General features: G+C 35.2%; 3 protein-coding genes and 1 non-coding gene across 4 annotated transcripts; 3 read left to right on the top strand and 1 right to left on the bottom strand.

The window, feature by feature from the left end:
• Window positions 1-38,826: 38,826 nt before the first annotated feature.
• Window positions 38,827-68,222, top strand: LOC150097693 (cytochrome P450 2J2-like). Its single transcript, XM_090407291.1, has 8 exons — window positions 38,827-39,056; window positions 43,042-43,172; window positions 45,106-45,212; window positions 52,871-53,172; window positions 55,862-55,977; window positions 62,084-62,339; window positions 67,288-67,475; window positions 67,936-68,222. The coding sequence occupies exons 1-8, from the start codon at window positions 38,827-38,829 to the stop codon at window positions 68,112-68,114; spliced, it is 1,509 nt and encodes a 502-aa protein (XP_090263417.1). The 3' UTR covers window positions 68,115-68,222.
• Window positions 42,814-42,895, bottom strand: TRNAS-UGA (transfer RNA serine (anticodon UGA)). The gene has a single exon. It is a non-coding gene; the product is annotated as a tRNA-Ser (tRNA).
• A 6,974-nt stretch (window positions 68,223-75,196) lies between the features above and the next one.
• Window positions 75,197-92,944, top strand: LOC150097692 (cytochrome P450 2J5-like). The gene is made up of 8 exons (XM_090407703.1): window positions 75,197-75,554; window positions 79,611-79,738; window positions 80,321-80,427; window positions 81,938-82,239; window positions 82,408-82,526; window positions 83,496-83,751; window positions 85,318-85,505; window positions 92,627-92,944. The coding sequence occupies exons 1-8, from the start codon at window positions 75,313-75,315 to the stop codon at window positions 92,803-92,805; spliced, it is 1,521 nt and encodes a 506-aa protein (XP_090263829.1). The 5' UTR covers window positions 75,197-75,312; the 3' UTR covers window positions 92,806-92,944.
• A 14,063-nt stretch (window positions 92,945-107,007) lies between these two features.
• On the top strand, window positions 107,008-140,811 carry LOC150097691 (cytochrome P450 2J4-like). The gene is made up of 8 exons (XM_090407365.1): window positions 107,008-107,435; window positions 111,704-111,831; window positions 124,499-124,605; window positions 125,097-125,398; window positions 130,732-130,850; window positions 133,420-133,675; window positions 137,149-137,336; window positions 140,509-140,811. The coding sequence occupies exons 1-8, from the start codon at window positions 107,194-107,196 to the stop codon at window positions 140,685-140,687; spliced, it is 1,521 nt and encodes a 506-aa protein (XP_090263491.1). The 5' UTR covers window positions 107,008-107,193; the 3' UTR covers window positions 140,688-140,811.
• Window positions 140,812-144,179: the final 3,368 nt, after the last annotated feature.

Here is a 144,179-nt window from a genome sequence, read left to right as displayed (position 1 = left end):
CGGACCCCATAATGCGAGAAACAGACAGTCCGCCTTAATAAGATATAGGACTTCCTTTCGCTGCAGTGACTCCACCGTTCATCTCACCCGACTTTCCAGTTAATCGAAGAGATGTTCAATAGGGTTGAGATCCTTTGGTTTCATTCCAAGCAGTATATTGAAAATTAACCAATCATAATTTATTTCTTTACGTTTCCTTCTAGACCACGTTGCAATGCCCGAAACTTTACTATTTAGTGAATACTGACAGATTAAGGCTACAATGCAGTCCTCTACAAAAGGAAAGAACTTTAAAATCTCACTTCTTACTTTTACTTTAAAATATATCGTAAAAGACTTCCGGAATTACAGAGAAATTACTTCTTTCGCCTTGGGTTACACCACCATCATCCGAATTAAAAGATCATGCTTCATTACTGTATCGGATATTTCAAGTTTAATGTAAAGCGCAGGATGATCGCTAGGAGGTTCGACCCCTCCCCCCCATATACGTCGGAAATCAATCATTTGATAGCAGCCGAATGATGTTGCTACTGATGTTGCGAAACAGGCCATGAATAACACGGTTGATCCATGCAGTGCACGTGCTCTATCAAGTCACATGGATTTGTCTTACAGAATTGTCTGGGAAATTCTAAGAGATCTTCATCTTACCATTCCTTGCTTTTGTGGAGTTGGACGCTGCGTGGCAGTGGATGATTTTGTAGAGTGAAAGTAGTGATGACCCTCACTTTCAGCTGAACGGAGCTGCGAATACCCACGACTGCCGCGTATGGGTTACGCATAACCCGCCTGCAATATAACAGAATTCTTTTTCGTTTACCCAAAGTTTATTATTGGACCATTCTTAATGGTCTTAAGAATGGTCCAATAATAATTGGAGCATTCTTAAAATTAATTTTTAAAATTAATTTTTAAAATAAAATGTTTAATAAATGCATTAAAAAATTAATCATTGATGATTTCGATGAAATCTGTAATGTTCAAGCATTAATCAATAATGAAACAATGAAACAAAATGAAAGAATAGAATTAAATGACAATGAAAAACGAAATAAACACACCACATGGTTGATCTTTTATTACATCATCGTCCTTTCCATTGTTAAACTAAAAGTGACGGCTATAAAACCGCGTACATTGGAATGCTCCAGCGTATTTTTCAATTGCCTGCAGCATTGTGGGCGGCTGGATGGAGTATACTCGGATAATAGCATCGGCTGTCACCGCGATCGGTTTCCTCGCAATTTGATCATACTGCTGGAACCGGAGCCACAGGAATGGTCAGCGCACTGAGCGTTCGTCAGCAAATGGAAGGTGGAAGGGCTTGACGAGAGTTCCATGGGTGTGGAATAGAGGAGGGTAAGAGGTTGCCATGGAGAAGCTCAGTGAGCACTCTGGCAGAAGGTGCTGGGTGTGGAAGTTCAGTCTGAAGGTACGGGTTTGGGAGAGGTGGGTAATGAGAAGAGGTTTTAGAAGAAATTTGGGATTTAGTGATATTAGTGAAATTAGTGATAGAAATTGTTGATAGTTCCAGAGGTGGGTAACAGACCACCATGGAGCTCGTGAGCACTCTGGCAGAAGATGCTGGGTGTTGAAATTGTGAAGGTATGGGTTAGGGAGAGGTGGGAATTAACGCGTATGATTTTTTTAAAGATATTAGTGATTTAGTGATATCAGCAAAATTAGTGATAGAAATTGATGTTTGATGATAGTTCCATGAGTGTGGGATAGAGGTGGGTAAGAGGTCACCATGGAGCTTAGTGAGCACTCTAGCAGAAGGTGCTGGGTGTGGAAATTCGGTTTGAAGGTATGGGTTAGGGAGAGGTGGGAATTAACGCGTATGCTTTTTTAAAAGACAGTAAGGATAAGTAAATGACAATTAATGATGTAAGAGTATGCATGTGTTACAATATCAATTCATATAATTCATAATAGATTAGACAAATAAATTTATAAACTATAACATAAAATCTATAAAAAATAGTCCTTAATGAAATGAACAATAGATATTTCAGTGATAGATGACCAACAAAAGACAGATATCCGATATTGTTTCCTCAATGTTTCTAATTTTTTTTTTATTTTAAAAGTACTATTCCACTGACAAAGAATACTCCCTATATATGAGCTATTGTCTGTTGTGATGCAGTCACATTCTGCTGTTTTTGCATCAATCGTGCTCAGTTACCAAGAGATGGCGCAATATGTATGTAAGTATTGCTTACGATGATGCAACACGTACGATGATGAAGACATCGTACACAATACACTTGTCTTCATCATCATATGCAATGCGTACGATGATGAAGACAAGTCATATCCGAGACTATAGTCTAATGTGGAACTTCGTTCCATCTACACAGTCTCGGAGATGACTTCAGTCTTCTCTGTGTGACAGAAAAATGCCGCGTATATCTGTCAATTTTCTTAATTTGTTTTGCTATGTGCTCGGGGAGTTTACCCCTAAGAAGAAGCACAGACCATTTACCAATTTAAGGAATCCTAAGAACGATATTTCGGTTGAAACGTAGGTGTAGATTTTCGAAAGATGGAGATGTTTACGTCCAGAGATCCATTTTCTTCAACATTCATGGTTAATTTGATGTCTTGGTGGAAGTTTAAGTGATCTAAAAAAGTGTGAAGGTTATCAGCACCGTGTTCCCAGATAAGGAATATGTCATCTACACACACGGATAGATACCTGCATGCGTCTGCACATCACTGTCCTGCACAGAAAGTGGGTATCATCTCAACTCTAGCACATCGTGCCAGATCTGTACTGTCAGATGATGAAGAGCAAACAAAATGAACTACAACATCTAAATAGAACCTTCACGAGTAATGGCTACTCTTCAAAAACTATTAACAAATCCTGAAACTTTTGTAAGGTAGAAATAACATAAAATGATTGGTTGGATCAGCCAGACTTTTGGCTTAAGAATCTGGCTGTTCGTAGTCTTCAAAAAAGATGTTGGCTAGTATCGGGGATAGGGGGCTACCCATTGCTAATTCTTTATTTTGTTTGTAAATTTTTCCCTCAAATTGAAAGTAGGCGGAGTTTACCCAATGTGATAGCAGGGAAAACATCTTGTTTGAAATCTTGTTGCTTAAAATATCAACAACCTCTCGAGTTGGAATATTTATGAAGAGAGCAACTACGTCAAAGCTCATCATGATATCTGAAGATTGTTGTTGGATCTCTTGTTGGATCTCTTTCAATTTCCGAGTATGTATCTGACTCTAGTAGATCTGAGATTTTTGTCAGGGTAATCTGTTTTATTTAGAACTACAGTTGCATTTCCCTTATCAGCTTGTAGGATAACGATGTCCTTGTTATTCTGAAGATTTTTAATAGCTATCCTTTCGCCAAGGGAGATATTATCAGATGGAGGTTTTGCATTATTAATCGCAAGTATTGCTTCCATGCGAAGTAAACTCGTGTCTACGGTAGGAAGTAATGATGTCGCTTTTTCTATCTTAGTTAGAAACATTTCTTTGGGAATGGTTTTAGGTGCAACGACAAAATTGAGACATTTTCTTCTTCGTCATGATTTTTATGTACTGACTTAGATCAGAGAGTTAGAACAAACAATTGAATTTATTCATAACGCAACATGTTTCTATACCACCACCATCAAAACAACTCAGAAACACAGGACAACCCCAAAGGTTATATTTCCTTAGCATAGATCAGCTCGCTCTCCAAGAAACTACGAAGAATTTTAAGTAGGTTAAACATAAAAACGTGCTTCTCTGCTCTTCCAAAATTAAGATCAATTTTAAGCAAACACAAACCAACTCACAACCATCTACAGTTCCCAGGAGTGTACAAAATTACGTGCGATTGTGGTAAGCCATACTATGGCCAGACTGAGAAATCCATCCTCCTACGTCTCGAAGAACACCAGAGAGACATTGCCTACAAAAAAACTAGAGCAAGTGCCCTGTTAAGCCATGTCCTGTTTTCAGTAAACACAAATAATGAAGGCCACCAACATGAGATACACTAGACAACAACTTCAAACCTTCATATACGCCACGACGAGGTAGAACGCCCCACAGTTGAGTCTAAGGAAATTGTTATGGACCCTCTCCATATAAACAGTAACCTTAATTACAATTTACCGGACTCATTCATCTCTGCTATCAGATTCTGGCGCACTCGTGAAGTCACACGCGCACAGATGCCTAACAATAGAACTTTAACACGGAATGTAGCTCCAGTTCAAAGTTAACTGAAGTATATATTAGTCGAATTTCAGTGACACAATGTTTCTTTATAGTGTTTTTTATTTATATATATATGTGTGTGTGTGTGTGTGTGTGTGTGTGTGTGTGTGTGTGTGTGTGTGTGTGTGTGTGTGTGTGTGTGTGTGTGTGTCCCTCCATTCAGGATGGACTCTCCTATCTGAAGGAACTTCGGTCACAATATTTCAAACAGTCAAAGTGAGTACGTCAGTTATTTGAATGAAAGTGATATCCTGAGCTTTTGTGCTAACACAGATGGGCTAATGGAGTCCTATGGCATTAACACACATCATCTGAATGGAGACGTTTTATTAATTCCTCAAAATGCAGTATGAAAATTCATTCATAGCGGGGACTTCTATCTATTCATTCCAATAATCATTTCTGTTGCTATGAAGGAAACATTAAAAAAAACATGAAAATAGTACTGGAAAACCTTAATTATGATGCCTACAAGTGGAACATTTGTACTAATCTTAAAGTCGTTATCATTTTGCATGGGTTACAAAAAGATACACTAATTATTGTTGCTTCCTATGTAAATGGAATCAGGTGTAATCATTATGTTCTTAAACAGTGGGCTTTGCATACACCTTTCACACCTGGAGAAACGAATATGTTAAACATGCACCATTGGTACAGACAGAAAAAATCAATTTGTCACCACTTTGTATCAAACTTGGATCATGAAAACCTTTTTTTGTGAGGTAATGAATCCGGAAAAAAAGCACGGTTTCAGTAATTGAAACAAAAAGTTCCCCAAAAAAGAAGAGGCGCAAAAGTAAAGGAAGCCATTTTCGTTGGAACAGAAATTACATTATTAATCATCACGAATCATGAACTCACTGTCTGTTGGTGTCCGATGCCTCCTTCACTATCTTCTTCCACCTTTTTTGTCCAGTGCACAGTGTCGCAGTTTCTGTAACCCCATTCCACACCAGTCCTTTATGTCGTCTATCCATTCTCTGTAGGGTCTACCTCTTCTGTTTACACCATCCATAATACCAAACCGGAATGTCTTTACTTCCGGTCCTCACTCATTCTGCAGATGTGTCCAAATAATTGCAGCTTCCGTTGTTTAATCTTCTGCATTAGATTTTTTTTGGTTGTATCTTCCGATAAGAGCTCTTCATTTGTGACTTTCTGCACCCAATCTATTTTTAGAATCTTCCTTGAACAAGTTCTTTCAAATGCCAAAATTCTTTTTCTTGATTTCATTTCTTATTTATTATCCACGTTTCAGATCCATACTGTATCCCTAAAGATGCATGTTTTACTATTCTTAGGTTTTTTTGAAGGCTGATCAATTTACTTTTCCAGATGTTATCCATGGCCTTCAGATTTGTTCTTCCCTTTGCAATGCTGATCTTTATTTCTTTTTACAGTCCAAATCGTACATCATTTTACATCCCAAATATATGAATTGTTCTACATGTTCTATATCAATTCCATCTGCTTGTATCTCTTGTATCATGTTCTTCTCACCAAATACCATTGTCTTTGTTTTTTCTATGTTCATAACAAGTCAAAATCTCTTCCCTTCCTCATTTAACAGTTTCAATGTTTTCGTAGTTCTTCTTCAATAATAACAATCTCATCGGCAAATCAGAGATTGTTCATTTTCACCCCATGTACAGATATTCCTTTTGCATCTTCCTCCTTCATTTTATCCATTGCTGTTTGTAAATGTGCGATGAAAATGCTTGGAAATATTGGGTCCCCCTGTCTAGTACCTCTGCATGTTTTAAACCATTTCCCCAAATCATCACCTATTCTAACTGCTGCAACTGCACTCTTATACACATCATTTAATATAGCTATTAGTTTTCTGTTAATTACACAGGATTCTAGCACTGCTAATGTCACTTGCTGGTCGATACTGTCAAATTCCTTCTGAAAATCAATCAAGCAAGTAATGTGTAGTTGTTTTTTCTAGCTTTCTCTGCTATTAATTTTTTCACCCTCTTCTATATTCGTCCTGTATTTGTTCTGATGTATCCCTTCTTATCTTAAACATTCTCTTTTCCTGTACCAACTTCAATGTTTCTTGTACAATCCACTTCTTCTTCTAACTTCGTCTTCCATCGCCTTCATTACTCTCTCACATTGGATTTTTTTTATTTGTCCACACTTTCCGTCCTAACACTCTTCTCTACCTTCCTCCTATTTCTAATTCATTATGCTTGCTGTATCTCTTCATTTGTAATGAAAGGGTTTATGTTTTCTTTCTAATTTCAACTTGATGTTTGCAATCACTAAAATCCGAATCTATATACGCTCCTTGAAAAGTTCGATGCTGCTGTACTGATGTTATCCATCTTATATTAATCGTAGTCATATCGATCATATTCTTTTGAACATGATCGATATGATTACGATGGGAGATTTGAATGGGAAATTTCCCATTCAAATGATGGGAAAACCAACCATCAAATGTTGGTTTTCCCATCACTTGACGCCATGCCCATTTTCACACTCCTTTTGCTGGAATCTTGTATTACAGATCATCATCTCGTGGTCCACAGCAAATCCTAACACTTTTTTCACCTCGTTCATTTCTTTCTCCGAAACCATATTTTCTCATGATGCTTTCTCAACCATCATTATTTATTTCGACTTTGGCATTCCAATCGCCTTCTATAATTAGTACACCTTACTTTGGTATTGTTTCTATTGTCTCTGTCAGATCTTTGTAAAATAAGTCAATATCGTCGTCTATACCGTCAGATGCGGGTGCATATATCTGGACTATTGATATATATTAAATGGTTTTGTTTGAAATCTTGCTGCTATGATTCGTTCATTGACTGGTTTGTAGCCTAACAGTGCCTCTGTAGCTCTTTTGTTAAGAAGGAAGCCAACTCCTGTTAAGAAGGAAGCCATGCCACCAAGCAACTTCGTGCTTGGTGTCATGTCCTGACCATATGACTTCGCATCCATTTATCTCTCCTGATGATGTCCATGGCATCTCTGCCAGTCCTAGTATGTCACACAGATATCCTTCATTTCCTCGCGAAGTAATTCTAGTTTTCCTGAATCCAAAGTGTCCGTACATTCCTACTGATAATAGTTCTGTCGGTTTCAGCTGCTGTTTCTTTACGGTATCCCACTTTTCGATCCAACCCCGATCGCTCGATTGTTATAACGGACCTTGTTCATCCGGACGACGTCCGAGTCGACATGTTTTAGCTGTTGATCGCATAGATATCAGATAACAATCGTGTTTTCTTCTTTACGGTCAGAGCATCGACCCTCATCTGACCAACCTTCCTCCTTTATCAAGGTTTGGGGCTGGCATGAGACCCCTAAGGATCCCATAGCGGAATTTTATTCTTCAATACCTGAACTCAATGAGTGTTTTCATTTGTCCTGGCTGAATGAAATCGCCCAGATCGTTGCAAATCACTTACAAAACCCTTTTGTTGGAAATATTCAGTCAAGCAATGAATAATTATTCATTATAATCACCATTATAATGGTTTCCGAGGGAACATTTCAGACATTAAAATGATGGCAATGTGCTCTTTGTATTAAAATAATTGAATGCTGATTTTCAAAATAAATTTCCATGATTTTTGTTTGTTGTTGGATTGTGAACTTAATTTCCCAAATTGTCCTTAGAATATCTTAAAAAATATAATGAAAAAATTAATAATCAAAAATAGTATTCATATTTTAAATTCCTTTGTGACTTACAGGCCATCCTCTAAGGTAGTGTTTCTCAACCTTCTTTCATGAGTGCCCAATTTTTTAATATTAGTTTATGTGGCGCCCCCACCTTCCCCCCTTGAAATTCTTGTGTTGAGACACTGACAAAACCCATAAAAGTTAGGAAACAAAATAAACTAGAAAATAATTAAAGTATTTTAAATATTCATACAAATTTAAATACGTCATCCAATCTTTCGAAAATTGTACAGATCTGGAATCACTACACAGACCGTTGAATCGCATCGGCTTTTTCGGAAACATTCGCGATTTCATCAAGGGAAGTCTCGAATGATCTGGAAATATTTCTGCGAGTATAAATAAAGCGAGTATAAATTTAGCATTAAAAGCTTTGTCTATAAATGAAAAAATTTTACTAGCGTCTTAAAAGCTGTATCTAGTTGCAAAAATTCTCACACTATCGGAGAAGACCTAATTTTTCCAGATGCGATTGATATTGGGGAAACTATGCTTGGAGAAAGTTTTACTAAACAACTGCGATGCACACCTCTATCAAACGATACTGTTGCTCGGTGAACTGGTGATATATGTGAAGATATGTAGCAACAACTTTTTTCTAAGCTTTGTGACCAATTATTCTCAATTCAGCTTGACGAGGCATAATTTAACAACAAGGATTCCCATTGAATTGCTTATATTCGATTTTGCGATGATTTATCAGCAGTTGAAGAGTAATAGTTGTAAACCATTTTGCCAAGTTATAACATTGGTGAATTATATAAAAATGAGACCCTAAAAATCAAGACTGTTTTCTGAACTTTGCCAAGACATGGCTGGAGCGGAACATTCAGAGAGACAAGATGGTTATCAGAGGGAAAATGTTTACAGACTATTTGCTAATTAAGACACGAAATAGCAATCTTCTTGGAAGAGGAAAATCACGAAGCAGAGAAGTTTAAAGACAACTTATTTGTGATGAAATTGAGCTACTTTGTGGACATATTCGAGAAACTCAATATATTAAACCTACAACTCCAAGGAAAAAATACATATATCTTAGAGAACTAGAGTTATGGAACAAAAACGTAAAGCAACAAAAATTTGAAATGATTGCAAATATCAAAACCTACAAGGGAGAAGAGCAACACATCAAAGTTTTATTTGCAACTATTGAAAATCATTTAACAATGTTGACGAAGAATTTTAGAAACAATTTTATAATTTACAAACTTTTGCACTTTTGCCATTTCCAACATCTCATTTTTTTGTGAGATCGGGTTTTCTGCAGTGGTTGCCTTAAAAACAAAATATGGATGTCAGTTACGGAAAGAGAACTAAGAGTATCAATTTCCAACGTATCACCTTCATATGAAAAACTTTGTCCGTAACACAGGCCCAAGGAAGCCATTAATTTTTAGATTCATTGTTATTGTTTAGTTTTAATTACTTGCTCGGTATATTTTGCAATATTGATATGTTCCCGTACGCGTAACTAGTTGATTGATTAGAGTGGATTTTATTTTATTTTCTAAGTGTATTTTATGCTTTTGTGTCAATACGTAGTTCCATTAAGTGCTTTTGTTTCAATAAAGTAGTTTTTCAGTTCTTCCTTTGATTTCCACATCATCAGATTATGAGTATAGAGCGCAGGTGTAAGGGGAAGTGAAATTGTGCCACGTTAGCGGATTGCTGCTGTGTCTGAGTTCATCTTATAAACGGAAGACGTTAGGGTGGTCATTCTAGCTGATTTTTAATTCCAAAACTTAAAAAAAAAATAATTTCGTAATGTACAGAATTGTTTCTCAAAAACTATACGTGATAAGAAAAAATTTAAAATTTTTTAATTTTTTCTTATCACGAAATTATTTTTTTTTTTAAAAGTTGTCGGACAGATGTTCATCGGGTCTGAAAACAGAATTATAATTTTATGATTTCGTAGGTAAACGTTTTCAGTTTGTTCTTCAGTATTTATTGGCATTTATATTATAACTCCTTGAAGAAATTAGTTCATGTGTAATGTCCGCATCTATCCTTATTTCACTTTCGAATCACAGCTACAAGAAGTCCATGCACTGGGCATTTTGCAGTTGTTATCTATTGTGTTTATTAAGTAAGAAATCTTCAGTTAAACATATTTAATTCGATTTATTTCCGGCATATTTAACATTTTAAATGTATTTAAGTCCTATTAGCTTCTTATCTTCTCTAGATTTTCCATTTTCATTTTTGTCAATGTTTCATTCGATTCTTCTGATGTTATGTTAATAGAAGTTTATTATCAGTTAGATTTTTAAAACAAAATCTTTTAAATAATAATTGTGATGGATTATTTCCTTACAGAGTTTTTAAAACAGCAGATAATTTGTTGAGATAACAATGTTCCATCACTTCCATCAATTAAATTTTTAAATGCTTTTGGATCAACAAATAATTTGAATCGATACTCTAACAACAATATCATAATTTATTTCGTTCGTTGTAGATTGTGACGAAAGATAAGGCCTATTGCAAGCATAATTCATCTATCAGGTATGTAAAATGAAAATTTCTTAATTTTTTTTTTTATTTTGTCGTATTCTCCGGATAGCAGACGTCAAGTCTTTTAAACCTTTTAAGGAATACGGATAACCGACAGCGCTTCTGACCTAATGTCCAAACTTCACTTTCTCGTGGTGCACCCTGTTCGTATCTTGCCGGATACCAAACGAACGAGGATGGGCTGCCAATTTGAGATTTTGCTGACCAAATTGTATTTGCATAGTTTAAACCACAGTGTAAACTGAGAGTACAACACGACAGAATTTCATGCCGGCTTGGGATTTTCCTTTTAATCTATCAGAAAACAACACCGATATTATCACTATATCACATTGTTGCAATGTTCGAGAATGAAAGAAAGTACTAAAATTATTAAGCCCTTAAGAAAGGAGAATAGAGTAGTACTGAGAATAAAAGAACTATAACAAAGAAAGAGAAATCTTGGAAGATGGCCTCGTGGAAATGAATTTCGAACATCGGCACCGGGATTCCTCCAGTATGGAAACATTTAGAAAATGGAGAGAAGTTCATAAAGAAAAATGGTTATGAATTTAATCAAAAACAGTAAAAGACGTGCAAAGCAACGACAATTAGAAGTCATATTTTATATTTAAAGGAATAATTAGTTCTGTTTATCTATGAATATTATATCGCAATTTTGGATGAAACGAATCAATAGTTTCGCTTAGACTACATTTATCCGAGCTACAGATTCATTGTTCTTCTTAAAAAATAATGAAAAACCGAATATTTTTCATTTTTTCAATATAATATAATTCAATAATGCATATATATTGCGTAGTTGAATGGTATTGGATTGATCACTGTTACCTTCTAAGTAACAATGGGAGCGACCACTGCCTAATAATTAAAGGTATTGATTGTTGTATTTCCATTAAAATTTTACACTATTGTTACTCATTCCATTGTTAACTGATAGGAAACCCTATAAAAGGATGACTCACCCCAAAATAGGTGCATTACTTCATTTCTCGAAACTAAGCTTGCTGGAATCGAGGGTTGGAATGAAGACACGCGAGATGTTAGTTTTGTATCTGTATGTTCCTCGCAAACCTCTTATTGTGATGTCATTTCGAAAGAGAAGCACTGAGTGTCCAGGAAATATCTTTCGGTAGTGACAGCTCACTGAGCACTTATTTAGTAGATGGTGGGAGGTGGTCTAAATGGGAGTTTTTCCATGGGTGTGGGGGTGGGAAAGAGGTAACCATGGAGACGCCGTTGAGCATGGGGGACTGCAGGTACTGCGTTTGTAACTCATTTTGATCTGAAGGCCGGGTGAATTAAGGGAAAGGCTTGGGGTTTTTATGTTAGAGTTTTTTATTTGTTCAATAACTTCTAGTTTGTAACTGAAAATAAATAAACCATATATTACTGAAATAGAGAGCCAAAGACTTAGTTTTTTCATACATATCCTCTAGGAAATGTGCTTTACTTTTATGGTAAATACTGGGGACAGTGCTCTGTCCCAGTATTTACCATAAATTTCTATATATTCGGCTATGAAATGTTGGATTCAATATCCACTTAATTTGTGCCATCATGTATTATATTTGCAGTGTTTTTTCTTTGTGTTTTATTGTTTGTTTGCCGTGTTTTGGGGAGTCATTTTGCTTGTTATCGTAGAATTTATGCCGATAAGAAAAAAACTGTTCAAATGACTCTTGATAACTTCTTTTGATAAAAAGAATTGTAGTGATTTAATTAAAGCGAATTTGATATACATGGTAACATCGAAGGATTAATTGATCTCTTTAATTAACTGATACCTGCTGGAATGCACAAATATTCAGCAATTTCTATGTCTCATTTTGGCGAACACTGCTTGCTATTTTATACAATATGTATTTGAATAGATGTGTAATTACTGATAAAGGTATCAGAAGTTGTCTTAGCAACGATTCCATAAACGATTTTACTAAAATATCTCAAAACTGCGCTGTTTTGATTTCAAATTAATAAATTCAGGTACTCATGTGTTACCAAGCCCCAACAAGTCTTACTCAATTCATTATATTATCCTCTATTATATTAACACTTAGATGAGAAAAATTAATTTATCTCCTGGAATGAAAGTAAATGGATGTGTGTAGAGAAAATGATAATATAATTAGGCTGTGAATATTTTTATATAATCGGAGATCATGCAAGAACGGATACGTAATTGTTCTTTTTAACACCAGTTAGATCTTCTCATCAAGGGTTTTTGTATCCCAGTCACCATGTAAATATTCCCAAGTGAACACCTTTATTCTAAAAAAAGAGCTATCATGGAATAATAGTAACAATAACAGTAATGTGTTGCACAAGAGAAGGGTGACACTGTAGATTATTGTGTGGGAAACAACCGTTGAAACAGGTAGAATGATGTTTAGTTTTCTGCCACCTAGAAGAACACCTGCTTATGGGGGTGAGCATAAGGAATTATCCTTTAAACCACCCGAACAGAAAGTGCATGTGTCCGTTGACACCATGCACTTTGTAAAAGTGTATCCAAATGTTTTTGCTACAGAGGTCGTTTTCAGTTAACAGCTCCATTTGTCCTTTTCGACAGAAAACGTCAATGAAAATTGAATTTTTTGTGGCTCACTGCTTACTGCTGCTATCATAGATTCCAGATTAATATCTGTGCCCACGTGAGAATTTACAGTAATTAAAACTTTTAATTACAATACCTAAATTTTAATTTTCAACATTTACTTTAATTTTAATCATTTTAGTACAATAGTAATACTTTTGCATTTGGTCAGAATCTTACCTCCCCGTGTTCTCTAGGAATAAGATTTGGGACCAGTAGTGACAAACTCAATGATAACCTCACTGCTCAATTCATCACATAGCTCCCCAAGATAGTGAATAGTGAATGGTGAATAATCACCTGGTTTTTTGGTGAAAATGACAGAATCCATATCAGTGTACAAAAGACATCTTTGCAAAGGTTCCATGACCTCATAGACGTTATCCTACCATAGGCAGCAACAAATGAAGATATGACATCATTTCTTATCCTATTCTTGGGCTCAGCCTTGAATAGGAAAGTAGGCAACAATCATCTGCTATTCTGAAACAAACCTGGCATTACAGTATAACTTTACTTTTATCTAGGAATAAAATTTCTAGGAGGTCTTCATAATAGGACATCACTTGGGTTGGATTTCTGAAGGTTCTCATTCCAAGACTTGCCCATAGGGAATTCAAACAAAGCTTAGCAAAAACACTTTTCAGGGTAATTACTAATGTATTCACTATCTAACATAATATCATCCCTTAGCAAAAACTCCTCCATATAAGCTTGTTGGTTTTTGCTCTCAGGCCATCCAGATGATTCCTGTTTTAGCTTCAGAAATGTATTAATATAGTGCACAAAGAATGTTTTCTTACCTTCAAAGTTTTGAGAAAATTGTTGCACCTCATAAATGTCTAAAACTTTGGAGAAAGCGAGTTCTGAAGGGCACAAAAGGCCTGTAAACAAACGTTCTTGACGCGAACAACTTGGTGCCATTTCAGAACTACAGCTACTACATAAGGAGGAATAATAATTTTTCATTCACAGTGATCGGAAAAACCAGTAACAACAGTTTGTCAGGTGCTTCTTCTTTTGCATGGCAAATACCAAAGTACATCCCAGGAGTATAGTCGAAATTATCGAGAACTTTGCGATGTACCATAGAAAATATTTGGTATTTCATTACCCATGGATAAAGACTGTTGAAGTCCAAATAACAAATATCTTCCCCTTCCATTTGAGTTTGGTGATACATTTTATAGCAATCGGTTCTATCACCATTTACGGAACTCTGAATCAAAATGTGATCTGTAATTCTAAAAGTAGCAATAACGTTTTTCATGGCTATGTTTAGAGAAATTTAAGTATTTAGCAGGAATTTCCAAATTGAGATCACGTCAAATCCTTTACTATGAAAACAGCATTCGTGATCCTTTGTTTCCTCAAAGAGGGTGATCATGTTTGTATTTCTCTATTATCTGAAAAGTGTTTGGTCTGTAGGATTTTTGAAAACCATTGTGGTAACAAGTGAAGAATTCATATAAAGTCCTTCCACGTTTCCGATCAACAAAATATGGTCCGGTGTGACGTTCCCCTCAGAATGTGCATGATGTATGATTATGTTGTTCTGTTGTTCTAGCGATTTCAGGAAACAAAGAATCACGAATGCTGTTTTCATGGTAAAGGTTTTGACCAAATTCCAGCTAAATACTGAAATTTCTGTAAATATAGCCATGAAAAACTTTCTTGCATCTCTTAGATTTCAAAAGTCTTTTGACTTTGATTGTTTGCCCCTCCTTCAGTTACCCTGATCAGGAAGTATGGCCAATATGTTCGATTTAAAAAGTTCAAGAGAAATACTCTCAAGCATACCCTGCAATTATTATGTCATGAAGAAACAGGTTAATCTGAATGAGCTTTATGAAGGGTGTGAAGAAAGTGTTCTATGCATCAAACTCTGTTCGAGTTTCTTTGTTCAAAAATTCCAGTTGAAAGTATGATTTTTTGGGGGGGGATGGTTCCATGATAACCCAACGTATTGGAAGTATGGAACTTATGAGGAAAGAAACTCTTACAAAGTTCTGGCAGTTCGAGCGTGGTTGAAAAAGATATCAAGTACCTTCGACACATCAAACACTAGACGAGGGTGGAAATTTTTTTGAAAAAAAAATTCCATCCTTGCTTTCACATTTATGTTACGATTCTTCTGATGTTATGTTACTAGAAGAGTATTATCAATTATATATTTTTTTAAAAAACTTTTAAACAATAATTGTGATTGATTATTTCCTGGCAGAGTTTTTAAAAAAGCAGATGATTTGTTGAGATAACAATGTTCCATCACTTCCATCAATGAAATTTTAAATGCTTTTAGATCAACAATTAATTTGAATCGATACAGTCTAACATCAATATCATAATATATTTCGTTCGTTGTAGATTGAGTCGAAAGGTAAAGCCTATTGCAAGCATAATTCATCTACCACGTATGTAAAATGAAAATGTCTTGCATTTTTTTTATTTTGTCGTATTCTGTGGATAGCAGACGTGAAGAAAAAAGATTAGCCAACACGTTTATTAAAAATAATTAATGAAATAAATGGAAATCTTTTTGATGTGTATTGTCCAATCATTTGGTATAAAAATATGAAACCATTCGAACTGAAAATTTGGAATTTCATCGATCACATTGTATATTTATCGGTTTAAACGAAAATGCAAAATGCTCATACAACATGAATTTTTTTCAGTCATTTTGGCCTGCAATAAGCGAAACTGCGATCTCACACCAGTGGATTAAATTGACTTACAACCTAAAGACAGTCATAAAGAAGAAAGTATTTCCCTTTTATTTTTCTATTCCATTTTGCTCCAAATTTCTTAAGAGAACATCAAACCTTGTGTGAAAATAAGGTTTGTAAACAATTTCAACTTCCCATAAGGCTCAAAGCTGTATAACTGAGAGGAGACCTCCACGTAACCTTTTATGGAATATGGATAACCGACAGCACTTCTGACCTAATGTTCAAACTTCACTTTCTCGTGGTGCACCCTGTTCATATCTTGCCAGATACCGAACGACCGAGGATGAGGCTGGCAATTTGAGATTTCGCCGAACAAATTGCATTCGCATTAGTTTAAACCATAATGTAAACTGAGGGTACAACACGACACAATTTCATGAAGGCTTGGGATTGGCCCGGTTAAACAAGACCCCCATTAAGAACAGTGTAAAGTCAGTTCCTAGAAGAAATCCTGGAACACATCCCAACTGGATATCGTCAGGGATTTTCGTAGTTAATATAATTTATTGAATGGTCTTTAATGCACTGCACATCTAATCCAGACCTTCTTTAAACCATTTCAACACGAGAATTTAAAAGAAGTAATGTCGTTATACTTTTATAAAAGAGGACCGAAACTCAGTTACATATTATTCTCAGTAATTCAATGCAACACTTCCTGCTTATATTTCTTTCACACTGAGTTACATAAGTACATGGATTTACTTGTGATTTTTTTTCACAAACCATAAAGTCAGAATATTAATTTTTGCGAAAAACCACTAGTAAAGATCACACTGGTACGTTGTTAATGTTATTCTGAAAAAAACCAATAACACAATCTCGTCTGAACTTCAAAGTACGTGAAAACACCATTAACCAAACATTAACTGATCTGATTAATAGCGTTTAGATTTCTGATAAACTCCGCATCCACAGCCATAACATGATATTACAACACCGATGTTACCACTATATCACAATGTTGCAATATTCGAGAATGAAAGAAAGTACTAAAATTATTAAGCCCTTAAAATAGGAGAATTGATTAGTACTGAGAATAAAAGAACTATAACAGAGAAAGAGAGAGACCTTGGAAGATGGCCTCATGGAAATGGCTTTGGAATATCGGCAGCGGAAATCCTCCAGTATGGAAACATTTAGAAAATGGAGAGAAGTTTATAAAAAAAATGGTCATGAATTTCAGCAAAAACAGTAAAAGACGTGCAAAGCAACGACAATTAGAAGTTATATTTGATATTTAAAGTAATAATTAGTTCTATTTATCTAGGAATAATTCATTGCAGTTTTGAATAAAACCAATCAATAGTTTCACTTAGACAACATTTATTCGAACTACAGATTCATTTTCTTAAAAATAATAAAAAAAACACCAATATTGTTACTTTTTTGATGTAATATAATTCAACATAAGATGTATATATATTGCGTAGTTGAATGGTATTGAATTGATTACTGTTACCTTCTAAGTAACAATGGGAGCGACCACTGCCTAATAATTAAAGGTATTCATTGTTGTATTTCCATTAAAATTTTACACTATTGTTGCTCATTCCATTGTTAACTGATGGGAAACCCTATAAAAGGATGACTCACTCCAAACTAGGTACACTACTTCATTTCTCGAAACTAAGCTTGCTGGAATCGAGGGTTGGAATGAAGACACGCGAGATGTTAGTTTTGTATCTGCATGTTCCTCGCAAACTTCTTATTGTGATGTCATTTCGAAAGAGAAGCACTGAGTGTCCAGGAAATATCTTTCGGTAGTGACAGCTCACTGAGCACTTATTTAGTAGATGGTAGGAGGTGGTCTAAATGGGAGTTTTTCCATGGGTGAGGGGGTGGGAAAGAGGTTACCATGGAGACGCCGTTGAGCATGGGGGACTGCAGGTACTGCGTTTGTAACTCATTTTGATCTGAAGGCCGGGAAAATTAAGGGAAAGGCTTGGGGTTTTTATGTTAGAGTTTTTTTATTTGTTCAATAACTTCTAGTTTTTAACTGAAAATAAATAAACCATATATTACTGAAATAGAGAGCCAAAGACTTAGTTTTTTCAAACATATCCACTAGGAAATGTTCTTTACATTTATGGTAAATACTGGGGACAGTGCTCTGTCCCAGTATATACCATAAATTTCTATATATTCGGCTATGAAATAATGTTGGATTCAATATCCACTTAATTTGTGCCATGTATTATATTTGCACTGTTTTTTCTTTGTGTTTTATTGTTTGTTTGCCGAGTTCTGGGGAGTCATTTTGCTTGTTATCGTAGAATTTATGCCGATAAGAAAAAAAACTGTTCGAATGACTCTTGAAAACCTCTTTTGATAAAAAAAATTATAATGATTTAATTAACGCGAATTTGATATACATGGCAACATCGAAGGATTAATTGATCTCTTTAATTAACTGATATCTGCTGGAATGCACAAATATTCAGCAATTTCTATGTCTCATTTTCGCGAACACTGCTTGCTATTTCATGCAATATGTATTTGAATAGATGTGTAATTACTGATAATAGTATCAAAAGTTGTCTTAGCAACATTTCCATAAACGATTTTAATAAATATCTCAAAACTGCGCTGTTTTGATTTCAAATTAATAAATTCAGGTACTCATGTGTTACGAAGCCCCAACAAGTCTTACTCAATTCATTATATTATCCTCTATTATATTAACACTTAGATGAGAAAAATTAATTTATCTCCTGGAATGAAAGTAAATGGATGTGTGTAGAGAAAATGATAACATAATTAGGCTGTGAATATTTTTATATAATCGGAGATCATGCAAGAACGGATACATAATTGTTCTTTTTAACACCAGTTAAATCTTCTCATCAAGGTTTTTTGTATCCCAGTCACCATGTAATTATTCCCAAGTGAACAATTTTATTCTAAAAAAGAGCTATCATGGAATAATAGTAACAATAACAGTAATGTGTTGCACAAGAGAAGGGTGACACTGCAGATTATTGTGTGGGAAACAACCATTGAAACAGGTAGAATGATGTTTAGTTTTCTACCACCTAGAAGAACACCTCCTGCTTATGGGGGTGAGCATAAGGCATTATTCTTTAAACCACCCGAACAGAAAGTGCATGTGTCCGTTGACACAATGCACTTTGTAAAAGTGTATCAAATGTTTTTGCTGCAGAGGTCGTTTTCAGTTAACAGCTCCATTTGTCCCTTTCGACAGAAAGCGGCACTGGAAATTGAATGTTTTGTGGCTTAAATTTTGTGGCTCATATATTAATCTGGAATCTATGATAGCAGCTTATTGCTGTTATCATAGATTCCAGATTAATATCTGTGCCCACGTGAGAATTTACAATAATTAACACATTTCTGAAGCTAAAACAGGAATCATCTAGGAATAGTTCTATGAGGTCTTCATAACAAGATATCACTTGGATTGGATTTCTGAAGGTTCTCATTTCAAGACTTGCCCCTAGGGAACACGAACAAAGCTTAGAAAAAACACTTTCCAGGGTAATTACTAATTTGTTCACTATCTAACATAATATCATCCCTTAGCAAAAACTCCTCCATATAAGCTTGTTAGTTTTTGATTCAGGCCATCCAGATGATTCCTGTTTTAGCTTCAGAAATGTATTAATATAGTGCACAAAGAAGGTTTTCCTACCTTCAAATGTTTGAGAAATATGTTGCACCTCAAAAATGTCTACAACTTTATAACCATGAGCATAGGTGAGATTGAGTTCTGAAGTGCACAAATCGCTTGACAACGAATAGTCTTCATGCGAACAACTTGGTGCCATTTCAGAACCAGAGCTACTACATAAGGAAGAAGAATAATTTTTCATTCACAATGATGGGAAAAACTAGTAACAAGAGTTTGTCAGGTGCTTCTTCTTTTGCATAGCAAATACCAATATACATCCAAGGAGTACAGTCGAAATTATCGAGAACTTTGCAATTTACCATAGGAAATACTTGGTATTTCATTACCCATGGATAAAGCCTGGTGAAGTCCAAATATGAAATATCTTCCCCTTCCATTTGTGTTTGGTGAGGCATTTTATAGCATTCGGTTCTATCACCATTTAGGGCACTATGAATCAAAATGTGATCTGTAATTCTGAGGAGCAATAAAAGTTTTCATGCTATGTTTACAGAAATTTCAGTATTAACTGGAATTTCCAAATTGAGATCACGTCAAATCCTTTACTATGAAAACAGCATTCGTGATCCTTTGTTTCCTCAAAGAGGGTGATCATGTTTCTATTTCTGTATTATCTGAAAAGTGTTTGGTCTGTAGCATTTTTGACAACCATGGTAACAGCTCAAGAATTCATATAAAGTCCTTCCACATTTCCGATCAACAAAATATGGTCCTGTGTGATGTTCCCCTCAGACCAAATTCCAGCTAAATACTGAAATTTCTGGATATCCATGAAACACTTTATTGCACCTCTTAGATTTCAAAAGTCTTTTGACTTTGATTGTTTGCCCCTCCTTCAGTTACCCTGATCAGGAAGTATGGCCAATATGTTCGATTTAAAAAGTTCAAGAGAAATATTCTCAAGCATACCCTGCAATTATTATGTCATGACGAAACAGGTCGATCCATATGATCTGTATGAACGGTGTGAAGAAAGTGTTGCATGCATCATGCAAAACATGCATATCGTCCTTCATATAAGCCAATAGTTCATTTCAGACAGTATTCAGTGTCTAACCGATTTTCATACCAATTTTCAAACTCCGTCAGAGTTTCTTTGTTCATAAATTCCAGCTGAAAGTATGTTTTTTTGGGGATAGTTCCATGATAACTTAATATATTGAATATATGGAACTTATGAGGAAAGAAACTCTTACAAAGTTCTGGCAGTTCGAACATGGTTGAAAAAGATATCAAGTACCTTCGACACATCAAACACTAGACGAGGGTGGAAATGTTTTTCAAAAAAATTTCCATCCTTGGATTCACAGTTATGTTACGATTCTTCTGATGTTATGTTACTAGAAGAGTACTATCCGTTACATTTTTTAAAAAAAAAACTTTTTAATAATAATTGTGATTGATTATTTCCTTGCAGAGTTTTTTAAAAAAGCAGATAATTTGTTGAGATAACAATGTTCCATCACTTCCGTCAATGAAATTTTAAATGCTTTTGGATCAACAATTAATTTGAATTGATACATTCTAACAACAATATCATAACCTATTTTGTTCGTTGTAGATTATTTTCGAAAGGTAAAGCCTATTGCAAACATAATTCATCTAACAGGTATGTAAAATGAAACTTTCTTGCATTTTTTTATTTTGTCCTATTCTGTGGATAGCAGACGTGAAGAAAAAGATCAGCTAAAACCTTTATTCAAAATAATTAATCAAATAAATGGAAATCTATTCAAATGTACATTGTCCAATCATTTGGTGTAAAAATATGAAACCATTTGAACTGACAATTTGGAATTTCATCGATCACATTGTATATTTATCGGCTTAAACGACAATGCAAAATGATCAGACAACATGAAATTTTTAAAGTCATTTTGGCTTGCAATAAGCGAAACTGCGATCTCACACCAGTGGATTAAATTGACCTCCAACCTAAAGAAAATGATAAAGAAGAAAATATTTCCCTTTTATTTTTCTATTCTATTTTGCTCCAAAGTTCTTAAGAGAACATCAAACCTTATGTGAAAATAAGGTTTGTAAACAATTTCAACTTCCCATAAGGCTCAAAGATGTATAACTGAGAGGAGACCTCCACATAGACTTTTAAGGAATAAGGATAACAGACAGCGCTTCTGAACTAATGTCCAAACTTCACTTTCTCGAGGTGCACCCTGTTCGTATCTTTCCGGATACGAAACGAACGAGGATTGGCTGGCAATTTGAGATTTCGCAGACCAAATTGCATTCGCATTAGTTTAAACCATAATGTAAACTGAGGGTACAACACGACACAATTTCATGCCGGCTTGGGATTGGCCCGGTTAAACAATTCCCCCATTATGAACAGTATAAAGTCAGTTCCTGGAAGATATCCTGGAACACATCCCAACTGGATATCTTCAGGGATTTTCGTAGTTAATATAATTTGTTGAATGGTCTTTAATGCGCTGCACATCTAATCCAGACCTTCTTTAAACCATCTCAACACGAGAATTTAAAAGAAGTAATGTCGTTATACTTTTATAAAAGAGGACCGAAACTCAGTTACATATTATTCTCTGTAATTCAATACAACACTTCCTGCTTATATTTCTTTCACACTGAGTTACATAAGTACATGGATTTAATTGTGATTTTTTTTCACAAACCCTGAAGTCAGAATATTAATTCTTGCGAAAAACCACTAGTAAAGATCACACTGGTACGTTGTTAATGTTATTCTGAAAAAACCAATAACACAATCTCGTCTGACCTTCAAAGTACGTGAAAACACCATTAACCAGGCATTAACTGATCTGATTAATAGCGTTTAGATTTCTGATAAAGTCCGCATCCACAGACATAACATGATATTACAACATCAATATTTCACTATATCACAATGTTGCAATGTTCGAGAATGAAAGAAAGTACTAAAATTATTAAGCCCTTAAAAAAGGAGAATTGAGTAGTACTGAGAATAAAAGAACTATAACAGAGAAAGAGAGACCTTGGAAGATGGCCTCGTGGAAATTGTTTTCGAATATCGGCAGCGGGAATCCTCCAGTATGGAAACATTTTGAAAATGGAGAGAAGTTTATAAAGATAAATGGTTATGAATTTCGTCAAAAACAGTAAAACACGTGCAAAGGAGTGACAATTAGAAGTTATATTTTATATTTAAAGGAATAATTAGTTCTGTTTATCTGTGAATATTATATCACAATTTTGGATAAAACGAATCAATAGTTTCGCTTAGACTACATTTATTCGAGCTACAGATTCATTGTTCTTCTTAAAAAATAATGAAAAAAATCTAATATTTTTCATTTTTCAATATAATATAATTCAACATAACATACATATATATTGCGTAGTTGAATGGTATTCAATCGATCACTGTTACCTTCTAAGTAACAATGGGAGCGACCACTGCCTAATAATTAAAGGTATTCATTGTTGTATTTCCATTAAAATTTTATACTATTGTTGCTCATTCCATTGTTAACTGATGGGAAACTCTATAAAAGGATGACTCACTCCAAACTAGGTGCATTACTTCATTTCTCGAAACTAAGCTTACTGGATTCGAGGGTTGGAATGAAGGCACGCGAGATATTAGTATCTGTATGTTCCTCGCAAACCTCTTATTATGATGTCATTTCGAAAGTGAAGCACTGAGTGTCCAGGAAATATCTTTCGGTAGGGACAGCTTACTGAGCACTTATTTAGTAGATGGTGGGAGGTGGTCTAAATGGGAGTTTTTCCATGGGTGTGGGGGTGGGAAAGAGGTAACCATGGAGACGCCGTTGAGCATGGGGGACTGCAGGTACTGCGTGGAACACATTTTGATCTGAAGGCGGGATAAAAGGGAAAGGATGGGGTGTTTATGTTAAGAGTTTTATGGAATTTCATATTTTATCGATTTGCTTTAAAATTGAGCCTCCGTAGCTCAGTCGGTGTAGACGAAATTGCAGTCTATACCGACTGAGTCTATGTCGAATTTGCTGAAATTTGCAGTCTACCAATTCTCAATGAGTATTCCACAATCCTGATATCATATGAGATTAGACAGCATTATAACGTTTAAAGGTTAAAGAATCAAGTACAAATATCCCTTGTTTAACCCGATTTTAATAGGCGAAATTAATTTTGGCAATCCCTTGGTAGACTGCAAATTTCAGCAAATTTCATGCGGCGGAATTAATTGTGGCAATCTCTTGATATACGCGGCAAGAGTTTTGATTAACGTGGCGAAAAAATTGTGGCAATCCCTTGATATATGCAGCAAGAGTTTTGATGAATGCGTTGAAATTAATTGTGGCAATCCCTTGATATACGCGGCAAGAGTTTTGATTAATGCGGCGAAAAAATTAATTGTGGCAATCTCTTGATATAGGCAGCAAGAGTTTTGATTAATGCATCGAAATTAATTATGGCAATCCCTTTATATACGCGGCCAGAATTTTGATTTATGCAGCGAAATTAATTGTGGCAATTCCTTGATATATGCAGCGAGAGTTTCGATGAATGCGTTGAAATTAATTGTGGCAATCCCTTGATATAGGCAGCAAGAGTTTTGATTAATGCAGCGAAATTAATTGTGGCAATCCCTTGATATACGTGACCAGAATTTTGATTAACGCGGCGAAATTAATTGTGCCGTCCTTTGATATACGCAGCCAGTTTTGATTAATGCGGCGAAATTAATTGTAAGAGTTTTGATTAACATGCCTATAATGCAGAGCTTGCTTCTGATCTGAGAGATACATGCAAAATGTAAATATTCTTACACAATTCAGTGTATAGCTTGAAGGTCATGAGTAGCTGTGTATTCATGTTACGAGTGATATTCCGCACTGTCAATTTGGTTTAACACATGTTGTGTAAAGGTTTGTGATATTTGACAATAAATTGTATCTGAGAGATTCCGCGACCTCCGATGTCAGTATAATATTGGTTTAGTTTTTTTATTGTCTGTTCAATAATTTCTAGGTTGTAACTGAAAATAAATAAACCATGTATTACTGAAATATAGAGATGTGCTTTACATTATGGAAAATGCTAAGAATTATTCACCATTACACATTACAATATAACTTTTATCTAGCAATAAAATGCCAGGTGATTATTCACCATCCATATAGTGGATGGTGAATAATCACCTGGTCTGACATGACAGAATCCGTATCAATGTACAAAAGCCATCTTTGCAAAAGTTCCATGACCTCATGAAACCTTATCCTACCATAGGCAGCAACAAATGAAGAGATGACAGCATTCCCGCTCCTATTTTTGGGCTCAGTGCTTTGAACAGGAAAGCAGGCAATCATTATCTGCTGTTCTGAAACTAACCTGGCATTACAATATAACTTTTATCTAGCAATAGTTCTATGAGGTCTTCATAACAGGACATCACTTGGGTTTGATTTCTAAAGGTTCTCATTCCAACACTTGCCCATAGGGAATTCAAACAAAGCTTAGCAAGCAAACACTTTCCAGGGTTATTACTAATGTGTTCACTATCTAACATAATGTCACCCCTTAGCAAAAACTCCTCCAGGTAAGATTGTTGGTGTTGTGTCGCACATCCTGGCTTTGAATCCAACATCTTGTCAGAACATTATTCTTATGTAAATTATCCGTTTTTATTTGTTAGATGCTGATACTGATCTGAATATTGGGAAATTTATATTATCCTGCACCACCCTATATTAAGACTAGTCTATATAATATAGTGGAATCAATCATCAACTAACTTTTGCAATCTCACTTTATACAGGCCGAGGTTAATATTATCATTTAAGACTTCCACGTGGTCCGATATTTTTTATGAGTGGTGCAATGAAGAGAATCAGGCAAACACCAAATTGAAATCAATAAAACAAAACGTTTAATGCAGGGTTATATAACATGTACATTAAGTATAACTTTGAAAAGATAATGCAAATCAACTTAGTTCAGGTATTCATGACAAACATAAAACATTAGGCATCAGACATCCAGCTGTCAATTGTACATTCTTCCGAATAATTAAAATGGTTCACACAGTTCCATGTTACAGAATCTTACAGTAAATACTCATAGTTGAAATCTCTAATTCTTTCTTAGTCAGCAAACACTTAATTCAATTGTGAGGCAGTTATCACTTCAAGGGGGAATCACTTTTTAGCTCCATACTTTGGCTAATTTTAGTAGAACACGACAGTTAATGTTAAGATAAATCAGGCGGAGCTAACTCTTATTTCTTCACACAGAAATACAAAAAGGACTGCTCTTACTGGGTTACACCTTTTACACACTGGATTCACAATAGGCACACTTAAAACTGTAGTTAACTATCACTTTGAAGTAACACTATTCAAAAGGAATCTTCACTATATAACTGAAATATTAAACATAGAGCTTCACAAGTCTTGACACACTTGTTTAAGGTAATCTACTTATTTCCTTATTTTCTTCTACGCATTAATTTCAGCTTTGCTCTATTCTTCCTCAAAACAATTGGAATTCGACGTAATTTTAGAATTCCGGAGAAATATTCCTAATTGCCTATTAATTTCCCAGTCCCTTCTTAATTTATTTATGGCATTTCTAAATTCCCTTTACTGCCACCCCTTTACTTCACTCCATGCTGTCCTGAAAGCTTCTCCCCTGTTTACCTTCATTCTCCAATTAAATATGTTCATTCTTCCTGCCAATATCTGGTTCTAGCTAGTTCAGCTCATATCAACTCCTTCTCCCACGCTCCATGCACGCGCTGTCTAAAATTAACTCCATTTCCTTGACAACAACCAATGAAATCCAATCAGAAGAATTACATAAAACCACTCTTACATACAGAAACAAAATAAAAAAGATATATTATAATTCATATATTATACATTTAAATTTACTTACACAGAGTTTCTCATTATAAATTTTACAGAATAAACTAAATAAAATGAATGACATATTTATATAGAGTATTTTCATTATTATTACATATTCTAAGATTAAATAATTAAATAATTACAAACAAAACTCAAAGCATTTATATGAATAATATATTACAAGCAAGAGACTAACAACAAATGATATTTGCAAGTCTTGCTTATAACATGGTGGATTATGTTAAATGTGAATAAAGAATTAAAACATACAAAATAATTTCATTCACAATTTAACAGTTTTTGTACTCAGGCCATCCAGATGATTCCTGTTTTAGCTTCAGAAATGTATTAATATAGTGCACAAAGAAGGTTTCATTACCTTCAAATTATTCAGAAAAATAATGCACCTCATAAATTTATAAAACTTTATAACCATGAGCATGGGTGAAATCGAGTTCTGAAGTGCACAAAATGCCTGTAAACGAATACTCTTCATACAAACAACTTGGTGCCATTTCAGAACCAAAGCTACTACATAAGGAAGAAGAATAATTTTTCATTCACAGTGATCGGAAAAACTAGTAACAAGAGTTTGTCAGGTGCTTCTTCTTTTGCATAGCAAATACCAAAGTACATCCCAGAAGTATAGTCGAAAATTATCGAGAACTTCGCGATGTACCATAGAAAATACTTGGTATTTCATTACCCATGGATAATGACTGTTGAAGTCCAAATATCAAATATCTTCCCCTTTCATTTGAGTTTGGTGATACATTTTATAGCAATCGGTTCTATCACCATTTACGGAACTCTGAATAAAAATGTGATCTGTAATTCTAAAAGTAGCAATAACGTTTTTCATGGCTATGTTTACAGAAATTTCAGTATTTAGCTGGAATTCCCAAATCGAGATCACGTCAAAACCTTTACTATGAAAACATCATTTGTGATCCTTTGTTTCCTTAAAGAGGGTGATCATGTGTGTATTTCTGTATTATCTGAAAAGTATTAGGTCTGTAGCATTTTTGACAACCATGGTGTAACAACTGAAGAATTCATATAAAGTCTTTCCAAGTTTCCCTTCGACAAAATATTGTCCGATGTGACGTCCCCCTCAGAATGTTCATGATGTATGGTTATGTGGTTCTGTTGTTCTAACCATTTGATCCATGCCAAAGTCTTTTGACTTTGAATATTTGTTCCCCCACTCTACCCCTGAGCAGGAAGTATGGCCAAAATGTTAGATTTAAAAAGTTCAGGAGAAATACTATCAAGCATACCCCTGCAATTATTATGTCATGAAGAAACAGGTTAATCTAGATGATCTGTATGAAGAGTGTGAAGAAAGTGTTGCATGCATCAAACTCTGTTCGAGTTTCTTTGTTCAAAAATTCCAGCTGAAAGTATGATTTGGGGGGGGGATGGTTCCATGATAACCCAACATATTGGATGTATGGAACGTATGAGGAAAGAAACCCTTACAAAGGTCTGGCAGTTCAAACATGGTTGAAAAATATCAAGTACCTTTGACACATCAAACACTAGACGAGGATGGAAATTTTTTTGCAAAAAGATATTCCAAATTAAAACACATGTCAAAAATATGAAAATTGTGTGCAATCACATGGATATTTTCATATTTTGGTTTGATGGTCTGAAGGAACCTACTATCTTTGGCCTGTTTCGTGATTTTTTTGGTTTCTGGGGTAAACAATGCATGGGTCAGAAACGGACCCATGCATTGTTTACCCCAGAACTCGATTTCGTGACTACCAAAATCAGCTATACACAACTCTGGGACATGACGATGATGGTGAGTGATCGTTTCTGTGTCAAAATAGATCATTGCAACTTGATTATTTGGGACCTCCGGTTTGAGCACATGACATTCTTGTTTAGGGTGTGCAATCTAGCAGTGTTGACAGTATTTTCAAGTGGGGCTTTTATGTATAGAGAAAGTAGCCAAAAAACACCCACAATGACAGAAATTTTGACATATTATTTTAGGTGAAAATTCAAACATTCCTTGCAGTAGAAAAATCTGTTGCATGACTTGCACAAAAGAAGGCCCTGCACACTATGATGGGAGATTGTGGTACAGCAGATGCATACATTTAAACAACCATGCAGTTGAAATTCGATTGAGTTTTTTGAATGTTTTGATGCAACTTGGGCAATAATAGAGCTCCAAACAGAGCTGGGACACTACACACAAAGTCATAATATTTTTTGTGATATAGACGACATCTGAGTATTTGCATTTGGTCCCTAAATACCATAAAAAATCAGCATCTGCTGAAAAAAATTACGATTTGGTATTTCGGAGTCAAATGCCTCTGAAATACAGCTGCCTCCTGGACACCACATGCACTGAGCTGAATCCCTGCAATTTTGTGGAAAATGAAATCCCTCATTGTTTGTTATCTAATCATACTTGTCTGTAAGTTTTGGCATCATCAGTGTGAAGAAACACCCAGAACAAGTGCTCGGGAAATGCAACGATTGTTTTTGCATGACAGCTCTTTTGATTTTCAGAAATTCATGCAGGCTAAGCAGTGTTCTTCATTTCACATTGATTCTCCCACTACCATGACTACTAATATTTATTGGAACCACATCTATTGATGGATCATCTACCATCAGAAAGTCATATTGTGACTGGCTGATAGCAAAAAAGACATCAAACATCCTTTTGATAGTTACTTCAGAGAGCCAAATCATATAAAAAGCCAAATAAAATGCTCTCTAAAGTAAACACACTGACACCCAAACGAATGTGTGAAAAATTTCCCATGGCAGACAAACAATGGATGATATCATTAAGCATCTCATGAAACATATTGCAAAATAACACTGAAAGAAGGAGTTCAAGGTCACAAAAAATCTTATTTGGTATTCCATTCAACAGGTTTGGTGTTTTAAGGAAATCATGACCGACCCATTGAAACTGTATAAAAATGCCCATAGAGTTAGGTATCTGAATAATAATAAGAAGAGACATTATTTTCACACCCAGAATGTGGATGTATAGTTTGTGGGGGGTTCCTGCTCCCTCCAGTCACACCAGCGACATTTACTCGATAACACACCACTGACTGAGGGTTGTATATTCTCATCCTGTGTTTCTGATAGTTCATCTTCCAAATTAGTGGTGCATGGTTGTAAACAATGCTATCAGTATCAACATAGTGAATTATGAATGATCGCTAATAAAAATAAAATTTTAATTATATTTTTGATTTCGGGATCTCTTTTAGAAAATAAATGTTACTCATCACAAAGGTGCATTTTGCAATATTCTACACTACACAATCCATTCTCTGACACAAATTTTACTGTTCACCCCTTGACTCCCCCATCAAACAAAAATATGACTTTTGAACATTTCCGTTAAGAACACAAAATAGTTTGAAATAATTTCATAAACAAGGTTTTTTTTTTGCAAAAAGCACAGACATTAAAAGTCACTAATGTATTCCATGTTTAAAGTCACTAAAGTACCGTAATGATTAACCTTGTGATAAACTATTCATTATTAGAATTGTACGTAAAATATCATATGAGCAGTGGTCGGTTCAAATTTCAAATTTCATATAAAGTAACTGCTTTCAACAAATATTCCCTGTTTTGGCTGTATATGATAACAAAAAAATCTAAATTGAAGTTAATATTTTTCAGATTACCATTGCTAAGCTTAATCTACACATGAAAACATTAACTTACATTCTCTCCAGAATGGCCAACTTTGAACTAACGAAATTCTGAATGCATATAGAGATCCCAAACTAGTTCTGGATAAGAAGAATGCTTGAAAACCCCAGCCAAATATAAAGAAAGAGTCATCACCAATGGGATCACTGATAACACATGACATCCAATAAGCACAGTGCTCACTGGTCACATGAGATCAAGTTGCAGAGGTTGGTATAAAGAGGTACAAAATATACAGAGTATATTTTGTAGTTTTCGATCACAAAAGAAACAAAGAAAATATGAAAGAATTAAACCAAGAATCAGTAATAGAAAAAATTAAAAAACATAAATATAAATGGATGGAACACGTTTAATGAAAACAGAAAGATTACCAAAACAAGCCTTAAAGTACAAGCCATTAGGAAAATGAAGACCAGGACGTCCTCTACAGAGATTCAAGGATGACTTTTATGGGCGGAACAAGCCACTCTAGGAATAAATCCTTGACAAGCATGACGACGATGCTTTAACATTGAGCCTCCATAGCTCAGTGGATATAGACGAAAACCTTTGGTCAGAAAGGCCTGCATTCCATTCCCATTCATGTTGGGGAAGAACCTTGATCTGGTCTCTTTCGACTAAAGGTGATTTAGCAGAACTCATACTGGGGTGTGGAGTTTTTTCTCCTGGAAACTCGAGTTTTTAGTCCCTCAGATACGGCAAACCGGTCCCCTGAGCACCTACTTCTACAAACAAAAAAGTCTCATTTCTCCCCCAACGTCAGGCTCTGCGACAAGTTGGTTGGGATCTAAAAAAAGGCAACATGGAAAAAGGCCAACCCCAAAATGATGGGATAAGGCACGAGACGAAAAAGGAGCTATTGCTATAAAATGTGTTAGTCATGTAGAATTCGCATTTAAAATGTACTTGCTTTTATTTGAATTATTTTGATATTTTGTTTTAAAAATTAAATGAGTTAAATATATATGAATCTCATCATTTTTTCAGGAGTGGATTACTTATAATTTATAATACACGTGCAATATGTTTTTCATTTAACACATTAGAAGAAATTTTAAGAGTGAAGTGTAGCTGAACTTTTCTTCACACTGAACTCCTGTAGCCCCAGCTATATAATGGACGCCGAAATTAGGAATCGAATAATTATGACCTCGTATTTTCTTCTTTCCGATTCAAATAAATTCCTAAGTGTGGAAAAGTGCTACCAAGTCCCAGTAAGTCCTTACTCAATTCATTATATTAATTTTTATTATTTTAACGCTTCCATAAGATATATTATTATTATTATTATTATTATTATTATTATTATTATTATTATTATTAAGAAAGACATCCGGGGAATCAGGGACACACCGAGGGATGCCTCATACTACACGCACCACCTTAACGCTTCCATGTTGTATATGCAACATGGAAGCATTAATATAATGGAAGTTTATTTACGACTTCCGACTTATCCAACTTCCTATCCACTAACACTCCAAGATCCCTAACTTCATCAGTTTCTTCTAGCATAATCCCACCATTATGCTAGAAGAAACGTGATTAGATATCCAAGACATTGGATATCTAATCACGCCGAAGTGAATAACTTTACATTTACTAACAACTGACATCCATTTTCCCATGCCGATAATTCCAGCCTGTTCAAATCATTCAGCAAATACTTCATATCAGCAGCATTCCAGCAGCAAAGAACTGTATTGACGCTTGTCAATTACTTCCTGATATCATTAATATACAGGTTGAAAGCAGTGGACCAAGCACTGACCCATGTGGTACACTACTGGTTACCTTAAATCTTGCAGACTCACATCCCTCATATACCATTTTTTGTTATCTATCAGTCGGCCATCCTCTTATCCACATTAATATTCTATAATCCAGTCCAATATTCTCCGATTTATGCAACAGTCAAGCATGCTGTATTCTCTCAAAAGCCTTAGCAAAATCCAAAAGTATCATGGTGTTATACTCACCCTTCAATGGTAACATTGTTACAGAATATGAGCAAGTTGCAACAACACGAGTTAACCCATGTTGCTCATTGCAAAGTAGAGATTCACTGTCAACCCATTTCTGAATGCGAACCCTAACCAATTTTTCCAAAATCTTCACCACCACTCCTGAGATACTAATTGATCGATAGTTGGATACATCGGTGTTTGCACCACCCTTGTGCAATGGAATTACCATACATTCTTTCCATTCCTGCGGAATCTTCCCTGTTCTGAGACTCATATTAAACAGCATGGTGAAAGAAATATCCAGTAAAGAATAACACGTGTGATGAACACTCTCTTAGCACACGTGCTGATATCCTATCAGTTCCTATTGCTGAATTCTTATTCAGTTTGTGCAACAGCTGTAATACTTCGTCCTCATTCACCTGAGTTTCTTCATTCAGTGAAGAGTTAGCAGTGAGCTCAATGTCGCGTACGCCAGATTGATAGCTTTTAACAAAATGAGCACTCATTAGTATGAGTATGAAAAGAAATTGGCTCCGCGTGCTAAAGACAACCCACAAGAATTAATTCGATATGCCCCAAGTAAAAGAACGAATAGGAAAGAACCTCTTCTGAATCTGTTATCCTCACGCCATCTGCATTTAGAAGAGGTATTCTTTCATATTCATTCTTTCTTTTAGTTGCAGTATATCGATAGAATTTTTGTGGGTTATCTTTAGCACGCAGAGCCAGCTTATTTTCATATTCTGACTTTGCTTTCCATACAACTGTTGTGACTATTCTACTCTGCAGCTTATAATTTTCATAACGGACATCATCCTTATGTACACGGTATTCTTTCCACATCATCATTTTCTTACGAATCTCTTGCTTAATACGATTGCACATCCATTTAACCCCTACCTTATGTATTCTTCGAACTCTGGGAATCTATTGTGAGTAGTGTTTAAATGCTTCCCACGCACTGTCGATATTCTTCCCATCCAGCAACCGATCCCTTTGGTCATAATTTCCTGCTTTGTAGTTCAATATTTAACCTTTTCTGAATGGAACTTTCCTAAACTTTGCCAAGTGAGTACCGAATGATCACTGTCACCAACTGGAGGAGGAATAGTTACGTCTTTAACTGAAACTGTACCCTTTACACTCGATACTAGTTAGTATGTCGAATTCTAATTGCCCTGTCTCACTAATGCCTACTATCTAAGGTCCCAACATGCTCTTGTCTGCATGATACATTCTTTACATTTTATGAGTGATGTCACAATTATCATAACACTAATAAGAATGGAATCAAATGATAATGGGCTGAGGTAATATATGTGCTTATTTACGTCACAATTATCATAGCAATACGAAAAATGAATTCAAATGATAATGGACTGATGATAGACACAGTGTTATGCTTGTATTTAGATTGGAATGTTAAATTGATGGTGAGCTTTTTTCAAGCGGAAATAGAAGATTGCACTGTTCAGTAATAAATACGGAACTCTGCATTTCATTTGCAATCGCACGTTTCATAGAAAGTGAATTTTTATCTTCTTTATTGAAGTAACTGAGAGTAACGAAAAGCCTGAATTTATATTTCCAGAATTTATATTAGCTTCTGAATCAGAAGGACTCAATCCATTTTTTTTTCAATCTTGCGATTTACTTTTGCATTATTCAGTTAGAAGCTGCTACATTATATTAAAAGATGTTTATAAAAATGCAGTTGCAGCAGTTAGAATAGGTGATGATTTGGGGAAATGATTTAGAACAAGCAGAGGTACTGGACAGCGGGACCCAATATCATCACCCATTTTCATCACTCATTTAGAAAAAGCAATGGATAAAATGAAGGAAGATGCAAAAGGAATATCAGTACATGGGATGAAAATTAGTTTTCATCCCATGTACTGAAAATCTCAGATTTGCAGATGACATTAAACAGAACTACAAAAAACACTGAAACTGTTAAATGAGAAAGGGAAGAGATTTGGACTTGTTATGAACTTGGAAAAAACAAAGACAATGGTATTTGGTGAGAAGAACATGAAACAAAAGATACAAGTGGATGGAAATGATAGAAAACATGTTAGAACGATTCACATATTTAGGATGTAAAATGACGTATGATTTGGACTGTAAAAACGAAATAAAGATCAGGATTGCAAATGGAAGAACAAATCTGAAGGCCATGGATAACATCTGGAAAAGTAAAGTGATCAGCGTGCAAATAAAACTAACAGTACTGGAAACATGGGTAATAAATGAGAAAACAAGAAAAAGAATTTTGGCATTTGAAAGAAATTGTTCAAGGAAGATTCTAAGAATAGAATGGGTTCAGAAAATCACAAATGAAGAGCTCTATTGGAAGATACAGCCAAAGGAGAATCTAATGCAGAAGATTATAAAACGGAAGCTGCAATTATTTGGACACATCTGCAGAATGAGTTAGGACCGGAAGTAAAGACATTCATGTTTGGTATTGTGGATGGTGTAAACAGAAGAGGAAAATCATACAGAGAATGGATAGACGATATAAAAGACTGGTGTGGAATGGGGATACAGAAACTGCGATACTGTGCACTGGACAAAGAAAGGTGGAAGGAGATATTGAAGGAGGCATCGGACACCAACCGATATTAAGCCTATGGGTTGTGATGATGAAACTACTACATGAATACTGCTTTTCTTCGTTATACAGATGGTGCTCTAATAACTTGTTAGTTTTGTTGTTTTATGGAGATAAGGAAATTTAATATTTAAAGAAGTATAAAACAGTGTTTTTCAAGTCTTTTCCATAGAGAAGTTGCAGTCAACGTAATTTGTTTTATTTCTTTTTTTTTAGGTTATTTTATCCTTTCCACTTCTAACAGAAGGCTTCACTCCCAAAACCCAGTGAAGTCACTGGAGTGAAACTACAGCTCTTCAAAAAGACGTCACACTTGAATAACTTTCATTAGAGCCTCTTTGTTTCAGGCATTGCATAATTTTAACGTGGATTTGCTGTTTTGCATTATTTGCTGTAATATTCGTTTGATTCATGTTTCATATCATTTGAAACCATCATCTGAGTTTAGTTTGTTTCTAGATTTATATTTAATCCGTATTATTTACTGTCAGTTATAACGATTTCTAGAAGTCAGGTTTTAACAAGATATAACGTTAGCTAAAATCATACAAGATAGTTTAGCTTATTAGTGTTATTTTCCAAGGTAAAACGTCAAAATCTGTAATCAAACTGAATTTGCTTGATAAACTTAATAACCTAAATCCCGAATAATAACTTAATCTAAGATCTTTAAATGCCGTCTAAGATGTGAGAAATCTTTATCACAACACGGAGGTTCATTAGTCCGTATGAAACGGTGTGGTAAGGTGTTGCTGGTGTAAACTCTGGTTTTTCATCCCGCTAAACCCCCTGATACCTCCGATGAGTCTTCGGACTCCTTGGAGGTATCAGGAATAATAATAATAATAATAATAATAATAAACAGGTAAGCCAGCCCGAAAAATCCATCGAATTATTGATGGGTTCTTCCGGCCATTACGATTGAACCAACTAAGCCACACCGCCTTAGTTGATTCAATCGTAATGTTAAACAAACCAACTGGACCATGGACGCTTCATTATGAGTGAGAGTAATAATTACGTAATTAATATTATGTAATTCGTATTTCCCTCAGGGTTGTATTATCGTTAACTCAGTCGAATGTCTTTTGCCTGATCTATGAAACACATTTGAGTTCTATAACATTAAAGCCATTTGTGATTTCATTTATGTTCTCAAATTTTTAGACTTCCTCTCTTGATCTGTGTCCTTCATTTACGTCTGCATGTTCGATAAAATACATGTTTTAATTTTTAATGCCTCTTTATTCTCCAAATGGATTATGTGCCTTCAGACATCTTTGTGTAAGCCAAACTGGATTGCAATAATAAGTTTATAATTAATATTTACATTAATATTTTGTTCGGTACGTGCTCGTAGTAATTCTAGTTAGCATCAAAGTAATCCTTTAACATAAATTTAACAGAAATTAAGTTCCGTTTTTAAATATTTTCACCGCAGCACTGCGATCGCAATGGTGCGCATGCGTGCTGAGTTTGTTGATTCCTTGGCAAAGTGTTGGTGCCATTTTTCAGACATTCTCGCAGTGCGTACGCTTCTTGATGTGTGTGTTTATAATGTCTAAGAAAATCGAATCGCCCGCCGCATGTGAAATTAGGTCAATTATCCGTTTCTTGAATGCGAGGAACGTTAAAGCAGCTTAAATTCATCGGCAAATTATTGAGTTTATGAAGAACACGTAATGAGTGATTCAATGATACGAAGATGGGTGAAACATTTTTAATGAAGGAAGGACAGATGTGCACGAGGATGAACGGAGCGTTTGATTATTTCGTTTATTTTGTGTTGATGTTTTTTCGTTGTGTATTTGTAAGTTATAAGGTATATTTATGAATAATCAAAAATTAACTTTATTTAGTTTATAGGATTTTTTTTGGAAAATTTTTGGATTAAAGTAATTTAGAAGGAGGAAACGCTGTTAAAAGCAGTTCGGGCAAAATTACTGTGATCCCATTTTCGACTGTTTCGTCCTCAATGATAAAACTCAAAATCGAGTAAACAGTGGTATGTGCAATCAATCAAACTTCCATGTGAAAAGCTCCCAGCATTAAAAAAAAAAAAAAAAAATACCTACCATTGCCTGTTAATGGAAATAAAAGCTTGATCGAAATTAAAGTATCCCTGTTTAAGGCCTAATGGAGCATAACCCAGTGATCCAAGTGCTGCGAAAATTTTCAGAAGACATTGTGTGTCATGAGGGAAAAAAATGAGTTCCAAAATTCACCACCAGGGGCGCTTCATGATGTACCGAATGTAGACTTAGTATTTATTCTGTGTGTAAGCAGAATAATAGCGACACAAGCACAAATGACACCACAATTTTATTCACTTTTATTATGAATTTAGGGGCTGTACTGTTCAATGTGCTGCCCTTCCAGCCACAAATTACATGCAATCCTCTGCACAGTATTCAACGGCAGAAAACAGCTGGTTGGGAATGATGTTGCGCACATGCTGAGTTATACTGTCTTTCAGAGCTGGCTTGTTATCAGGATGATCCCGCAAAACCCTGTCTTTGAGAATTCCCAAGAACCAGAAGATCAGGTTAACGAGGCGGTCATGCAATGCAAAACACATAGATGATCACTCTGGCTTTCTTGAAATGTTCTCGAAGTACGGATCGACAGATGCGTGGAGGAGTCCCCATCCTGCATTAAAATGACTGAATCCATGCACAGGCACTGCTGTAGCTGTGACACAACAAAATTGTTTGTCATACGACTATACTTCTCGGTAGGACTGACGGGCAGATGTCCTCAAAGAGAAACGATCCAATGATAAACGACGCTGTAAACCAGAGCCAGACAGCAACTTTGGGTGAAAGGAAATTGTTGGATTTCATGCTGATTCTAAACGATCCTGTTTCTTCAAAACAACTAATCATGAAGACACAATGAAGACAAAAATCCCTTGTCCATCTTTTTAAATCCTCCTAGCACCTGCCGAGTTGCGTGATATGCAAATTTCGTCCATTTTGTATTTACAGTGCCCCTGGTGGTGAATTTTGGACCTTTTTTTTTCTCACATTTTGTCCGCATGACGCGCAGTGTACTCTTGCATTACGTTTTGCAGCATTGGGATCACTGGATGGCGCTTCACAAGGTCTTAAACAGGAATACTTTAATTTTGATCCCCGTATGTATCGTAATACAAAAATTCTCATCAAGTATATTATACTAGAATTTTGCATTTTCTAAATCTTTTGTACACTACGAAACCAAATTCGCTCTGCGTACAGCGCCTCCCTTCAAAATCACTACAATCTTTTAATTCTGCTGATGGTCAATTTCGGAATAAATGCAGTTTTACTAAGCGTATTAAGAAACACTTAAATAATATGGCCACAAAGCATTAGTGGCCATATTATGCATAAGACAAAACTAATGTATAAAATGGCCACTCATTCTTCAAAAAATTACATTTGATATAGTAGGCATGTTTCATACTCTATTTATTTACTGATATTGAAGGAGAAAAAAAACAAAGATTTCTTCTGGAAATAAGTGTTAAGTGAAGAAATATTTCAACTTGTTGGCTTATGATATATCGTATTTCTAAAAATTAAAAAAAGTCTGGAATGCGAGTTGTTTACATATTACTTGAAGTATGTAAGCTAAATATTCAAAAATAATAATAATATGTAATTAAAAAAATACTTATTAATAATTAGAAAGAAAAATAAGTGCCCAGAAAATTTTTTTCTGCCCAAGGAGGAATGCTCTTCTACCCCCTTTTCCCCCTTAGACTATCCGGTAGAATAAGATAGTACGCAAATTCCTGGTAAGAAACCTTTTATATTTATACTTATTAATTTTTTATATACGTTTTTATTTTCATTTTAGTAACTCATAATCGAAGAAGACCATTCAAATTAAACAAGAAGATACGCTGGACAGTCTCATTTGAAACAGTTTCACTTTGCGCCTTGCGTGTAGGGTAAAAGTTCGAAAATACGTCAGCGATGGCTTTGAAAACATTTTGATTTTTGATTTAGATGATCTTGGATCGATAAAAGCGAAGTGAATATTTGCACGTCCTTAGCACATTTTAAGTTTCATCAATCATACGCCTTGACCATCTTATTTGACCTTTGATTTCACATCCTCAGCAGACATACGTAAATTAAAAAAAAACACTGATTAGATCCTGAAGAGATAGAGGGCGCTCAATTTCATGTTTTTAAATGTTTGTAGCACTGAAATGAATTGTAAATCTAATCGAAGAGACATAAAATGATTTTCTTTCCTTTGATTGCTTGGGGGCAAACACATTTGATCACTTATTTTCTGTTGGTGATTCTGTGTTGTGTGCTGATAGCACATTTAGTATTTAAGAAAAACAAGTCGTACAATCTTCCCCCAGGACCATGGGGGATTCCATATTTCGGTTACCTGCCCTTCCTAGGAACTGACGTATTGAAAGGATTCCAGAAACTCAGCCATAAATATGGACCAGTCTTCAGGTTGGTGCTTTTGCTTTTACCAATACATTGTAACTGTTATCTATTTGTCAATCACTAAATAACACAGAAAGGGGGGTGGGCTGTGGTCGAGAGTGCCCTGCATTGACAAGATTGTGTATCTTTGCAGTGTCACTGACAATCGACATATTGTTTCTATGTAATCCTTTGTTACTTCGAATCATGAATAATTTCAGAAATAATAATTCAATAACATTTATGTTTACTGGCTTGTTTAGCTGATTGCAGCTATAAAAAGAATGAAATTAAATTATTCTTTTAAAAAGTTTTTTATTTAAAAGTTAAATTATTCATTTTAAATAAATTATTCAGTTATTCATTGAAATTAAATCAAATTAAATGACAAAGAATGAATTCGCAATAAGAAAATCTGTCATTTCTGGCACAAAACTAAGTGCCAAATTATCATCGTACTCAAGAGATGCTTTATTAGAAACAACGGAACAAGCGCTCGTAATTTGGATTGATGAATTAACTCAAAGAAGAATTTCTATAAGTGGTTATTTAATTAAACAAAAAGATCTTCGGTTTTATGAACAGACGAGGCAATTGGAGCCATCTGCTTCCGCTTCCCAGGCTGATAAAGAATTTTTGACAAGCAAAGGATGGCTAACCGGGTTTTTAAAAAGGAATGCACTTGATTACGTGAAGATTATAGGCGAGGTTGCAGTAACAGAGAAGAAGTAGCCAAAAATTTTCAAGAGAAGTTAGCCAAAATTATTAAAGATGATGGATATTGTCCCAATCAAGTGTTTAACGCTGACGAAACAGGATTGTTTTGGAAGAAAATGCTTAGTCGAACTTCCATCGAAAAGTCTGAGAAAAGGGCACGTGGGTTTAAAGAAAGCAAAGAGTAACGTTGTTATTTTGTAGAATGTTGAAACCCCTCCTAGTAAATCGATCTCTAAGACCACGTGCTCTAAAGGCAAAGGTCTAAAACATTGGATGGCTAATACAAAGGCCTGGGTAACAATTGCTGTATTTTGAATGGCTCAATAATTGCTTTGTACCAGAAACGGAAACATATATGAAGCAAAAAGCTCTCGATTTTAAAGTTTACAACATCCAAATGTGCTGGTTGTGTTTTTTTCCACCCAATACAACAAGCATTATTCAGCCATTAGATCAAGATAATTCTACTTTTAAAAAATATTACGTTAAGAACACTTTTCAATTTATATTGGATAAACTAGAAAATGAACCATTAACAGTAACTGACGTTTGGAAAATAAATTCTATTTTGGACTGTTTAAATCATGTTGCATTTTCTATCGCTGAAATAAGACCACAAACTTTACATTCCTGCTGGAAAGCAGCTTGGCCTGGATGTGTTGCAAACAGTGCAACCATGCAAACATCTACATTATCGGCTGAAATTATTACTTTGGCACAGGAAATTGGTGGAGAAGATTTTGATACATTTAGCTAGAACGATGTAGAAGAATTGCTTGTGGATAATGCCTTAAGTGACGATGATATTATTGGATATCGATTAACTTCAGATATCGTCGAAGATCCAGAAAACGATAGTGAATCAGAAGAAAAACCTGTTCCCCTCACTGCAAATATAATTGTAGAAGGTCTTAAACTGTGCAATAAATTGGAAAATCATTTTCTTGTTAATGACACAAATGCTGAACGAGCCTTTAATTCCAACGTGAGCTGAAGAACTGTATGTCTGGATATCGCGAGCTGTATAAAAAATTAGTGAAATCATCATCGCAAAGTTTAATCATTAATTTCATTGACAGAAGAAAAAAATCAAGAACAGAACGAGGGTGGAGCTAATTCTGTTTATGAAGAACCATTGCCTTAGCATACAGATCTTATCTTGCGCTGACTTATCTTCTGGTGATGAAAGTAATTTCTCACCAGTTCGCAAATGTTGCCGAATGTTGTCTAATAGCGACGATAATTCTGATGACAAAATGTTAAAAAAAATGTTACTTTTCAGTAAAATTAAATTAATAAAGCTTTAAAACAAACTTAGGCATTCTTATTTTCCTGAATTTTTATAAACTTTTTATGCAATTTTAGTTTTATTTTAATTCATTCCTTCGGTTTTATGCTGTTTTAGAAAATTATGGAAAGTATCCCTAATTTTTCAACGTAAGATCTTTTTTGTGCGATTTTTATATGCGCTTTTCTGTGGAACGTATCTACCGCATAAAAAGAGACCCTAACAACCTTAGATTTGAAACATAAGAACTGCACACTGCAATGGATACCAGCCTATGTAAATATTGAAGGCAATGAAAGAGCAGACAGACTAGTCAAAGAAGCAAGATACTTACCTCAAAAATTACACCCACTAACACTTCGGCAGTTCTACAGATCCACCCTCATATCTAAAAGCTCTTCAACAACAACAACAAAAAGAGACCCAACTGTACTTAATAAAAAATAGAAAAAAATCCTTACCCATCCAGCAGTAGGTTCACTAGCTAGTTGCTTATACGATCACTAGCTAGTTGCTCTGAAATCCGAGGTCTAGCTTCGGTTCCTATGTGCTATCTGGGAATCTGAGGAACTACTTTGTTGATGTATATATATATATATATATATATATATATATGTTTTTTAACTTGGGTATATTATGCATTCAAGATACCAAGTAATTTTATATAAACTTAGTTTTTAATCCTATTTCCCAAGTAAGCAAACAGACAAGTATGTCAAGTTTGCGCCTGCACGTAGTGCAAGACTGAGGCAACTCCTGCAAGTAGTGCGGAGCCGAGGCTACTCGTGGGAGTTGCCTCAGGCGCAAACTTGACATATACATGTCTGTTTGCTTAGTTGGGAAATAGGATTAAAAACCAAGTTTATATAAAATTACTTGGTATCTTGAATGCATAATATACCCAAGTTAAAAAACTTTCCACATCTATCTCTCATCCTGAGATTTTATTTAATAAGATCAAAGCACCTTGTGGCAACTTGCTTAGGTAAAATTCATATAAGTTCTGCATTACTTCAACCTTCGTATTTCAAGTCTGGCTCCCACTGACACTGACGAGACCTCAAAAAGATCGAAACCGGTGTGGCTCTAGCTCTGATTTGAGAGGCTCTGCTTGGTGGGTAGGTTTTTGCCTGTCTCTGAGTGGGGCCACCGCTGAGATTATAACTCTGCTTGGTGGTGGGGTGAGCCTGACACTGGGTAGAGCCAATGCTGAGAAGTTGTTCTCGGTGACGGGGTAAGCCTGTCACTGAATGGAACAACGCTGAGCTGGGCGATCTTTCAGGATCGCCTAATTTTTAGAGCCTGCTTCACCATTACATTGGTCGAAACCGGTCTGGATAGTGACCATTTCCTTTAATGCATAGCATCATACATCTCCACAAGGGGATGTACTTTGCATTAGGGGAAAAATACTAAGAAAAGTGATCGGACTTAATCCACCTTTCCCACGAGTTGCCTCGGTCTTGCACTACATGCAGGCGCAAACTTCACCTATACTTGTCTGTTTCCTTACTTGGGAAATAGGATGTCTCCAATATTATTATTATTATTATATCACATTTCCAGGGAGTCCAAAGACTCATCGAGGGAGGGCATCAACTCTACAACTCCTCGTCTCACTACTCTACCAACCTTCATCATCTAAAACCAACGCCATCTACCGCCGACTACCACCACTAGTGCTGTCACAGACATGCATGCCCACAGCGGGATTCGAACCCGCAGCCTTTTGACTGGAGAGCGGGTACGCTCTTGGCCAACCAGGCCAGCAAAAATATCCGCAACCGACAGGATTCGAAGCTGTGCGGGGAGACCCCAATGGATTTCAAGTTCATCGCCTTAACCACTCGGCCACGACTGTTCTAATATATATATATATATATATATATGAAGATAACTGCATGAAGTATGCTTGTTCTATGGTGGGTAAATATAATTCAGATTTGATGATTTTAGTGTTTATTTATTTGTGAAATATTTTGATATTTGTTTCCACGTTTTGTTCAGACTTCAACTTGGAGAACGGTCTGTAGTTGTCCTCAATGACTTTGCCTCTGTGAAGGATGCCTTGAATAAAAACGCTTTCCTGAATCGACCTCCGGATGCTCCGAATGCCCATGAGAAGCGCAGTTGCTCAAGTGAGTAGAGAAACATTTCAAATAAAGCCTGAAATTATTATTATAATATTGAATATGATTCGAAAACTGTTTTTCTTTCACGTATTTTTTATTCTTTTAATTTCTCTTCACTAAGGAATGTATCTTTCGATCATGAGGTGAAAGAAATATGATTTGAGGATAGTGCCGAATTTTAAGCAAATGCCTACATCTGCAAATTATAATAAGCTTAAAACGTGTTTTAAAAAAAAGAACGGCTTTTCTAAATATCTACTGAATGTTTTTATTATCTAGTTGAGGCAACAGAACACTAATGTTTTGTAAAATGCTCTTGAAACTTTTATTTCTTCTTTTCTTGTTCTGCGTATATAGCCATTTGCCTGATGACCTGCCTCACTACTGATTCTGTATAATTACTAGAGCAACTTGATTTTAGAGGGAAGCATATACTACGAATATATAAATCCTTGACTTGAATAATTAAATAAAAAATCTAAATCACATTCACTGAATATTTGGGACATAATCATCTTGGACACTTGCCTCACTTTTCGTATTAATTTTCTCTTCTCTCAATTAAAGAGAAGCGATGACACAGAAGAGTTTGGACACTCTTTTACTTGTTTCGTATGTGCGTATACATGTACTTTAAGTAATGGAAAGGTATGAAGTATGCACATGTGTACATCGCTGGTTCAATTTCAAATGTGTTTTCCACAATGAGTAGGCACCTGATAATCAAACTTAGTCACACCTGAGTTACTATAACTACTCTCTTGCACTGATTTCAGTAGCGGCTCGTAGCTTGAAATCGTGAGGGCGCTGTAACTTTCGAAATATACATACACACTGTAAGTACAGTGTATACGTCTTTGGATAAAATATCAAAATTATGGTAAAAATTAAAAAAAAAATTAAACATGAAAAAATATTGTTCATTATCGATAAAATTATACAGTTTAGTTTACAAAATTACTTAAAAATAAAATCCATTATCATAACTCCAATAATGTTCTAAAATAAAAACTCTAACAAATGTAATGTCTTTAATTGTAATGTCCAAATATTTAAAGATACGGAGTAAACACGATAAACACTAAGAACACTCTACTACTGGCGCAAACTGCATAAAAAAAAAAAAACAGTGGTACTGCGCGACGGGCAGTGCCGCATTACGCTATTAGCTCGCATCTCACTATGACGTGCATATGCTTGCGCGCGTAGCAATATGACACTGCGGTAAACACAGTGCTGCTAGCGTCCTTCGCCCTCCTGAGTGCTACAAGATGGATTTTTATTATTTTTTATACAAAATAAGAGAATTGTATAGGATTGTTGATGATAAAATTAAATATTATAAGCAAATATAAATAAATTAATAAATATATTTATGTATCGAGAAAAATTGGGGGTGCTGCAGTTCCTCAGTGCCTATGCACGAACCGCCCCTGACTGATTTTAATAAACTTTTGCATTTGAATTCGTCACTAAATGATTTCTTTAAACAGCATTTAAAATAACTTTTTTTTTTCAAATAGCAAAATATGTTGTAATAATATTTAAACTTGAGATTTCAAATTCAAATCGGCCTTCTGGAGGCACTCCATCTTGGGATCTCTGTGAACAACCACAAGAATTTTTACCTCCAAAGTTTCTATATAAGTATAATGTATCGAAGAATTCTGAACTTACTGAATAAATTATAAGTAAGGTATTGATGATGACACCTGTGTCTTCACTTAATTTACTCAAGTGAGTTTAAAAAATTTACAAATTTTCTAAATATGTAATTTTTTTAAATTTTGTAAAATAAAAAATTACAAAAGAAAATATTAAAATAAAATCTCTGGACTTTGATAATTTATTTAAAATTATCAGAGTCCATATATGAAATAAATATTTTATAACATTTTTGATATAATTACTTACTAAGTGAAAATAACATTTCCATCAGGCTTCAGTTCGATGAACGGAAAATGGTGGATTGAACAGAGACGATTTGCTTTGCATGTCCTAAGAGATTTAGGATTTGGCACTGCCAAAATGCAGGATTATATCAAGGTAAGATGAATGTTTGTCTCATTAAATTTGTGTTCTAATCTTTGTACTCAGATTTCTTGAAATATTTGAAGATGACATAGCGCTTCCGTAGCGCAACTGGAAGAGCAACGGAACATTGGCTGAAAAGACCTGACTTCGATTCTCCTCGTGGCAAGAAGAATCTTTATGTGGACTTTTACAACTAAAGGTGAGTTAGCCGATCTGATACGGATGTAGTAGGGTTTAACTCCAGGAAACTCGGGTTTTATCGCCACATACAGGCAAATCGGCAAATGAGACCATTTACAGACAAAACTACTGATGTTGGTGGTGATGATAGTGGTGGTGGTTTGGTTTTTGTAGTCGAAGAATTAAGTAGTAGGAGAGACGATGAGATGTATGTAGCAGAGTAGAGTAGAGTGTCCTCTCTCGATGAGTCCTTGGACTCCTTTGAAGTATCACGGTGTAATAATAATAATGCTTGTAAACATTTTCGCTAAAGACTGCTTTTCTGATCCGTAGAACATTTCCCTTAACATAATGTTCGAACACTTTTATGACACAAAAGTCATGACTGGATATTAATTAAATGTTTCATGTTATTTAAATCTTATTTACAAATCAAACTTCTTAAATAAGGAAGTTTTGATTTTAAACTTCCGACTTATGTTAAATCTGGTGTGAGAAAAGGATGTACATTATCCCCTCAGTTATTCATTATCTATATGGATCACATTATGAAGGAAAGTGGTATTAAACATGATATCAGAATTGGAGATGTTAATGTCAGCTCTTTGCTTTATGCGGACGATGTTACACTTCTAAATAAATCTGCTACAAGTCTGCAAGATTTCCTGACTAAATTGAATAACTGTTGTTATTCAATTTATATTATTTATATTCAATTTATATTAAATTTATATTCAATTTATTAATAGATATGGTATGAAGGTCAGCATTAAAAAGACAAAGACGATGAAAATAGGTAAATGTTAACTGTGTTGTGAATTGAGAACCTGTGGAACAAGTAAAACATTTCAGCTATTTAGGCACGAATTTTACTGAAGATGGTAAATTAAATATGGAAATAGACAACAGAATCAACAAAGCTGGTATGGTAGGGAGTCAATTGAATAAATTCTTATGGAATAAGAGAGAAATTAGTCAAAACACTAAATTAGCTGTATACAAGACAGTGTTCAAACCAATTTTAACTTATGGATCTGAAAGCTGGGTCAGAAGTAAAACACTTGACCAAAGACCAGAGACCGCAGATATGAGTCCTGAGAAAGATTAGGGGCGTGAAATATGATATTGCCATTGATGCCAATATCATATAGTTTCTAATATGATATTGGCATCAATGGCAATATCATATTAGAAACAAGGATATTAGGAAAGAACTTGACATTGTCAGCATCCAGGAATACGTTAGCAGAGCTAATCTCAGGTGGTATGGTCATCTAAACAGAATGGGTGAAGAAAGATTAGCAAAATAAGTGTTCTCTACCAGGTTGGCAGGAAAACAACCCAGAGGAAGACCAAGATATAGGTGGATTGATACTGTACAAAGTGCCTTAGACGATAGAAATATAAGATCTGATAATGTTGGAGTCTTGACAAGTAACAGACTGATTTGGAGGAAAATTGTAGATAGGAAGTTAGTCATGATGTAAATTTTTCATGTAGTACCATCATATCCTGTACACCCCTTGAGGGTACATGGCAGGAATTTGATGATGATGATGATGAACTTTTATTTAAAAATGCATTCAATTTTATTTAAAAAAAATTATTATTGTTATTTTATTATCAAAGTGATTTTAATTAATTGTTTTAGTATAAAATGGATTTTGTTTGAGTAGAAATCTCTATTTGAAATGTGTAGCGGTGTACGATGGGCCCTAATGCTTGTCTCTAAAATTTAAGCATTTTAGTTGTCAGATGAACTTCGAAGCTTTAATTAATATTCAAAGAATTATCTATGAAATAGCAATGGACTTTTAATATTCTTTTGTTTTTTAAATTATAATTTTCAAATTATTCATTTTAGTTTTTTTAATAAAAACATTTAAGCATGCACCTACCACCAGTTTACTCATGCAAAATACAACAATCTAACATTGAATGTGGTGATATTGACCACTTTCGTGGTACAAATCCGAGGACAACTATCACCGCACTATATGCAGATGACACTACAATACTTGCTAGATCTTTTAGCCCCCAACTGGCAGTCAGAAGACTACAAGGTAACATCCATACACTGGAGAAGTGGTTGGCAGACTGGTGAATCCAACTAAACCCCCAAAACGTTCTACCATACTATTTTCCCGAAAGAAGATACTTAGCAAGGAGGACATCCATTTCCTAGGAGTTAAGATTCCATGGCAGACAGAAGTCAAATATCTCGGAGTGCAACTAGATAAAAAACAATAATTCAGCAAACATATCAAGTTCATAGTCTCGAAGACATCCAGAGTAATTGCTCAGCTTTACTCCATGATCAATCGCAGAAGAAAACTTGATATACAAACCAAGTTACTTATCTACAAGATGATAATACGCCCTGTCATCACCTACGCTTCCCCTGCATGGAGCCATACCCCAGATACAAATATTATGAAATTGCAGAGAATCCAGAACAAATGTTTCTGAGGATGATTGTGGACACCCCATGGTTTATCAGAAACTCCCAGCTTCATAGAGAATTCAGCATTCCTTGCATTTCTTCCCTTCTCCATGGTCTAGCGGAAAGGTTCTTCACCAAGCAAGCAATCATTCAAACCTGACTACAATGAAGCAGATTGAGGAGTGGCGCTAGCGTCGCCGTAGCACGTGGCGGTGAATTTGAGCTGTGCAGAAGAAAGTGATTTTTAATCGGTGAATAGTCCGCTTTTTCCCCCGTTTTTCTACGTTTTTGAGTGCTAAATTGTTTCTCTGAATACGAGTGTACTTCAGTGGTTGTTTTTTGGAAGTTAGTTGCTGTCGCGTTATAATATATTTTGGTACCGTCGGAATCGAACGCGTAACGGTGGAAGACAAAACGAAGCTAAGTTACTGTATTTAGTTATATTTCATTTTATTTAATTATATTTAGTACTTAAATGTTCTGATGTTTGTACTTTTTTCCTCTTATTTATTAATTGAATAATTATTAAAGATTAGGGTATAATTTGACAAAACACGTCACAGATAAGTATGGCACCTGTGCGAAGGAAAATGGCGGCCAGTAATGAAGGTTCGCCATCGTTATCAAAGAACGGTAGCATAAAAGAAATGAGTCAGTGTACTAGCTGTGAAATGTACGCTTTGCGGAGTGCGGTCGGAGTGTGGTTAGATGATAATAAAGGATTGAATGTGTGTAGAAAATGTAGGGAGAATGCGGAATTGAAGTGTATTTCGGATCGTGAGTGTGATATTTTTGTCAACCTTCAGAATGAAGGAAACAGGGATATGACAAGAAACGGCAAGGTTGTACATGAAAATTGTGAGAGTGTGAATGTAGAAAGTGTGAATGATAGTATAAATGGTTTCTCAGAGAACAAAAAAGATGAGATAGATGCATTGAGTAAGATCGCGTTGTTGAATAGTGCGATAGAAAGAGCAAAACAGCAGCTAGAGTGCATGAACAAAAGTAGACTGAATGAACCAACCAATAATAAAAGGTATGACAGGAAAAATAGACGTATGAATGTGAACATGAACAAAATGAAGGATAGAGTGCTGTATGGAGACTCGTTAGTACGAGGTGTGTTAGTAGAGGATTTGACAAAATCGTACCAACCTGGTGCGACCATAAAGGACGTAACTGCGTCTATTAGAGAGCAAAAGGAAAGGGTGAAAGAAATTATTGTTGTGGCAGGTACGAATGGTTTGAAAGGAGATAAAATGGAAATGATAGAAGACCTGAATGAATTGTTTGAGGTAGCAAAAGAAAAGAGTGAGAGAGTTAGAATGATTAGTCTTTTGCCTCGGTATGACAGTGAAATGTTTAAAAGGAGGGCTATAATTGCAAATGACTTTATGCGTGGGGTATGTATGACGAGTGGTGTGGAATTTGTGGATGTGTGGAGTGAGTTTGATGGGCGAAAGGATCTATATAAGATGGATGGCTTGCATTTGAATGGTTACGGTGTAAGAAGACTTGAGAAAGCGTTGCTGAATGTAGTGGATGTGCAAATTCAGGGAAACTAGATTTGTTAGGGGGGGGGGAGTAGAGATACAGTCCTTATGGAGGCAGTTGAATGTAAGAATGAATATAATATGCCAGAGCAAATAAGGACAACAAATCTGAGTGGGATAGTTAATATAAGGCATCAAGGTAGGGTTGGGGCTAATGGGGGTCTTAAATTCATGTACACTAATACTAGGAGTATTAGGAACAAGAAGGAAGAGTTTTTGGCCATGGTTGGCACTTCCAGACCACAGGTTATAGGTATTAGTGAAACATGGCTGACTGTAGATGATATAACTAGTGGGATTGAATGTGATGGGTATAGTGTGTTCAGGAATGACAGAGAGAATAAAATGGGGGGGGAGGAGTATTGTTGATGATAGCTGATGAGCTCCAGCCAAGGAGAATAGAAGTTGAATTGCAGGATAGAGAAAAGAGCACATTTGAGGTCATTTGGTGTGAGATTGTGGCTAGCAGAACTAAATATACAATTGGGTGCTGCTATAGACCAGGTGATGGAAAAGATGGTGGTGACAGTATGCACAAGCAAATAGAAGAAATGGGTGGAAGGAGGGTGATTATTATGGGAGATTTCAACTATGGTCGCATTGATTGGAGTGAGGAGAGGACACACGGGAGGAAGGAACTGGATTTTATGCGGTTATTAAGGGATAACTATCTGCGACAGCATGTAATGGAAAATACTAGGGGTCAGAGAGTGCTTGACCTAGTAATTACATCTTAGGATTTTGCTGTAACAAATATGACCACATTGCCACCAATCGGTGAGAGTGATCATAGGGTCTTAACTTGGGAGGTGGCTAAAGGTGTAGAATTTTCAATTAAGACAGGGTACATGTGGAATTATCTGGCTGGAAAGTATGACAAGCTTAGGAGTTTGATTGGTTCAGTGCCATGTCATGTACAACTGCAAGGACTAGAAGTTGATAGTGCATGGGAGGTAGTTAAGAAGTGCTTGCATGAAGCAATGGCTGACTGTATACCTAGAGTCCGAATAATAAATCAAGTAGGGGTTAAATGGATGAATAACACCATTAAGCTTGAGTAGCAAAAAAAGAAACAACTATGGAGGGAATTTAAGGAGAAGGGTGACCGGCAGGCACATGAACGGTATAAAGCACAGGCCAGAAGGGTGACGAGTGTGGTAAGAAAAGCAAAAAAGGATTACGAAAGAACATTGGCCATGCAGGCTAAAGAGAATCCTAAACAGTTTTTAGATATGTAGCAAGTAAAAGGAAAAATGTACATGGCAGAATGATTTTAAAGAATGCCGATGGTAGGGAGGTAACTGAATCAGTTGAGATAGTTGAGTTACTGAGTGAGCACTTTGCAAAAGTATATCATCCAGGTGGTGACATTGCAGAAACGAATAAACCAGTAGATTATACGGGAATTGTGGTTAATGAAGTGGAGGTGAGTAGTCTATTGCATAACCTCAATGTCAATACATCTGTGGGATTGGATGGTATACCAGCTCGTGTTGTACGAGAAGCAGCTAAAGAATTGTCAGTACCCTTGACCATTTTGTTTAATTTGAGTCTCGGGTCTGGGTTAGTCCCGAGCGGGTGGAAAGAGGGGAAAATAGTTCCACTGCATAAAGGTGGTTCCAAGACTGCTGTAGTAAATTACCGACCGATTAGCATATCAGGAATCATTGTCAAGGTCTTAGAGAAAATAGTCAAGAGGAAAATACAAGATTGGATAGAAGAAAATGGGATACTGTATCGGGGACAGCATGGTTTTGTGAAGGGTAGGTCATGCCTCAGTAACTTGCTCACGTATTATAACACAGTGACGGCTGAACTGGTTAAGGGTAATGGGTTTACGGTGATTCTACTGGACCTTGCCAAGGCATTTGACAGGATTCCACATGGAATTCTAATCAGTAAATTGCAGCATATGGGAATGGACATAGGGTTGGGGAGATGGATAGTAGGGTGGTTGACGGAGAGATATCAGAGAGTGGTTTACTCGGGAGTAGAGTCCACAAGACGGCCTGTGACTAGTGGTGTGCCACAAGGATCTGTTCTTGGACCACTGCTGTTTAATTTGCTCATAAATGATATAGGAAATGATCTGAGAGGAACAGTTCATTTGTTTGCGGATGATGCGAAGTTGGGTAGGGCAATAGTGAATGCAGATGACGTCAAAATTTTGCAGGATGATTTGGATAGATTGGAGGTCTGGGCTAAGGAGAATGGATGTCAGTTTAATGTGGCAAAATGTAAGGTTATGCATTTTGGGGTGAAAAGATTGGCGGCAGTTTACTGCATTGGTGGAACCGTGCTCCAGGAAATTGATGAGGCACGAGATTTAGGAGTGTTGGTAGATAAGGAATTGAAATTTAGGGGACACATTGCAAAAGTGACCAAAACAGCTCATCAAATCACTTGGTTGCTGAAGAATACGATGACAAGCAGAGACAAGCAGGTTATTGTTCCTCTGTATCGAGCCTTGATAAGACCCCATCTAGACTACTGTGCTCAGATTTGGTCACCTAGGTTTCTTCTTGATGGGGAGGAGGTGGAGAGGATCCAGAGGCGAGTGACCAAGATGATAGCAGGTCTGTGGAATGAACCGTATGAGAACAGGTTGAGGATTTGTGGGTTGCAAAAATTGGTTGATAGGCGGAGGAGGGGAGATATGATTGAGACATTCAAATTACTGAAGGGTTTCTATAAAATTAATTCAGAAGATATTTTTGAGAACAGGGCTGGTTGTGGGAGGACTAGGGGATATCCATGGAAACTGGGCAAAAGTGTGGTTAGTAAAGGTGTTAGAGCTGGGTTCTTTACTTTTAGAGTAGTGAATGAGTGGAATGCGCTCCCTGAGTCTGTGGTGGATGCTGTGACAGTGAATGAGTTTAAGGCGAGGTATGATAGATACTGTATGAATGTCAAATAGTTGTGATGAATATGATTTGGGGCCTCCCTCGATGAGTCCAATGACTCCCTGGAGTTGCCCGTAATAATAATAATAATAATAATAATTACTGCAAATACAAAAGACCCAAGTCTATCCTACGTCTAGCTGAAAACAACTAATCTCACTGCTCTCACAGGGCTAGCATATAGCTCAATAACTCTTCCATAGTCTTTCGTAGTTGTTCCACTACAGACAAAGGGAAATACGAAAAGCATGTATGCTTCGCTCATCCTATTAGTAACGTTCAACTTGAAGATATTGACAATTGATTGTTCTGTTAGGCCTAAAATTAATCAACAGTGGAAAATGTCTATTCAGTCAATGAAACCATAACCAAAAGCACAATCAAATGGGTTCTTGGGCAAAGAATGAGTCTTTTTAAATAGCACAATAGTAGGTAACTTTCATGCTATACGTTGTATTATCATTAACTCTCTAGTCAATTTGGAAGGATTTAAATTTGCAAACATTCGCGGTTGAAAAAATGATGTACTTTTAATATCCGTTCATTTCGCATGTCAAATTTAACTCTTAATTTTGTTTTCAATATTTCCAGGAAGAGCTTAAACATTTCATTGAAGTTCTGAGTACATACAAAGGTAAAGAAGTCGATATTCATCGCTACTTAAGCGCAAGTTGCTCTAACAACATCTCAGCCCTGGTGTTCGGCAGACGGATGGATTATAATGACCCAATACGTTTACTCTTGGATGAAGTGATTGCACATGTAGCAAACCTCGCTGGATCTAACACCATACATGCCTGGATTCCTTGGCTTAAGTATTTCTTTATGTATTTTAAGTTGGGCTCCTATAAAACCTTTAGAGCTTCTATTGAAAAGTTGCTGAAATTTCTAGGGTGAGTTTTCTAATATAAAGTCACGTGTCAATTTTTCTGTTACAACTTCGGTGGTACAGTTGAATCAGAATATCGCTCATATTTATGGTGAGCGCATTGAGAATGTCGTAACAAAATCGAATTACTTTAATATTTTGATTTCAATTGGGCCATTTGCAATGGCGAAAAAAATTGGAAAACCGTAATATATATCTCTAGTGCATAAACCTAAAACTGCTCGAAGTTTAGTTTTAACCATCACTATTTGATAGATTTCTTTGAATATCGTAACCTGGTCAGAGACATCATGATAGGCCTCTAGAAAGACAACGGAAATATCGACAATCGAAATTATTATTTAAATTTCGGATTGTATTGCATGTAAAAAATTAAAAAGAAAATACATTCAAAACAGCTGGATGAAAAAGCTGCTTGTTATAATTTCATTTTTACTAGCAAAATAATTTTTTGATCTTATACTATTTTTCGCTTTGTTCTCCAACAATAATAATACGCTACACAACACGAAATGACACATATGGTTGGAGAACAAATGCAGAACACCAGAGAAAGACAAAAGACAACGACTACAGACACGGAAACAACAATATCGAACAACATCAAGTTGGTAATAGAAACAATACAGTTGGAGAAAGAAATCAGCTTCTGTGCAATGCTGATAATCCAATAATGAAAATGCTAACTCGATTAAAGATGTCAAAAACAATTGAACAACCCTCAGATGGAAGACCATGTCATTACCTCAGAAATTATCCAAAGGCAAGCAAACAAATAAAGAACTGAAGAGCACTAGGCAAAGATGAACGGCATAGATTTTGGCTCAATTACTTGCCCGGAACTTATTCTCGATTGGCTCAACAATTTAACAACCTATTACAAAGGTTCAATTGAAGAGTGGATGATAACAGGAAGGAGAGTTCCGATTTTGAAAAACAAAGAAAAATGAGCTGTTCCAAGTAATTACTGTCCCAATAACTTGCCTGTCAACAACATTTAAGTTACTCACTGGATTTCGATTAGTCAATATTAATCAGAACATCACTTCTATCTACGAAACAAAAGGTGTGTTTTAGAAAATCTAGAGGAACAAAATATCAGTTGTTAATTGACAAAATGATTTTGAAAAATTTGAAAAGACAAATAGCCAACTTATATTCAGTATGGAATGATTACCGGAACGCATTCGACTCTTTTCTGTATAGCTAGATTATAAAATGTTTAGAAATATTTGTAGTGAGTAAAAACATTAGAAAATTTCGAACAGCTTTCATACCCACTTGGAAAACGCTGTTGATAATCAATGGAGTTAATCTGGGTTCAATGGATGTCAAGAGAGGAATTTTCCAAGGTGACTACTCACTATTATCACTGTTATTCATCCTACTTCATTAATTAATTATGAAGAAAACTAGCTTTGGATATCAAATATTAAAGCGAGCTAGGAAAACATCTCGTTTGTTATACATGGATGACTTCAACCTATACGAAACATTATCCAGAAAAATTGAATCGCTGCTCAGTACATTCCGAGTCTTCAGTGAAAACATTTGTATGGAATTTTGACTTGAGAAATGTACAACGCTCTCCATAGTTTCAGGAGGATAAGAAGACGCAACACAAGAATTACATTTGCAGAAGGAAAGAAAATTAAAAACTTGCCACCACACGAATCCTATAAATATTAAGAATTCTCGAATTATGCGATGTTTTAAGTTTAGAAATCAAAAATAAAACAGAGTGTGAATATCTGGTTGACAGTCGTTTATTTGACAATGGCTTCAGCAGGGCATCAAGTATCAGATCCTCTCTCTCTCTCTCTCTCTCTCTCTCTGTTCTATAGAAGAGATAGAAGGTTTGATAGTTGGTGCTCAAGAACAAGGACTACAAACGAATTCAATAAAGGGCGAAGATTGAAAAGATCTGTAACGATAGCAAATATGCAGAGATAAATTTCATTAATGTGTAATTAGATATAATTTGATTTCATCATATTCCATCTAATTACACATTCCCTATAGGAATCCAGCCGATTCCTCGGTCTTGTTTTACAGCAACATCGCATTGCGTCTCTAGAATTATTACAAGAAGAAATAAGCACACGTGAAACTGATGCATAGCCTTATTAAGCAAAAGATTCTTAAGAACAAGATGATGTGCATAAAATTATTATGAAAATTACAAAGCGTGAGCCAGAATAGTCACAAGTATTTTTTGGAAAGCTAGTGTGAGTATGAAATAAACCTACTGAATACGGGTAGTATGTGAGTAGCAGATAAAACTGAGATCGTTCAACAAATCTAATTTTATTAAAATCTATCAAAGTGGTTTATGTAACATGAAGCTGAATACTAACTGTACACTGGAGAAAGAAACTTAGGTGTGTTCAGAGGAGGTAGAGGAGCTGTGGCATAAATGGATTAAAAATTCGGTAACAGGGACTGGTTAGATATCAGCATGAATGCTTAAAGAGTATTCAGCTAAACTGCAATTGTATAATACGAATGTCCACTTAATCTCTATGTATGGTAATTTGGATTGCATTATGGGTATAGGTATGTAGATGCACCCATTTAGTTATTAAAGTTTGTATTCAGCATTACTCTATTTTCATCATAAAAATATTAAAAAAAAAAACATTTAATTATTTATTTTTGGAACTTAACAAGAATAATTTATTTATTTATCTCAGTGATGAAATAGATAAGCATCAGAAGACCGTAGACCCATCAGATTTCAGAGATTATATAGATAGATTTCTACAAGAAATGAAAGTGAAAAAAGACAAGGATGATTCCTCATTTATAAGTACGTTACTTAAACAGTTAATGAAATTTTATTTTAAATTTTACTTTGTGTTATTGTCCCATAGAAAGAAAGCAAATGTGGATAGAATCAACAAACCATGGGTTCATGGACAGGAGGATTAGCATCCACTGAAGGTTCAAAAATCTATTTTCTGTTTTCCTTCATTATTATTATTACTATTACTATTATTATTATTATTATTATTATTATTATTATTATTATTATTATTATTATTATTATTATTATTATTATTATTATTATTATTATTATTATTATTATTATTTACGAACAGCGTTATGAACGTGTAGTGGACACAGTAGATTTGTTGAAAAGTTGCATTTAACTTTTGTATATGATTTCTAAAAGCTTGAGCAGATCAAGACAAATGATTTCACTAAAGTTATTCACATATCGACAAAAAATTTTCCACCAAGTCGGCATTGTTGCCATGTAGAATATTTGCATCCATAGCGCTAGGCGACCCAAAGAAAGACTCTTTTAATTTCGGTTCTAAACTTCCGGGAAGAACTTTTTCGAAGTCTGTCTTCGACCGGTTCAGAAACTCGGATTATATATATATATATATATATATATATATATTGGTTCCTTCATTCCTACAATATCGCCGCCTGGATGATATACTGTTGCAAAGTGTTCGCTAATAATTCTACTATTTCGACTGATTCAGTTACCTCCCTACCAATGGCATTCCTTAAAATCATTCTGCCGTATATATTTTTTTCTTTTATTTGCAGCATATCTAAAGAACTGTTTGGGATTCTCTTTAGCCTGCTTTGCTAACTTCCTTTCATAATCTGCTTTTGGTTTTATTACCACACTAGTTACCCTTCTGGTCTGTGCCTTGTACTGTTCATGCGCCTGCAGGTCATCTTCCTCCTTAAATTCTCTCGACAACTGTTTCTTTTTTTGCAGCTCAAGCTTAATGGTGTTATTCATCCATTTAACTCCCACTTGATTTACTCTCCAGACTCTAGGTGTGTAGTCAGCCATTCCACTCCTTTACCACTTCCCTTGCATTATCAACATCCAGTCCTCGCAGTTTTACATGCCATGTCGAATAGCAGCATATCGAAAGAACTGTTTGGGATTCTCTTCAGCCTGCGTTGCTAACTTCCTGATCCAAGCAATCTCCTAAGCTTGTCATACTTATCAGCGCAATAGTTCCACGTATACCCTGTCTTAACTGAAAATTTCACACATTTAGCCACATCCCACGTCAAGACCTTATGAACACTCTCTCCAATTGGTGGCAACATGGTCAATATTGTTATAGTCAAATTCTCAAATGCTATCTCAGGTAGTTATCCCATAGTAACTGCATAAAATACATTTCCTTCCTCCCATTTGTCCTCTCCTCCTTCTAATCAATGTTACCATAGTTGAAATTCCACATAATAATTATCTCTCCTCCACTCATTGAGTCTATTTGCCAATGGATACTATCTCCATCATCCATTCCGTTGCCTGCTCTATAGCAGCACCCAACTGTATATTTTGTTCTGTTGGCCTCAATCTCACACCAGATAGCCTCAAATAAGCTCATTTCACTATCCTGCAGTTGAACGTCAATTACTTCTATTCTCTTTGGATGCAGTTCATCGGATATCATCAATAACACTCCTCCCCCATTTTTTTCTCTCTGTCTTTACTGAACACACTATACCATTCACATTCTATCCCACTAACTATCATCTTTTGTTAGCCATGTCCAACTAGCAAGGGTTTACAGTGATACTGCTGTATCACTACAAACCCTGCAGAGAAGGCCTGTGACTAGTGACTAGTGGCGTGCCTCAGGGTTCGTTCTGTTCTTGGACCACTGCTATTTAATTTGCTCATTAATGATATGGGAAAAGATCTGAGAAGAACTGTTCGTTTATTTGCCGATGATGCAAAGTTCGGTAGAGCAATAGTGAATACACATGATGTCAACATTTTGCAGCATAATTTGGATAGATTGGCAGACTGGTCTAAAGAGAACGGATGTCAAAGTGGCAAAGTGTAAGGTTATGCATTTTGGGGTGAAAAGATTATCCACAGTATACCACATTGGTGAAACTGTACTCCAGGAAATTGACGAAGCCAGAGATTTGATTTGGGAATGTTGGTTGATAGGGAGTTGACGTTTAGGGAAGCACATAGCGAAAGTGGCTAAATCAGCTCCTCAGATAACTTGGTTACTGAACAATACTTTGACGAGCAGAGACAAGTAGGTTATTGTCAAATTACTGGCCGGTTTTTACAAGATTAATTCAGAGGAAATTTTTCAGAACAGGTCTGGTAGTGGGAGAACTAAGGACAATCCATGGAAAATGAGCAAGAGTGTAGTTAGCAAGTGTGTTAGAACCCTAGTTCTAACACAACATTTGTGGAGAGCGGTGAATGAGTGGAATAAACTGCTAGAGTCTGTTGTAGATCCTAATACTGTGAATGAGTTCAAAACAAACTATGATAGATACTGTGCAAATTCTGAATAGTTCTAGTTCTTGACATGATGTTTAGAGCCTCCCTCGATGAGTCTAAGGACTCCTTGAAGTTGCCTGTAAATATAATAATAGTAATAATTTTTTATTGCTAAAATATTTATACATACAATAAACATCTTGTGTGACATTGCACCTTATACTTTTTCAGAGTTCAGCACTAAGTGCTGCAATTCCTACATTGGATTTCAATTAAAATTTTTAATATTACTTTTTGCCTTTATATTATGTATTTACAACACATGTTCTTCTAATATTAACAATGAAGATTATACAGAATTTTTTGTATAATTTTTAATTTTTTATTCTATTTTATTTTTATTTAAGTTTGAGAAAGAGTGATTATACATACAAATTTCTGCATTTGCTTATAGATGAGTGAGGCAAGTTAATCCCACCTACTTCGAAGTTTGGGTTAGCTTTTATGAAGAGAGTGGGATTTAGCCTTCACTATTTGTGTTGTTGCTACTGTTTATGTATGGGATGTAAGCATTGAATGCTAGTGATTTGTATATTAGTATATTAGTGTTAATGGTTTCTTAACTTTGTTGGTATATTTTCCAGAGTTCGTTTTTTAATGTTCTGTAGTTATCTACATGTTTTAACTTTCTTGGTAGTTGTTGAATTGCGTGGGTATCAGAAGTGATCTCACGAAAGAACCGTATGAGTTGTTGAAGGGCGTGGGATGTAGAGAGTTGTTGTAGGTCGTGTTATACGATATGTGTCTCTGTTGTTTCGATAGGTGATATTGAAGCAATTCCTTGTTAATGTTATGTAGTGTTTCGGGTTTTTAATGCTCAGAATTCTGTGTATCGCCATGTGCTTGTCGGATATTGGTTGTTGCGTGTAAGGTGTCCAGATCACTGTTGACACGATTTTCCTGTGTAGTGTTTCTAATTTGGTTAGCTGGTTGTTTGATGTATTTGCATAGACTATTATTCCGTATCTGAGTAGGGATTCGCAGATACCGTGATATAGGAGTTTATTTATGTTGGGATGGAATAATGTCTTTAATTTGGAAGAATTGTGCAGCGATGATCCGGAGTTTGGTGTGTAGGTATTCTATATGTTTTGTCCATTTAAGGTGGGAATCTATATAGACACCGAGGTATTTTGCGTGTGTTACAGGCTTGATTTTGGAACATTGGCAGGTATTTTTGTTGTTAATACAGCGGTATGTGTGACAATTTATCGATAGTGATGCGGGGCATATGATTCTTGGGTTGTGTATTATCAACATCTGTGTTTTGGTGCAGTTGATTAGAATTGCGTTTTGGTGCAGTTGATTAGAATTGCGTTTTGGTGGAAGTATGTTGTAATTTCGTTTAGGTCTTGTTGTGCTTTGCAGAGAGCTATGTTAATGTCTGTGTGGATTGCTAGTAGTGCAGTGTCATCTCCGTATTGAAATATTTGACTTCTTATGGATATGTTATGAACATCGTTAATGTATATGTTGAATAGAGTGGGTGATAATATGGCACCTTGAGGCACACCGTGTTTTATTTGTATACTCCGACTGTGACATGTACCTATTTTTGTTACTTGTGTTCTGTTTGAGAGGTAGTTCTTGATCCATGTATGCAGTGTTCCTCTTATACGTATCGAGTATAGTTTGGTAAGTAGTATGTCATGTTCAAGTGTGTCAAATGCCTTGGTTAGGTCCAGCAGTATAAGGACGGCATACTTGTTTTTGTCGAGAGCTTTGTTTATTGTGTCGGCGATGTCTTCTAATAAAGTAATGGTGCTTTTTGTTTTCTGAAAGCCGTATTGGTTTTGTGAGATGATGTTGTACTTCTGTAAATAGTTCTGTAGTCTGGTGTGTGTTATTTTTTCTAGAATTTTTGAGATGACTGGTAGTGTAGCTATTGGTCTGTAGTTCTGAGTATCGTTTCTTTTGCCGTGTTTGTATATTGGCGTAATTACTGCAGTTTTTAGTTGTTGTGGAATAATGCCTGTGCCGAATATTATGTTCACGAGTTCCAAAATATTGGATTTATTTGTTCAAAGGGTGTTGTAAGGTCCGTGAGTCTTATTTTGTCTATTCCTGGAGTGGTCTTTGATTTTAGTTGTAGGATTGCTTCTTTCAGTTCCTGTTTTGTTATGGGTGGAAAATACATCGTTTGTTGTTGACTTTGTGTCGGTAAGTTTTTTTGTTGATCGTTGGTAGTTTGTCTTTTTTGAGTTGTGTGATGTTGTTTGTGAAAGCATGGTTGAATGAGTCTGTTAGTTCCTCTTGGTTTGTGTCCTGACCGAAGCTTTTTGCAATAAAATCTTGTGCTAAAGTTTTCTTTTTTCGGGTTACTAATTCGTTGAGTGCAGCCCATGTTTGCTTAATGTTGTCGTTATATTCCATGAATTTTTGGAAATAGTAGCGTCTTTATACCCTACGAATTGTTGTTTTTAGTTTATTTCTTGTGTTTTTGTATAAAGTTTGTAAACGTGTATTACTGGGTGACTTTTATTTAAGTTTTTTCCATAGATTTTCTTTTATAGTAATAGTATTTAGTATGTCGTCATTTATCCGTGAATTGTTGTCTGTTTGTCGCCTCGTTTGTGCAGGTTTTGTTGCTTTTTTGTATATTTCTGTGAACTTTAGTTGAAAATTCTCGTATAACGTTACAGGATCGTTTATTTTAAGTAGGGAATTCCAGTCTGTATTTTTTACTTGGTTATCGACAATGCTCTTTAGTATGATCGACTTTTGTGGTATTAATAATAATAATAATAATAAAGTCTTAAGGTTAGGGATCACAAGATGGCAGCGCTGAGCTGTCTGCCATACTCTTCTCCTTGGGTTAACGTTATAAATAGTTTTGGAGAGATTTTTTTAATTTTTTTCATTTTACTAAATAAGGTTTGGGGCTAGCTGGCCAATAATCTTCAAACGTTAGTTAGGGATAAATAGCCTAGCCTACAATATTATTGCAATAAAAGGTTTTAGTGGTTTTTTTTCGTTTCTTAAATGTATTTTTATAGTTCTTAATTAAGTACAATTAGATTTAATTTCGAAATTATATTTTATAATTAATGTTTAAAATTAAAATTAGTCTTGAACGATCTGGTATTTTTTATTAAAATTTAAAATTTCTTAAATAACAATTTTAATATTTAAAATAACTTAACATTTTAATAATTGCATTGTTTTAAAATAATTTTAATTATTATTTTTTTTAAAAATAAGATATTTTTAGAATAATTAAATTACTGATTGAAATATTTCCTAAGCAAAATGTACTGATTGTTAATCAACATAAGTTAATAACGATATTCTGATACGCACTTATCATTATAAGATGCACATTGATGAAATCTTTTTTAATATTATTATAAAAATCGCTGTATGATATTATTTCAGATTTATCAACTGAACAGTAAGCAGGTTTATGCTGTAGTTAGTCAATGTAGCGCTTTATTTTCATATGCATTTTCAATGTCGGTGAAATATTTATTCTCCATATGTATTAATATTTTTAGTTTTCTTAATAAAATATCTTTAAAAATAAATTTAATTATTTACTAAAAATTATAATTAATTTTTTTTTGCATATTCATTAACATCTGTTATTCACAAGATTCGATTTATTTCTATGTTTTGAATTTAGGGAAGGTGTTAATGGGGAACGCACTGACATTATTCTTAGCTGGAAGTGCCACAGTGAGGGACACGCTTGAGTGGATTGTAGTAGCAATGGCAGAATATCAAGATGTGCAAAAGCGAATGCAGGAAGAGATTGACAATGTCGTTGGCATGGAACGAACACCTTGTTGGGAAGATCGCTATGATTTGCCATACACGCAAGCAGTTCTCCTGGAAATCCAGAGGTGGAAGACAAATACACCACTTAATTTGCACAGATAGTAAGTGAAATTGGTGAACATTGATGTACTACGCAAGCAATAAAAAGTCCGGTATATCTACCATTTAAAATGAATTTTATCATTTATAAATTATAATAAATAAATAAAAGAAAAGCTGTTTACTTATATAAAAACTGTTGATTATTTATAAGATATGCATATATATATATATATATATATATATATATATATATATATATATATATATATATATATATATATATATATATATATATATATATATATATATATATATATTCGATCGAATAACACCAGACATTTATAAATTTTATAAAGAAAAAAATGAATGCACACCAATTTACAATAATAATCATAATTTAATTAAAATGGTTTTTTTTATCGAGGGGTAACAGATCAAGACGTCCTAAAGTCCTCTTTAGGACTTCCAGGGTAACAAATGGCAATGCTGTAGTCAATGAAGGTTTAACTGAGGCTCGGCTATTGCCGTTACCCAGCCATGATTCGAGCTTTTAGCTCAATAACACCCCAACCGCACAGATTTTCTTCATTCAGATGACGGGATAAAGAGTCAAGTACTCAGTCCATTCCCCAGTTCTTTTAAGATTTAAGATAACAGGTGGCAATGCTGTAGCCAATGAAGTTTTAACTGAGCCTCGGCTATTTCCGTTATCCTGCCATGACCAGAGCTTATTGCTCCATAACACCCTATCCATGCATTTTCTTCTACAGATAACGCGGGATATGAAAAGCATTCTTGCTTCACCCATTTAGCCAAATATATATATATATATATATATTTTTTTTTTTCTTTTGAAGTGATAAAAATTGCAGAATCCGTGCATATTAATAATTTGGAATCCTTTATTTTTTTTTTACTTTTACATTTTTTATCATACTATATTATTTTTTTGCATTATAGCAACACATCTCCAATGTTATTGGTTAAAACAACTAAAAAGCATATTATTCATTTGTTGATTGTATTCACTATTTGGTTTCAAGATACCAAGTAATTTTATATAAACTTGGTTTTTTAATTCTATTTCCCAAGCGAGAAAACAAAGAAGTAAGTCCAATTTGCGCCTGCAAGTAGTGCAAGTCTGAGGCAACTCATGGTAGCGCCACTTTAGGCAACTCGTGGTAAAGGTGGATTAAGATCTGATCACTTTCCGTAGTATTTTCCCCTTAATTGCTAAGTACAATTTTAATTAATGAACTTTTTAAAAATGAATGAACTTTTTTAAAAATCCTTAGTTTATCCCCTATACAAATACACTATAAGTTTACAAAACTTTTTACTGGATGGGAGCCACATAAAATATTTAAAACTTTAAACCTTATATATCTATCTACGATAAAATAGCCAATAAGTTGAGTGGCTCTACCATGAGTTGCCTTAGACTTGCACTACGTGCAGGTGCAAATTGCACTTACTTGTCTCTTTGTTCCCTTGGACAGGTTAGGTTAGGTTAGGTTAGTGGTGACAGAGGGCGCTGCTGTACACCAAAGTAGCGATACACAAGTCATATATATATATATATATATATATATATATATGGCGCCCTCTGTCACCACTGTTACTCATTATCTATGTGGATCACATTACGAAGAAAAATGCCATTAGACCTGATATCAAAATTGAAAGTATTTAATTCAGTTCATTACTTTATGCAGATGATTTTATACTCTTACATTAATCCAAAACAAAGCTTCAGGATGCATTTGCTCAAATTTATTATTTTTTTTATAATTCTCTTACACGTTTTTAACAACATTTCTTTTTATCCTGCTTGAAACTAAGTGATTATAACTTCCTATTTTAAATCCCTTGTAACCGGATCCGGTGCGATATATCACTATCTACGATAAAATAGCCAATAAGTTTTCTTTTTTGTTCTTTGTCTCCTCTCCATGGGAATTATTGCACTACTTATGCCGAAACATAGCGTCAAAGATGACAAGCTAAGTTCAGAACAGAAATCTATCAGGCACCTAAGGTCATTAAACTTTGACCTTTTTTCCAAATTTTCCCAATACATTTCTAAATTCCCCTGACACTCACTTCCTGTCCTTCTGTTTAACTGCCTAACAAGGACAAACTTTTCAGTTTTCTTTATTTCAGCTGCCATCTCTAATGACGCGAAAATTTCCACCACTTCTTCATCAGGAGAATCTGATGCTGGACAAAATAGGCACAAATAAATTTCACTGTCTAACTTCCCATGTTTGAAATTTGCTCACAGAACTGTAAGGTAAATTGCTAGCCGATCTAGAAGTTTATCTTCGTGTCTAGCATGAAATTCTGTCACTGCTTCTTCATTTCCTTGTTCGCTTTTTCTTGAATATAATATGATGAAGATATTATTTAGAGACTGTGACAGATATTTCAGTCTTTTTCATCAGAGTAACACAGTTATGAACCACCTGATACTTCTCTAGTTTTTCTGCTAGCTAGACTTAAGTTTTTTAGATATTTCTGATGTTTATTGTGTGCCTTTCTTGAATTCTTGAAACATGGAATTCCACTCTTATTATCATGCTATTTGCCTGATAGTAAGTTCCTGCTAACGGACGCCCCAAGAGTAAAAGATTTTTTTCCATGTTAATAATTATACATTCATTATAATTAAAACCTAGATATCAACTGTGAATGTACTAGCTGATTAATTAACTGACATTATGTCTTATGGCATTCACCAGCAGTTACGTTATAATAATCCATGTTTATTATTGAGTAAAAAGTAACGATGAATAAAATATTTCCTTCAGTGTGACTGAAAGGTCAATAGTATTCATGATATTAGATTTATGGTCTCCACTACCGTTTATAAAAATCTACGTTTCGTCCTTTATATCATGGTCATCCTCAGGAATACACACACACACTCACAAATATATCGAAGAATAAATCGAAGAATGAGCATTGTTGTCAGGGTTCTATGTATGGACCAAACTTCAAAAAATATGAGGTCATCGTTCTTGTTTAATTTGATTGCTTTATGAAGGTCTCACATGCCTCTTTAAATTTTCTTTCATACTATGCTATTGTGCAATCCATCTTATGGTTGTCTCCCAAGCATACCACAGCATTGATCGCACTCCCTTCCTTTTCACGTCCAGAAAACCACCAGTTTAAATAAATTAAAAGTACACCAGATTAAGTAACCTTTAACCTACCACACGTATATAGAAGAAACTGAATACACATTAGAGATAAAAAAAAGTCCTCCCTTAATCCAACATCACAAAACAGCACTTTGAATGGTGAATAACAGATATGACTTTTCTCTTTTGTCCTCCCCTGATTTTTTTCTTTAGGTGTGTGTGTGTGTGTTTCCAGTTTTACTTATGCATGGATGGTTACGCTTCCATTTATTCGGGTAAATTTCTAAATGTGAGAGGAGAGGAAGAGGGATCTTTGGATGTGCTTTGGATTATTGTCCCCATTATTTCAATCAATAATATACTGCGTTAGAGTTATAGGCCACAAGGCAGCAGTCTAACGTACTTTCTTCACCATTTAAAAGCATGGATTATCTTGGGGTAGCAAGACTAAAATAGTCTTGCCTACTCTCTCTGGGAATAAAAGGCGTAAGTGAATTTTATATCCATTTTTAAACAGATAAAATATTTTGTTTCTCTGCAACCCTCGAGAACCAGAAAGATTATCACACATGATCGCCGAGTACAATTTTAATTAATGAACTTTTTACAAATGAATGAACTTTATAAAAATCATTAGCTCACTCCCGATACAAATACACTATAAGTTTACAAAACTTTTTACAAAACCTGGATGGGAGCCACATAAAATATTTAAAGCTTTAAACCTTATATATTGTTGTACGAAATGAAGAAAGGGCTGAAAAGCTAGAATGGACGGGTAGAGTTCACTGATTATGCGTTCGTGGCGGATTAATACAGCCGGCATGCCACTCCTCTGATGCAAATCCTAAGGGCGTGCATTTATTAGATTTGCATATAATTCTGAATAAAGGAGTTACAGTTTATCAAAAAAAAACTGTTCCCTTTTAAATAATATATTATTTACGCCTTAAAAATAATATTTAAATATTATTGTAAAGATAGATTATCCGTATGGGGGTCGTTATCTATAAGGCCAAAGAAACCTGTCGTGATTAATCTCTCTTTCTCTCTCTCGGCTCTGTTAGTTATCTGAAATAAAAAAAAAAACATTTTATTTCAAAGGTTACTGACAAGACAGTAAAAACAAGGACATACACCTGCTCAGCACGGGCCCATATCACTGAAAACATAAATCAAGGGCACAAAAACCTGTTCACATTACTTCTCTCTTGTACATATACTTTCAGTGTATCATTACTATTTGTGGTATGCTTTTTTATTCTTTGAGACATTGGAAATATTATTAAATAATTTGGATCAGGGATCGGTAGTTTCAGGGTAAAAAAGCGACAACAGTAAGTCACTTTTTACGCTGAAAACTTTAATGGGAATAAGCGAAAGCAAAATCGATATTTTCAAAAAATAACCAGTTTATCTTAAAAAAAAATCATGATTTTTTGTTTTCCATTTGTCATAAAAACATTTTGAAAATGGTGAACATTATTCCGATATTGTTCCTTGATATAGGGGGCGTATTTTCAAACGCCATAGTTGTTAGATAATATTTCCAACTTTAAGTTCACGCATGCGTGTATGAATGAACAACACTAGAATTAAGATATTTATTTATTTATTATTATTATTATTATTACTATTATTATTATTACAAGTTACTGCAAAGAAGTAACTTGTTAATTAGCTCTGATTTTAACATTTTTCTGTAAAACGGAACTGGTTTATCGTAGTATCATTTGTATTTAGCCATACAGACTAGTTGATACTCCTGATAACAGAGTGCAAGTCGTTTAACATTTTTATGTTACATCCTATTCATTATTAAACATTATTTATAAACTCCATTAGGATGTCATTTTTACAGCACACCGGAAGACAGCTCTATTCTGGGATACGACATTCCTAAAGGAACTTTATTATTAGTGAACATCTGGGCAGTGCACAACGAGAAGAACTATTGGAAGGATCCTGAGATGTTCAAGCCAGAAAGATTCCTATCCAATGATGGAAAGACAGTGATGAAGCATGAACAATGGATGCCTTTTAGCATAGGTAGAGTTGGTTTGTTTCTTATTTTGTATTCATTTACATCCAACTTTGTTTATAAATTACTCATTTGTCTTTCCCTTAATCTTTTAAGATTAATGGCTGATAACAACCAAGTGGGTTCACAGACAGGATGGATTTGAATCCATACTGTATCAACCAAAGTCTGCAAAAGCGTGGATTTCGCTCCATGCTTATCTGTGGTAATTCAGAGTTGATATTACAATCGATACATTATTGAAAATCAAAAGAACTTACTTGTATTCCCCATATTAGAGTATGGGGAATACAACTTTCTTATGGGGAATACAATTTTCTTATTTAAAGGTGAAGTGATAGTACGTTCGTATAGATATGAGTGAGTAGACAAATAAGAAATACAGCCACAGCCATTTAATATCTTTGTATTTTGAATATGACAATGGACCAAGAATGCTGAATTAATGTTTTTTTTTATTATTTTTAGGGAAACGCTCATGTCTAGGAGAAGGTCTTGCAGTATTGGAAGTGTTTTTGTACACAACTGCTCTCCTACAAAAATTCAATATCAAATTTCCTGAAGGAAAATTTCACGATATGACAGGAACCCTTGGAATAACGTACGGGCCAACTCCTTATACTGTGTGTCTCGTTCCGAGAAACTGAATGATTACCACCAAATCATGAAGATGAAGAATGTGATTTCCAATGGGACGATGTATTTGTTTTTGTTTTTAATCAAGTGCTGTTTTTAATAAAGCTGATATTAATACAAGGGATCTTTTTATGGCTGAATCTAAATGACAAAGAGTAAAACACACGCTAAACTTTACATTAAGTAATATTAAACAACATACAGGAGTCCAATAGTGTCAGATCTTATATTTCGGTCTTCTAGGGCATTTCCGACCATATTAGTCCACCGAGATCTGGGCTTTTTTCTGATCTTTCACTTCCATTATGTGTAAGTGACCATACTATCTGAGATTATCTCTACTAATACATCCCTGAATGCTAACAATGGCAAGTTCTTTCCCAATAGCCTTGTTTTAAACAGTGATATCCATGATTCTAATATCACTTTAAATGGCACTCCCTTTTCATGTGATTCATATAAATGATAAACTTCAGTGTAAATTGTATACACCCTTATCGTACACCCGATTTTATATCCTCCAACCCTCCTCCAATTCTAAATGCTGTCTTCTAAAATACAGATCATGTATCGCTCTGTGTAATGTCTTAGTTACTACCATATAATTACAGCATTTTGAACAAGTTTACTTTTGGTACCTTGGCACATGCCTTCTTCAAGATCTATCAAACATAAATACACTCCAGTGATTTTTCAACTGTATGGTTAAGTGAAATCGGATCCTGACAGCCTCTATTTGGCCTGAACTTAGATTGCTTTCTACAAGTTTGCCTTCCTCATTTTTGCAGCTTTTTCTTTCAAGTATGTTCCAGTTTGCCTAGCAACTGTATTACTTAAGAATATAGCTTTGTTATCTATAAATCCATTACAAATCTTTTGTTTACTTCCAAGTTGTAAACGTTATTTAGGCAACAGATAGTCCAGTTTGCCTAGCAACTGTATTACTTAAGAATATAGCTTTGTTATCTATAAATCCATTACAAATCTTTTGTTTACTTCCAAGTTGTAAACGTTATTTAGGCAACAGATAGTCGAATGCTGAATTACTAGCAAATTAATTATTGTGTTTGCACTATACTTGTTACTATTTTCTCTCTTTTCCAAAGTGATTTTTTATTCACACTAACAGTTCTTGGACAAGTGAAATGTCACAGAATTTGATTAAAGCATGTGTAAATTATTCTGGAACATTTGTTTATCAATGTGCATCCAATGTGTACAGATATTGTCCATTACAAACGAGTCGTTCTACATCATTAAAAATTTTGTCAGTGCCTGTAAAATTTACCGCAATGCGTAACTAATAAATATTAAACATTACCGACGAGGATTTTATCCTGTAACGTTTGGTTTAATATCACTCAACTTAGGGATGGTAAAGATTGTCCGGTAGGCCTCAGATATACGTGTTCGTTGAAAGTCACATCCCGACACCTATAACTCCTAAACAAGTTTGCTAACATTTTCAGCTAATTTATGATTTATGTAGTAATTCCCTTTTTTTCTGGAATTTTTGAAAGAAGATTAAATGTCTGGTATCTCAACGATGGTAACAGACTTTTCTTAATCTCTGAGAACTTTTTGTCCTGTTAATTTAAATGTCTTCGGAAGTAAGTTAACCATAAATACATTTTAGAGGCAAAGTAGCATGTGTTATTCAACGCGTTCATTGAATTAGAACCTTTGGTTATCCACCTACAGCAAGATGCACCGGCAGCAGCTCGTTTCATTTCGTAAATTAAGATCACTTATTTTCGTGACTTTTTCGCCCTTTTTAATCTTTCTTTCAAAAGTCCACAGAACTTCAGACTCCTCCCTGATATTAGAGGCTTCATATTATTTTGTGAATAAACGTTTCATGCAAATAAAGTGCGATTTGGCTTTAAAAATGTCTTGTAGTCTAGTAGGTGGGTTGCAGTGGCGGCCCGTACATAAGCACTGCGACACTGCAGCATCCCCAAGGAAAAAAATGAAAAAATTAAATTTTGTTTGTGTTTATAAAAATAATAACAATGATTACAACATTATATAAATGCAATACAACATGTTATGTTTTGACATTGATTGAATAGTTAATGATTGGAATTGTTCGATTAACGCTTTAGATTACGAAACAAATGCACTGCGATCTAACGCCGATGTTCGTTTGCGCTTGTCATTGCCATTGATACGAAACTTTTATTATTGGTGTTTGTTCGTGGTGAGGATGAAATATTTTTAATAAAGCAATTTTTAATATGTAAATTTATTTATTAAAAAATTCGTTACTGATTAGGAAAAAAAAGTTTTTTTTTTTTTTTTTGTATATGCAGCACCCCCGCTTACAATTTTCACCGGCCGCCACTGGTGGACTGAGTAGTTGAGTAGTGCTGTGCAACGAAGAGTGGCCTCCCACAATGTATCGTGGACTTTGTGGAAGTATCAGATAATAATAATAATAATAATAATAATAATAATAATAATAACCAGAAAAACGAGGTTTCAGAAAGCGTATGCATTTATGTTGGAAACAAAAATTCCCAGAATCTGCAATAACAGAACAAAGACTTATGGACCAAAACAATTTCATTTTTTGTAAGAAAATATTTACTGAACTTGAGCTGCAAGAGTTACGTAATAAACCAACAACTCCAGTAACAGAAAATCATCAGGCGGAAGCTATATCAAACTTTGGAATTCAACTCAGTAAGCATAAAGCTGACGATATACATCAGAATGTTTTGACAGAAGTGCAGTGTAAAATGAAGTCAGGGATATTGACATATGAACTGCAGAAATAACCGTATTAAACTACCACCATTAAAAGTTTTACAAAATCTAAACTAAAACAGCTCCTCTTAGACGCAAATGCAGTAATTGAAACCATCACAACTAACAGTATAAAGGAAACAAATCAGCTCCTATACAGCACAGCCTATATCATTTCAGTAAAGCTTGGTTGCAAACAGAAAGAGCAAAAGCCGAGGATGAAACAATCTGCACCATGGAAAATCCGGTTAGAACGAATAGTCAATAAATTTCGAGATGATCTGAGCAACTTAAAAAGTTTTAAAGAAGAACGGCAGAAAAATAATATCAAAAACAAACTGATTAACACATATAATTTGGCAAACAAAACAATTGCTGAAGTTACCGAAGAGTTAAAACAAAGCATTACGGCGACTGCACAGAAAATTAAAAGATATGAAGCAAGAATAAACCACTATGTGCAAAATGTGCAATTTCGACCGAACCAGTTCTTTCAGTCTCTTCAGAGAAATACAAATGCAAACAATCATTCACATGAAAAAGAAGAAACACTCAAATTTTGGAAGTCAATTCTGGGCTAATCCTATTGAACACAATAAAGATGCTTCATGGATTAAGGAAATAGAATCACAAATGAAACAAAAACAAATGCAAAATGTTATTATCACTAAAGAAATGGTCAGTGCTCAAGCTGGAAAATTAAAAAACTGGAGTGCGCCTCGCAAAGACGAACTACATGGATTTTGGTTAAAGCATCTAACCAGTCTACATGGTCGAATGGCAGAACAATTTAATTATTTGATGCAGTCAGGCTCAGTGGAAGACTGAGTGATATCTGGGCGCACTTTTCTCTTCATGAAAGATAAGGATAAAGGTGCAGACCCAAGTAACTATCGTCCAATAACATGCCTACCAACTATGCTTAGCTGTTCACTGCAATCATAGCAAATTCCATATACCACTGTTTATCCGATTGAACAAAAAGGAAATTTTCAAAAATCCAGAGGGACAAAAGACCAGATCCTTATTAATAAAATGATTCTCAGAAACTCAAAAAGACGAAAAACTAACTTAAACATAGCATGGATAGACTACAAGAAAGTATTAGATTTCCTCCCACATCCTGGATCCTAAAATCACTACAGATATTTGGAATTAGCAAAACATACATTCGTTTCTGGCTGCTGCTATGAAATCATGGAAACAACTTTAATAGTGAATAATGAACGATTCGGAGATATTCGCATTAAACGTGGAATTTTCCAAGGTGATTCCTTGTCACCATTGCTCCTGAACATTTCTTTGATACTTATATTAAGCGGATTAAAATCCCTTATTATTTTACAGCCAGTATGCGAAACTCTGAGATCGAAAACTACGATCTAAGAGTTTCATGCCGAAGAACTATCGGCGAATCCAAGCGTAAGTGAACACCTGGTAGTACAACACCAAAGCAACTCGAAGCAAAGGTGGAGCAAGCTCCCTCGCTATCCTTGATATTTTCTCATAATGTAAAACACAGCTCCTAGGGGATGTAATACTGCTTTACATTATGAGGAGAGTTCACTACTCTGACGGTTTCAACCTTTTGAGGTCTCATCAGTGAGTAGGTAGACCTGAATGATATCCAAGTTTAAGTGAAAAGAACTTACATACCTTCACTATACGAATAGCCGTTTGGCTTTTTATCTTATTTATAATATAATATATGTATGGGCACACCTTTCTGGCATTCGTATAATGAAGGTATGTAAGTTTAAGAAGTTACATCGACAAGAGCTCTGAGCCAATGCTTCAAGCAATTACACAAGAGGACCTTCTAAAAGCAACAGGAAACAAATCAGATTACAAAAAGGAACAACAAAATAACCGATATGTGCGCTGGAAAAATAAACCCTTGCATGGCCAATTTCTTCAAGGTACTGAGGACAAAATTGACGTGAACAATGGCTACAATACGGATACATTGAAAAAGAAACAGAAGGATTTATTCCGGCAGCTCATGAACAGGCATTACAAATTAATGCAATCAAAGCTAAAATTTTGAACATCAGTAATAACAGCAAATGCAGATTATGCGATCAGAAAGATGAGACTGTAGAACATCTGATCAGTACTTGCAGCAAAATAGCTCAAACTGACTATAAATACCGCCATGATCAAGTGGCCAAAATAGTTCATTGGCATGTATGCAAAAAATATGCTTTCCTACTTCTGATAGGTGGTGGTAGCATAAAATAGAGACAGTATGGAAAACGAAGCAGCAAAAATTCTCTGGGACTTTCGAATAAAAACTGATCGGCATTTGGAACACAACAGACCTGATATCACAATTATCGAGCATCGACAGATTTGGATTATTGATATCGCAGTACCCAGTGTTAACAACATTAACAACAAAGAACTGGAAAAAGTTACTAAATATTGAGATCTGGCAATCGAAGTTGGCTGACTGTGGCTTAAACACACTAAAGTCACCCCAATAGTTATCGGTGCATTTAGTACAACTTCAAAGAAGCTATCCAACTATTTACAGCAATTAAACATCAACGAAGTGACCCCATATGACCTACAAAAAACAGCATGACTTGGAACAGTCCATATTTTACGACGCTACCTGACGGACTATTCTTGGATTCTTGGGTAGAATCTGAATTGTTCTGAATCACCACTCAAATTTTTGTTTAAATAATGTTGTTTAAATCTTGTTTTGACTGTGTATCAATTATGTGAATAAATAAATAAATAAATAATAATAATAATAATAATAATAATAATAATAATAATAATAATAATAATAATAATAAACCTCTAAATCGTTTCTAATTTCGAACCACCACAATTTCAAATGATATCCACGCCATCATATTTGAATAAATCAACAAACGAATTCAGTTTGAATTCAACTTTGAATATTTGGCGATTTTTAAGATTAAACAAGTAATTTTAAGATTATAAAAATAATAATCTTTAAGTTAAATCTAAAAAAAATAGGATATGAAATTACAGTACTTGCTGTTTCTTTGCGACTTAAAACTTAACCAGGGATATTTCTCCCTTACGAAGTCATAAAATGTTACATTTGTCAGAATCTTGTTTCTCACTAAAAATCAATATCGTGTAGGATGAGGCATCGGGCTTGCTATAATATTAACCCCCTCTTCAAACAATAAAACTTTTGAAATTAGCAGGGGCGAATTATGTACATTTGATCATACAAATACAACATTCATTTTACAAAGGATATTCTATCTTTTTCAATTTAGCTACTTGAATACAAATTCCACCCTACGGTTCTTCTTTATGAACTGGTCAATAACATCGTCATAAAAATTTGGTTGTAACTTAATTTTCCCAAGCAACACGCACACTTGTAAAGGCTGACTGTAGCTCACTGGTTAGAGCTACTTTGACTGCGTATGGCCTTGTGTTTAAGACGACGTGAAGGGAGCGGAAATGGATATGCGCGCGCATGAAATCAGAGTGCTGCAGCGAGGACCTGGAAGCTCCAACAACCGAGCAAGCCAAAGAAGCTTTGACTAGACGAGCAAGCATCGGCCTTCGATACACAACGCAAAGCTCAATTATTGCCATGGAAGCTTAAGACGTCTTCTGTCTACAAAAATAAAAGCCTAAATGGAATGCTTATAAATGCATGCATTTATTAACAAATAAATATTACTTCTTCCTCAATTAATGAGTTTGCGCAGCAAACATAGTAGCAAGTATGGAGAATTCGCACCTGGAAATTAGTCTTTTTCTAATTAGTCTAGATTAGTTAATCTTTCGATTAGTTAGCTTTGACTAGAGTTGTTGATTAGGACAACAATCTCCTACTGAAAAATTATTTTTAATAAAAACGCTGTTATATACGTGAAGGTATGAAAATCATCTCTGCTGTTATTCAGTTAATAAACGCATTTCAATTTCAACTTCGTATTTTCAGTTGTTACAGGTAAGCAGCTAATACGAGAAGTTTTAAAATAAATATGGATTTCAAATTCATATTTAATTGTATGTTTAATTCAACTCTAATGTGTTCTTGCATAACCTTGTAGCAAATAAGTATTGTGCTGTGATAAATTAGCGAATACGTAGCTGGTGGTAGATAACATAGTCTCCTGTTCGTGGCCACTCAGTGCACTGCATGTGTATCTCATTAGGACTCTAACTTTTGAACTCTAGATTGCAAAACATTTTATACCCGCTATAAAATGTATACTGATATGCTGCTGACACTCTCTCGTTCATCCAACCCTGTAATTTTGAAAGAAAAAAAAAAACTGTCAACTCCATCGAAGAACATGTGTGAGATCAAGTAAACTTATCTTGTTTATATAACTGATATAGAGGTTCGTAATTGAAAATTAGAGGGCGCTTGTGTTTCATTCTTTTCCACTTCGCCTCAGGAGGGTTTATATATGTTAACTATATTAAACGTGTTTCCCTGCAGCCATAAAAATGGCTTTACAATTGATTGCTCTACCATTAATTCACTGGATGCAAACTAACCTCGTCACATTCATAGTGTTGATTACCATTTTTTGTGCGTTGATATCTCATTCATTATTTAGCGCACCTAAGTCTAAAAAATCACCGCCAGGACCTTGGGGTATTCCTTACTTCGGTTACCTTCCTTTTCTGGAATCAGACCTTTTGAAAGGCTTTAAAAGGCTAAGCATTAAATATGGACCGGTGTTCAAGTAAGTACTTTCATTGTATTGAAGTTCTTGAAAATGCACAGAAACTTCAAAAAGTTTCTGCGCATACGAAAAATGCATGTACTCTTTGATTGATATTAATAACATAAAATAGCTGCTAATTTTAAATTTAAATGCATCTATTTTAATGTATGTTGAAATAGTTACCTTATAGTCTGAGCTACTATTACACTACAGGAAGGAATGTTACGTTTTACATTTTTAATGATCTGCTTTCTTTAATATTTTTATCCATTATAAATTCTATATTTCAATCTTATTTCAATCTAGTAAGTTCAATATGTAGATCGTACCCTCTAGATTGAAATATCTCAGTTGGAATTATCTTTAAAACACAAGAAACTTGTATAAAGACGTTTAAAGTGGAGAGGAGTTAGTTAGCCAGTGTTATTTGGAAACTCAAATTTTTTTGGCCCACAAACAAGATGGAGAAAGCATACAGTTAAGAAACATACTATATTAGATTATGGCCTTAGTTGCTTTATCGTAATATCAAACAATCCTGATGTCCATTAAGCCTACTATTTTTAAAATAAACTAGCCTCCTGACTGTTTTACATAAATTCAATACCGACAAGTTTTTCCTGCACTTTGCCTCCATCGCAGAATCAGAGTGCGATCTCTCCTTATCTTGCTAATACATGAAGTAATGGGATATGCCAGTCACCAGACTTTCTAACTAGAGTGCGATCCTTATGTGACTTTGGTTGTCTTCACTTAGAAAAAAGTGAAGACAAGCGTGTACATGAAAATATGATTGCTTTCAAATGTATAAAAATTTGAAAGATGCTGTGAAAATCCAGAGGGTGAAAATTATCCTTTGTGTAAATTACTTTAAACAGGAATAGTCTCTACGTACAGAAATAAAACTCGCAATATTAGTATGCAAAACCTGGTTTCTGAGTGCTTTTAACACCCATTGCATACAAATGACGGGGAATTAATGTACAGTGCTTACAGAAACTATGCGGAGATACATTTCAGTATGGGACATGTCCATGAACGGCGAAGCAGCTCTCACAACGTTGTACTATGCTTAGCACCAAATGATTCAGGAGTACTTGAGTTAAACTGGCCCACGTTTTCCTTCAAAGAACGGATAAGACCTCGTTTGTTTTCTAGAGGGGGGGGGGGATTTTGAGCAGCAATGCGTCTCCCTGTTGCATCCCAAACGTGTTCTATGGGAGAGGAGATCTGAGGAGCGTGCTGGCCACTCGATTTGATTAATATCCTCAGTCTCCAGAAGTATCTCCACTGCTCGTGTACGATGTCGTATGCCACTCTCATCTATAAAAACGAATTCTTCGCCTACCATGGAACAATCGAACATGATGTTTAAGAACTTCATTGCAATGTCGTCCGTCAGTCATAGTCCCTTTTTCCAGCACTTTTAGCACAGGGCGTCCATTAAGCATAGTGACTCCCCTCACCATGATCCCAGCACCACCGTACTATCCTTTTCAGGAACATTCTGACGATGGTAATCAATACCACTTTCACGCTAGATCAGATGTCCTCGAGAATCGGAGGAAAGACTAAAACGACTGTCATCTGTAAAGAGTACATTAGCCCATTGGTATTTTGTCCAATGTTTATGGATACAACACCACAGAAAACGTACCCTACGATGAGCTGTGGTTAAAGGGACGTAGACTACAATACTACTTAGTTGTCGGAGACGTCCTGCCACAGATTGTCGAGATATCTGCGTACCTGTGCTTGAATAGAGAAGACATGCAAGCTGGCCTGGCGTGGTGCATCGACGTTTTTCCTGTTATAACCAAAAATCTGTCTTCATGCTCCGTGGTAGAGCGAAGGCGATCTCTTAGCAAATGTCTGGAACACATTCCATTGGTTTGAAATGCTTCCCTGAGCCTGAATTACTATACTGAATACAATACAGTTTGTACTCGCTGGCAATAACAGTAATTTGCGACCCTTTTCAAGCTTTCCAATAATTCTTCCGCGCGTTAAATCATCTAGATGATTTCTTTGAGGCATTACATGACATCCAAGTTGTCAACTTTATTCCTTCACGAAAATAGCTTCCTTCAGGCAGTTCGCTTAGCGCAGCGTTTTTCCCTTTATTCTGTTGAGTGGTGTCTCTGCGTGATCGCTTTGAGCGCGATTCCAAAATGTGAATGTGTATCCTCTTTCTACTCGAAATCATCAGTTATTTATACCAATTGCCACAAGCTAATTCGTGTGAATTTACGGTTGCAATTTTCAGAAATTGTGTTCTTCCTTAGGTTTTGTACAGCAGTCTAATACGGTGTCTCTGTCCCAGTGTTCTAATGGCATAATCTCGAACACAAAATGACACTTTTATTCGTGGTATTGTCGTGAGCGTTTAAGACAGAATGCGAAATAGTTCTTATATTAGTCCTAAGATTTCCAATAATTCTTCCTTGCGTGATATCATCTAGATGATGTCTTTGTCGAGCATGTACGCATTTTTGACAAAATTCGTAAAGACCATGACAGTAAAGACCATGACAACAAAGAACCACCGAAATATAATATGTTATATATAAGACAGGTAATGGCCGAAAAAGTGAAAACTGAGCTATCCAGTCGCGTTATCGGTAATTGAAATGCAGTGTCTACGATGCACCAAACACAGATGCAGTTCATATGCAAATATACTCCCGACATTCCTAAGGGACATGTGTATAAAGGCAAATAGAGGCCTGCTTCCATTGTTTGCATGTTAAAATAGAATCCAGAGAGGACCTCAGTGACTTTGAAAGGTGCGTGATTGTTGGAGCCAGGCTGGCAGGTGCATCTATGACCAGAAGAGCTGAAATTGCACATGATAATCGAGGCTATGTCACAATGGTTAAGGTTATGTCAGCATGGTAGTCGGCAGGACAAACTCATCAGCGAAATGTATAGTGGACGAAAGCGCTTACTGCAAGAGAGAGAGAGAGAGAGAGAGAGAGAGAGAGAGAGAGAGAGAGAAACGTTCGAGCATTAGTGCGCTGTATCACGAAAAATAAGCGGGATACTGCTGAGCAATTGTGTGAAAAATTCAATACTAGTCGTGAACAACCCATTTCAATAAAACCTCTGCACCGGGAACTACACAGAGTTGGATATCACTGTCAGGTTGCCTAACACAAGTCTTTGATCATTCCCGTAAACGCACGTCGTCGTGTGCAATGGTGCAAAGATCACAGTGGACTACACAACAGAGTAGGGATGTGATATGGTCCGATGAATCTACGTTCACACTTTTTTCTGCAACGGATGAATACGCGTGTGGCATCAGATGAAGGTTTCATAAACTACTCCCCATCATGTTTGCGGAACATGGTTATCCCAATCGCCAGAATTAAACCCTATGGAACATTTATGGGACACTTTGGAGCGAGCTCTCAGGCAATTATTTCCACCTCCAAAGAACAAAGGCGAATTGATCCAGTTTCTGCAGGACAGATCGTGTAAAATTCCTCCTGTTGAGATCCAAGCATTGACAGAGTCTCTCCCTCGAAGAATACATGCTGTACTAGACGCCCATGGCGAACTAACGCCATATTAATCGAAACGTGTCTCCATTTTTTTGTCCATTAGATGTATATAATATGAGTTATATTAAATATAAAATTTCAATTTGAGTAACCTTATAGTACTGTCTTCACATTTTGGTTTGCATGAAACACTTCTGCGAAAATGCGTCATGCTATCCAAAAGAGAGTACCTGGTTCTCATCTGCATGTCGAGTACTCCTGATTGTATGTTCTTCTGGTCTAAAGTTTCAAATGAAAGATAGCGGACCATAAATCTTTGCGATTTATTACTGAGTGTTTAGTCCTTAGAGTTGGGTTAAATAAATAATTTAAAATACATTGCTTTCTTCCGAATCTCTTTCTATGGCTAAAGAAATACGATGCTTTAATATGCCATATTTCTTATAGCTCTATGGGATAGCAGAGTGCCCCAGCTGAGTTGTTATTGCTTTCAGTTCCAACATTAAAACATAATATATAGTGAAGGATGTTTGTATTTTTTCTTTTTATTCTTTTATTTGACATTCAGGCTTCGACTAGGAGAAAGGTCGGTGGTTATTCTCAATGACTTTGCTTCCGTAAAAGATGCCCTAACCAAGAATGATTTCTTAGATCGACCTCCAAATCCACCAAATCTTCCCAGCAGTCAGAACCCAAGTGAGTATTCAGATATTGAAGATAACCTTTAATTGTCGTTAAAATACTGGATATTCTCTTATTAGAAGTTCTAAAAAATGCCTTTATAAAATAACCAGAAAATAAGGATCTACTATGTGAAAAATCTAAACAGCGATTTATTTTAGAATGCATTTTGAGTGATGAACTAAACATTATTTTTAAGGGAAAATAATGGTTATTTAAATCAAATATGTAATCTCATAGTGCGATACTATCAGAAATTTATATTAACAGATATTTCAGTAAAATAACTGTTTGTTTATTGCCAGATGGTAGACACCTTAGTAACATATTAGCTTCGAACAGCGACTATTCGCTTATTTGATTGTTTAGAATATTACTGATGCAGTTAAGAGCGGGCATGAGCAGCATAGTGTGATCTGGAAGAACTACGTTATATGGACATTTTACTTGAAAATGAGATGCAAATCTGTCACTAAGGACAATTTATGAGGAGGGAATTTAAAAGCGACATTACTACTTAGTAGAGTAGTAATGTCACTTTTTTTATAACGTTTGTGTCTAATTAATCTATTAATTGTCAAATGGCATTTTTTTCAGGTTTTAGCTCCTCAAACGGACAATTATGGCGTGAACAGAGACGTTTTGCCTTGCACGTGTTAAGAGATTTAGGCTTCGGTACAGCCAAGATGCAAGATCACATCAAGGTATGAAACTTCACACGAGTCATACTATCTTTTCATGTTTCTTTTAGCATTTTTGGAATTATTGATTTGTGGTAGAACATTTTGTTCGAATGTTTGTATTAAACTTTGTTTGATTTAGAAAATATTAGAGGACATTAATATTTTCTAAATATTAATGTCCTCTAACGAGTTTGCTCAACAAAGTATATTTATGACTGCTAAAAGGTTTGTCCACAGGGAAGCCTGAAACTAGTTTGGTAATGAAAAGGGTATGATGTGCTGCAATTTTTTGCACTGTGCTCTCTCTCTCTCTCTCTCTCTCTCTCTCTCTCTCTCTCTCTCTCTCTCTCTCTCTCTCTCTCTATATATATATATATATATATATATATATATATATATATATATATATATATATATATATATATATATATATATATATATATATATATATATATATATATATATATATATATATATATATATATATATATATATATATATATATATATATATATATATTGAAGATATATAAATGTGGACCATCAGAAGAATGTTGAAAATACCATGGACAGAGAAAATGAAGAGCGAAGATGTTTTAAAGAAAGCAAAAATGAAAAGAACATTAAGAAAATAATTAAAGAGCGAAAACTTAAATATTTTGGACATCTCACTAGACAAGAAGGCATTCAGATATTAATATTAGAAGGGGAATTGTATGGAAAAAGAGGGAGAGGTAGACCCAGGAGAATGTGGTTTGAAGACATTAAGGACTGGACTGGCTTGAATTACCATAAATGTTCCAGAGCAGCAAAAGAAAGAAAAATGTTCCTTGACATGGATGACACTTGAAGAAGAAGATATATATATATCGACTACAAAATGGACTACAAGAACTACAGAACAATTGCTTTAATGAGTTGTGTTGGAAAAAATTAAGTACGAAAACGAAAACCAAATGGAAGAAAATTTAGAAGATGAGCAAACAGAATTCAGAAGACACTTGATTAGTGTGTACCAAATATTAATGTTGTGGAGAAAGTTCTATGTATAAATATATTCATGTCTGTAAAAAAAGGAAAATACTTTGGATAACAAAAGCGAAAATAAACCTACACATAATAGAAAAGATATGGAAAAGTAAATAATTGAGCTTTGCCACAAAGCGGAGACTACTAGAAACATGTTTATTCGCAAGCTCTCAATGTCCCAATATTTTGTGAGATAAATATCGGCTTTTGAAGAAACAAAAGTCATAGAAAGATTATACGAATTGGATAGGTACAAAAGATAATTTGAAAGAAGCGTCATCTTTTTTTAGACATATTTGCAGGATGGATAAACGTTGAAAGACCAAATCTTGATGTTTGGTAGTGCAACGGACGATGTAAACAGTACTATATTTGCAAGCAGTACTATACAATTCACGACTGTATAGTACTGCTTGCAAATGATTTAAATCATGCGTTATCAAGTTCATCAATTTAATTGTACGAGTAATTACAATCTGATATCAAAAGATTTTTTTTTTCAGGAGGAGATCAAGCATTTTGTTGAGATACTAAGAACATACGATGGGAAAGAAGTCGATGTCCATCGGTACTTAAGTCCAAGTTGCTCTAACAACATATCATCTTTGGTGTTCGGTAGGCGAATGGACTATGATGAGCCAACAAGGGTACTCTTAGATGCGGTGCTTGAAGTAGTATTAAAATTTATTGGTTCCAATACAATTCATGCGTGGATACCATGGCTTAAGCCTCACCTATTATCGTACAAAGTGGCTGGTTATAAGGATTTTCGAACAGCTTCGGAGGCTTTGGTGAAATTTTTAGGGTACGTTACCCCACATTTACTATCCCTAACTGCAATTCAATTTTAAGTGATTTCAATTTAGATGTTTCACAATACGATGTAGTACAGTTGCCATTTGATCAAATCATAGTTATTAACGTTTCTTAATCCATTATCCAAGTATTAATTCAGTGGAATAATTTATTTCAGTCAGGAAATAGACCAGCACCAGAACACCCTCGAACCCAACGACTTCAGAGACTATATGGACAGATTTCTACAAGAAATGGAAGCAAAAAAAGATAAGGATCCCAACACCTCCTTTAAAAGTAAGCGATCAACAAACTTACGCTTGCTTATTAGTCTCATCCTATTTGTGAAATGTATAAACTGTTTTTACAATTTTACTTTAAGTAAAGTGAGTTCTGCTGCTGGGTGTTTTTACAGGTGGGCAACACATCCAAGTGATATTTCATCTTTTTTTATTTCACGCAGAATTTTGTTTTTATAATTTTCAACACATTAATTATGCATATACTATCCAGTGCTTAGTAAGGCAGTGGTAAAACACTTCTCTTATTTTTAATAACAAATGTTATTAAATTGTTATTTTAAATGTAAAACTTCTAAATGTTATTTGCTCTTTTAAATTGAATAAACATATATTTTTAATGTCTCTTTATTTATTTTCAGCTGACTCTTTATTGTTCGCTCTACAGGTGATTTGCAGTCCTCTACTGAATTTTTATAATTCTAAAACAGCATTCGAACAAATGATATTTATTTTCTGAAGCATTTATTAAAGTTTTATTAAAAGTAGATTCAAATACGAACAACAACGCTATACATATCGGCTAATGAATCAGAAACGTTTATATAATACCGTGTTGGGCCTTTTTAGCGACTTTTAGTTTAGCGACTTCCAGTACCGATCCTTTAATTCCCTGCGCATAGTTTGAGATATGGATTGGAAAAGCCTCCATTAAATGCTTCGATCAATTGCTGTACACACAGGAAGTTCTATTTGTCCTACAATTCTTCTTGGACGACGGCGATTACAGAAAGTAAAGTAATAGATTAGATATCTGTTTGTCCCCTTAAAAGAATCGGGAACTGTTTGATAATTATTTACACCATTTATTTATTTATTGTGTTATTCCCTCCGCATAAAATGATGAGAGAAAAATCCCCTCTTTAATTGTAGTAATATATTAGATAATAAATAATAATAATGTATATAATAAGCATATATAATAATTAATGATTTAATTAATTGTATTTTTTTCTATATATTTTAGAGAGTGTGTTAATAGGTAACTCGATAACCTTATTTGGAGCAGGAAGTAGCACAATCAGAGACACGCTTGATTGGTTCCTTTTAACAATGGCAGAATACCAAGATGTTCAAAAACGAATTCAGGACGAGATCGAAAGTGTGATTGGAACAGAAAGAACTCCGCAGTGGGCAGATCGAAATAATTTGCCTTACACACAAGCAGCTATAATGGAAGTTCAGAGATGGAAGACAGTCATACCAATCAATTTGCACAGATAGTAAGTGTTCCTGTTTATTACTAGTGTACACTTTTTCTCAAGATAAAATAATATGTGAAGATAAACCCGTTTAGTTGAATAAGAATAAAAGGCGTTTCTCTAGTCCTTTAATTACAATAAAACAATGTCATTAACAATTGCCACATCAAGAGAATGTTAACGTTGAAATGGAAGTGTAAACTTCAAATAGTGGAAGAAAAACTTTCGCAGACGTTCCTTGTATTTTTTATTCCATGAGTATGGTATCAAATTAATGAAGGAAGAAACTCGAATAAAAAAGTGTGCTTTTTGATAAAAGTAAAAGAGTAGTTAAAAAACTAAACGTTGATTATTTCTAAACTACGTATGGAAACATATGTTTTAATAATTAATTTGAAATTATACTTTCAAATTTACTTTGAACTATTCAATATTTATCTTCCCGGTTAACATTTTCAATGTTAAGCGGACACTTGCTAGTAAGGCCAACAATTGTATCCACCAACTTGTGTCAGAAGAAAGATGGATTATCTGGATACAGTCTACAAAGGAAAAGCTACCTTCCTTATTGTAAAGGATGGAAAGAAGTCCGCTAACAGCTCTCCCAGAAGAGAATTTTTAATCTTTATTCACCGAAGGATTTTCATAGCCTACGATTTGAAAGATCCGAAGAGTTTATCTGATCAGATAGTTTGTTATTGTTGCTTACTATTTAAATATTCAAATGATTTGGATAACAAGTTTCTCCCATGATGCAAACAATAACCGCCATTACATGCAATAATAATTATAATATTATTTCTCACAAATAATGTAAAAATATACATTATACACTTTCAGTTTTTGTTCGTTCTTCTAGAATATAGATTATTGATATAACTGTTTTTGTCTTCAGAGACATTTAACTGTTAATATAGTAGCATCGTCAATTTAGGATGCTTATCCTCAAAGGGTGTATCATACACAATATAATTATGACAGTTCGAACACAATTAAATGTCACGCTAGTTTCCTATCGACAACTGTCTTTCCAAATGGATCTTTATAAAGTTATAGAATGATATGATATAACTTTAATCATATCATTCTACATCAGTAACATAGGTAAACTAAGGTTTAAATACTCCGGAAACCCTATTCTAGAGACCAACGACAAAGACATTCATCTCCCACCTAAAGGCATCCATCCACGTTGTGATGAGATCACAATCCTATTGACTGGATAGCGATGGTCGGTAATGAGTCTGTGAAATCAGTTTCAGAGTTCACTGCTAAGAATACAGTTGACGTTTTTCTGCCCATTATCATAGATTTACTCTTTTGATTGCTGTTTTTAGTATCGAATTTCTCACAGCAATTGTTTAAAAGATATATGCCTGAATACCAATGTGTCAGTGGCCTTGAATCAGAACCTCATTTAATATTTCCTATTTGAATGTCTTAATATAATTTTCATTTACCATATTGATTAATGTCGTGCAGTTCTTGTCCTGTCTGGTTCGTTTTTTAGAAATACGTGTTTTTATTTCAGCAAAATATTTTGTGCTTTGGAGTGATTATTAACTTCATGATGATTAATTTTTCCAGCGCATCCGAAGACAGCTCCATTCTGGAGTACGACATTCCAAAGGGCACTTCAGTGTTGGCGAATATCTGGGCAGTGCACCACGACGAGAATTATTGGAAAGACCCCGAACGGTATAGACCTGAGAGGTTCTTGTCCGAAGATGGGAAGGAAATAATCAAGCCTGAATGCTGGATTCCTTTCACTTTAGGTAAGATGCTACTTGGCATTAGAAAATTCATTTGCAATCCGTTTAAATGGTTTTGAATTGGTTTCAAAATAATTTGAAATCAATTGAAATAAACATAAAAAATTTAACATTATATATATATATATATATATATATATCTTCTCCCGTAGTCCTAAATGGGCCGTTGGGTCATTCATGGCTGGTAAGTGATAGTCTTGGTTAGCCTCCTCCAATCATCTCGGTCTCATGTTCTTGATGTCAGTTGAGCAAGGGAGGAATTTGTCCATTTTTGATGTTATCAGTCCATTTTAATCGAGGTCGGCCCCTAACCCTTGGTCCCGGAACGATTCCTTCTAGTGCTTGCTTTAGAATGCCATTAGCCCTCTCCACATGTCCGAACCATTTCATCTGTCTTCTTCTAATGACTGTCAGAATATTTCCCCTTTTTCTCCCGTCTATTGAATCAATCAGTTTTCGGACATTTTCATTAGTTTCGTGCGCGGTATAGGGGATTCTCAAAGGTCATCTGTAAGTTTTCATTTCGAAAGACAGGAGTCTCCTCTCATCTTCCCTTAATGAAGTCCAGTCCTCACAGCCATACAAGAGGACAGAATTCACCAAGGTGCCAATTAGTCTTAGTCTGGTTGTGATTGCTATTCTGTTATCTCCCCACAATGGTTTTAACTTCTGTAGGGCCACGGTTGCCTTAGCAATTCGGTATTTAATGTCGGTTTTTGAACGACCATCTTGACTCAACGTGCTTCCTATATAAGTGAACTTGTTTACATTTTCAATTTGTTTATTGCCAATTTGTATCTTTAAGAATTCAATGTCTGATTTTGAGGTTATCATTGTTTTTGTTTTTTGTAGGTTTATGTATAATCCATATTTTTTTAATGCTCAGAAAACGCGGCTGGTTATCTCTTGTAATTCTTCTTCACGTTCTGGCAATATCGATATCGTCTGCAAAACGTAAGTTATTTATTCTTAGTCCGCCAACTGTTCCGCCAGTCTACTTTTCCAGTGTCATATTCATGAAAAGCTTCATCTATGGCATATTCCAGAAAACAATTAAAAAGAAGAGGGAACAAGATGCATCCCTGTCTTACCCCCCCTGTTCTGCCCGGAACGGTTCATTGCTGTAAGTTTTAATTTCAATTCTCATATCAGATGAGGAATAAAGAGATTTAATAATCCTAATGATTTTGTTGTCAATACCATAATGTTCTAAAATTTTCCATAATGCCTCGAGCCATATTGAGTCAAAAGCTTTTTGAAGGTCTAAAAAGTTGTGACAGATTATTTTGTTATGTTCTATGTATTTTTCGCCTAGCATGTGTATTGTAAAATATCGTCGACTGGACTTCTGGACTTCCGAAAACCTCCTTGTTCATCTGATAGTCTGCTTTCTATTTTCTTTTCGATTCTTGACAACAGTATTTTTAACAGGATTTTGCTTGGATGGCTAATAAGACTTATTGTTCCGTAGTTGCTACGTTTATTGCTGTTTCCCATTTTAGGAATAGGTACAAGGACTGAAGTCCACCAATCAGAAGGCCAAGTCTCTGTGTTCCATACGTCCTGGAATAAATTTAGCAAGGCGTCTATGATGATGTCACCTCCATCGCGTATCAGTTCCATTGTGACACCATCAACACCATTTTCCTATTTTTGAGGAGCTAACTGCTGCAATGACTTCTTTTAATATCGGGTAATCTCCTTCCTCCGAACCTCCTTGCAAACTTCCGTCCAAAATATCGTCAGTCAGTTGAGGGTCCTTCTGAAAAAGCTTGGTTGGGTAACATTTCCATCTATCAACTATTTTCTGGTTGTCTGTGATAGGAGTTCCATCTTCATCTTCTATGCTCCAATTAACTGTAGTAAAAGGTTTGGTTAACTTATTGATAATTTGAAAAGCACTTTTAGAATTATTTTTATTTAAGTCCTCTTCTATATTTTTGCATTCACCTAATATCCATAAGTTTCTAGCATGTTTGATTTCTTTTTTAATAATCTTAGTAATATTTTTATACTGTTCTCTATTATCACCGCTATTAATATGAAATTTCAAATATCTTCTTTCGTCGCATAGGTCCAAAATATTTTTGGTTATTCATGGTTTATTTATTTTCCTTTTGTATCCAAGGATACAAAAGGGGAAAAAATATTAAAAATATATATATATATATAGTCATTTCAAAAAAAATTCATTGCCATTTATGGTCGAGGACGAGAACTTTTCAGACCACCCTCGTATATGACTTTGTAAGCCCACAGAAGCGTGTAGTGATGTAAACAATTTATAAGCATGACAGAATTTGGTAAGACTGCACACCCTCTATTTTGTGAAGAATCTGTATTTATAAGCGAGGGCATGGGTGTCGCTTAACGGTCAAAGCTAGATAAATGGGAGAACTCCACACAGCCTTTTAAAGAATGCAAAGAACCAACCGGGGCTTTTGACTTAAAGTCCAGTCCTCATCTTCTCGTTGTGCACCCCTCCCAATCCCTTATAGGCACTGAACAAAAGTGTCAGTATTTAAAACCAAGCGGGTACAATTTATAGAAATGGGTTTAAAAAGGGTACACAAGTGGAAAAAGGTTGGGAACCACTGGGGGTAAAAAGTCTACGGACAGACAGGCATCTCACTCATATAAACCAGATCTTGTTGTTCTCGTCACGGGACCAAGTAAGAGGGAAAAGCCGGTTATTGGAACAAACTCCAAGTCAACATCAGTAGAATTCAAGATTAGCATCAGTTTATGAGGTATCGAAGGAAAAGTGGAATTGGCAGAAGAATTAGAGAAGCACCATATCCACATACTTGGTGTTACCATAATAAAGAAAATGAAAACAGCGGACATTCTTATAAATAACTCACAAGATGTTATCTTCGGACAATGATCAGGGAGAGGAAGGAGCAACTCGAGCATTCAACAATAAGCACGTAGATCATCTTAAATGGCAACAAGTTTCAAGCGGGGTAATGTGTGCATCAAACTGCGGAAGTGAACAATGAGACTTCTTTGTGCCGATGGTATCGCAGATGGACTTGCTACGGAAGTGGAAAAATTTGTCGAATCACTAGAGAAAGTAACTGACATAAAGAAAAAGTCAAAACAAAGTCTGGCCTGCTGTGGTGGTCTTGTGGTGGTCTAAACAGCAGAGTAGAAAATGAGTAGAAGACAAAAATGGTTTGCGAAAATCTGGTAACGAGAGTAAAACGTATAACAATGGGAAGTACCAGGACATGGACTGCCTCATCACTGACACTTTTTTTAAGCATAAACAGGTGTGCAAATTCACATGGAGGAAGACAAAAGAAATAATAAAAAAGTCAAATTGCCTCTTTTTAATCTAATTAGACGACCATTGAGTTTTGAGCAGGATAAAACTGAATTTTATATTGAAAAAAAAAGTGTATAAAAAAGTTCGAAAAAGAATCAAAGCCGAGAAACTTTCAGAGGTGAACTATTGACTCATATATACAAATAAGCTTCAAGCAAATATGAGAGTTTGAAAATAAGCCTCAAACTTTGGAGATTCAGCAGTAGATACAGAAGAAAACCTTAATTGACTAAGTCGCAGAGACTGTGACGCTGTCGGCAAAGATAAAAAAATCAGAACTCCATGGTGGACTCATGAAGAAAAAGAGAGTCATGGAAAAAGTCCTAACAAATAAGTTAGCAAGTGTTCCGAGAATACGCAGAAAAAAAAAAAGCAAAGCATTGTGTAAAGTAATTAAAAGCGGCGTGGAATGCAAACAGGATTACATATCAATACTTGAGATAGAAAAAGCCATCGAAAATATGAAATGCGGTGAAGTAGATGATATTCGACCAGAAATGCTCAAGTATGGAAGGTATAAAAGTTTTACGGGGGGAGGGGGTGGCTGTAACAGAAGGAATGATCACTATGTCGTATTTCGGATGACTGGAGCACATCTCTCATAACTATCCTTCTATAAATAGGAAAATAAAAGTGAATGTGACAGAGGAAGTTCCCTTAGTGAGATTATTCTGTTATTCTCCAAAATAGGAGACAAAAACTGTATAAAATGTCTTAACATTGTATAAAATTTGACCTTAAGTGAAAATCCTTAACCTGACAACACCAAATAGATGTTCTCAGATTAAGAGTTTTCACTTGAAGACAAACAGTTAAGAAATTGTGGAAAAATCATAAGTATCTATTATTACGTCTTGTATATCGGAAAGGCATATGGTAGAACAAAATCTTTTCAAAACGTTAAAATGACGTAAATTGGACAATATATTAAGCAATGCAAGATCCATATTTAAGTTGTAAGTCAGAATTGAGACGTAAAAGGCAGTTTGATGTAAAATCAGGGGGGGGGAAGGAGTATACACTGTCTCAACCGTTATTTATAATCTTTTGGATCATATTATTAAGAAAAGTGGCATTAAACTTCATATAAAATTGGAGATATTAATCTCAGCACTTTACTTTATACAGATGATGTAAGCTTCTAATCAATGGCGGCTCGTAGCTTGAAATCGTGGGGGGTGCTGCAACTTTCGAAATATACACACACACTGTAAGTACAGTGTATACGTGTTTGGATAAAATATCAAAATTATGGTAAAAATTAAAAAAAAATTAAACATGAAAAAATATTTTCATTATCGATAAAATTATACAGTTTGGTATAATTCAAAATTACTTTAAAATAAAATCCATTCCTTTAATTGTAATTAAAGGAATGGATTTACAATTTTTGGACATTCAATTAAATGCTTTAATTGTAATGTCCAAATATTTAAAGAGACGGAGTAAACACGATAAGCTACGAACACTTGACTACTGGCGCAAACTGCATATAAACAACAGTGGAACTGCGCGACGGAGTGCCGCATTACGCTAATAGCTCGCATCTCACTATGATGTGCATATGTTTGCGCGCGTAGCAATATGACACTGTGGTAAACATAGTGCCGCTAGCGCTCTCCTAAGTGCTACAAAATGGATTTTTATTATTTTTTATACAAAATAAGAGAATTGTATAGGATTGTTGATGATAAAACGATTTCTTAACTAAATTAACTTATACAGTACTATCAAATTTGGCACGAAAAGCGGCAATAAAAAGATGAAGTAAAAAAAAAAGAACATTCAACCTTTCAAATGCATCATGCAAATTATCAAAAGACCAGTAAACTAGCTGAATATCCAAAATAGTATATATCTTCAAATTCATTTTTACTTATGGATCTGAGAGCTCGATTTGAAGTAAAATACTTGATCAAAGAGTGAAGAATAGACATGAGTCTTGAGCAAACTTAAGTGAGTGATGTGATTCTATAAATGGTAGACTCGTATGAAGAATGAGGTGCTCAGGAAGGAACTTGATATTTTAAGCATTTCGGGATGTATAAGCACAACTAATCTCAGTTGGTGTAGTCAATTAAACAAAATCGGAGAGGCAGGGGGGTAGCTAAACTGTTGTTTGGTGACACGATAGGAGGGCAAAGACCCAGAGGAATACAATGGCATTTCTCTGGATATTTTAATGCAGACAGAATTGTCTTAAAAGACTAAAATATAATATTATAATAATTTGCAATATTAAGGTTAATATTAAAGTTTTGACATAAGTTCAGACTAATCCCCCCCCATAAGTAAGTTATTTGGCGACTCTGGCTAGACGTATTTTATTGAAATTTTGTACATCGAATCCCTGCAATATGTATGGTAAAAGTCGTCTTTAACGACTGATCTCAATAATTAGTTAAAAAATTACGAATAATAAGAAAAGATATTTATAGGTATCAATTTTGATTTCAATGAGATCATTTTTATCACCAATATTATTTACAAACAACACGCTAACAACTTTAATTTCCCAAAGCAAGTAGGCAATGCTGTTTTCGCCATTACTATCTTTTAACTAACATTGACAGCTAGGATATATATAGACTGAATGCACCCTAGCCGTCACTGATACCTAGTCGAAGAGTTGCAGTAATTCAGATAGAATCAGGAAGAAGAGTATTGCAAACAGCTGCTTCCATCTCGTGGACTCCAACACTATCTATTGTTGTATGAAATAGTGTATGGCTGACAGTCGATTTTATTGAGTTGTAGATTGTGATAAGTTGGAAGCCAAAGATAAACTAGCTTCTGAATTGGATGAAAAAAAGTGCTAGAAAAAGCTCTTATAGTTGGCAACTCGAATCAAGATTAAAACAGATTTTCTTCGGTAACCTAGCTTTATGGAAGCAAAAGCCATTTTAACCGGCTTCAGAATCGTTTCAGCCTTCGTTGCAATTTGATCCTTTGCACTGAAAAAAATGCAAAGAATAATACCGGCCTGGTTGGCCGAGTGGTTAGCGTATTCGCTCTCCAGCCAAAAGGCTGCGGGTTTGAATCACGCCGTGGGCATGGATGTTCGTGATTGTCTGTGAAAATACTAGTGGTGGTAGATGGCGTTGATATAGATGATGAAAGTATTAGCGAAGAGTTGTGAAGTGGGTGTTCTCCCTCGATGAGTCTTTGGACTCCCTGGAGGTGTCATGTAATAATAATAAAATTATATATCGATAGCTAAAAATGGGTCAAATTTAATAAAATTGATTCTGAAACTGTGATCGATTTTTTTTAAATAAAAGTACCATTAACCTCTTTCCCTTCCCACACACATGTAAATATTCTGGTTTCATCGTAAACAATTCACTTTACAATTTCAAATACATGAAATTTGAACTTGTTCATAGTTGAATGTCAGATTTAAATAATTATAAGAGTATGTTAAGCCTAATATTTCTGTGGCCAAATCATATTCTAATAAGTTTCATTAATAAGCCGGTCTCGGGTTCAATAATGCTTAATGAAATTTCTCTCCTCCCCCTCTATATAATTGGACTATTTATTGACATAACGATTCGAAGTGATAATAATAATAATAATTGCATCCTCGGTCGAGGGATTTAATGATGTTTGGTATTTAGGATCTTAATTAAATTTTGCCAATCGAACTGGGCGATTTTAATGGCAAACTTAGCGAAAGAAAATTATATTAACAGTACATTTGCCAAAAAACGATGCCAATACTCCGACGATACTCAATTGCCTCGATTTGTTAACTTTAGATATTTTGTTGTTGTTTATCTTTGGTTATTAGGAAGACGTTCGTGTCCAGGAGAAACACTGGCTGTTATGGAGCTGTTCCTTTACAGCAGTATCTTAGTGCAGAAATTCCACATAAAGTTCCCTGAAGGAAAAAGACATAATCTGGAAGGAGTCCTTAGAGTAGGATATGGACCGACTCCTTATACGCTCTGCCTTATTCCAAGAAAGTAATGGATCCATTGCCCCATTTCAAAAGCGTGCAAGTTTGTTATGTTTTCAATATTGCCAAAATTCGAATTGAATGCGATTTTATTTGGTTTTTGTAAAATCACAAAAATTGAAATAAATGAGATAACAATGTCTACCAAAAGAGTTTCCAGACTGATTTGACTTTCCTGTTTCTTTAGTAAACGTTAATTGACTCTTTTCTCTTTCTTTTAATGATTAACGGAACTTATGGTAGTACCTAAGAAAAATTTAATGAATAATTTTTAGTGTTAAAAATTAAAAGAAGAAAAATAAAACATACACGAACATCACTGCAGTCCGTGTCACTTTTCTTAGATGCGGTAAGCTTTTTAGAGAATCCTTAGAACAACTTTCAACATGTTCATTTTCATAGGGAGGACAGTTCATGCCTCGAAATTGAACTAACGCCTTCAGATAAAATTAGTTACGTCTGGGGATTACCTTTAAAGTATCAACTGGTGGTCATGTGATCATCAGCTGTTATTCGGAATGGATTGAGATTAAGAAAAGATGAGGCCAATCATATCCTAGTGGGGGAGGGAGCATCAACTCGTGTCATCTGTTGGTTTGAGATTAAGTACATTTGATCTATATTCTGGGCATCAGCTAATTACGTTTGGTTTGAGATTACTAGGTGAGGTCCCTTTTGACAACGCCCTCTGTAGTTGGTACGAGTGAGTTTTTATAGGCAATTTTAGAACTCCATTTTTCCTAATAGAATTTAATTTAGGAAGTGTTGCAAGTCATTGTGGGTAATAAGGGGGGAGCAGCACTGTTTCAATAAGGACAAGTGTTGCTTTGAGAGTCCAGCAGTTGATGACGTCGCAGGAATGCCTGGAGATATCAGCTGATAGTCAGATGTGGGTCTATGACTATAAATCCGTGTGTGTTTCTGGGTCGGTTTGCCTATTCTGAGCGACGAAAAATATACTTACTGTGTATATATATATATATATATATATATATATATATATATATATATATATATATATATATATATATATATATATATATATATATATAGCAGTAAAAATGTGAAGAAAATTACCTGCCGTTTTAACGAAGGTTTTTGATAAAAGAAATTACCACGTCAAATATCGAAAATGTGGTTGGTATCATGGTATGCTTAGGAGACAAACCATTACAAGAAAAGTTATTAAGTTCAATTAGAGGCGATCGGCACTCTCTCCCCACTACCTTAACCAGCGGGGCAAGTGAAAGAATGAGCCCCGGCGCAATTTCTTCATTGCGTATCGGTGAACACGACACAACCTCGTGGTTCTTTAATTGTAACCAAATCTGGGGTAAGAAGGGGGCACTGATGTGTTTGTTTCAGGATATATTAGAAAACAATAATTAAGGAGAATTCTATATTTGGTTTGTATGTTTGAATTATGAAATGGTGTACATATATGAGCTATCATTAATGAGTCATGTGAGAATGGAAAATATATATATAAGAGAGAGAGAGAGAGAGAGAGAATAGGTTGAACAGAAATACTTTGGTTACTGGAAACGAATTATTAATAATTAACATTTGTGGTATGTGTCTTATAAATTGCTGGGTGGAGCGAATGACATCTAATCCTATAAGACATAATGATGGCCTAATGTGAAAGAGATTTGTTCGCGAAACATGAATAGCTAACCAATAATAAACAGCAGGTGGGTAATCTGGTAGAAAAACAGTTTTATTTTATCACTAAATACAGTGCAGAGACATTTACAGTATATGTATTATATTTAGCAACAACTGTATAATTAAAAACAATGGAAAGGGCCCAGAAACAGTTTTCATTGTAGTGACAAACACAGTAACTAAATCCGTTCGTTCTAACACGCTCTTTCAAATTTTCAGCTGCAGAAAATACATAATAACAGCTGTTTTATAAATGCAGCCATTGGGTATACAAAAAGCATGATTTATGTAAAACAAATTTTCTAAAGCAAAAAGATGCTACTTTTTAATCTATTTTTTGAAGACTTCAGTAACCTCTCCAAACATACTTAAACTTATAACTGGCAGTTTACATTTAGTCATCACCCTCGTGCAATTCGACTCTTCTTCGTTTCACTCCTCTGATATTGCGCAAAATTCAAAGTCGTCAAATTTACTAAAACTGTATGATGAATTTTTACAAAATTCTGTGAAAATCAGAGTAACAGGAGAAGTGAAAGAAACAACTACAAAATTGTAAATTAGTTTAATTCAGTAACAAATGGGTATATTAAGACAATGGTCAAAAACAAGAGGTCAAAGTTTCTCAATAATATATGTCGTCACCTCTCAATATACCCATTGCTCCGTCAAAGCTCTCCTAAGTCCCATAAAGCTATGAGGAGGAAGGAGTTGAGAGCAGCAACACGTTTACCTACAGCATCTCTGACAGCCTCAATAGGATTAAGGTCAGGAGACCTAACTGGCCAGTTCATATACGACAGTTTCTTCTTGAATATATTGGTCTACAAGTTTTGTTCAATGAGAACATTATCGCCTTGTAGGATAAATGTCTCCCCCCTACTACAACTGCATACAGACGAACGTAGGGCAGGACATCGTCCATCCAATGCATCTCATTGGATGGATGTAGAGACCTGCATCCAATGAGATGCCTTTCCCAGCCATTACACTTCCGCTTCTTCTTCTTTTGGCACTATAGCCCCATGTTGGACCTTGGCCTCCCAGTTTTGTGTTTCATAACGCACTACGAGGTGGGGTCGTTATCCCCCAAGCTCAACTATGTAATTGTCTGTTAAGCGTTGTGTTCTTAAAACCGGTTTGCCTGCTTTGCGGAAGGAAAAACCCCAGATAAACTGGGGAGAAAAACCCTTCTGTCCACCCCCAAGATCGGCTAACTTGGCTATGTCTGAGAAAGATCCTTAAGCTCCTCACGTCGGCGACGGGCATCGAACGCAGGACACTTTTTTCCCAGGCGGAGTTCGTAGCCACTCAGCTAACCCAGCGGACACACTACTTCACCATAAGTGTCTTTATCACGAATATTAGAGGGATGATAACGTGCTCCTGGTTCTCTCCAGGTCAGAGCACACTTAGTATCGTTTTATAAAAAATCAAATCGGGACTCGTCTGTATATCCATTGCTCCGGCAATCTAAACCGGACCCAACCCATTGGGCTTGGGTTCGGTTTAGAAGGAGCCTACCCAATTCAGACATTCTCTTCTGTAGTGTGGGGGATAAGGGAACAGACTTCCAGTCGCCTAGCATACAAGACCACCTTTGTGAAGCTTTCTGCCCACATTGGAAGTAGATTGGAACCAATGCAAGTGTAGGCAATGCGAGACCAGATCGTATCTGATTCGGGGTGGCACTTCTGTTTCGGAGTGCAGATAATCGGAAGTATCGATGACCCACTGAGGTTGTAGCGCGTGGCCGTCCTTCCCTGTATCGGTATGGTGTTGGTGACACTCGGAATTGGTTTCACAGTCTGTGAACCAAGGAACGACTCCATACAACCATTTGAATCTGGCATTTTTCTGAGCTGCTAGCCTTACGATGGTTCTATACTTGAATCCATCGGGTAAATGACTTGCAGTCATATCTAAGAATTCTGTTATTACGAAATGCAAAACCTCTCCAGAACGCCGGCTTTTATAGCATGGCTCATTTGCATATCCTGCTGACACGGCACTCATTTGTATACGATAACCAAACACAGTGTCACCTTTTACCGAATATACCTGACTTTCATGTGCTTTTTTTTAATTTAAAAAATAAAAATTAATTTTATTGTGGTCATTATATCTTGAAACAATATAATTACGCAGAAATTGCATTGTTATAATGGAAGTAAATGAGCTGATATTTAAATCATTCAAATAAGTGGATTGTTCAATCTTTGTATTGTTGGTCAACAATGCACATCATTCAAATACAAAGAGACAGCAAAAGCTAGAATTCGAAATCTAAACAACTCATCAACGTATGCATATACTCTTCTTTTCATTTTAACATTAATGTATTTTAAATTGTGCATTAATATTACTTTTAACATTAATACTTCCACTTAATGCTTGATTTAAAGTTATGAATCAATAGAAAATTATTAAAATAGATAATAAACGTTAAATTAATAAACTATGTTGAATACTTAATGAATTTAAATTAATAAGGCTTTAATAACTGCATTAAATAACAAAAAATATCAGGCGTAATGGATCACTAACGATTCGATGATTTGAATCCAGTTAGAGTTGAGACTTATTACTACAATACTAGTAACAGCTTTTCATGTAGCAGTGAGTTTGAAGTCTGGTGTGACGTGGAATCAAACAAGATCGAATACATAGTGGGGTGTTATTACTGACCTGGTGGATCGGTTGCTAGTGAAGATGAAATGCATCGCCAAATAAAGATGATGGATGCGAAAAGAGTCATCATAATGGAGTACTTTAATTATCTGAACATCGATCGTTAGATATGTTTTTTCTTTTTTCTCATGTTGAACCCATACACGAGAGGTTAGTTGATCAATCTATAGTACATTAGTACCGTATATGGGTAGTGGGTTGGGAAAGAAGAAACTTGTTTACATTTGATTTAAATGCAGTTATACTGTATTCCTTGGAAAATACATCAGAGGGAAGACTGTTCCACAGCAGCAAGAATGAAGGAGAAGAAAGAGAAACTTGTTCTGTGGGTGTCCAGGTGCCCAGTGAAGAGATGTTCAGCAGCAGATGCACGTGTTCCAACGAGCTTAGTACTGGGTGGGGGAATTATTGATCTATTTCAAAACTAATAATTGTAATACTAATAAAACCCACTTCTCTCTTATTTTCTCATAAAAGAAAACCATTTTTCCCAGTATTAGTTTTCACAATACCCACATTTCCAGACTATTTGAGATTTCTCTTCTTGGAATTATCCTAACATCATGCCTTTCCTGGTATAAACACATCACAATCATTGCATCCTCAACATCTAAAAAAATAGTTTTTCTCTTTCGCTCAAGACGTTACTTCACCCCTGAAGGGTTGTTAACATTATACAAATAAAAAATCCGCCCAGCTAGAATACTGCTCTCATATATGGGATGGGGCCCCTAAAATCTCTCGCAAAATTCTTGATTCATTACAGAGGAAAGCAAGCCCCTCACTTTCGCACAGATGTTTGGTTTCTGCAATATTTGTAGAATATTTCAGAAACCAAACGTCTGCTTGGTTTCTGCAATATTCTACAAATATTGCAGAAAGTTGGAGGGAGCGAGTTGGTAAGAGATGTATCATTATTAAGTATAATCTCTCTTCTGTATTGAGCCAAGCATTTTGATGGAGTTTTCCCCATCCCATATGTGAGAGCAGTATTCAATAGCTCGGTAGATATGTGATTTGTGTAAGTTTACAGCTGTTAACTTATACAAATCACATATCTACCCAGCTATTGAAAAAAATAAAATAAAATAAAAAATTAACGCTGTTATTTTGAGTTTTCGGACGGAAAATTGAAAATTATTAAAAGACGACATCAAGAAATTAGCAGAAGAATAGAACCTCGATTCTAAAAATATCATCAAATACCATAGTTTCGGGCCCATACATAAAAGAAAGGACAGAACGAACTTTCCACACCTCATAAAAGTGATTTGTGATATGCCGACAAGCACATCTAAAATAATAACAGCAACTAACAACAAGTTCAAACACACTTGACCCCAATCGCGCATACGTGCTCGACCAAACCTAGTGCTGGGTTTGGTCGAGGCTTCGAAGCTGGCTTTCTTATTCCAAAAGCAATAAGGAAGCCAACTTCGAAGAGAGCTTGAAGAAAAACGCCAAAATGGAGACAGCAGTTGAATAATTGACTACAGGCAAGTTAAATTGGTGCTCAAGTGATGCCACTAGTAGCCACCAGGAAGACCAGTATGCACGCAGTTCATAAAAAAATTGCAAGACCCTGGCGGTCAAATATATGCCTCACAAAACTTTGAGTATCAACTTCACCAACATCCGTGTCCTAAACTAAAACCTTAATTGTGTCCACTACCACCTACAGTCTACTAAACCCCACCCACCGACCCTTTTTGGCAGAAACTCAAATCTCACATCCCCAGCACTATTTATCTCAACCTTTCAAACTACTCTCATTAATTTCTTTCAACCGAAGAGTGGCATCTGTGCATTCATCTGCTCTGACATACCTTGCCAGAGCACCTAATCTACAATCGCCCAACTTTGACCTCCTTTGTTTGAAAACATCCCTTCTCCACTCAGCCCAATTCATTTGCTGTCTCTGTCGCTCTCTCAACGCAACCAACCATTCTGAGCTCTTCAATTTCCTTTCCTTATAAACCGATTTTCTCCACTCCCACTTTCCTCACAGCGAAATTATCCTCCCAGGAGATTTTAATGTATACAGCACCAACTGGCTTCCTTCCTCCAGTTTCAGATCTTGCAGGGCAGAGATGCTGAACCATTTGCCATCACGACCTTACACAACTTGTTCAGATGCCAACCAGAATACCAGATAACCCAAACCACTCACAAATACCACAGATCTCTTCCTTACCAATGACCCTTCCAAACGCAGTGAATGTAGTGGGCCTCTAGGTACTTCTGGACACAATCTAGTGCTCATCTCTTCCCCCATGCAACAACGCTTACACATCCACCCCCATACAAGAGTAGTTTGGCATTATAACAGTGCCAAGTGGGTGTCGGCCACTGCAACTTCTATGCCACATTGCTTGGACTATTGCTTCCAGCCTTCCACCAAACTTATCCCTAAAGTAATCCTGACAGGCATGAAGACATGCATTCCCTACACTACTCTGAATTGCTATCCCTAACTAAACCCTGGTTTTCCAAAAGATGTGCCAAGGCTGTACAAATGAAAAACCAAACACACCGTAACTGGCTGAAATGAAGAACTCCATCCTCCTTTAAAGTGTATACTAAAGCCAGAAATAGATTCAAAAAACAATCAATGTTTCGCTTCCAAAACAGAGTTCGAAAGAGCAGGAAAATAGCTGCCTGTCCAAACAGCAGTCGAGCCTTTTAGTCTCTTGCCAAAGCAATCCGGTCGTACCTTCTTCCCAACTATTCCCATCCCTCTCATACCCAGATAGCTCTATTGCATCACCACCCACAGAAAAAGCCAATCTTCTGGCTTCACACTTTGCTTCCAATGCATGCATAACTGACAATGGTAAATGCTGCACCCCCCCCCAAAGCATTCCACATACCCAAAATACCCGCATGCGGCTCGCGAGCCACGTTGTGGCCACCCCTGCTATATAATTTGATTCTCAGAACAGCGAAGATTCTGCAGGAATGTAAAGAATGTAATCCCGCACAAGGGTAGCTTAAAGACCGATATATCCAACTATCGCCGAATCAGTATGTCTGGAGTGGTGGCGGTAAAGATCTTGAAAAAAGTTGGTTAGGGCTCGTATACGGAAATGGGTTGACAAAGAATATATACTTTGCAATGCATAGCAGAATAGCATGACTTTACTACGGGATATCATGTTACATTAAGTTGCTAACATTTTATAATAATATTACCTTTGACTTCGACAAGGGAATGAATACATCGTGATACTTTTGGACTTGGCTGAGGATTTTTTGAATACAGCATAGAAGAGTGTTGCATAAATTGGTATATATAATAGATTGGATTCTAAAATATTCGCGTGAATAAAAGGATGGCTGAATGAAATGATAGATATGGAAAATGGGAATCTGCGCGATTTAAGGTAACCAGAACAAGGACTGATCCTTGTGGCACACCACAAGGATCAGTCCTTGTTCCATTGTTATCAACCTGTCATTAATGACACTGAGAAATATTTCACAGGCAACACATAGGGTATCCGGAGAGTTCACCGAAAAACAGTTAACCGAAAGACAATTTATCGAAAAAGCAATTCACCGACAATTCATCGAAAATCAGGTTTATCGAACAACGGTTAATCGAAAAAGCAATTCCTCGAAAGGCAATTCCCCAAAAAAGCAATTCACCGATCAGCAATTAATCGAAATCACAATTCATCGAAATGCAATTGATCGAAAAACAACAATTCATCGAAACATTTTCGGAGACTTGTTTTTTCTATGAATTGAAGTTTCGACGAATTGTCGTTCGATGAATTGGTCATTTGATGAATTGCCCTTTTGACGAATTGCCATTCGTTAAATTGTGGTCGATGAATTATTTATTCGGTGAATTTCTTTTTCGATGAATTTTCCTGTAGCCCTCGCCAAGAAGAGTGTGAGGGATAGATTTTTCTCTTAGAGGGTGGTGCGTGATTATAATGGATTTGTCTTTGGATGTGGTGAGTGGAAGTAGCGTGAATGAATTTAAGAACAGATATGATAGTTGGTGCGGGTGAAATGTTTTTGCGGGTACCCTCCGTCGATGAGTTTGAGTCTCCTTAATAATGATAATGATATTAAAACACAATAATAAATAACAAACTGTTATTTCCCTTCATTTCTTTATGTTCTTTATGTAGAAACATTATGTTGAAATTTATTCACGTTATATATTTTGTTATGAGCTATTTTTATTATGTTTGTTATAATTATATTTCTATAATTATCATTATTTAGGTTATTTTCATTAATCATTATCGCTATGTTATTTTTTGTATTTATATAACAATAAAAGTAATTTAATGAAAATAAACTGCTTGGTGTGGTTTATATTTATTGACTTAAGATAAGTCTTCTGACACGTATTTGTTCCTGAAAGACAATTGCACGAGAGAACTCTTTAGGAAAATCGTAAGCAGCGGGTCTACATTTCTTAGTCTTCACTGACAACTAAGTTCATTTTAAACAATGATTTTGAAATAGGAGCGAGAATATGGAAGATAACAGCCGACATTCTAGTCTCTAAATTGTACAGTATTGTTATATGATAGCGTAAGTTCTACGGTCGATTCCAAATTGCAAGATGAAAAGCCAGTTTCCCGAGGGAAAAAAAGCCCTACTTTCCTACACCAGAGTTCAACTAACTCAGAAACCAACCGAAAAAGGCCCACAAAAAATCTTCTAGTTGACAACTAGAATCAAACTTAAGAGCTTTTTAGCTGTGGAGAAACATTGCTATAAGCTGCCTAGGCGCCTATTAACTTAAGATGCTAAATTAAGAAACAAGTTTAACCAAATAAATAGTATTGCAGTAAGAAAGAAAGAATCAAAATCCCATAGACAAATAACTGTCTAAGCAGTAAATATAGTCAGAATGGTTGATACTGACGTAGTAATCTACTCTTATTAATAGTTAAGATACTGATTGGTTTATTTTTAAGAAATTTAGAGTTTTCGTTGTGGAGGGAGGAGGGATGGATTCCGTTTATAGTTTGTATCCATCTCAGGTTAATCGTGAACTTCAAATTTGAATTTGTTCAAATTTTAAGTTCACGCGAAAAAATCTTAGAATGTAAAACACGATAGTGCAGTGCACGTGTTAAAATTTTCATGTTTATATTTAGAACACTAAATCATTATTCGTTTGTTAGAACACGAACCAATTTTTGTCTCTTTTATTCTAAATAAATAATATCTATACGTTCTCTAGACATCCTATCGCAGGTATCGCATCACATTCCAGATGACAACATTCTCGTTCGGGTTAAACATAATGTCAATATTTGATTACGTTTCTTTTTTTTTCCCTTCTTACAGAGTCTTATCATAGAAGAGTTGGAAATGAAGATATCGGGCATAACAATAAAGAATGGAAATCCGATGGAATTATCATTCGCATTTCATGATCTTTCACTTTTTTATCAACTTTTTTATCTTTTTTACTTTTTTATCAATGATCCGACGATCTCGCTGACTGTTCATGATTAATCCAATTTCTTTTGTATTTGTTGACTTTCACTTGCAAGGATTTTCTTTAACTTTTCATTTCTTGACAGTCTTATTTAACTTTCAGCTTTTTTTTTACTTCATTCTTAATGTTATCTTTCGTTCCATAAGAAAATTGTTTCTGTTTTTTTGTCCAATTACAAATGAAAAATTTTCGTCACTCTTTCCTTGTTCTTGCACATAGATTAATTCAAACGCTAATGAATAGTACACGTTCTCTTCTCTTTTTTTTTCTCATCTTGACTTTATATTAATTTGAATTATCGTCATAGAGGATCTTTTGTCTCTTTCTTCTTATACATAAAGAAGTAAAAAAAAAGTGTCTCATAAATTATAATTTACCAGTAAAGACTGATCGCGATTTTGCAAACATTCGTAATTCAGTTCCCAAACAAAGGGATAAATGAAGCTGAAGAAAAATTTAAATACTCATTTTGACTAAGAAAGAATGAGAATAATGTCAACAGAATAAAAGATGGAATATTTAAATACGAGGGGGGTATTCAAGACTTTAGATAAAAATGTTCTCTCCTCCCTAGCCATCTCCTGATGAGGCACTAAAAAGTGCCGAAACATGTTTCTTGAATCGGGGAAGGGGGATGTCAGGTTTTTCGTATTTAAATCTACAATCTTTGTTCTACTTTGAAAGTCCTACCAGTGAGAGGTGTGGATCTCTGTGGTTGTTAAAAGAGGATAAACAAAAATCAAAATTTAGGAAAAGTTTCGATGGGTCCGTTTTAAGGACTTCTTGTTCTATCAAGAAACATGTCGAGATGGTGGGAAAGCGACTGAAATGTTTTCCCCTTTTTCTTTTTTTTTGCGAATTACTGATTTTTTTAAAAAAATCTTTTAAATATATTTTTGAACCTAAAAGGTCTGTCATTTTTTTTTCTTTAAAAAATTCCGTTTTCAACCTCGTTAATGCCTTGTGCGTACTACAAAGTAGCCATTACCGAGGTTGAAAAGGGAATTTTTTTAAAGAAAAAAAATCACTTAATATTACAAAAAACTTTAAAAGGATATTTAAACAATTTCCAAAGTGCATACGAAACCCGATCCCATCCTACGTGGCACTGCAGCCCAAACATTTGTGACGACGTCATGCGCAGTCTGAAGATATGTACAGGATTACGAGCACTGCCTCATTTAATGGCTGTGGTTCGTCCCACTTGTCAACGTTTCTCATTATCTCAGCGGACTTACACATGGTCATTTTTTAATATATTTTTCAATTCAAATTGCAGTCCTATATACAGCGATCACCAGACATTAAGAGATTTTCTAAGTATATTTCGTGATCAAATTACTAAGAGCGATAAAAAGAAAAATCAAAATCGTCTCAAATCAATTACATACGTAAGGAATTATCTAACGTGGACTCGCTCGCGCGCACACACACACACACACACAAGTAATAAAAGAGAAAGACTTTTGTTATGAGACCCAAACTTGTCTTGGGTTGTTCCTGATTAGCAAAGATAGTTTTCCTGTTCACTCAGGAGTTGCACTTTCGTTTCTTTCTTCCACAGTCGGTGGAAAAAGTGAATGTGTTGCTCCTTATTGTGATGCTCTTGCAGCAGAAGGCCTGTACAGGTTGCAAGTGAATGCAGATGCTTCGTGTGATGAAAGTTTAGTGCTATTGTAAAGTTGTAGATTACTCTTGGCTATAAAGAAAAATAAAAATAATTGAAGATTTGATGGTTGACGAAGTGTGTAAATGGAAAAGGTTGAATTGTTCATTTTCTGTGTGCAGCCACAAGTGAGACTTGCAGTTTCCCAAGACCAGTGTATCACTTTTTGTTAATAATGTAAATGCACAAAGGGGTTATAGTGGTCATATATTGGATATTTTTCTGATAATTTTGGGATTTGAATTTGTATAACATTGAAGGATTGAGAAAGACGTTGTGCCACATTCTCTGCTAAATGTCGGCATCAGGTATAGTGGCTGTACTTCTTTACTATTCATTCAGAGTCCCTCTTTAGTTATATTATCAGGCATCACAACCAGAAAGGAAGACTTCAGGATGCCTATCTGTTTGGCTTGATTCTAAAATCCCAAGTTGGTGATTAATTTTCGATAGTGCTATGCGAAGCTCGAGGAGAGACTTCCACCCAGGACTCTCACGCCTTTCCAGATGCACGTAGGGAAATCCCTTGATGATGGAATTTCTGTGTTTCTTACTATTGTATTGTGGAAGATCGATTGGATAAGGATCTGAGAAAATGAAGTTATTTTAAATGGTCATCTCTGGTTGTTCTTTTCAGCTTAATATCGGATACGGAGCTCAAACTATTATCTTGAATTTTAGAAGGCGATACACACACTTACGTGTGCGTGTGTGTTGACCGGTTTTGATCTTTATTGAGGTCATATATATAAGCTCGGTTTATTTCGTAAATGAAGACATCACCCTTAAATGATATAACACTTATTTTCGTGACTTTTGTGCCTTTCATAATCTTTATTTCACACGCGTCACAGAACTTTAGATTCCTCTCGGATATATGAGACGTTTTGGATTATTTTTGAATAAAAGTTATATGTATATACAGGATGTCCCAAAATTCACGCAAGATTTAAATTTAGCGCCATTTGTGCGGTAAAGTGTTGCCAACGAGAAAAAAAAAGACAGCGTGACAGCTGACAGTTCAGGGTTATTAAAAATGACCACACACGGCGAAGAGAGTTCGTTGAATGGATTATGGAACAACAACAAGTGGATGCTTATTTTTCGAACAAAATCATCTTCAGCGATGAGGCTCATTTTCATCTTGATGGCTTCGTTAATCGACAAAATTGTCGCATTTGGGGTTCAGAAAATCCACGAGTGATTGTTGAGAAACAAATGCATCCACAACATGTCACTGTTCGGTGCGGATTTTGGGCTGGAAGCATCATCGGTCCATTCGTCTTCGAAAATGTGGCTGGTAAGGCAATAACAGTTAATGGTGCTCGCTATCACGACATGATAATCCAGTTTTTTGTGCCTACATTGCAAGATATGGATGTGGAAGTAAAAAAGACTAAATTGTGGATATGGATGTTTCAACAAGACGGTGCCACATGCCATACAGCCCAAGAAACAATTCAATTACTGCATGAGTCATTTCCTGGTCGTGTAATTTCCCGTTTTAGTGATCAGAATTGGCCGCCCAGATCATGTGACTTAACGAAGTTGGACTTTTTTCTTTGGGGTTTTTTGAAGTCTAAGGTTTATGGCAACAAGCCCACGACCACCCACGCCTTGAAGGAGGAAATTGAGCGCTGTATCAACGAAATTCAGCCACATTTATGCAAAACGGTCATGGAAAATTTCGACAAAAGAGTGCGTATGTGCCAGCAAAGCAGTGGAGGCCATTTACCCGATATGCTATTCCATGCATAACCCTATACTGTATACTTTATGAATCAATAAGAAATTACAATTTTTAATTAAAAACCTGTGTTTTCTATCAAAAATTACTTCTTGCGTGAATTTTGGGACACCCTGTACATTATGTTTTGGCTTTAAAATATCTTTTAGTGTAGACAGAGGATAGAGTAATGTTATTCAAAATGGCCTCCGCTCATGAATCCTAGAATCAGTGGAGGCATCAGGTAATAACAATAATGAGTTAAATTAGCTTTTGATTTCTTAAGCTTCATAATAAGATATAATAACAACGAATCCTCATATTTTGAATCCATTTGTCTTGAACTCTAGCTCTTACGTAAAAGCAATGTTGTGTAGGATGAGTCATCGGGGTTGCTACAATATGAATAAATCATCCCTAAACAATAGAACTTTTAAAATTAGATATTTTCGATTTATTTAATCTAAATTAGTTAATCTATTAGTTAACTCTGAAAGATTCTTTTAACAATAATACTAAATTTTAATTTTACATATTTTAATTCAACTTCATATTTTCATTTAGTATGTCTAATTTTCATTAAAATTCATCAACATTATTGTTCTCAAACAACCAGTTAATAATAAACGTGAATTTAAAATCATATTTATTTTCAATGTTTTACTAAACTGCAATGTTACAAAGAATGACACAGAAAATCCTGTTTATTTTGCTGTGATAAAGTAGCGAATATGTCCACCCCTAGTCGAAGATAATATTTAGTTGTTTATATCACGCGTTTGAACCTTAAGACTGAAGATAGCGTACGTTATTTCTAGTAAGATATACAGCATGTACACTGCATGTCTCATTAGGACTCTTAACTTTTGAACTTCATATTTCAAAATATCTTCTACCTTGACCTACTGTGAGTTGTACACCGACATGCTACAGACGTCCTCTCGTTCCTCCACCCCTGCACTTTCGCAAAAACAGATCCTTCACAAACGAATCGAAGACGACGCGAGACGTAGTAAACTTATCTTCGTTTTATACTGATGGAGAGGCTATGTAACTAAAAAATAAATAAATAGAGGGCGCTAATGTTTCCTGTATTTCCGTTTCACCTTATTCAACTCTGGATTATAAATATTAATGCAGGTAATATTAGACGCATTTCCCTGCAACCATAAATAATGGTTTTTCATCTGATTGTTCTTCCATTAATTCATTGGGTTCAAACTCACCTAGCTACATTCGTAGTGTTATTGACGATTTCTTGTGTGTTGATAGTTCATTCATTATTTAGTGGATCCAAGTCTAAAAAATTACCTCCAGGACCTTGGGGTATTCCTTACTTCGGTTACCTTCCTTTCTTAGAATCCGATGTTGTGAAAGGCTTCAAGAGGCTAAGTCTTGAATACGGACCCGTGTTCAGGTAAGTAGTTGCGTTGTATCTAAGTTCATGAAAATATACAGAAAAAGTTTTAAGATGATTCTGTATCGACCTTGGTGCGAAACGTTCTTCCAAATTTCATAGTATCCCCTTAAGTTAAACTCCTGCTGACTGTCTAATGTTATCCCTTCTAATATTGTTGCTTTTCAATTCAAACGTGATTCGCTAAAAGCGAACAATATTAGAAGGGATAACAGTGTCACCTATCTTTTTCATCTTATTTAGAAAACAGATGAAAAGCAGTTTGAATTAACGACACCTTCAGTTAACAATCAAAATGGGTGTTTCTCAAAGTCAGTTCTAAGGTATATTTTATTTCTGATCTAAACGTTTTCTCATGAAAAATTTCCTCATCAAGCGATATGCTAACCTTAAAGTGGAACATGTGATCTTATTTATGAAATCTGTATACGTGGTTTGGTGACAACAAAATAAAAATGAACATCTAGAAAAGTAAATACAGCTCAACTGAAGGATCTCGCGGGTCTCAGGAAATTTCATCATGCCTAATAAAGCATATAAAGACTTATGCTAAAAATTATGAAAAAATAATAACCTATTCAGATTCGTGTACTGGACAAAATAGAAATATCAAAACTGTCTTAAGTTTATTGAAATTGGTTCAAAGTACAGAAATAAGAGCTGAGTCAATTAAAATGAAATTTTTGGTAAGTGGATATAGTTATTGCTTTCTGTGACCTGTTTTTATCCGTTATAAATCATCATAATGTTACAAGAGCTCAGCTTAAAATATAGATCGTACCCTTTGGATGGAAATATCTCAGTTGGAATTCCCTTTAGAACACGAGGAACCTGAATAAGGAGGACGTTTAAATTGTAGATGAGTTGGCCAGTCTCATTTGAAGACAACTAGGTTTTTTCATGTTTTTTCGTCCCACAAACCAGCTTGAGAACACATAAAGTTAACAAGTATACTACAGTGAATAATGGCTTTAGTTGCTTTATCATAATTCTAAGTGACCTTAATCTTTACTGTGCCTTTAGACTGGGAAAATAAATCAGCCCTGCTAAGTGCTTTACATAAATTCTACTTCACAGCTCACCTGCACTTGACCTCCGTCTGAAAATCAGTTGGATGAGTTCTTATCTTGCCAATGAAGAAAGTAATGCTTATGGCAAGAGACTTTGTCACTGGGGTGTGATTCTAGCGTCAGTGGTTTTTAAAATAATCCAATCACGTGATAATCACGCATTTATTTTTTATCTGTGAAGAGCTTTAAAGAGTTCACAGATAAAAACAAATCTTGTAAATCTATGAGAGTCGTGTTGAACTGGATGCAGACGGATGGATTTTTTTTCACGAAGAATTAAGATCTTATGTGGAAGATGTAGTGAAAATATAGAGAGCGAAAATTCACCTTTGGGTAAATTACTTAAAGTGAGATAGTGGCTGAATCCAGAAATATGAACACGTAATATAAGATGCAAAACCAAATTTCTGAAATTTTTAAAACCCTAATCATTACCTGAAATTGACAGATTAAAAGGATCTGAATCTATATTCATCTCTTGTATAATAACCCTATTTTTCATTCATCCAAATAGGATGATCATCGCCATTTTTACTCCTCTTTTTGTGGTCTGATTGTTTCTTGTGTTCCTATTCAAGTCCTTTTCTGACTGAATAATTGAAATAATCTGAAATGAGTACCTTAATTCCCCGCTTCTACACCATTATTCAAGCCTTGGTTCTTCAACAAGTGTGATAAATTAATTCGAGATCGAAATTTGAAATGTCCCAAATGGTTCAAGCCAACAATCCCAGCTTCATACCATACTCGGCACGATTTACAATCTTCAATATATATATATATATATATATATATATATATATATATAATTACAATATCTATAAATCTAACCCAGACTTAGAAATGTTCATTGCTGTCTCTCCACAAGTCTATAGTTCTGACACCCACGTTACCTCCATTATAACATCACTCAAAGGTAAGGCTGACTTCCTTCCTGTATGCCACAAGTAAGATATTGCCAGACAGATATCAGAATCCTTTTAACGAATTGCTAAAGGATCTCCTGGTCTAGATGGTAACCACTTCCCACACTTTCTGGATCAAATTGTGCCCAAATTTTGTGCATCAGAATTAATACCGTATATCATTTATACAAGATATGGTACTCGTCTGGCACGTGGAAGCTGGTAAGAATGTCTATTTCAAACCAAACAGGAGATAAAAATCAGCGATCAAATTATCATCTGATCTCCTTCACTTCAGTCCCTTTGAAAACAATGGAGGACATCAAATGCCCACCTCTTTGCTACCTGAAAACTAACTAATTAATTAGTTTATCACCAATTTCGTCACAGCAGATTTCCTAGACAACCTTACTTTTCAACACCGGCTATGGAAAAAGGTTTGAAGCAATTCACCAAATATCCTTATCATGCTACTATTTTTTGAATCATCTTCAGGTCTTTGAAAGCGGGGCCTTCGTAGCTCAGGTAGTTTAGATGATGCCTTTTGGGACGGAAACTCCTAGGTTCAAATCTCATCCAAGACGATTAGAACCTTTATAGAGCCTTCGTAGCTCAGTCAGCATAGACGGAGCACTTTAGTTGGAAAGACGTGGGTTCGAATTTTGTCTTGGACGCGAAGAAGCTTGATCAAGAGTTTTAAAATGAAGGCAGAGATTTTCGTCTACAACAAACAAACTGGCAAGAATAGCACACGCAATTTAAAATGTAAAATATATTACAACCAATAGTAAATGATTGGTTTCATAACATGGCGGTGAATGCCAACATGGACATCCAGTCATTGGATCATCATACGCTAATAATAGAACAATTTGCAAGTGCTTTCCAACTAAAGGTGAGCGAGCTAGCTTCATATGGAAGTGTAAGAGTTTTATCTCCTTCAAGAAACTCTGCTTTGTTATTCCACAAAGCAAGCATACCCAGTGGCGCACTTAGGATTTAATCTTGGGGAGGCCCGAGCACTCAAGATTTAATTTTTTTGGGGGGGGGGGAGTTGAGTAGATGATTTACGAATACACACTATGCATTGCATACGACCTATGACTGAGCATCTGCAACGATCGCTAATTCATAAGTAGGGTAGAAAGAAAAGATACGACACAACATAAATAAGAAAAATGAATTTTAATTAGGATAAGATTTTTGGGAATTTTTTAAGTTGAGCTGTTAATTACGCAATTAGCAGCTCATAATTCACTGGCTTCAAAGTCAGTCGTTTGGTCATCATAGTGCCTTTGTTCTTGGTACAATAGTACCAAGAACAAAAGTCCTTTCCAATATCCTCTGATTCAGTAAGAGTGATGGTGGATGGTTTCTGTCTTCATATTTCTAGCACAACATGAATTAGCATCGATCTCTCTACCAACACCCACACTTCTTCCTATATTAATCACCTTTTTTACAACTTCACACCTAACTAACCATTGGCAACAGTATTTCTCCATGCCTTCATTTTGGTAAACCTCGCTGGGCTCAACCACTTCAAGTTGACGTTCCATACTTACCTGCTTGGCTGGGTGCATGATGGATCTCTTTCCAGCCTACAGGAAGCGGGTTCTAATTCCACCCAGAAAATGAATGTTTGTTAAACTATTAGTAGGTGACAGATGAATTACATCTAGTGATCTGAAACCATTACCTTGCTTACTGGAGACCTGAATGCGTTAAAAAATTCTGTTTGGTCTCTAGACCAGGGTTTTGGATTATTTATTTCCTCCGCAGGGATGGTGATAAGATCATATTACACGCTTACAGCCTTTAGTGTGTGAATTTATACGTCTTTCAATACTGATCTTCTTGGACTTTACTCCTCTAGCAATTCCTGGAACGAACTACATATCCGTATACACTTTATTCCAAGACAGACATCTTACTTTCTTCTTCGGTTTTAAGAAAAAATCCTCACCAGTACAGCTCTTATAATTAAATAAATTTCGAATTCGGATAACCTTTTAGGATACTGCTCTCTCCTTTGGATATGCATGAAAACCTTGTCTGAAAATGCTTCAAAGAAGTTCACAAAATGTAGCGAATCACGTGGTATTACAATCCCATCTAATTACTGTTCTATTCAAAGCAGTTATATAGGACGTGTTTAAACACGGTGAATGTAGCTCAAGATTATCGCATTGATAATAAACTGGGTTTTTCCCATTTCTTTCAGATCTTATAGTAAAATATATAATGAATGACGTTTGTATTTTTCTTTAGCTTTTATTCATTTATTTTACAGGCTTCGACTAGGAGAAAAGTCAGTCGTTGTTCTCAATGACTTTGCTTCCGTAAAGGATGCCCTAACCAAGAACGATTTCCTCGACCGACCTCCACATTCACCCAATGTTCATCGCCAAGACATTGCAAGTGGGTATTCAGATATTAAAGATAATGTTTAATTGTCATTAAAATGTTGTACATTATTTTAATAGAAGTTCGGAAAAATGCCTTTCTAAATGGACTTCTCTTCCAAAAATAATGAATGTTACTAATCGAAAAAGTATTTTATTTCGAATAGATTCCAGGTGATTAACTAAACATTATTTTTAAAACAAAATAAAACTTGTTTGAATCAGGTGTTGTGCAATATCGTAATCTATGCGGTACTATTAGAAATTAATAGCAACATATACTGCTTGGAAGGAAGTCAACGGACACCCAAATGGGTAAAGTGCATTGTGACATGTACCGAGTCAAATGTTTGTTTGCAGCTGGAATAAAACTGAAGGAATATGATGCTCCCAAGTCGCTTCCAGAAGGGACCTGATGGAGCTTAAGAGGCGTTGTGATAGGATGCCATGTTGAACTCCTATCTGTTCGGCCAGTTGTTGATAAATTGCGTCATCTCAGATTAAAAAGCAATGATACTATACCGAGATGGAAATGCAGAAACCCACCACACTCATCAAACATGACCGTAGGGTGTAATATATGTAAAAATCTCAATGCGAAGTTCTGGATATTGACTGGAACACGAATCTTTCCCAAAGCATTTAGTACCGAGGCTTACAACACGGATTTCCATGGTAGGACTGTAATGTGTAAGTCCAACATTATCCTAACCAACATCCAGAGTCGTCTTCAGTGGTGTAAAGAGCATGTACAATGGGAAGTGGAAGCTTGGAAAGGTATGTTATGGAGCGACGAATCACGTTACGCCCTCCACCGAGCAAATAGACAGGTATGGGTGTGTGGCGGATGCCCAGTGAACGTATCTTACAAGAGTGCGTAACCACAACTATGAAATTCAGAGGTGGCGGTGTGATGGAATGGTTCTGTTTTTCCTGGTTTGCCCTAGGACCTCTGTTTTTTTGTGCCACAAATATTGAACTCCGAGAAGTATCTGAACATTCTGGACAATGCAATACTTACTGCATTGAGGCATTTCTACAAAATTGACCATTTCTCTTTCAGCAACGCAAGGCACCGTGTCTTAAGGCTGCTGGTGTAACAACATGGTTTGTGGAGATGAGCGCAATCACAATTGACTGGCCTTCACAGAGCCCTGATCTCAATCCTATTGATGCACTGAGTGTTAAGTGAGATCAGGGGATATCCTCCCACAGTAGTCCAGTACCTCATTACAGGCTTACAGGAGGAATGGTCCAAAATGTCCATTGATCGCTATTGTATGCTTGTGGAAAGTATGTCTTGTAGGATTGCTGCAATCGTTGCAGTACTGAAATGCATTGAAAATTGTTTGCAGATGTAGGGAGGTATCTCAGAATTCTTAAGTAATGTAAGTTAATTAATTGATAACGGAAGTAAGATTTTTCTCTTGGATGCATTTTTATTGCAAATATGCAAGTGGTAGGGGTGTCACTTTGAACAAGATCAAGATCAAGATAAGATAAGAATTCGTGACATCATTGTTTGATAAGATTAGTGATGTCAGGAGTATGGAATGCCTTGAATTTCCCTGGCGGACACATCTGTCTGTGACGTCACATTGTGTCTTTTGTTCACGTATGGCATTCTGGGTAATTGTTCGTGTATGGAATTGTGGGGTTGGTTAGAGATAAGATAGAGTATGGAATCCTTGGAATTTCCCTGGGTGATGTCAGTATTTGTTAGTGACTTGAGATGAGATTTTTCTTCGCTTCTGGCATTATAATGATTAGATATTGGAATTCTGGGAGGATATTTGGTCAAGTGTTGGGGTTATTGGGTCAAGTGTGGAACTATGGGAAAATATTTGTCAATAAACTGCAGTAGAAATTTTCTAAAGTAATTACCTACTGGATATCAGTGGTGTCCCTCCCCCCCCATCAAACACATACACACATTTTTTTCTTTCATGTTCACATTTTCTAAAATAATTAACTACTGGATATCAGTGGAATCCCCTGCACCCCCCCCCTCAAACACACTTTTTTTCTTTCATGTTTTCCTTCTCCACAGGCTGTAGTTAGACATTTTCTAAAATATTTAATTGCTGCCTATCAGGCATGTCCCCAAAACACACACACAGATACACACATTGTTTTTTCCTTTCACAATTTTCTTGTCAATATTTTGTAGTTAGACATTTTCTAAAATGATTAACTACTGGAATCTCAGTTTTACTGCTTCTATGTCATGTCTAATATCTTAAAAACCTTCATTACTTTTCTAAATAAATGTTGATTTTATTATAAATTCTAAGCAGAATTCATATTCCTAAACATGAAGAACATGTCAACGACACCTTAATTTATTCATTTAAGTTTACAAATATATTTATTTGACTGAAATATTATTTACAAGTATATTCACGATGAAAAACTCAAACATGTAATTACCTAGAAATATTTCATAAGATTTGTCTCTCTTGCTATTGTCCTGAAGAAATAAAAATATCAAAACGTTTCGGGTTTGATCATTTTTTTACTTCATGGGAACACAAAACAGTACAGCACAAGCACACACACAGACACAAAGACGATCTGCAACCTAAAAGAACGAATTGCAGTAAATAAACTGAAAATGCAGTTGATTCTTGTTCCTTATAGGTTTCTGTAAATTTCCTTAATATCGCAACATTCGCAGTGTAGCTCTTGGCTATGTTTTCCCATTGTTGCAAATGTTCTTTACTTAGTGACATTATCTGGGCAGAGTTTATTCATTTGTGTGTCCGTAGGAATTAACACCTTCAAACGTTTATTAATTTTTCTAATTACATGTTAACTTTCTTACAAATTGTAGCCAGAATAACTTAGCAAAACAAAATTGTGTGAGTTTGTATTTCACTGTGACTTCAAAAATAGATGTTTTTTTTCTTTAGAACTGCCATATTTATCTTTAACATTAGTAAGTTTTGACTAAAAGGAAATTAGAAAATCAAGCATAGTAAAGTCACCACTATCCTCTTCTGTTAATTTCACACTGTAGTGTGACAGATGGTACAAAGACTTGATAATTTGCACTAGTAATTTTTTCCACATTCATAACTAAACAAAAATTAAGACTAAACTTAACAAGTGTTAAGAATGTGCAAGAAATATGGTATAGGATTACCATATTTCTTGAAAAAAAAAACAATACATGATATTAATGTCGACCATAAAAAATTGCGAAGAAAAATAAAATGTTTATCTTCAAATAAATATCTAATCATTTTAATTATACCATTCATAGTTTCAGATGAATGAACTTTCTTTAAGAAGGAAATTATGTAATTATTATTAGTTAATAGAAATCCGAGCAATTCATATCTGAATTCACTTTTATTTGAAAGAGAAGTTCAGTGTTTTTAGTTAAAAGTCAGATTCGTTCAGCAAACCAAACATTGTTCATCAGAGAAAAAACTCTTTCAGCTAGCGCTATTGATCACAGCAATCAAGAAATTCATCAACTTTTCAAAGTTTTAACATTCACATCCATATTGTTATCATCATTTGGAATACCACAAACCTGAAAATTCGAATCACTTGATGCAGACTATTGATATGAGCCTATATATTTTTTCAATCTGATTGCTTGTTTTTCTCTATTTTACTTTCAAATCTTGCAGTAGTATTTTTATAACTGAAACCTCAGCAAAGAGATTGTCTATTTTAACAACTGATTTTTCGGAAGTAGAGGTATGGAATTAACACATTATGAGGATGCATCAACTTCTTACCACCAAAGCTCAAAATCCCGACTTTATTGTATTCATGAAAACTGCTCTGTAGCTTTGAGCCTGCTTTCCCATATTTCTTAATAAGAGATACATTTCTCATAAAAATTCAAAATATGCTTTTCAAAATCTACTTTTTGTCTCCTTCATTGACCTACAGAAGCTGCGTTTTCTTGCAAAACTGGGGGAAGGAACTTATTGTCCCTTCTGACTATTAATTTTACCGTCCATTCTTGTGCTTCAAAGCTACTTCTGTAGCGGATATTTTAATCTTTTGTTTTCAAAATGTTGTATTTTCCTATAGCATTAGTAAGTTTTTACTAAAGGAAATGAGACAAACATGGGTTTGGATTCTGCATTAGCGTTTTCTTATTAGAAACTTCTTTTGTCACCACAAATAAATAGTTATTTATTATTATTTCAATTGAATATTAACTTTGTAGTATACTTTGTTAATTTCTATGTTACAAAGTTTCAAACATTTAAAAATTTAGACTATAGTGTTATGTTTAAGTGAGTGAATGTAAAAGTAAATGGTATCTAATCATGACTCATACCCTCCATTTTGATGTTTATGTGCAGTTCTTCTGTGATGCTAATGGGACACCAACATTCTAATTAAGATTATCAGTTCTGGTTTTCGAGTATATGGACGAAATGTTGACTATATGGATGAAACTATTTGATCACAAAAGAAACGAAGATATTATGAAAGAATTAAACCAAGAACCAGTAATAGAAAAAATTAACAAATATAAACATAAATGGATGGAACATATTCAAAGAATGAAAACAGAAAGATTACCAAAACAAGCCTTAAAGTACAAGGCATTAGGAAAAAGAAAACCAGGACGTCCTCTTAAATGATTCAACGATGACTTCTATGGCCAGAACAGGCATGCTAGGCCTAAATCCTTGATATACATGATGATGATGATGATGATGATGATGGATGAAATGTTTGCAAATAACTCAAACAATGTCAACAGGTAGCATTAGATATTTTTCTAAAATAATTAATTACATGCTATCAGCTTTCCCCACTTTTGCTTTCTGTTCCCGGCATTCATTTCAGAGTAGTGATATTTTTTTTACATTTTCGTTTTCTTATGTTATGATGTATTATGATCTGTTAATGATACTGCTTAAAGATTTCTTTGTCACCGATTTTTACACATATGGTTTTTGTATAGATGTCATTTTCTAGATGATAAAAGTTCATTACATTTTCCTAAAAAATTTTTATTTTTATTTTTTTACAATAACCAAACAGAATTGCATTAAGGTATAAAGTTACCACTTTATATATCAACTTCTAAAGAGAATAACTGAGTATAAATTTCACTGTGAAAAACACACCAACAACACACTTCTTTGTTCATTTAAGTTTACAATTGCATATTTTATTTTGCTGAAATATTATTTACAAGTATATTCAGATAAAAAAATTCAGGCATGTAATTATCTAAAAATATTTCACAAGATTTAGTTTACATCTTAACATTTTCCAATGAGTTCAATAAAGAAAATGTTTGTTACTCACTGTTTCTTGATTACATTAAATCAAAATAGCTGGTCACACAAAAGAGTCTTAAGATCTGACACCATAGGAAGCACATCTCCATATGGTGGAAGCAAAATTTTCTCTATTAGTTCTTAAGAAACTGAGAGATTTTCACCCAAAATGTATGACATTGATAATCATTTACTATTTTTGGAAAGCGAATTACCAGCAATTCGTATCATGGGAATAATTATCGCAACCCATTTGATTTGAAATTAGACCTTCAAGACTTTATTCAATTCGATAAAGATTCTTCATTTTGTGACATTTATGAACACTATACGATTTCTGTTTGTGTATATCTGGTGACAAAAGAATACATGAAAAGTTTAGGGTGGCACGGTGTCATATCCACACTAACACTTTATCAGATGTATGGAGCTGTGCTTCCTATGGTGTCAGATCTTGAGACTCTTTTGTGTGACCAGCTATTTTGATTTAATGTAATCAAGAAACAGTGAGTAACAAACATTTTCTTTATTGAACTCATTGGAAAATGTTAAGATGTAAACTAAATCTTGTGAAATATTTTTAGATAATTACATGCCTGAATTTTTTTATCTGAATATACTTGTAAATAATATTTCAGTAAAATAAAATATGCATTTGTAAACTTAAATGAACAAAGAAGTGTGTTGTTGGTGTGTTTTTCACAGTGAAATTTTTACTCAGTTATTCTCTTTAGAAGTTGATATATAAAGCGGTAACTTTATACATTAATGCAATTCTGTTTAATTATTGTAAAAAAACAAAGTTAAAATTTGTTTAGGAAAAGGTAATGAATTTTTAAAATTTAGAAAATGACATCTATACAAAGACCATATGTGTAAAAATCGGCGACAAAGAAAACTTTAAGCAGAATCGTTAACAGATCATAATACATCAGTTGAAATAATAATAAATAACTATTTATTTGTTGTGACAGAAGAAGTTTCTAATACAAAAACGCTAATGCACACTCCAAACCCTTGTTTGTCTCATTTCTTTCAGTAAAAACTTACTAAGCTAAATAAAAATTATGACATTTTGAAAAAAAATTAAAATTTCAGCTGCAGACGTAGCTTTTAAGCATAAGTAATTGACGGTAAAATTAATAGCCACAAGGGACAACAAGTACATCCCCACAGTTTTGCGAGCAAAAGTAGATTCTGTATATCAACAAAGGAGATATAAAAAGTAGATTTTGAAAATAATATTTTAATTTTTTATGAGAAATGTATCTCTTATTAAGAAATGTTAGAAAGCAGGCTCAAAGCTACAGAGCAGTTTTCATGAATACAACAAAGTCGGGATTTTGAGCTTCGGTGGTGAGAAGTTGATGCATCCTCATAATGTGTTAATTCCATACCTCTACTTCTGAAAAATCAGTTGTTAAAATAGACAATCTCTTTGCTGAGGTTTCAGTTATAAAAATACTTCTGCAAGATTTAAAAGTAATATAGAGAAAAACAAGCAATCAGATTGTAAAAAATATATAGAATCATATCAAAAGCCTGCATCGAGTGATGTGAAGTTTTGGGTTGTGGTATTCCAAACGATGAAAACAATATGGATGTGAATATCAAAACTTTACAAAGCTGATGAATTTCTTGATTGCTGTGATGAACAGCGCCAGTTGAAAGAGTTTTTTCTCTGATGAACAATGTTTGGTTTACTGATCGAATCTGACTTTTAACTAAAAACACTAAACATCTCTTTCACATAAAAATGAGTTCAGATGTGATTTGCTCAGATTTGTATGAACTAAAAATAATGACACAATTTCTTTCTTAAAGAAAGTTCATTCGTCTGAAACTATGAATGCTACAATTCAAATTATTTATTTGAATTGTACCATTATTTAAATTATTTAATTATTTAATTAAATAATTAAATATTTATTTGAAGGTAAACATTTTATTTTTCTTTGCAATTTGTTTATGGTCGACATTGATGTCGTATGTTGTTTTTTTTTCAAGAAATATGATAACTCTACTTTCAGACACTTGTTAAGTTTAAAGTCTTAATTTTTGTTTAAATATGAATGTGAAAAAAAAAATACGAGCGCAAATTACCAAGTATTCTTGCCATCTGTCACACTACAGTGCGAAATTAACAGAAGAGGAGAGTGGTGACTTTACTTTACTTACAATGCTTGATTGTCTCATTTCCTTTTAGTCAACACTTACTAATGTGAAAGATAAATACGGCAATGCTAAAGAAAAAAAGCATCTATTTTTGAAGTGACAGTGAGTTCACAAACACACACAATTTTTTTTGCTAAGTTATTCTGGTTAGAATGTGTAATAAAGTTAACGTTTAATTAGAAAAATTAATAAACGTTTGAAGATCTTAATTCCTACGGACACGCAAATGAACAAACTCTGCCCAGATAATGTCGCTAAGTAAAGAACATTTGCAACAATGGGAAAACATAGCCAAGAGCTACAGTGCGAATGTTGCGCTATTAAGGAAATTTACAGAAACCTATAAGGAACAGGAATCAACTGCATTTTCAGTTTATTTACTGCAATTCGTTCTTTCAGGTTGCTGATCATCTTTGTGTGTGTGTGTGTCTGTGTGTGTGTGTGTGCTCTACTGCTTTGTGTATCCCGTAAAGTAAAAAAAATTAGCGAACCCAAAACACTGATATTTTTCTTTCTTCAGGAAAATTGCAAGAGAGACAAATCTTGAGAAAGATTTCTAAGTTATTATTCTTTTGAATTTTTCATTGAGAATATACTTGTAAATAATATTTCAATCAAATAAATGTATTTGTAAACTTAAATGAACAAGTTAAGGTGTTACTGATATGTTCTCCATATTTCACAATATATTCGTTCTGCTTAGAACTTGTAATAAAGTGAACATTTAATTAAAAAAGTAATGAAGATTTTAAGATCTTAAACATGACATAGAAGCACTAAAACTAAGATTCCAATAATTAATTAATTTAGAAAATGTAAACATGAAAGAAAAAAAAGATGTGTGTGTGTGTGTGTGTTTGATGGGGACACCACTGATATCCAGTAGTTAAATCTTTTAGAAGCTATCTATTGACAAATATTTTCCCATAGTTCCAAACTCGAGCCAAAGACCCAATACTTGACCAAATATCTTTCCAGAATTCCAATCCCTAATCATTACCCATAATTCCAAATATGTACAAAAAGCTCATCTCACATCACTGACAAAATCACCAAATTTCAGAAACACAACATGACTACAATGATGGTTCCCCAAGGAAATTCCAAATATTCCAGAATTCCATACTAAAACCATTACCCACAATGCCACACATGAATAAAACTTAATGACTTCAACAACTGTGGTCAAAAGACCCTATCCCAGAATTCCATGCTAAAACCATTACCCAGAATACCACACTCAAACCAGAGATACAACATGACGTCATTGATGGATGTTTCACCCAGGGAAATTCCAAGGTTTCCATACTCTAACCATCACCCACAATTCCATATGTGAACAATTAACCAGCATTCCCTACTCAAACCAAAAGACACAACGTGATCTCACAGAGAGATATGATCCTGATCTTATCTCTAACCATCACCCACATTTCTATACACGAACAATTGCCCAAAATTCTATATGCGAACAATTACCCAGAATGCCATACATGAACCAAAAGACACAACGTGACATCACAGACAGATGTGTCCTCCAGGGAAATTCCAAGCATTACATACTCATGACGTCACTGATATCATCAAGCAATGACGTCAGGAATCCTTATCTTATCTCGAACTTGATCTTGTTCAAAGTGTCCAACCAATCACGCCACAAATCCTTATCGTATCTTGATCTTGATTTCCTTCAAAGTGACACCCTTACTACTTATGCAACATGAATATTGAGCAAGAGCATGATTGAAAGCTTCCAATGCTGTTTGGCCTGTAAAATAACAGGAAGTTACCAATCTAAAATCATATTTCCTTAGTAACGAAAGCAATAATGTATTTCTGAGTCTAACCTTAACTAGATATTGATACCTCTTATATCTAATAGAATAAGTCAGTGGTTTCCAACCTTTTTCGGCTCGTGGCAGACTTTTTTAATGACCAAATTGGTGACGTATCAAAAAATATTACTAATTTTATTATTAATTTACAACTTTTGATTATATCACAGTCAAGTAAATACAAACAATATTACAAAAAATACAATAAAACGCCTTTAAATTACATTATACAAGAATTTCAAACACTAGCAAAATGAACTCAAAAATTACTTATACAATATAAAAAAAGGTTTGTAAATAAAGTTTAATTCGATATTTGTGCTTATTTGTTATCTCTTCTAGAGATGGTCTGAATTTTGTTCTCCAAAATCTCCAGCTTTGAACGCTTCTTACTTTTTATGTTAGTCGTGATTGAGAACGCTAACTCGCACATTCTTCTATATGAAGTGGAAAATTGTAGCAATACATTTATAGCTTTCTTTGATAGCATTTTATATTTTTCTCAAATTAATATCCAAAACCACTCAAAGGACATATTGAAAATTTTAATGTTAATGTTCTGTCGGCTGTCAGAATGAAGAATTAATCTGTGGGATTAATTCTTCATCTTCTTGCAGAACCAAGTCAAAAGAAGTATTAGAAATTGAAATGGATTTCTTATCCAATCAAAATTTTCAGTTTGTAAAGTTGGAAAATATCCTTTTTTACATTATTATTGATATTATTACGTGACACCTCCAGGGAGTCCAAAGACTCATCGACGGAGATCACCTACTCTACAATTCTCCATCTCAACCACTCAGTCCATCAACCAAAATGAACCGCAACTGGGTTGGGTTGCCTTCATCATGTACACCAACACCATTTATCGTCGACCACAACCATTAGTATTTTCAGACAATCACAAACATCCATGCCCATGACACCCTCCCCAGTGCTAATTGGGCACAGGTTTGCTTAACTTCAGTGATCATACGAGAACTGGTGTTTTCAAACCGATCTGGCCGCTGGCATTTTCGTGCAAAGATTACAAATGTTCTTTTACTTCTTCTTTTATTACGGATTTTGTACAATCTTTGTGAATCGATGGAAAGATTTCCAAATTGTTTTCATTCGTTCTATTAATCCAGAATGTTTTTTTTTTTTCGAATGCATAATTTGTCAGTTGGTGTAAATATTTTTCACATTATTTTGTCTTTCAAGTAAGAAGAAAACAAACTAATTTCCACTATGGTCAAGTAATAAGGCAATAATTTTTCTTTTAAGTTCCAAAACACGACTTAACACTTTTCCCCTCGAGGCACCAGACCTCTGTGTGAAACAGCAAACATTTGGGGTCCTTCCATTGATGTGCAAATTGCATTAAATAACTTAGTTTTCAAATGTCTTGCTTTTACATAATTTATAATGTTAATTACCTGACTTTAAAACGCGTTGAGTTTCTCAGATAGTGTTTTAACCATAAGTGCTTTTCTATGTAAGAAGCAATGGGAAACTATAATATTAGGATTCATTTTCTTTGCAAATGCAGCAAAGCCATTTTCATTTTCTGAAATATCAACAATTATTTTCCTGATTATTATTCAGGCATAGCAATTTTAGCAATTTCCTTTATGGATTCCTGTCCAAACATTCTTCGGAAAATAATTGTAAAAGCACGTAGTTTTTTTTTTCGGCAATTGTATGCGATTTACACTCTTTTTTACAATTAATTCAGCCATTTCGTATGACGCAAGCTGAGCTTTATCGAATACCTTAACAGTGCTTTGAAAACGACCAATTCTGCCAACAGAAAATAGTCCCCTTCTTGGGACGCAATTAATATACCGTTTGAACATAAAACTATGAGCTTATTCAGTATTTTTTTTTTAAATACTAATTAGTACCACTTAAAAAACTATCTAAATAAATAAAGTGGCTGATTGTTTTGGCTAATCACATTGCTCCTTGGCCACACCACAATTTCAAAATTAGAACAAACAACATGTCGAACGAGACAGATGTTTCGAGTGCGACTCCAGATTTTTTTTTCATTGAAATTTTCATGAGAAATCATTGAGTCAGTCAAAGCAAATTTTGATGAACCTTTATGCAAAGCTGCGAGCTTCACACCCTGGCAAGACCAAGGAAGAGATTGTAGCAATGGTGAGCGAAATAACCGGTGTTTCGGAGAGAACCATCTACAGTATGAAAGCCGATAAAAAAGAGTTCACAGACAACACCGAAAAAAATGGACACGATGGGGACTTGAACTCGACCAATCCAGTGCGAAGCACTCACCAAGATTTGACGACTTTGTTCGGTGTGCCATTCGCCGAAAGATTCATGCATTTTTTTTTTCAGGAATCAGCAGCCCATACTTAAAAAGCTGATTGCTAAAGTCAACTGTGATCCTTCCCGACAAATATCAAAATATTTGTCGGGAGGGATCGTATAATTTTTAAAATATAATGTTTAAAATAAACGATTTTTAGGTATAAACATTATTAAAATTTTTTCACCGTTTTCTAACAAATCAATTAATTTTTTAATCAATAGTGCTTTCCAACAGACAGTTGTCAGCGACCAAGGACAATAAATTATTGCTACAATAAATTAGTGGTGTTTGTTTCAAAGATCGACAGTCACTCTGTGCGACATATATAATGCACTCGACACTCAGTGTTAGCAATTCTATTTCATCTAGGATTTCGAAATTACAATATTGAGTAACGTAATCTTTAACATTACGCACTTAGCGACGCATATATTGAAGATTTATTCAGTAACCAAAACGCTCTCTCAAATCACTGCTGTAGCAAACAAGACATCAAGCGATCAACACCTTAGCCGAGCAACGAGATGGGTGCCAAGCGAGGAGGAACGATCTACGCATGCGTCGAAGGACTAGGGCAAGAGACCGGAGTATGCTGGCTGCCAGTTTCGTATTAGAATCCGGACTCGTCAAATTCTTCGGTGTGCGATCACTGCAGTGTACTCTGCGGTGATATTAGAAATGCCAAAGAAAGAAAACATTTATAATTCGCATAATTTCTGCAAGACTTATGAGAATAGTTTATCAACAGAGCATCGCATATTTCTACCGAAGCACTTGGGAAAAATAATGTTTCTATTTTTAATAAAAAATTTCTTGCCACACCGAATTCAATATTGTCGTACACCAGCGTGTTGGAGCACATCGGTTGAGAACCACTGGGATAAGGATAATTCTTATCATCAATTTGGGTTAAATATTTTTGGATTAAATATTTATAATAAAATCTCAATATTAACCATTTAGTAAAGTATTTAATAGAATACCAGGTGGCGGTAGTGGTAGTAGTAATAACAAATCATTTTTAAGACGTTTGTATCTTTTTAATTTATCATTATTAAACTGCTTTTATTTATTTATTTTTTTTTTCAATAGGTTTTAGTTCCTTTAACGGGCAAAAATGGAGTGAACAGAGGCGTTTTGCATTGCACATGTTAAGAGATTTAGGTTTCGGTACAGCCAAAATGCAAAATCATATCAAGGTACGAATCTTCAAACAAAGTCATGCTGAAATGATATCTTTTTTTTTGGGGGGGGGGGGGAATAATTGTTTTTCAGAGCAGATTTTATCTCAATGGATGTGCTGAACATTTTTTTTTTATTTTTATTTTGGAAATATGACGAATTTCTTCAACAATTCGGAATGGCAAAAGTATTTGTATTTAGGATAGTTATATTTAATATAATTTAGTATTTAACCAGGTAAACTAGGCTTTTGAAATGCAAGACTGTTTGGTGTTCTCAATTATAAATTAAAAATTTTAATTTTTTTTTTTGAAAAAAAAAGTGACGAAATATCAAATTTATAATTTTTTCACTGAAATCCTAAATATTACGACAAATATCTATAATAAGTGAAATTCAAATCTTTTGATTTTTAAAATATAATCAGAGGTGTTCACTATTTATCCAGAAATCGCCCACTCATTTAATTTTAATTGCTACTTCATATAAATCAAACTGTTCATTGCAGGAGGAGATCAAGCATTTTGTTGAGACATTGAGGACATTCGAGGGAAAAGAAGTTAATGTGCATCGATACTTAAGTGCTAGTAGTTCCAACAACATATCATCTTTGGTGTTCGGCAGGCGACTGGATTACGATGATCCAACAAGGGTGCTCCTGGATACGGTGACGGAAGAATTATTAAAATTTATTGGTTCCAATACCATCCATGCGTGGATTCCATGGCTTAAGTCTTATCTGGTGCGTTTCAAAGTGGCTGGTTATAAGGATTTTGGAGCGTCTTTGAAGGCTATACTGAAATTTTTCAAGTACGTCACCCAAGTTTACTCTACAATTAACTATTTTCCAATTGAGTTTTGAATGAGTTAATTTTAGAAGATCATTCACAAGATGCTTTAGTATTTATTGCTATTTGACGGGAGAAATGTTCTGTTTTACGCTTACACGTAGATCTACATCACGCCATGAGGGCTTTGAAAATCACATCTGCTAGAATAGCGATTAGTTGTAGGATGAAAACCCCAATTTTTAGTGAGCGAGCTTATTTTTTCTCCAGGAAATCCTGGAGGAAAAAAAATCCTTTTGTCCCAGTATGAGACGGACCTACTCACTTTCAGATGAATAGCCCTGATCAAGATCCTTCACCTCCTAAACGTGATTCGAACTCAGGTTTTTTCATCGTCGAAAGTGAACTACGAAGGGTTCTGAGATAATATACAAAAAAGAAAAAGCTAATTTTTATTTTCTTCAAACGGGCAAAGGTTTTAATTTCAATTCTGGAAATGCTATCGTAAATAAAATAAAGGTGGATTCATAATATTTTTTTATTCTCGATTCTTATTATAAAATATTTAAATATCTTCATCAGTAATTTAATATCATATTAGACATCTTCCGGGTATTCACTTAAATTAATTTTACTTTCTGACACCGTTGTTCTTATTTCCAAATCTTGATAGGTGAGCTTTGGTGGAAAGGACGATGAACCCTTGGAGGGTAATGGATGGCAATGCTGTAGCCAATGAAGTTCTAACTGAGGCTCGGCTATTGCTGTTACCCTCCTGCCATGATCAGAGTTTTAATAATAGATCTATCCGGTTGGTTGTCTACGCAATTTTGATTGAATACTCTTGGAGGGTAACGGATGGCAATGCTGTAGTCAATGAAGTTCTAACTGAGGCTCGGCTATTGCTGTTACCCTCCTGCCATGATCAGAGATTTAATAGCTCAATAACACCTTATCCCTACACTGTTCTCTACAGATAACGGGGAAGATGAAAAGCATTCTTGCTTCGCCCCTTTAAGCCAGTCCTTATAAGGACTTATTTCCAAGGTGGGATTTTTTTTGTTTTCCGATTGTAGTTGTGTCTTCAGGCAATTTAAAAGTTTAAAAAGTTAAAAAATAAAAAAAAATTTAAAGTTTCTGAAAACTGACCAGAGAGCTTACGAGAATTGTTTTATTTTATTAATTCATTGGCTTTTTTTTTTTTTTTTATGTTGGGACCAAATACGAGAGGTTGGCTGATCAATCAATAATACTTTAGTGCCGCATATGGGTAGTGGATTGGGAAAGGAGAAACTTGTTTACATTCAATTTAAAAGACTGTATATTGTGTTCGTTGGGAAATACATCAGTGGAGAAGGCCGTTCCACAGTAGAACAGTAGCAGGGATGAAGGAGGTGGAAAAGAAACTTGTTCTGTTTGTTTCTAGGTGTACTGTGAAGGGATGTTGAGCAGCAGTTGTACCTGTTCCAACGAGCTTAGTACTGCGTGGAGGAGTTATTAATATTTCAGATGAGTATTTCTAGGGTCATTTATCAGTCTAATTGCTCTCCCCTGTATTGAGTCAAGCATTTTGAGGGAGATTTTAGGAGTCCCACTTCAAATGTGAGAACAATATTCGACAGCTAGGCAGATATTTGATTTGCATAATGTTAACAGCTGTTCAGAGGTAAAGTAACGTCTTGAGCGAAAGAGAAATTCTATTTTTTTTTTTTTTTGGAAAAATTGAGGATGCAGTGGTTATGATGTGTTTATGCCAGGAGAGGCCTGATGTCAAGGTAATTCCGAGAAGAGAAATATCAACTTGTCTGGGAATTTGATTGTTATCAAAAATAATACTGGAGAGAAATGGTTCTTTTTTGTGGGAAATAAGACAGAACTGGGTTTTACTAGCGTGGAAGTTGACGAGGTTATCTGAGCCCCATTGGAGGATGACTTGGAGGTCAGAATTAAGGGAAGTTGTAGTTGATGTTCTGTGGGTTGAAGAGAGTTTTGTAGAGTAAGGTTTATCAAACGAAAGGGAGGAGTGCAATGTGCTGTCATCTGCAAAACTGTATTGGGTTGGAGGTCAAGTGAAGTACGTCATTGATATACAGAAGGAAGAGAGTCGTTGAGAGAACTGAACGTTGTGGGACCCCAGCATTAGCTGGATGGTGTGAGGATAGGGAGCCTTCTACCATCACAAATAGTGTGCGTCCAGACAGAAAGATGGCAGTTCATCTGAGATATATACTTCCTTTTTTTCTGTAATCACCAAGACATTTTGTTTGCATATTTTACATTTTTAAACCTTTGAATCTGCACGTAAATCGTAAAACTTCCATATATTGTTTTTTTTTATTATTATCAATGCCAATCTTTACTATTTTAAGACAAATTTTAATCCTACATAATATAAACAACCTTTAAGACCTTGATAAAGACCTAAATTTAAAATATCAAAAACTATCCATTGCAAATGACAAGCCATTTGTATAAGGTCGCGAGAGGAGGATTTTCCCGATTGGTTGCGTTCCTTATGACTCGCAACAGGAATTTTTATGCTTCCGCCCAGCAGTTTTCGTATCCCCCCCCCCCACCACCACGAAGTGTTATTTTTGTTGTTGTTATTATATTATTATAACGCTATTGTACATTTTACCATGGGGTGGCATTAGGATTTTTTTTTTTTTTTGCCATTTTATTTCTACACAGTTCGGACACCCTGCTCTGCAGATCAAACATGAAACTTTTTCAAGCTACTCGAGAAGTGATCCCGCACCAGGCGATAAAATTCATCTCCCATCTAAAGACAATCACAAATATCCATACCCACAGCGGAATTCGAACCTGCGACCTGTTGGTTGGAGAGCGGCTGCGCGAATCACTCGGTCAGCCAAGCCAGCTCATCGAATATTTTAATCATTCGGTGAAAGCGAATATTTGAAAAATACGCCGAGCATCGGCCAAATACCGAAGCAAAACCGAATATTCAGAATATCCCTATTTTTAACATCCAAGTGATCTTTTGAACATTTTTCACTTTTTTTTTTTTTTTTTAGTATGCCCAACTTCGATTCCCTGCATCGTCACTCCCAAATCCTTACCCTCGTCAGTTTTTTGCAGCTATTTCCATAAATGTAACACATAGCTTATAATCTTTTCGACCTAAAGTTCAGAGCTTTACATTTTTTCACATTATATTGTTAAACAGTATCCTCTGTCACTCTATTAAGATCATTTTGAAAGATCTTCGAACCATCTTTATGAACGATTGCCTTTTCTGATTTTTTATCAGAAAACATTTGGATATTCTCTCTGAAAAGATTCCTTATTATTAATGTACAAATTAAATAACCACAGTTCAAGTACATAGCGCTGTACTTTCGCAGTTGCTTGCATTTTCTTAGATTAGACTGTACCATGTTTCATTGTCTGATATCTGTCCATGAGCCCTCCTTATTTATGTCACTAGCTACATATCCATCCGCATTTGTTTCAATCTACAAGGTAGATATCCTGTCAAATGGCTTTGTAAAGTCCAGCAGTATCGCCGAGTAGTCATTTCTTTTATGCAATTCAATGTTCACTTTATTATATAACTCATAAATAAACTACTAAGATAAGAACTATCTTTCGCATAGAGTACTGTATTCCTGTGCGCCCAATCTGGAATTGGTGAACATGAAGATGGTACTCTTAGCCGCCATTTGTAATGTATTACTACAATGTTCACTGGGCATCTACAGATGCCGTATGGTCACTCCGATGCTGGGTGATTTGCCACACCAGGCCTCGCCATGTAGTCCTGCTGTTTGCCCTTCTGGCAGCCTTAACTCTCTGAAGATCAGTCACTCCACACACGCCATCCATCCATCTCATTGATGGTCTACCCCTGCCTCTTTTTCCAGGAACGTTATCTTCTATTACTGTTCTGAGAAGTCTCCCCTTGGATCCTTTCAATGTGTCCAAAATATTTTAACTTTCTTCTGTCAATATCCTTAAGGAGCCTTCAAGTTCTACTGATCTTTTCTAGCACCCATTTATTTGTACGCCTTTCAGTATATGATATACTCAACAGCCTTCTGTAACACCACATCTCAAAAGCAGATATCCGTTTCTTTAGGTTCCAAGTCTCACATCCATAAGTCGCTGTTGGAAAAACAATTGCATCCAAAATCCTCAACTTTGTTTCCATGGAGATAGATCCATCCTTTCAGATTTTAGACAGGTCTCTGACTATTATTTTAGCCATTCCTAACCTTTTTCTGAAGTCTTCTGAACGGCAATTCTTCACATTAATAATCGATCCCAGGTATTTAAACTTGCTGACTTCCTTAATTCTTTTTCCATTAAGGTACGCTTGTTTCTCAAGAGCTTCTCTGTTTGTATTTCCTTTGAGAATCATAATCTTTGTCTTGCTAGAGAGTTGAAGTCCTCTGTTATTACTGATCTTGTTAACTTTGTCAAGAATTAGTCCAAGTTCTTCCATGTCATTACAAAGGAGTACTATATCATCAGCATACCTCAGATTACTAATCAATCTAACTCCTATCCTAATTCCTGTCCTGAGCTCATCCAATGCTTCACCCATGGTGTCCTCCGCATAGATACTAAACAAGTGAGGAGAAAGTAAACATCCTTGCCTAACTCCTTTTCCAATTTGAAGCCAGTCAGTCAACCCAACACCTGTTCTTACCGTGGCTTCTTGCTCCTTATACAAGTTGGCTATCAACCTAATAGTATGTTGAGGAAAACCCATTCTTTTCCTTACTTCCCACAGTTTCACATGCTCAACACAGTCAAAAGGTTTAAAGTAGTCTAAGAAACACATTACCAGAGGGAGTCTGAATTCTTTATATTTTTCAATGTAATGCATTAAACGCCTCCATTCCTGAGACGCAAATCGGACTATAATTTGCTGCTCGTATGTTAAAGCCTACTCTATTTGAACTAGTTTGCTCTCTTTCCACTCCTTGGGACTATTTCAGAGGTGCGATTGAAGCTAAACAGCCTGATCAGCAGCACCGCTAACTCTCTTGAACCTTAATAAACATGTCAAAATCTTATACGATCCCATGGCATTATTCATAAAAATTAAAAAGCGCACCATTCGCTTCAAACCCATTTGATTGTAAATTTTATTTATATGTACATACCGAATTTTTATACATGCAAATATTTCGACATTTGCTGTCCTTACACCAATAAACTATAAACGAACTAACCATCCAATCAGCCTAATTTACGTAATGTGAGTTCATCTCTGGCTGAATGAAATAAACAAACAAAAAACTGTTGTAAAATAAATGCAAAGTAAAGAAAGATAAATTTATTTGTAAAATCTAAGTATTAATTCAGAGCAATAATTTATTTCAGTCAGGAAATAGACCAGCACCAGGAAACCCTCGATCCCAATGATTTCAGAGACTATATAGACAGATTCTTACAAGAAAGGGCAGAAAACAAAGTCAAGGATCCCAATACTTCATTTAACAGTAAGTATTCCAACTGACGTTTGCATCGTAGATTTTCATTCTATTGTTAATATAAAAGAGAAATATAAACTATTTCTACAATTTTACTTCATGCAAAGTGACTTCTGCAGCTGCTGAGTGTTTTTTTAAGGATGGGTAACACAGCAAATTGATATTTAATCCTTTTATTTCATAGAGAATTTTATTATTACAACTACTGTATCAACATTAAATATTCATACACTATCCAATGTTCCATAAGGCTGTCATGTATTCTTCAATCTACGCTTATGAAAATTAAGAAAAATCCGTTGAGACTTTTTATTCTCTTATAGGGAGTAGGCGGTAGTACAATCTCCACCGATAGCCAACCAGAGATAACTGACTCAAGACTATCACTAATTATGAACGGCATCCAGTGAAGAGACGGATGTGAACTGTCTCTATTTCGTGGTCCATGATCCTAATACTATATATTGTCTGAGATTGTGCGTTTCATCTATTTTGTTGGGTTTACGGGACGAAAAACCCACTTTCCCATGTCAGAGATCGACTATCTCGGGAACTGATCGAAGAAAGACTTAGACAATGTTCTTCTAGTCGTCGACCAGAATCGAATCTGCCTTCAGGTGGTCAAGCACCGTACAATGCAAACGCCACTTCCACTGAGCTACACAAACTCATATATTATCGTTCCCCAAAAGAAAAATACTTCGCTATTTAAGTTATTAAAATATTAATCACTCTTTTAAATTGAATAAATATAAGTTTAGATTTGTCCTTATTTATTTTAGACTAACTCCTTTCTTTTGTTTCTATACTTAAATCACAGCTTTCTAGTAAAGTTTTACGACTCAAAAAATAGCATTAGAACGAATTATACACTTTGAATCACTTATTCAAAAACTTCACAAGCTTTAGAAGAGTGGAAGTTATCTCAGAGTTTTGTTGTAAGCGTTCAGTATGAACCATGTTGGTTATTCGAGAGCTATGGTTAAGATATTTCTTTACTCCTCTGCATTAATATTTGTACGTCATTGAATGAAGAGTTAGCTGGATCTTCTTTCTAGTATATCACGATTGGTTGACATCGGCGAGACATTAAACATAAATAGAATATTAAATATACTTCCACCCTCTCCACAAAAATAATAATACAAAATGTCTAAGATCTGAAAAATGGAGAGACCGCATAAGAACACCATAATCAACCTTCAAATCACATACTTTCTTACTGAGAAAGCTGCTTAAACGAAAATTAATGGAAAATTTCATAACAGTTCCAGACTAATCCTCTTCCAAGCGATCTCAGAAAAAATATCACGAATCTGGATTCATTAACCACCTTACCGGCCATTATGGATCAAATACGCATCCTCATACGCTTCGTCTCCATCATATATTTCAATGTAATATCAATGGCATTAAAATTTTAATATGCACTTCGCATCCATGATAACCTTGATGTCTATAGACATCTTGGCTGGTAGCGTGGTTAAATCCCAACGTTCGTTCAACTCCCTGGATCACTACTGTGGTAGTGACATGTACACCTGCTTTTGGCAATGTTATGTGTAATAACGTCATATTTATGAAAAATAGAAGCACCTCCATACTTCGTTTTGTTCAGTGATGCCCTTCAGTTGGAACTCGAAGAACCTCTATAGTTAGTCATATGTAAAGGAGATGGTGGCAGAGGGGCAGGGGGTGATGACAAGAAAAATGCACTGGTTAACAGACAGAGTATAATTGCATTGCAGCCTTTGTTGCTTCATCGGAATTTCAAAACAGCAACAACAACAAAATCGTGTCTGAATCTCCTTTCTTAATGAAAATCCATCTCTTTAATAGCCAAGGTCTAATTGAAATGTTATCGGTGTGTATGGAAACTAATTGATTCTGGAAACATTCTCTTGAATATTCTCATAAGAATTCTGTGTTTTTTTTTGTTTAAATTTGCATCTTCGGGAAGGCCGGGGCAGAAACGTAACGTTTCCAACAATTTCATTGACTATAAAATGGCATCCGTTTGTCTCGTGTAGCTCATTGGAAGTGACGTTTAGATCCTCCGCACTAGGCCGCCCTTAGATAGACTTAAATTCAGGTAATCACTGGCTGGAAGAACGTTTTCTTAGCCTTTCTTCAATCGATTCCAGAATTAGTCAATCTCTGACACAGACAAGCGGGTTTTTTCTCCTGGAAAATCGGTTTTTCGTCTCGTAAACAAAACAAAATCGACCGAAGAACCCACATTATTTCAGACAGTAACATATCCTGTTAGGGTTAGGTACTAAGAAATGGCAGCACTTGTTTGTCCGTCTCTTCATCGGTTACCGCTTATAATTAGCGATAGTCTTGGGTCTGCTATCTCTGATTGGTTACTAGTTGAGATTGAACTCCTGCTTAATCTACAAAAGCTAGATCGTGTTAGAAAAGACCTTGTCTTCTACCTAGATGGGAATAAAAGGACTTATAAACTATTATATATATATATATATATATATATATATATATATATATATATATATATATATATATATATATATATATATATAATAGTTTTAATTAATTATATTTTATATATTTTCAGGGAATGTATTAATAGGAAACTCACTGACGTTATTTGCAGCAGGGAGTAGCACAGTCAGAGACACGCTCGATTGGTTTCTTTTAACAATGGCAGAATACCAAGGTGTTCAAAAACGAATTCAAGATGAGATTGAAAGTGTGATTGGAACAGAAAGAACACCGCAGTGGGCAGACCGAAATAATTTGCCTTACACACAAGCAGCTATAATGGAAGTTCAGAGGTGGAAGACTGTCGTACCAATCAATGTACACAGATAGTAAGTGTTTTTGTTATTGCTCTCCCGCAAAAGTATTTTAATACTTATTACCCAAAGGGCTTTCATGGTATGTTTAAAATATAAACCAGCATTACTGTTGTCTTTATGAAATACTCTTAATATTTTTGAATGCATATGCCAGCATATGCATTCCTTTAATTGTTTTTCCCCATTTAAACAATGGTAAATAACTGAAAAACAAACGTTGATGTGTTATTGTATGCCAGGTTAATGAGTGGCATTACAAGATGCTGTTTGGATCAAAAAATCATCCTTAAAATGAAAAGCAATGAGAAAAAATACAATAGGGCAATATTCTCGTTATAAGGGAATTAGTATTGCATTAGTTTCAAAGCGAGCGTTGATTGGTTGAAACACAGAACGATATTTCATTTCAATTGCCGGGCGTTTGATAAGACTGCAGACTAAATAAAAATAATTTGAATTAGTTGCATTTAATTAGATTAAATAAAATAACTTATTTAATATTTAAGTTTAATATGAACACAGTGTTTCTTATAATATGAATCAGCGCCATCTGCACTTGGTTTAAGTCACTTCCCGTGACTCTCGATATACGTCTTTTAATCAGTTTCACAGACCATCGCACATTAAAAGAGAAAAATTGTTGGTCCTAATCTGCTTCTTTTTATAGGATGCACATTTTTTTTTCTTTTTAAGAATTAATTAAAGACCACCGCTGTACGCAATCATTTAGTTCTGAATACTTGGAACTTGAACTGTCCCAAATAGAACAAATACGGACTGTCGATAGGATTCTTCACACTACCGCAGCGCCACCTCAGTCAATACAAATCACAGCTATTTAGTGTTATCATTCTCAACTAAAAAAATATTGATACGTTGCACTTGTATTATACAAGATGCAACATATCAATGTTTGTTTTTTCTTAAAATAAAACTGCGCGAGTGCAAACCGATATTTTCACCAGTGTGTAAATGGGGGAGGGAAACACTTTCATCTGTGCTTATTAGGGCAATCACGGGTAAAAGTATCCCCCCGTGTAGTCGGCGCCTCTGCAAACAGGTTATTTTCGGTTTGTTTGAGTCATTTCATTTTGGGCTGAAGTATCGCTCTATAACTGTAACAAGTAAAACTTGAAGTTGTCGGAGTTTGACCTTATTGATCCAAAGTTTACGCTATGTGGCTTAATATTATTTTTAAATGACTAATGTAAAAATATTCAATTTCCATCATCAGTTTGATTATTCACCTGATGAAATGCATTTGTTTAAAATCCTAAGGGGGACTCGTTTCACACTTGTTCACACCTCCATCTCCATCTCCGAACCATCATTTAAAAAATGCTTTACCTCATTTGTCTCCCTATCCACTCTAACATCAGTTAGAAAAATCATGCTGTTCATTCTTCTGAAATATAGGTCAGTGGTTTAGTTGTTTTTGATCAAGTAGGTTAATAGTCCATGATTAGTTTCCTATCTACAACTTTCTTCCAAATCAGTTTGTTATTGAAGAGGCCATGATTGAACCATTTGTTTCGTGTCTGTATTCTGAAGCACTCCTAATTTCGTAAATTTATGAAGTTAGGAGTGCTTCAGAAGATAGTCATGAAAGAAATGGTTCAAATCAGGAGAATATATAAATTTATTTATTTTTCCTGCTGCAAATATTTCTATTTCCCATTTTGTTTAAGTGGCCATATGATCTAACTTATTCTGTAAGTAGATCCACTTATTCATTCTGTAATATTAATGTTAAAAGTCACTGATGCCTTCCCATTTGTTTTCAAAACTTTCATACACTGATTTCCTGTCTTTAATCAACTGCTTTATTTTTTCCCAATCTCTCAAATTCATGAACTGATACCTAAAAAACGTATTATTTATTATGTGAATTCCACTCAAAACGGTAAAGGCTAATCGTACATAGTACCATGAGTGAGCCAAGGGTCAAATTCTCTTGAAATCCTAGTGTAGAGATACGTGAAATAGAAACGTGAAAGGAATTCGTCTCCCGCTTAAAGGCATCCATGCACGTAGCGATGAGATTCAAACCCACAATCTTATCAAAATACTAAAACTATGAAAATAACAACACAGAAAAAACTCAACGGTGAACCCATGAAACAAGTTACACTCTTGATTGAAGAAGAAAACAATCCAGTTACTCAAGAGTGTAACTTGTTTCATGGGTTCACCGTTGAGTTTTTTCTGTGTTGTTATTTTCATAGTTTTAGTATTTTGATAGCGGATTTTCTTACCTAATTTGTCATTCCTGTTATTTAATTGGGCAAAGTAATATTCCAGTTGATTTGCGAACATAATATTTGACAGTCTGGTTGGCCGAGTGGTCAGCGTATCGCCAAAGGGCTGCGGGTTCGAATCCCGCCGTAGGCATGGATTTGTGATTATCTGTGGAAATGCTAGTGGTGGTGGTGGTGGGCGATAGATGGCGTTGGTGTAGTTGATTGAGATAGAGAGTTGTAGAGAAGGTCCCCTCCCTCGATGAGTCTTTGGACTTCCTGGAGGTGCCATGTAATAATAATATATCTCCTATTTAAAAATCCTATTATCATTTTCTTTTGTAAAAATTATATTTACTTATTATTTTATATTTTTCTGTGTTACTTAACGTGTCTCTATTGCTCTATTTGTAATATTTTTCTTACCTCGTAATATATCGTAGTTGCTTGAGCTAGTTCAGCTGTCTAGACTTCAATTTCTAATTCATGCACAAAACTTGAATTTGATTCTTAATCCTTTTGTCTATGCCCTTTGGTTTTCTCCCCCACCCCCTATCAAGGCGGTAAATATGCTATTTCACGTGCTCGAAATGTAGACTTAGGAAATCTACTCTGCTGTCTTTCACTTGTATTGATCCTTAAAATTTTTCCGACTGCGCCATTAAGGATCGCATAAAAGAATTGTTTTTCTTTCTTTTACATTCATGAGAAACATTCAGCTAAGCACAAAAATAACTCTTAAATTTAACTCTATCTCAAGAAACTCCTATTCATTAGTCAATAGTGGCTATTACTATTCTCAGGTCACACAGGTTCGATATTTTTATGAGACAGTGCATTAGCAAAACAAAATCAGGCAAGCTATTAACAAAACAAAATCAGGCAAGCTATTAACAAAACAAACATGTTGATTCTTACTAGAGACAAAATATGTAGAAAACGCAAACAGCACATATCACGTGTTTAGTTATTTTTTTAATTTGGTTAATGTATAACTCAGCGTGTATAACATTGAGTTATATATTATTTTAATTACAAATATTTTATGTAATTTAATTTCCCATGTAAAATCGACATAGAGAAAAAATTATTTCTACTTTTTTTCTATACGAGATTTTACACTTTACCATATTGATTATAACTGCGCGCAGTCTTGTCCTGTATGGTTTGTTTTATTAAATATTTTTTCCCTGCAAAACACTTGTGCATCGGAATTATTATTAACTCCATGATGATTAATTTTTCCAGCGCATCCGAAGACAGCTCCATTCTGGAGTACGACATTCCAAAGGGCACTTCAGTGTTGGTGAATATCTGGGCCGTGCACCACGACGAGAATTATTGGAAATACCCCGAACGATATAGGCCTGAGAGGTTCTTGTCTGAAGATAAAAAGGAAATAATCAAGCCCGAATGCTGGATTCCTTTTACTTTAGGTAAGATGCTACTAGTGCATTAACAAGTATAATTTGCAATTGTTTTTAAGTAATTAATATTAACATCAATATATAAATGTTATTTAGATTAATATTTTATTACTAAGGCAATTGTGAAAAGGTCTCCTGGACTGAAAAAGTTAAGTAATCCTCGAAAATTAAAATATTTTTAATTTTTATGTAGATTTTCATGCTATTTTGTGTACCAAAACTTGGATTAACATTGATCTCAAGGATTCAAACATCTTGGAGATGAAATTTCAAGACCATGTTGTTATTTTCGTGAATAATGTTATCAGTTGTGTTTATTTACTTGGGAATCTGTTTTAGCTTGTTTCTGTTTCACTTTATCAACATGCCCAAGTAAGGACGTCATATCCTAAGTTTGTTTAAATGTGCCAATTCAAATAAACGTTGAAAATTTGAAAAATTTAGCAAAGGTCGATTGGAATTGGCAAATTTAAATACGCTTAGGACAAGACGCCCTTGCTTTGGCATGTTGAAAGTTGAAGTATATGTTGAGATATATATTGATATAAATCAGTCGTTATCTTCAATATAAATTTAGTTATCGTCATCGTTACTAGATGGCGAGACGGTTGCTATGTAATGTAATTATTTTGTTTTTTGGAGGGAGGGGTACTTACGAAACTCGTGAATACATATCGCTTATTTAAACAACTCTTTAAGATGATATTAACTATTCTTCTAAATCAGGAAAATGTAATTTTGTAATTGAATTTATTATTTTATTATTTTATAAAAATTAATGTTATTAATTTGTTTAACTGCTTCACTTTATCACTACTGTCGAGAATATTTTCTCACTTTCTGTTTATTTGTAATTACTCGCCTTGACTTCATTCTTTTACATTAAAATATATGAATGGACTAAGGGAGCCTGTACAAGATGCAACGCGAGATAATAATTTTTTTAATGAGAATTATGTATTTCTAAGTGTAGGTCACGAGTCGCTTATGAGCGAAAGCTAGAGAAATAGGAAGAGACCTCCACATACACTTCAAAAGAATGAGGAGAACCCACGGGGCTACTGACAATACGTAATCCTCTTGTCGTCGTAGTGACCTTGTAATTATCTGCAGGGATACTGAATAGAGGAGGTGCTAACATTTGGGGATTTAGTGAACCAAATTTCGCTTATGCCAAACCACAATGATCGTACAACAAAATGAAATGCTCTGCAAGTAGATTCGTCTCTCATCTTCCTTTTACCCTCTTTTACCTTGCGGTGTCGAGGGTTTTGTTAATCATCGGGCCTCAAACTCACAGGATAAGGTGGTCAGCCCTACTCCATGGAGTATCTGTAGTGTTGAGTTCTCAAAGCCGGTTTGCCTGCTTTGCGGGATGAAAAACCCCAAGATAAACTGGGAAAAACCCTACTGTCCATGCCCAAGACTGGCTAACTTGGCTATGGCCGAGGAAAATCCTGCAGCTCCTCACATCACCGACAGAAATCGAACCAAGGACACTCCTCCAGGCATATGACTAACCGCGCGGACAAACAGATTCGTCGTATAGATAAAAAAAAAAAGCCTGGCTGGTTTTGTCAAGGAATGAAAGCCAAGAGTGGAAATTCAGAAACTGTAACAAAGTCCAACTTGATATCAGCAAAATTCAAGGGGGCATTCTCAACGTAAGTATCAACGAAACAAAAGTAGAACTAGTGGATGAATTACTTACCACGTCAACATAACTGATGTTATCAAATAAATAAGACAAAATCAGGTGAGATTATTCTAAATAACGACATATAAGGTGTTATATTTAGATAATAACGATCATGAAAGAAAGAGTAACTATAATATTCAATTAAACACCAGGATATATTCTTGATTGGTTGGAATTTCAAGTAGTGATGTGGGCAAATATCAGAATGGCGAAATGGACATGTGACACCTATTTATGCATACTTTCCCCACAGATATACCGCTAAGGAAGAAGTGAAGGACTTTTTGGAGTCACTAGAGAAGGTTACGAGATTAAAAAGCAAGTTGGTCCTTGTTGGAGATCTCAAGCACACGGTCGGAAATGTGTTAGAAAACTCCAATAACAGAGCAAGCTTATTACAGTAAGTACGTCCTGAATTTCTATTCAGGACATGAAGTTGTAATTATTAACATTGTTTATCATTAACAAGCTCTCTCAACATAAAGATGCACAGAAATTCAACATGGAGAGGAGATATAAGAAATTAGACAAGTCTCACGGACAATGTAATTGTTGATAGTAATAACTACATTCTTATTCATAACAGAATGCAGTGGAGTTGAAACAGGAAGTGATCAGCATTTAGCTTTGAGCAGGATAAAATTGAATATTCACATTAACAAGAAAATTGTGTAAGAAAGATTTAACAAGAATCAAAGTAGAGCCGCTTTCATTTTGTTCTAGAAAAAAATGAGTTTTAAAACAAGAATCAGATTAGTAACAGGCATTTAGGAAAACAATGAGGATTTAACTATCGATAGGTGAAGTGATGTTGTTTGCAAGGATAAGAATATTAGACTTCCATGGTAGACTAAGGAAGTAAAAGATGCAATCATGGAAAAGAAGAAAGCGAATCTAAACTTCCTAACACATAAATCAGTACGTGCTCTGAGAGAATAGAGAGAGAGATAAAAAAGCTGTAAAATAAAAATTGATAAACGAAAGTTCTCGAAGGATTTAGGTAAACGTACTGAAGATAAATAGCAGGAAGGTGAAAAAATATTCGGGAGAGAGGGAGGACATCTACCCTACATCTGTTTCCACCACTCAATCCACCAACTACAACTCACCGCAACTACGTCAACGCCATCTACCGCCCGTTCCCACCACTAGTACTTCCACAAACAATCACAAACGTCCATGCTCACGACGGTATTCAAAACCGCAGCCTTTTGGCTGGAAAGCGAATACGAAATTGGACTATGTATTGACACAATGATTCGTAGTGATAATAATAACTGATTCAACGGGCGATGGAATCTAATGATATTTGGTATTTAGGATCTTTACTTGGCAGTCTGAACCTGGCAATTTTATTGGCAAAATTACGCAAATGAAAATAATGTTTACAGTGTATTTACCAAAAATATCCAACACCCGTATATAACTCAAATATCTTGGCTTGTTAACGTTACATATTTTGTTGTTGTTTTTCGTTGTTAGGAAGACGTTCGTGTCCAGGAGAAACGCTGGCTATTATGGAGGTCTTCCTTTACAGCAGTATCCTAGTGCAGAAATTCCACATAAAGTTCCACGAAGGAAAACGACATAATCTGGAAGGGGTCCCTGGAGGGGTATATAGACCGACTCCTTATAAGCTTTGTCTCATTTCAAGAAAGTAAAGGAATCTATTCCCACATATGAAAGTCTTGCGAGTTTGTTGTAAGATTTTCAACATTGCCAAAATTCAGGTTGAATGAGATTTTCTTTGGTTTTTGTAAAATCATAAAAATGTATGTCCAAAGATTTTTAATTATAATTTATTCTACCGTAAAGACAGACAGAACAGACGGAAGAACACACGAATTTACAAACCTACCCTGGCCTAGTAATCTCAGTTGCTTCTGCCGTAAATTTCAAAACAACAAGATTAGTTTATTGAAATACGAAGAGAGTTAATAATAACGTATTGTCTATTACAATTTGAGACCCAAGCACTGGAGCTGTTTGCGAAATATTTGGCTTTTTTGACTAGTATTAATAACCAGAAACTGCACAAAATTTCTGCGTTAAATTTATACACATTGGATTGTTAACAATTATTTTAAAAACACCTTTAGTCCACTCTCGGTACTAATATACAACCTTCTGTGAATGGGAAGCACATTAAAAAGCTGCTAAAAAGAATTACAGTATTTCGAAAGCGAACTTAGTCACGCACAACAATGTATTTATTTATTTACTTACCATTGAAGCCATCGAAGTATTTAATTTTCAAGTTAAAATACAGCTATTGATGAGAACTTCATATAGTTTTGATCCCTAATAGCATTATTAGCTCTTTGTTTCGTGCAACTCCCTGAAAACAAACAGAAACAGGATTCTTGAAAGCAGCAATAACTTTACCACATTACGAAGTGGCTGCTATATTGAATATTAATAATTTTCTGTACTTTAATGCTACAATGGAAGCACTATTGTAGCGCCATCTGTTATAAATGAAAGTGTTAGTCATGGCTAATGATTAGCTTGGGTCTCCCGCCAGGAGTCCATTAACTCCATAGAGATAATATGTAGATGAGAATGATGTTGAGGATGAATCCACTATATAAATACTTCCTGATTTTCAGTTTACTTAATAAGTTGAAAATGGAAAAGGAGTTAATGCATAAAAAAAATACCTGATGCATCCTCGAAAAACGTACACAAAAATTTACTCAGAAAGAACGTACACTATGGTGATAAAAGTATTTGGACACCTTACGTGCCATTCAAAATTTGGATCCTACCACGTACATCGGCGGATTTCGGAATACTGAGACGCGTAGCAATGTCACGGACAGAAAGACCACTGATGTGAAATTCAACTACCATCCCACGTTGGAAGTTTGTCGGTTCAGCTGAACATGGCATCCTGACACCGGTACAGTGCAAACCAATTACAGCACATCCCATCTTTTTATTACCGGACTAACGCAGACAGAAATGTCTGCGTAAGTCTGGCCAGAGAGTTGCATGCTTTAGGTTAACACTGCAGATATGCTGAGAAAAAGCCACAATCACCCTCTCAATGCCAAACCACGTTTGGAGACTGACCGTTCTGGACCACAGATGATCGGAAATGGGTTCTGTCGAGCGATGAATCAATCTTATAAATGCTTAACCCTTCGTGCTTTGAATCCGGAGGAGCTGGTTCAGCTGGGTAGCATAATTACAACTGTCAAGTGTGGTGAAAGCCCAGTTATGGTATTGGAATGTTTAAGATGGATATGCCAAACCATGACGTCCGATGGCCACCTGGATACCTTCATCCTTCCACGCTGTGGAAGTACTGTGGCAGTGACCCTTGCATGTTTAGCATGACAGTGCTCCATGCCATACTGAATTTCTTGTCCGAGACTATTTTTTCCAAAATAATGTTCAATTGTTAAACTTGCCGGTTCCTAGTTTAGACCTCAATCCGATTGAACAATTTTGGAAGGACTTAGAAACGCCAAATTCCTTTCAAACCAAAGCGGCAGTTATCACTTTTAGTACCGAGGGACAGTTTTGCGCGAGGAATAGAATATTCCTGTTGCAGAGTATCAAAAATTGGTTGAAAGCATTCAACAAAGACTATCTGTTCATTCAGGCCAAAGATTTCCCCACGCAATACTATAAATGTGGTAAAAACTGCGTTTAATTAAAACGAGGTGTGTAAATACTTTTCTCACCATAGTGTATATTTAGCCATGTAAAGCATATAAACACATGCTGAAAGTATGTTTCTTTGCAACTCTGCAATTTTGCAATTTTGGAGATCATAACAATCTGATTCAAGAGCACAGCAAACGATAACATACTAAACTATACTGATACGCATATAATAAAAAAAACAATGCAGACAACACCCGGATGTAAGAGTTTACACAACAATAAAATTGTTATGAAATGCATGAAAAACAATAATCCCTAACAAATCATTGTTGTTATCTGTAAGTAACAATCATCATTTAACAAAACATTCAGTAACGTAACTGTCAGAGTCATAATGGAAGGGTAGACCAGAATAGTATAAAATCCCGATTAACGCTTAATTTCCTCGCATTCGATTCTCGTTGCCGAGTTTCCTGCAGACATACTGCTAGCTGGAAGCTAAGAGTAGTGTCTACTATGACATGAGTTCTATTTCAGTAGCAGCTACCTTCTCGGTGTCCTCGAAAAGGACACAGTGAGTTGGAGGTTGCGTGTGGAGTCTGCTTGGAAATGAGTCTGGATGGTTCCTGCTACTACTTTGTGCAGAATTCAATTTAGAAGAGCGGTTGAGCCGACCGGACTGAAAGTGCAAACTTGAGATGAGAATAGCCGATGGATTAAGTGGTGGGTGGGGCTGTGTGAGAATCTTTTTCTCAACGAAGATATACAGATGGTCAAGTACAGATAAAGAGCGGTTAGATGTAGTGATTGCACAATTCGCAATCTGAAGATATATGTTAGGCGCTGTCGGTGGGTTGGGTAGGGCGCTGTCGGTGGGTTGGGTGGGACGCAATGTGGTGATTGCATTATTTGCAATCTGAAGATATATGTTAGGCGTTGTCGGTGGGTTGGGTGGGGCGTAACATAAACAATGCTTGCATTGAAAGCCTTTGTCTCAACTCTTTTAGTGATATTATATATGATTAGTTAGACGAGCAATACGATCTTCTTTACACCACGCATTTTGTCAACATTATGTTCGATATCCAGCAGCATGTCGATTGTTTGTTACACAATAAGTTTTAATCTCGACACCTTTTTCGTATGTATTACGGTCAACTTTCTTAGGAAGTTGACAGAAAGCAGATGATCAAGAGGCTGACACTTTTTCAAGAGATCGACATCACTCAATCTTTATCATTCAAGCGAAATAATAAGATTGCTTTAACATAATCTAAAGCTCAGTAACAACATAATCTGCAGAGAAAGCAAAATCAACCCAATAGATAAAATTCGGAGAAATCGTTTATAAATACCACGCAGATGTACTTAAAAATATTCCCCTTCGCCGTAATTAATTGTGATAAACATTTTTAACGTAACCTGCTGATCCTGTCTTTGAAAAAAAATGGTGTTCACCACTAGAAACACCCCCAGTTTAAGAAGGTATTTAGGAAATGTGCTCATCTTATAGTCGAAATTTTTGTTTCAAGAAAGCG

The sequence above is a fragment of the Typopeltis vanoorti genome, chromosome 17 (assembly GCF_054136105.1).
Source record: "Typopeltis vanoorti isolate ZY-2024b chromosome 17, IOZ_Tvanoo_1.0, whole genome shotgun sequence".
NCBI classification, from domain to species: domain Eukaryota; kingdom Metazoa; phylum Arthropoda; class Arachnida; order Uropygi; family Thelyphonidae; genus Typopeltis; species Typopeltis vanoorti.
This window is presented reverse-complemented; position numbering and strand designations above follow the sequence as displayed.

Excerpts from the sequence above, each read along its gene's own strand:
- LOC150097691 (XM_090407365.1), top strand. The coding sequence starts at position 107,194 with ATGGTTTTTCATCTGATTGTTCTTCCATTAATTCATTGGGTTCAAACT. Across the intron at positions 111,832-124,498 it reads TCATCGCCAAGACATTGCAA|GTTTTAGTTCCTTTAACGGG; the intron begins GTGGGTATTCAG and ends TTTTTTCAATAG. Across the intron at positions 125,399-130,731 it reads GCTATACTGAAATTTTTCAA|TCAGGAAATAGACCAGCACC; the intron begins GTACGTCACCCA and ends AATTTATTTCAG.
- LOC150097692 (XM_090407703.1), top strand. The coding sequence starts at position 75,313 with ATGGCTTTACAATTGATTGCTCTACCATTAATTCACTGGATGCAAACT. Across the intron at positions 80,428-81,937 it reads AGATGCAAGATCACATCAAG|GAGGAGATCAAGCATTTTGT; the intron begins GTATGAAACTTC and ends TTTTTTTTTCAG. Across the intron at positions 83,752-85,317 it reads CCAATCAATTTGCACAGATA|CGCATCCGAAGACAGCTCCA; the intron begins GTAAGTGTTCCT and ends TAATTTTTCCAG.
- LOC150097693 (XM_090407291.1), top strand. The coding sequence starts at position 38,827 with ATGATTTTCTTTCCTTTGATTGCTTGGGGGCAAACACATTTGATCACT. Across the intron at positions 39,057-43,041 it reads AAATATGGACCAGTCTTCAG|ACTTCAACTTGGAGAACGGT; the intron begins GTTGGTGCTTTT and ends CGTTTTGTTCAG. Across the intron at positions 67,476-67,935 it reads ATGGATGCCTTTTAGCATAG|GGAAACGCTCATGTCTAGGA; the intron begins GTAGAGTTGGTT and ends TATTATTTTTAG.